The following is a 138,783-nucleotide window of genomic DNA, read 5'->3' on the forward strand; positions in this document are numbered from 1 at the left end:
AAGATTTGCAAAGATAAATCCGCTACAAACTTCCTCGTTAAGTTTGTTTCCAAAACGCAGCACGTGCATGTCGATCGATAACTAGACGCCATCTTGAATATAGGCTTGAAGGTTGTATATGATCCATCCTAGTGTCCATTTTTTAGCCTGTTAAAGATCTTTTCCTTAACTTAAACCTTTAACTCCCTAGATCTCATCAGTAATTCTCCTTACTGTCTGCCATACAGTTCTTGTGATGTTAGTTTGGAGAATTATGTATTGGATCAACTTATAATCCCTTAACTGATAGCTTTCTTTATTCTCATCACTTGTCTGCTTGGTACTGTATTGATATTGTTAGGAGAAATTCTGTTGTAGTCATTCATGGGAGTTAAAGGGTTAATTTTGGAGGGTCCATCTAGAACACTGACAGTGTAAAAACAAATGTTTTAGTTTGTCTTTGAAAATGGCTACCAACTTTTTTTGGAATTGGCTACCACTTTGAAGAATTTAGGAGCTAATTAGCTATCAGAAAAAAGAATTAATTTCACGCCCTGCATTACTGTACTGTCATCCACATAAATGCACCTAGTTAAAATAGAATGTTGTTGAATCCAAAGAGGAAATTACACAATAATGGTCTTAACTATCTCCTGATCATTTTTTTTTGTCTCAAATATTTTGTAGCTTACTGATTTTCTTTGACAAGGGAAAATTGTTGTTATAAAAACATACATTATGTTCTGACATCATGGCAGATCAGGCTGATGGTCATAAATAAGTTTGTAATTGTCCAATTAATCACTGTGCCTGAAAGACTTCAAGGAGTCATGATAAATATTTGTTTGAAAATGCATAACTTCAGTAAAATTTTTATGCTTAAATTCCAAACTCGTCTAGAACCAGCTACCAGTATATAAAGAAGGAGATATTCATTGACCTGTACATTAGGCTAGCAATGAATTGCATGTTCAGTTTGTGTTTAGCAAAAATTTCTCATTGAATCGCAGTTTATTTTTCTATTATATTTTATTCAATAATTCGCAACTCTGTATCAAGTTATTGTCCGTCGTATTTCATTAATGTATTTGTAGAGTCAGTTCAATTCGATTTGTAACATGGCATTTGCAACTGAAGACGACACAAGTAATGTCAAAACATGTTTTGCAAACTTACCAACAGGGTTCTTGCACATGTTTCAAAATTGTAGTACAAGTGCTTTAGTGATTTTAGACGTTATTAAATAAAATTATTATACTTAGAATGAAAAATCTGATTATAATTTGCCGTTATCGTACCAAGGTCAAAGTCTACCTGGTTTTCAAGCTCTTTGTCTGTGTAGTGTTCTCATTTTTTTCTTTGCAAACTCAGAGGGTAAAGTCCAATTCAGTTTTTTTGGGGCAACGGATATCATGAATTTTTTAGCCTGCTGTCTGTGTTGTTTTTTTAAGCCTTTGGCTTAATTTATTCATTTCAAAGTTGACTTTTCTTGTCAGTAAAGGGCTTTTGTTTTTGTATGTTAAATAAAATACTACTTGGTGGCTTGTAGATATGAAATTTCTGTTCTCGCATTCAACAAGATAGCTCACTCATGAGCATCCACGTATGAGTCTCTATTTAAAGCCAATGTAGTGAAACTATTTTCTCATTATGTCACAGCTCCAGACATAATTCATGTGGAAATTCACCAGAGAGTATTGCTACAGAGTTCACTGATGCAGCCAGAAAATGGGATGCTTATTGGGTGGTTTTCCTGCCCAACTCACGATTGCAATAATGAGTGGGACAGACATTGGATAGCTGACATCTATTTCAGGGAGAAGATAAATATTGAAAATCCACACTTCGATGCCCACCTCAACGGGACTTTACTTATCAAGGAAGTTCTCCCCATGTATGATGGAAGATACTTCATCGTGCGAGTGCAGACAGATACCGGAGCTGAGCCAAACATTTACCATCTTAAAGTAGTACAACGTAATGTTTACCTCTTAGTTATTTTGTTTTATATGCTGTCTCCATGCGTCGTTCTGGCCATTTTCTGTATCAGTGTAAAGGAAAATGGAGTCCTGACTTCTTTACCAATATTTTTCATTTTTTCTCTAACTTATTTCCAGAGCGCCCAGTTCTGACACTGGTCAGTCAGCAAAATATCTATGTCTTTGAAGGGATGGATGTTTGGATGGAAGCTCAGGTGAAGGCCTACCCCTATCCATGGGTTTCTCTAAGTCGTGTCTTGGAGTCAAATGAAAGTGTCATACAGGAGACATCCAACGTCAGTTCTCAAATAGTAATGAAGATTCCAAGCATCACTAAAGCCCACAGTGGTGACTATGTCCTATACACAGAGAATACTGTTGGAAATGATACTGTCATTGTGAGGGTTAATGTGGAAGGTAAGTTTATTCTACTTACTTTTACTCACCGATGTTGGATTCCTGGCATGGTATAACTTTTCACATAAGCAAAGAAATGCCACTTAAAGTCATGAAAAAGGGAGCTCGGGTTACCAGATGCCATCAGAAGACCTTAATTTCCTAAAAAGAAAAACAGTTTATGGAACACTGTGCCAATAGTTTTTGAGGGTGTGGCTCACTTACCATTACTGCTCATACGGTACTTCATTTATTTGCATTGGAGCCCTCTTATCTTAACTTAAGAATATTATTTACTTAATGTTAGAGGATTATTACACATTGAAAACTATGGCTGAGGTGTCTGCTGTGTTTTTTCTGCATTCCGGCATCCCAGGCCGTTTATCCTCACCACCGCCAGGTAAACACTACAATCCTTACTTTCTCTCCCCTTCTCTCTCCTCTCTTGTCTCTTTTCTCTCATCCCTACTCACCATTCCCCTTCTCTTCTTTGGAGGATCAACCTATGACTATTTTAATGTTAATTGTGAGTTGCATTGGTGGTGATTCAGAGAATAGAGGCGTTAAATTTTCTTCATGAGTAATCAAGTATATTCTGACAATTTTCCACCACCTACACCTGTACCTGTTCAACTGTTCAATGTGCTATAATCCCCACTTTTCAATTTTTCTCACTTTTGTTTTGTTTGTTTGTTTGTTTTCTACTCAGATACCCCAACTTCTTTGTCTTCATCTGGTCCAGGTTAGTTTACTGTTGAAACTGAGCGAGCATTGTTTTGGCCTACTGGTGTTATTCTTACTTTTTGCTCTCCCTCTAGTTTTTCTCTCATCTTTTTGTTACTTTTGGTAGACATTTTTTCAAGCAATATTATACAGCGAAGATCATCGGTGGCATTTTGTGAATCGTTACTTTGGAAACTTCTTTTTCTCACCCATACTGTTATTTAATTTAGATGTACAGTTTTTTTTTATAATATTAACATTATATATTTTATTTCCCATGAAGGTTATATCCCAAGCTCGGAGGCTCCTAACCTTATAGACCCTCCTCCCTTAGGTATGTGTACCGTTGTTTGTTTGTTTTTTTTTTTTGTTTGTTTGTTTGTTTGCTTGCTTTTTTCCTGAGGAAAAAAATACAAACAGACCAACATAAAGGAAGGTTTCATTCATATCTGAATGAGTGTCTTCATTTCTCTATTCTGCTCCTTCGTTTGCTTTTGTTGTTATAGTTCACCGTCCTATCGATTTTTCCAAATGATTAATGCGTTGCTCCTAACCCTTCGCAACGAGTTGTGAACTAAGTTTGGTTTTATAGTTCAATAAATCTGGCGTTTTATCCGAGCTATGCATATGGGGAACACTCTTGAATGCAACAGATGTTTAAACTTAAAACCGCTTTCCCGATTGAAGCTTTTAAGAGATTGTAGAACATGAGGTTTAAGCTTATGCATGGTGTTCCCCAGGATGCCAGTTATCAGGTTGAATGAGTATAATAAACTTACAGAGAACGATGGTCCATTTATTCCTAGATGGAGGCAGCAAATACATGAAGGTTACGACAGCACTTGCGATAATAATTCCTCTAGCGTTGATATGCATTGGATTATTGTTAAAAATAATTTGTTGCAAAACTTGTAACTGTCACCTAAATCGAAGCCAGCTGTATAATTTTAAAGACCGCAACATAGCAGGTACTCGTAGTTGCAAGAGCGATACTGAGGCATCCACGAATAGCGTTAGATATGTTAACAATTCAACAGCAGGTCATGCGTGTTCACTGTAGAGTGCTCATGGAATTTAACCGTAGTTTTGTTATTGGTTATATTTGTTGCTCTATAACGGTACTTGGTATGGATTGTTTCCATTAATTTTTTTAAATTTTTGATCCTGTAAACTGATGTATCAGTGACACATTTCTTTTCAAGTTAGAAAAAAAGTTTATGATGTCAGTACGTTACAAGCTGTAAAACTGCGATATTTTTTAAAAGATGTTGTTTAATTTTTTTTATATTTATTTCCTGGCATTATCGAAATAAAAGCTGTTTTTTTTAAAGCCATATTTTATCTGTAAATAGTTTTTTTTTTTTCTTTGTAACTTGATATTTTAATATTCATTTATGGCGGAAGAGCCCCCAAAGGGGCGCTGTGCAGTAAAGTTTGTATGTATGTATGTATGTATGTATGTATGTCATGTCTACTTACCTTTTCTATACATTCCTTATATCTAAAGCGTATTTATACCCTAGAGCAGCATTTTCCGCTGTACGTGTGCGATACTTAATAAAGGTTTTCGCCACAATAGATATTTTAAAGCAGGTCAATTTATTGAAATATAAACGAAGGCAGTCAAGGCTATTTGAACGCCATAATAATCAGTGTGAATTTCGTGAAAGCCGTCTCATTGGGGCGATGATATGGACATCGGTTACATTACGTCATTTGTGATTGTAAGAAAAATTTTTATGGCCAACTCTATTTATTATACAAACTAAGGTGTAATACTAGGATTTCCAGCCCTGAGAAAAGCCGTGACAACACAGGTGAAAAAATATCGTATTTTCTCACGTGTGTTTGATATCGCCAATCAGCTGCTGACATGTTGCTCGCCTTTCGCGCCAATCGGTCAGTTTGATTAATGAAGGGCAAAGCTTTCACCATTCTCAATCCAAGGTCGTTTGTCGGAACTTTTTCGGAATATGGCTGTTGAAACGCTGAAAAAAATCCGTATCGCTTACAGACAGTGACGATCAGAATTTCCTAAAAGGGGAAGAAAACCAAAATACGGAAAGAAAAAACCGAAAGTTACGAATTCAGTGGCTTTGGTGATGGCATTTCTCCCGTGAAGGAAACTCGACGAATGGAAGACTTACCGCAGGCAGATTTTAGCGATGTGCCTGAAAGATGTCTTCTGTTGGTAAGGCCAAGTCAATGATTGAGAATTTTGTGTATTGAAAATTACGCCCACTGTTTGTCTTTGTAATGTTACTACTGTTTCTACCGTTCCTACTGTAATAAAGAGATTACTGCGTTTCCGAAGGAAAACACCGTTTTGAAATTTCGCCAGCCTAACGTGATCGGGCCAAAGTCTCGTGCAAACATTACCTCTGTTAACCAATTATACGAATACACGCAAAGTCCTTGTCAGCTTGCTGTATGAAGATAACTATGACACGAATAGGTCAAGAGAACCACAACTATGTGACACACACGTGTCTTTATCATCGCTATAAAATAAACATCTAAAAAGAAAGATTTATAGATAGGATTCATATACATGTGAGATTCATTCTTGAGAAGAACATTTTCCGATCTTTTATTCCGTAGAATAGTCACTTCACTTAAAATGCAAGACGATGTTGGGCGACCTTTCTTTGTTGACGTCATTGCTAAACTTAGTCTAACTTGGACCTGACCAAGTAATTAAATTCATTTTTCCAGTCAACTCGTGATCGACTGTTAACTGTTCGCCGAATCGACGTTGATTTAATTTGTAGCGGAGTTTCAACTTGATGTGTACATTTCTTTGAGAATAATTCTTTTATACTTCTTCTTTTCATCTGGTTCAATTCTGAGATCCAAAGGTATGTTACTAGAGCACTTAGTTTGTTTTATGAAACCTCAGAATCTAGTCTACTCACCGACCGGCAGATGTGTGAGTTACTTGTAACTATGGCGGCAGATATACTTTTTCGCAGCCGGAGAAGTGACAACAAGGACATGGTTTGTCTGCTAATGTGGAATTTTTCTCGCTCTCGGAATGAATCGAAATTTAAAACTCTTTACTTTTAATTCGCAGGTGATTTTGTGTAATTCATGAATGCTTGAATTTTTATTTCCAAAGTCTTGCTCATTGTTGGTGAATGGGATACGCGCAATAAAGAACTCACTTGTGAACTTCATCATAATCAGCTACAAAAAAACCATATCCCTCCTTAAAATATATACGGTATTTTTAAGTGTTTTGCACAAATATTTGAGCTGGCGATCGGAGTTGACTATAGAAAGCCGCTTTAATGTTATGTCAGTCTTTGGTTGTGAACGAGTCAAAGCAACAAGATCTTTGGCGGCCTTTTCGATACTTTAATCAGTGGAGAGAGAATTTTGAGACATGCATTCATCACTTATCCCACCTAAGCCTAGGTTAGCATTGCTCTCGCCAGTTTAAATCTACGGTTTTACTCGCGTTTTGACACCTTCAATTTCCTAAAGTACATTCCATAGTATCTCTAAAGTCACCAAATATGTAACAAGGTGCCTCTTACCATCAATACGTCATCAGGTACGTCGATAAACTACAATAAAACATTTGGTAATTTTTATTCATGAACTCAAAATTGCGGCATATCAGTGGTGCTTCAGTCAAGCAGATCGCTAGGGCGCTGTGTGCTCAGTAATTAAACTAAGCGAGCATTACAAAAAAATGTTCTTAACAATTATGACAATATCAATAGTAACAAAAATAATAACGATGGATATTAAAAGTAGTGGCAATCAGACTGAAAACCATCCTCGGAGACCTCGGAGTCGATTTCAAGTCAGGGGTTCTTCCGCTCCGACTCATAATCATAATGATAATGATCAAAACAATGACAAACTAAAATTTATTCCATATTTAAATCTAACGCTTAAAATCGTGTAATTATATGAAAGTTTTCAAAAAGAAGCTCTCTGAACACTCCTGATATAAAATTGGATAAAAATGAAGATACTGATAATATTAATGAGAATGATATTAACAGTTCTTATATTAACTCTTTAACTCTCAGATCAAATTTGTAATTCTCCTTACTGTTCAAGTGCGCCCAAAATTCTTTTTCAGGTAATATTATGAGAATCACAATCAGAGCTATGTGCCAAAAACGTAACAAACTCACCGAACAAATTCTACATTGCCGCTCTGAACTTTCCAAAATCTGTCCAGCTGTTTTAGTACAATCCATTCGTGCCAAAATTCAGGATGCCAATTCTAAACTTTTTAAACATTTGCACCAAATTAAGGCCCAGAAACTCGACCAACTTATCGGCCCTCAAGTTACTAACGACTCATTGCCTGAAAACCTCAAAACTGTAGTTACCATTCCAGAAAATTTGCTACTTTCCGATTCAGAAAAATCAGTTCTCAGCAAGGGCTTAAATTTTGTTCCCACATCACAAAAAACCGACGAATTTTCAGTTAAGCAAGACGTTGAAAAATTCCTTCGCCGCGTTCAGTTGAAAGCCTTTTTTCATGACAAAGAGGATGATTCTAACACTTCGAACAAAGATACTTTCGAAACACTCCAGATTCGAAAGTCTAAATGGACTCCCCAAGAGGGCCAGTTCTCATCTTTAGATTTTTTCCTCAAAATATGTCGCCATGATATCAACAAACTTAAATTCAATCGTTACACCAAATTTTCCAATCTTTCTTCGGAAGAGTGGTCGGCACTAAAAAGTCTAAAAAAACGCAAAGACATTGTCATTAGGCCGGCCGACAAAGGCGGTGCAGTTGTTGTTTGGCAGGCCGACCTCTACCAAAAAGAAGCTTTGCGGCAACTTTCTGACACCTCCTTTTATGCTAGAGTCGACAAAGATCTCACTTTAATTAACCAAAACATTGTCAAAAATGCGATTAACGATCTTATAGCTAAACAAGAATTGCCGGCCACTGCTAAAAATCTCATCATTACCACTCCTAGAACTTCGCGTATCTACTTTTTCCTTTTTCTACTTTACTTTTACCTAAAATCCACAAACCTAATAACCCAGGTCGACCCATCGTTTCTGCCTGCAGTTGTCCCACCGAACTTATTTCCAGCTATTTAGACAAAATTATGGCACCTATCGTCAAAACTTTACCGTCTTACATTAAGGACTGCCAAAACGCACTTGAAATTTTTTGTGACTGTAGTTTCCTCGACCAAAACAAACTTATTTTCACCATGGATATAACATCTCTTTACACTGTAATTCCCAATGACGAAGGTCTCCGGGCCCTCAAACATTTTTTCGATCAACGCACTGTTAAGGAACCTAGCTCTGAAACACTACTCCGTCTAGCCGAACTAGTACTCACACTCAGTTGCTTTTCATTCGGTGGTAACTACTACAAACAAACTAATGGCGTGGCCATGGGTACTAAAATGGGACCCAGCTACACCCATCTTTTCGTAGGTTTTATCGAACATCAATTTTTTAGCCAATACCACGGCCCAAAACCTGAACTCTACGGCCGCTACATTGACGATTGCATCGGCGCTACCTCCTCTACCAAAGAGGAGCTCACTCAATTTATAACCGCCGTCAATTCCTTTCATCCGGCTCTTAAATATACCTGGGAAATTTCCGACACTTCTTTGGCTTTTCTAGACATCAAAATTTCAATTGAAGGCAACGGCTTATGTACTAGTATACAGATTCACATAGTTACTTGTTGTATTCATCCTCACATCCATCACACGTCAAGAACTCCATACCTTTTTCACAGTTTCTCAGACTTTGTCGTTTATGTAGTGACGACTCTGATTTTTCCGAAAAATCAGAGGCAATGTGCCAGTTTTTCGATAAACGTGGCTATCCTGTTTCTGTCGTTCAAGCGGGCTACCACCGTGCCCAACAAATCGATCGACAGGCAGCACTACAAACGGCCGAGAAGGAGAACACTGACCGCATTCCATCTACTCTTACATTTCACCCTCACAACCACACAGCCAATCTATCATTCTTAAAAATTTTAAATTACTCCAAAAGGATTCAGAGACTGGCACTATCTTTTCGCAACCCCCACTTATTTCATTCAAACGTGACAAAAACATAGGCAACTTTTCAGTCAGGAGTTCATTTCAAACCAATGACCAATCTGGAACTTTTAAATGCGCTCGCTCACGATGCAAAACTTGTCCTTTCATTCATAACGTAGAGAAAATATCGGGACCCAAAAGATCCATTAAGATCATTGATTACTTTACGTGTACCTCCGCCAATGTTATTTACTGCATAACTTGCACTTATTGCAATAAGTTATACATCGGCGAAACAGGAAGACGACTGGGTGACCGATTCCGAGAACACATTCGCGATGTGGAAAGAAATGACAAGGACGCATCCAAACCAGTCGCTAGACACTTTAATCTTCCTAATCATTCTAAACAGCATATGGCAGTTTGCGGCCTTTCCTTACATCTAGGCAGTTCGGAAAGCCGTAAAACACTAGAACAAAAATTTATATTCCAAATCGGCACCCTTAATCCCCACGGAATCAACGAGCGCCTTTCATTCAACTAATTTATTCCTGTTTTCTCGTCACCATATTCCCACCAATGGCGTAGCTCCACTTTCTGCATATAAGTCCACACACAACCCACAATTCCTCTAATCGCTCTGACGAAGGGCTAACGCTCGAAACGTCAGCTTTTTTATCCTTTACGGTGGCTAATTTACGTTTTCAACCCAGTTGTTAACACTAAATTACCTGCTATACTCTCCCACCGACGCAGCACCACATGTACAGTTTCTTTAGAAACTTACCCCTTTACTCCTTACTGTCGACTGAGAATTTAGTATTGAATCAACTAATTATCCCCAAATTGATATTTTTCTTTATTCTCATAACTTATGTGGATGATACTGTATTGATATTGTAAGGAGAAATTCTTTCTTTGTCACTCATGGAAGTTTAAGAATTAAGATAGAAAGTGAAATATTTATATTACCCTTTATTTGATGGGTGCTGAGCTTCAGGTTACAATAAAACTTCACGAAAATGTTAAATATATCGGTTGGTACCGCTGCTCTACCGATGATTGCTAACACGACTGGGACAAGTTCCGGATAGCGCATGTTGAAAAAGTGACAGAGACAATTGCCGATAACCCAAACGTTAACGTTTACACAAGCAGAACCTTAGTTATCAAGAAGGTGCTACCTGCGGATGGTGAAAAAATATTTATCTGCATTTCCGAGGAGAAGCACATAGGGAGAAAAAGTTCTACGACGATCCTCCATGTAGTCAAAGATGATAATAGGGGTGGGGGGCAAGTATAACTGGAGAACCCTGAGAAAAAATGAAACGGGACATGGACGAGAAGCAACAGAAACTCACTTGAGACGTCAAAGGTCCATTTATTGAGGGTCCCGGTAGCTTCACGTACCCGTAAAATGTGCTGTTTGAAACAAGTTTATTATAAGAATGTCAGCCAAAGAAACAAATTGAAATGGTAAGTGTACCAGAACCTGCTTCTCCGTTCTTTAAATTTTGATTTTAAAATATGGCTTTAGGCCCTTAAAGTTTCTGGGACTTTCGAGAAACGGGTGCCACGTCGCCATCCCCATTCCTCGCTTTCGTTTATTTAATCCTATCTTTTCGGACGCTGTTCTTTGCATCTTTGCTTCTCTTTTCTGTCACTAAAGGAATAAAAAAATTCTTTAAAGTAGTTGAATAATTTAAATTTTTTTTAGAACCCTCCCCCCCCCCCCCCACAATTAATACTAGAGAGTCCTCTGGAGTTTCATGTGATTGAAGGAATGGATTTTCATTTGGATGCTCGAGTGCAGGGCTATTCTTACCCCTGGATAACTTGGAACCATCGTGACTTCTCCTTCAGACTACATTGAATATCGATTCCCAAACAAGGTTCAAAATTCGCAACTTCACTGTATTAGAAGGCGGACTTTACACCTGTTACGCCAAGAATCCATTTGGACATGATACCCTCACCTGTAACGTTTATGTTTAAGGTATTGACTTTACTTGTAGTTAGGCTAGCTTCGTGAGAGTAGATGTAGCTTGTCAATAAAGAGAAACGCAAAGAAAGTTTGCTCTTTTTGGTCTGTTAATTTCTTTTACTGTTCTTCGTGTTGTTGTTCTTGTTTTTTATTGTTATTATTTCTCTTATTTTCTTCTGTTTTGTTTTGATTTTATTTATTTATTTATTTCTTATTTAAACCAATTGCTATTTTAGAGAAAAGCTACGGACTTACTCAGACGCTGCCAATTTTTTTCCACTGTATCCAAGTCAGCCGGTGACGACGACCGCAGAATCAGGTAGGTTCTCCCGCTCTTTAACCTTTTCAGATGACCGGAAAGGAATGAACTGGGTTCCGAGAACGGCCTTGGCATATGGTACAATTTTTTACCTCTGTAAGATATGACCAGCTAGGCAAAGTATAGAAGTTATTTACTTTGCCGCTCTGTTTCTACCCTTAGACATCCAAACTCATCATCCTCACCAACATCAGGTGAGCACGATGTGTTCTTTTCCAATTTTCCCAATGTCCGGTTTTGGAGCATATTTTAACTGAGTATGTCCAAACTTATATAGGGTTGCATTGATTTTTATCAATCCTATTTTTCACGACCAAAATCTTTATTACTGGTGTTTGTTTTATCATCGAACTCAACTCTAGTATGTCTCATAGCCGCACTCGTGTAATTTCATATGCACTGATTCCCTCCGCTTCTCCCCTCACTTCCCTCCACTTCAATACACCTCCTCAACCATACTCCTACTCACATCCTCTCCCTCTAATAGAAAAACAAATTACAGTCCAACCTGTGTTAAGTAGTCACCCATGGGGAATGGCAGAATGATCGCTTCATGGAGGTTGACCGCTATACAGGTTCCATAGAGAAGGGTATTATGAAAAATAATTAAAAAAATGCCATTTTATGCCACAGCTGACGACTTTATGCACCGAAAGTACGTAATAAATACAATTGGTTTTATTTGGGTGGTTCCACTTTAAGTGACCGTTCAATTCAGGTGGAAGACAATTTTAGCCCTGTATAAGTGTGTATAGCCGTTTATCTGTGTATAGCTCTGTATTGCTGTGTATAGCCCTGTATAGCTGTGTAGAGCCCTGTACAGCCCTGTATAGCTGTATATAGCCCTGTATAGCTGTGTATAGCCTTTTATAGCTGTGTTTAGCCCTATATAGCTGTGTATAGCCCTGTACAGCTGTGTATTGCCCTGTATAGCTGTGTATATCTCTGCATAGCTGTGTATAACTCTGTTTAGTTGTGTGTAGCCCTTTATAGCCTTGTATAGCTGTGTATATCTCTGTATAGCTGTGTATAGCTTTGTATAGTTGTGTAGAGCTTTGTATAGCTCTTTATAGCTATGTATTGCCTTGTATGGCTCTGTATAGCTGTGTGTAGCTTTGTATAGCTGTGTATAGCTTTGTATAGCTGTGTATAGCTGTTTATAGTCCTGTATCGCTGTTTATAGCTCTGTATGGCGCTGCATAACTGTGTATGGTTGTATGTGTGTGTAGGATATTTATATGTAAAGTATAGGACATTGTTTGTATGTAAAGTACAAGACATAATATGTATTTGGGACATAATAATTGTCCATACATGGAACCTACTATTCTCCTCGGGTGTACCGCTAGCCGGTAGGATCTTTGGTTCAAACATGGCCGGTTGGCTAAACGATCGCGAGCTTATAACGTTAGTTCGCCCTAAGAAGAAAATGTTGGTCCTGTTGACCTTTTCCTGTTTTATTTGGTCCTCAACAGTAACCTGCGAAGGTATGTTATATCTACTTATGTTTGTTTTATGATTGAAGACCTGTTAAATTTACACTAGCGCAGCATGCATTGTTAAATCAAAACACACGCACGTGTCACGGATCAAGGTCATCTAAAGCTTGATTTTAAATTTGACGACATCAAATGCTAGCGAGATCAAACATGCATGGAGATAATTTTGAAATCCGCTTAGAAGACTTCGTCTCCCCTTGTACTCTTAACGGCCTCCGACCAAAGGTAAGTTCGTAAAAAGACGCTTCAAACGACCCATGAAGTCTTAAAATTAGCACAAATGCGTCGATTAACATCTCATTAAACCTTTCTGAGATATTCAAACCGAGATGTAACTTAGATGTGTAATTTTCAAAGCTTTATAAGTCTATTAATTTGATTCAATCTTGAACGAATAAATTCGTTGAGTCGCTTTGTTTCTACATAGCTTTGCCATAACTCCTAATAACTCAGTTTAAAATGCAATGCAACTATAAGAAGAGGGTGCACAAAAAAGATATACTGTCATGATTGAAAAGAATACTCAGTAAGCAAGGGGAAAAACGACGATGATTTCCAAATTACGTTTTATAAAATTATGAAGAAGAACAAGTAGTGCTGAAATCTAGTGGCACGAAACAAAATGACAGTGACACAAATCAGAGAAAAAAATTATTTAGAGGGCTTCAAAATTTGATAGAGGGTGGAATAATTTCAAAGTTTAATCACCCGTGTGGATTCTTATTAATAGCTTACTGAAAGTAACTCCCTTTTTTGCAGTTTGATCTGAATGAACTTAACAGTTATGATGTTAAAATAAAAATTGAAAAACAAAGTGCATTACCCTTTGTTTGATAGGTGCTGAGGTTACAGTACAAATTAACCAGACAATCCCGCTAGATTGCTCTGCATCAAGTAATTCAGAAAATGTGGAACATATCGGTTGGTACCGCTGCTGTACTGCTGATTGCGAATCCAAATGGGACAACTCCCGGATAGCTCGTGTTGAGCGAATGAGAAAGCCAATTGTTGATAACACTAACTTTGACATTTACGTAAATGGAACATTAGTTATCAAGAGGGTAATAGCTGTGGATGATGGAAAACTTTTTATCTGTAAAGCCAAAAGAAACCTGACAGGGGTGGAAACGTCCACCACGACCCTCAAAATAGCCAAAGGTGATGTTTATATGAGTGTTATACAATGATGATAATAGTAATAATAGTAATAGTATTCATGATAGAAGTGTTTGGAAGTCAGCAGTGGACAATCCACGTGGTGACTTTTGTTGTCCACAGTTTCCAGCTCGAAATGAAATTTGGGATATTGTTTTTCTGAGGGGGAAGGATAATTGGAGAATGCGGAGAAAAATATATGGGGCAAGGACGAGAAGCAACCCACGCATGACGCCAGTGGTCCATTTATTAAGGGTACCTGTTATTTAACATGCCCTTAAAATTTTCTGTTTTCATTTACGTTTCTTTTAGTGTTCTTCATGTTGTTTTTGACTCTTTTTTTTTTTTTTGCCTCTATGTTTTGCCTCTATTTAACATGCCCTTAAAATTTTCTGTTTTTCATTGACGTTTCTTTTAGTGTTCTTCATGTTGTTTTTCACTCTTTTTTTTTTTTTTTGCCTCTATGTTTTTCTCTTATTTTCTTCTGTTTTGGTTTTGGTTTTGTTTCATTTGTTTGTTTGTTTGTTTTTTTCATTTTCTTACCTAAACCTACTACTATTTTAGAGAAAAGCTACAACTTACTCAGACACTTCCAAAATTTTTCCCTCTGTATCTAGATAAGCCAGTGACAACAACCACAGCATCAGGTAGGTTCTCCCACTCTTTAACTTTTTCAGATGACCCAAAAGGACTGAACAGGGTTCTGAGAACCCCTCAAGTTCCATGTTTGTAAACTAGCAACCAGTCTGAGATATATATTTTTTATCTCCTTCAAAAGGGATTGGTCTTCACTTATTTTCTTTAAAACAATCAATTGCTAAATGTGGCCAAGTTCAAAGAACATTGAAGGCGAAGGCAACAATGGTCTTGCTCCTGCGCAAGAATATAGATCTTGTTTGATTTTTGCTTCTAAAAACAAAGAATCTTAGAGCAGCATTGAGTATTCTTCCAGTGGATGTGAGAATACATGCACTTATTTTTTGCTTTAAATAATATCAAAGCATAAGCTTTCAGCAAGTGCTACATCAGGTAGCTGTGGCTGGACACAATTTCTGATTGCTGAATCATCAACAATAAAAACAAATTTTACAACCATTAGTCTGCCATTTTCAGTTGATCCCTTTCTCTTTATTTCATTTTATTACACTCAGGTTATATAAATGTAATTTTGTTGTTTTTTTCCCTTTTCTAATCTAAACCAACTGCTATTTTACAGAAAAGCTACACACTTACTCAGACACTTCCAAATTTTTTTCCCTCTGTATCTAGGTCAGCCAGTGATGACAATCACAGCATCAGGTAGAAGTCTGAAATATGTATTTTTTTATCTCCCTTGAAAGGGACTGGTATTCATCAATTTTCTTAGAGACAATCAATTGCTAAAGGTGGCTAAGTTCAAAGAAAAGTGGACAGCAAAATCTTCTCAAAAATCTATCACTTGGCTTGTAGATATGAAATTTCTGTTCTCGCATCGAACTAGATATCTTACTCATGAGCTATCGTGTTGAGAACTTGAAGAGAACTTCTATATCTACATGCACCCATGTATTAGTCTCTCTTTAATGCCAATGTAGTGACACTATTTTCTCATTATGACACAGCTCCAGACTTAATTCATGTGGCAATTTACCAGAGAGTATCGACACAATGGTCACTGAGGCAGCCAGAATATGGGATGCTTATTGGGTGGTTTTCCTTCCCAACTCATGATTGCAATAATGAGTGAAACAAACACTGGGTAGCTAACATTTACAGCTCATACACTAGTCTTCACAGTGTTTTATTTATTTGCAACGGAGCCCTCTTCTTTTCAGTTAAATAAATTATTTACCCATTGTTCAAGGATTATTGCACATTGAAAACAATGGCTGAGGTGTCCATTTTTTTTTTTTCCTGCATTTAGGCATCCCAGGCCGTTCATCCTTACCTCTACCAGGTAAACACTGCAATCCGTACTTTCTCTCCCTGCTCTAATTCCTCCTCTTCTCTCTTTCTTCTCTTCCCTACTCACTACCCCCCTCCCCCTTCTCTTCTTTGGAAGATCAACCCATGACTAATTTAATGTTAATCGTGTGTTGCATTGGTAGTGATTCCGTTAATAAAGGCTTTACATTTTCTTTCCACCTGTTCAATGTGCTACAATCCTCTCTTTTTAATTTTTCTTACTTTTGTTTTGTTTGTTTGTTTGTTCTTTCCTACTCAGATACCCCAACTTCTTTGTCTTCATCTTGTCCAGGTTTGTATACTGTTGAAACTAAGCAAGCATTGTGTTAGCCTTCTTGTGTTATTCTTACTTTTTGCTTCATCTCATTTTTCTCATATCTTTTTGTTGCTTTTGGTGTTTTTTCCTGTTCTGAGGTGCGATAAGATATCTTTTACAAGCAATATTTGACAGCTAAGTCCATCAGCGGCATTTGTGAATCATTACTTTGGTAACTAATTCTCCCTCCCATTTATGCTCCCATTCATGTTCCTATTTATGCTTGGGAGCTTCATGTCATTGAAGGAATGGACCTTCATTTGGATGCTCGAGTGCGGGGCTATCCTTACCCCTGGGTAACCTGGCACCATTCTGAGGTTCTCCTTCAGAATACATCAAATTTCGATTCAGAAACAAGGCTTTAAAAAAAAATGTCACTTTATCTGATGGCTGACTTTACACTTGCTATGCCAAGAATTCATTTGAACATGCTATCTTAACTGTAAAGGTTTACATTAAAGGTACTGTCATGAAAGAGAGAAACAGAGCAAGTTTGCTGTTTTTGGTCTATTAATTTCTTTTAGTGTTCTTCGTGTTTTTTTTTTACTTTTTTTTTTTTTTCTGTTTTGCTTCTTTGTTTTTCTCTTATTTTCTTCTGTCTTGGTTTTGGCTTTGTTGGTGTATTTTTTTAGTTTTGTTTCGTTTTGTTTTTTTTCATTTTCTTATCTAAACCTACTGCTATCTTAGAGAAAAGCTACACACTTATTCAGATGCTTCCAAATTTTTTTCCCTCTGTATCTAGGTTAGGCGGTGATGACGACTGCAGCATCAGGTAGGTTCTTCCGCTTTTAACCTTTTCAGATGACTCAAAAGGACTGAACAGGTTTCTGAGAACCCCTCAAGTTCCATTTTTGTAAACCAGAAACCAGGTATATTTTTTAACTCCCTAGAAAGGGACTCATCTTCATTAATCTTCTTAAAAACAATCAATCGCTAAAATAAAATGTGGTCTATTTCAAAGAAAATTGGACAGTGGAACCTTCGCAAAATCTATTTTGAGTTGGATATCATATTTGTGCTATTGAGGACTGTTATCTTTGGAGTAAACTCAACCCATGCGAAACCTCTGATATCTTTTTTACCGGTAGTTCTCGACTACTTCATTTAATTATCCGAAAGCTTTCTCCTGTACATTGCTGAATGTACTCCTCTAAGTATAACTCGAACAAGTTAGGTTAGTAAGTAGTTGATTAGGCGACATTCAAAATTGCCAGCTAGTCTGCCATTCTTAGTTGGTCTCTCTCCCCTTATGTCAATTTATTTTACACACATAAAATATATTTATAGGACATTTTTTCTAAAACTTTGAGGTAAAAAAAAGTATAAATGGAAGTGGAAATTTAGCTCAATGCTTTTCATTTGTCTTTCCTTCATTGTTTGTGGGGTGTACAACCATCGAAAAATGAGTCAACTATTCCATGTGCAATGTTTATCTAATGGTTTGACCACAGAAATTTTAAAAAAACTGCTAAATCAAAAACTGGAGAAAAGAAGGCAAAATTAAATACAACCTAAAGTACTTGAACCTTTGTATCTGGACTTCATAAGGAAATGGACTCAGTAATTTTAGCTGTTCTGAAGTATTTCTGCACCAAAGTAGCAGTTTTTTAGACTCCTTCTGTACCTCCAAAATGGTCACAACTTCATTCGATGCATTTGTGATGGTAAATACACAAGAACAAATGTCATGAACTTAAATGATCAGAGTGATCATTCTCCACGCTTTTAGTTTAAGCTAAGAAATTCAGCACCACAAAATTGTCTATTTTCATTACAAGCAGAAGAAGCAAAGCAATAGATTTTTTAGCTTCTCCAATCCATTCAGTTTCCATCGCAATACACTTGGTACAGTTAAGTCCGTTCGCGTCTTGATTCCAAGTCGACCCAGTGCAACCTTGTGCGGCACAATGTGCTGTATCGTTACAAAGTGCCGACTACTGGCGCAAGTGTCACGTGACAAAATATTCTTCTCGATTTGCGAAAATTTTCTGGATTTTGAAAAGATTCTTGGATTGTAAACTAATTTCGATTTTCATGAAAGTTATTTGTGGATCTATGAAGGAATCCAGGATTTGAAATTGTTTTCTCGATTTGACAAACTTTTCAAAAGCTTTTTGTCTAAAAGATATCGATTCTTAATATTTTTCGGATTTTCCAAATATTTTTGGATTGTCCGTTCTCGGTTTCCGTAAAGAACTCGTGTCGTCTCTAGGTTCATTGTTCATTGCAATCAATTTCTTGAATTTAAGACGCTCTTTTATGATAGGGTAGGACTGCTTTAGTTCCTCTGCATCTTGGGCAATGGCAAGGAGGTCTTGGCCATCAAAACCGTCCTTTTTCTGAAATATAACATGCGAACAAAGATCAATGGAGCGGTCAAGTTTGTGTTTATAAAGTTGTAAAGGAAATTTCTTCAGCCTACCTATCCTTTCTTAAGTTTCAGGAGAAAATAAATGTGACTGGAGCCAAGAAAAAACCTCTCAGTGATGAATTCGCTGCTATTATTCATTATTGCATCCGATGCACGCGGTCAAGGTCCAACTAATGTGATACGCAGAAGGAGCTGCAAAGATGCACTAACAAAAAAAGGATGATTTTTGGAGATGAGTCGCTTTTATAACAAACTAAGCTCCTTACGTTTTATCTCGTCAGGGGTTTTTGTGGTTTCTTTTTCACAGACACTCAGTTGGAGGATATTATAGACGTAGGTTACAAGTTTTTATTTGTTTCATATAATTTTTACTTTTTTAGATATCCAAAGTTCCTCAGTTTCACCTTCCTCAAGTAAGTATACGTCTGTTCCTTTCTTTTCTTTGAATGAGTTGCTCAACTTTTTTTTTTTAGTATAATAGTCTAGCATCTTACTACAACAACCTAGATGATGCAGGCCTCTTGAGCCCGTGCTTATCTCTTCCCCCGGTATAAACACCGCTGTTACTTAGCGAGGATCTTTGTTTAAGCTTTCAAAAGGTCCATTATGTTTTTATCTTGTTTTTTTTTTGTCAGCTAAGATGCAATAAGACATTTTTTTCTAAAGGTACATGGCCGAAAAGAGTGGTGTAATTATTTTTTTGTTTGTATGTAAGCTTTTTTATCATCCCCGTGAAACCATTTTGCGCAAAATTGGGGTTAATTCATTCTTACAACAAAGAAAATAGGGCCATAGCGATTTATGTAACAAACACTTAAATCAATAAAAGCTTTCAGGATCGTCGGGAGATGAAATCGTGAATTTCTGTAACTAGCTCAGTCTTTTCTGTTGGTGTCTAACTAAGCGAAAAAACATTTTCACCGATAAGAGTGGTCCACATATGTTCCTTCCCTATTCACACAAAACATTAAGCCACAATAAAATATCGGCCATTCAATATGCACTGGGTTTGGTGGTCTCTGTGATATACAGTATTACATAGTGCATGTACTTTGTGTAATAGTCCATGACTGAAAAGAAAAATATTAACTGTTCATTCCCAGGAAAGGAAGATCTGGATTTTGAGACAGCCTTCAACAAAGTCGCCCCTCTGATCTATTCCTTAATCGCACTTCTAGTAATTGCTGTTATAATCATTATTTATCTGGTTGTGGAGATCAAGAAGAATAAGAGGCATGGTTATTCCCATAACCATGGTTGTAGATTTGGAGGTGGCGATGACAATCAGCATGCCCTAGAAGATACCGTTGAAATTAACCTAGGAGATTGCCCGAATGAAGAGGACGGAGGAGAAGAACTATGATGTACGTAAGATCTAAACATTGACTTTCGGATCAGTATCTGGGCAACTGCCCACCTACCCCTCCCCTAACTCAACGTTGGGTTAGGGGAGGGGTAGGTGGGCAGTTGTCCAAATACTGACATTGATCCGATTTTTCTACTATTATGTCATTTCACCATATTAGGGCAATGGAACGAGCAGAAAAATGCCACGGTGTTCCACTGTAGAACAGGGCACCAATACGAACCGAAACGGTTCGCTCGATCTTTAATTTCCTTTTTTTTCAGCAGCAAGCTTCCAAGCCCACAAGGATTTTTTTATGTCATCAGGAACACATAAATGGCTTCATTTGTGTTGTTTTATTCTTTCGCTTGTTCCTTGTGCGATCAGTACGATGCTCAGATAAGACTATACGAGGTTTTGAAAACTAGAAGCCAAAAGACATCCTTTCTTCGATGGTTTAACATATAAAGCGAGCTGACATTTTTCTCATTGCTTTTACTTTTCCTTGCTCCTTCGGGCTCGCAAAAATACTACACAACTCGCAAAGTATTTGCGCGTCTTGTATGTTATATATTGACCATGCACATTATCTGGAGATGCAGTTTGCGATGTTGTTTATACCTCGGTTAAACAGGGCAGACAAGTGAACTTTGTGTTCAATGCATTTTTTATGCCCTAAAGCAGGCTGTACCTCAAAATGTCACGGTAATACAAGTGTATGGTTTTCACTACCCTTCCAATGTAGATCGAAGGGAAATTTAAGTTATTAATCAAGTTAAATTATCCTTCTAGGTAGTTCTCATTAATTTTATAGTGGTACTCGCCGACTTGGAAGCTTTTGCTCCCTTAGTCACTACTCACTTTTCTCTTACGGGGGCGTAGCCAGAATTTTCTAAAGCGGGGGTCACAATGTGTTAAACAGAGGATTCTCCCCAGTTTTTGCTACCTGAATATTGTTGGTTGTTTGCTTAAAAAAGGCTCACAAAAGGGGGGTCACAGACACTTAGGTCCCCCCCCTTCCCCAGCTATGCAGTTGTCTCATCGTTAAAGTCATTGTTTTTATTTTCTTACTTTACATTTTCTTTATTACTTTTTGTTTAATAATTGAAATTTATTTCGCTAAAATAAGTGTAATTAAATAAAAATTTAGTACTTTCAGGGTGGGTGTGCAGGAAAACAGCTATTTTAAAGAAAGGTCAAGTTTTTAAGAAAAAGAAAATCTCAATAAAAATGACTTACCTTGCATTTGTGTGTTTTCCCCAACTGTCTCGTCGTCTCCTTAGCCATTTTAAACCCTTTCAAGAAGAGCTCCCGACTAGAGAAAGATAAATCTCAAAATAGACGTTGTAACTTCAAATTCTAGCGAGAGCTGAGTTGCCGAACTCCCAAAACTCGTTTGTGCACTGTTTCTTAGTATGCAACAAGACCCCTTCCGGCCATAAAGATAGGAGTAAGTTTATTAGATTGATACTGATGAAATACCAGGATTTTTCCTTTTACTAAAAAATCATATCTTCATCGCGCGCAGTGAAGATACTATTTTTATCTTTCACGTGTAAGGATATTGGTGTCGCCATGGTTACTACCATGATCAGCCATTCACAAGAGAGCTCCCCCCTCAAGCGCGCGGACGGTTCTTTTGAAATTTCATCAGTATAAATAAAATAAACAGAACATTACATGGCCGCGCGGGGATACGAAGTTTATCTTTGAGTGCAGAAAGTATCTCTTCGCTTATCGTGAGAGATACTTTCAGAACTCGAAGATGAAATTCGTATCCCCTCGCGGCCATGTAATATCCTCTATATCTACTACTAAAACCAAGTGTGAAACAAGTTGTATTCACTATTAAAGAAGAACTGGAACATCTCACTCTAGCCTGATTTTACTGTGTTAGCAAGAAAAAAAAACGTTCTAGAGGCAAGTCATTATTTATCTATAGGGGAGGGGATGAGGTCCAAATTTTTTTGGGGGGGGGAGGATCACATGGTTTTCAAGAGAGCGGAAAGAAAATCAGTTGCTTCCAACAGATTTTAAAGGGAGGAAATACAGAGAAAATCGACTACCGAAGCGGAGGGGATCATCAATTTACCACAGACCCTTACTGTAGGATCAGATAAATTTCCTCTTGATACAACTAAAATCCTCTAATACTTTACTTTTCTGAGCTTACCGTGTTGTCAAAGGTGTGTAATACTGTTAAAAATACAGTAGCGGTAGATTATAGGCTTCAGTTTAGAACCCAAGTCGGTTGACAAACATTTGCTATTTTTGTGAGCACTTTCCCGGTGCAGATTAACCTCCAGGTCAGCTGCACAAAAAAATATCAATATTCTTTCATCGAACTTTCTTTTTCCGATCGTCGATCAAGAGAGAATTCTGAGAGAGAAACAGGACGTGTTCAATTAGATTTTATTTATCATTTTTTGTCCTTACATTTTCGACAGGAACTCGAAAATCATATGGGGACTCCAATGTCGCTATTACTTTACAATGGTTAAAGACTTGCCCCTACTTTCACAATAACGCGAAGTTAACTGAAGGTGCACGAAGTATGCGATTTATCGAAATTTAAGTAATAGGTTGTTGTTCATCGTGGTAGCTGGATGATAATATAAATTTTGTTCTGTTGTCTCACGACAAAGTCACAAGATGTAGATCGCGACGTTTAGACTGCTTACTGTGAGTCTTCTTCAGGCAATAGGGTCACTAGTTCCGGCACAGCATTAGGTATCATGATGGTCTGCTGCGATTGGTGCATTTCGATCTGGGTATTGTTTCCGTGTCATGGTTTCCATGAATTTACATCCCATTTTCCCCCCTTCCAACAGCATAACGGTTTTTTTTAAGGATAACTATGGTATATTCTATCATGCACTTAAATCTTGTGCATGGATGTACCATGTATTATCTTGCGACTGTAGCCAATCAGGTTGAAGTGGTTTATAATCATCTATTGACCAGGACACATCTTAGTTACGTTGAGTAAGTGACATACCGAAGTCATGTTTGGCTTGTCGGTTGAATAACCTGGAACTAGTGGGTTACACTTTCTGTATACTCGTGGGAGAACAAGCACGGCTACTCTGTTGTGCTCAATCCTTGAAAGATAACGGGCTTTTTTCCGTGTTAAAAAATTGTTGTCATGATTTCCGCATGAATATTTTTTCATTAGCGTTTTTGTCACGCGTGGTAATTAACACCTTAAGACGCTTAGCGCCAGTATTGAATGAATCGTTGCAGTTTATTTCCTCCCTTCCATTCTGCCACTAGAAATACATAAGCCCTAAGTCTACTCCCCTAAGTTCAAATTGACATGATCTTATATGCGTATGCATTCCGGGGAAATGCAAAGAACTTTTGATTACAGTAAACAGCAAACTTTTCAACAGAACATTTTACAGGCCCGTCAAGCCTTGCAGATGAGCAGGGAGGTTGACTGGCCGAGAAGAGGATGCCAATTAAATGACCATCAGGGCGTTTTTGCCATTCCTGGTACTCGCAAGGGAGTTTATAATCTAGGAACGACGCACTCATCGAACTATAAAAATACTTCATATACAGTTTCTGTGTAAAATATTCTAGTTCGACCTCAAAACGCCGTTTTGAAATTTCGCCAGCCTAACGTGATCGCGCCAAAGTCTCGTGCAAACATTACCCCCGTTAACCAATTAAACGAATTGATGAAATTCGTTAAGGATGACGATTTCCTGTTGAGTAATCCCTGCTTCAATAGAAAACATACAAAGACCTTGTCTGCTTCTTGTTTGAAGATAATTATGACATGAATAGGTCAATAGAACCACAACTATATGACACACACGTGTCTTTATCATCGCTATAAAATGAATAAACAACCAGATTAAAAAAAAGATTTCTAGATAGGCGAAAACATGTAGATTCGTCCCTGAGAAAAACATTTTCCGATCTCTTATTCCGTAAAATGGTCACTTCACTTAAAATACAAGACGATGTTGTGTGACCTTTTTTGTTGACGTCATTGCTAAATATTGGACCTGACCAAGTCATTAAATTCACTTTTCCAGTCAACTCGCGATCGTGATGGACTATCAATTGTTCGCCGAATCGACGTTGATTTAATTTGTAGTGGAGTTTCGACTTGATATGTACATTTCTTTGAGAATAATTCTTCTATACTTCTTCTTTTCATCGGGCTCAATACTAAAAGCCAAAGGTATGTTACTAGAGCACTTATTTTATAAAACCCCAGAATCTACTCACCGACCGGCAGGTGTGAGTCACTTGTAACTATGGCGGCGGATAAACTATTTCGCAGCCGGAGAAGTCGCAATAAGGACATGTTTGTCTGCTGATGTGGAATCTTTCTCGCTTTCGGAATGAATTGAAATTTAAAACTCGTTACTTTTGATCCGCAGGTGATTTTGTATAATTCGGGAATCTCAGTTAGATTTCTATTTCCATGGTCTTACGTAGTGTTAGTGAATGCGGTGCGCGCGATAAAGAACTCACTTGTGGAACTTACATTTCATCATGATTAGCTATTAAAAAAAAACCCTCTCGCTCCGTGAAATATATAGCATTCTTTGGCGTTATTAACAGGTACTACTGTAACAAATATTTGAGCTGGTGATCGGAGTTGACCAAAGAAAGCGGCTTTAATATTATGCGAGTCTTTGGATGTAAATAATTCAGAGCAACAAGTTCTTTGGCGGCCTTTTCGATACTTCAGTCGGTGCAGAAGGAATTGTCGTGTATTCATCACTTACGCCCAGTTCAGACGCCGTACTTCAGCCGAGCCGAATCAAATTCCACGAATTAAGTTCATGTGAAGAACGACGTCTGAATCAATTCGGAACGACTGATTTAATTTAGATCGGCTCAGTCAATTAATCCTGCCTGGCTGAGCTGGGAAGAACGGCTGTAGGCCGGCTTTGATTCAGACGCCGTACTTCAACTGAGCCCCACCAAATCCATAAATTATTTCAATGACGATTTGCATTCTTTCAGTCTTCTTGCTGTTTTCCAGCATTTTGAGCAGAAGAAAGGCCCTTCCTTGCAGATTGCTTCCGGAATCCATGGCGTACACAATGTTTACAATCGTATGCTAAACCAAGGACCGAATATAAATTTTCTTCGATCAACTGATTTCTGCTGTATAAAGTTCGGCGTTTGAATCAATTTAGCCAGGATTAACTAATTTGGGTCGACCTATCATTGAATTCGATTCAGCGCGGCTGAAGTACAGCGTCTGAACCGGGCCTTATCCAACCAAGCTTGGGTTAGCATTGCACTCGCCAGTTTAAATCTACTGTTAAACTCGTGTTTTGACACCTTAAATGTCTTAGAGTGCACTCCATAGTATCAATTAAGTCACCAAATATGTAACAAGGTGCCTCACCATCAATACGTCATACGGTACGTCGATAAACTATTATGAAGCATTTGGGAAATTTTATTCACTTATTCAATGCGGCATATACCGATGGTGATTCAGTCAAGCAGATCGCGAGGGTGCCCTGTGTGCAGTAATTTTACGAAGCATGCATTAAAAAAAATAATATTAACAATTATGATAATAATGATGGTAACAAAAATAATAGCGAAAACCATCCTTGGAGACCCAAGGGCTGTGAGTCGTTTCAATTCAGGGGCTCTTCCGCCCTAATGACGACAAGCTAAAATTTATTCCATATTTAAATCGAACGCTTCTAGTCGGTCAGCGCGTAATTATATGCAAGTTTTTAAAAGGAAGCTCACCGAACACTCCTGAAAATCGGAAAAAGGGAGTTACTGATAATGATAGTAAGAATGATATAAACAGTTACGATATTACAATGAGAATTTAAAAAAATTAGATTACCCTTTATTTGATAGTTGCTGAGGTTACAGTAAAAATACACGAGAGACGCTTGCTACCTTGCTCTGAGTCCAGTGATCTAGAAAATGTTGAGCATATCGGTTGGTTCCGCTGCTCTACGGCTGATTGCGAACTAAACTGGAACAAGCTCCGGATAGCGCATGTTCAAAATGTGAAAGAGACAATTGCCGATAACCCAAACTTTGACGTTTACACCAACGGAACCTTACTTATAAGGAAGGTACTACCAGTGGATGATGGGAAAATGTTTATTTGTAAAACCCAGAAGACCTTTGAAGGGGCAGGAGGGTCCACCACGATCCTCAATATAAAGAAAGGTGATGTTTATATAGGTGTTATATAATAATGATAATGGTAATGATAACAATAATAATAGAAGTATTCATGATAATAACATTTGGAATTTAGCACTGGACAATCCACGTGGTGGCTTTTGTTGTCCAGGGTTTACAGAAAGAAAGGACATTTGGAACGTAATTTTTCTGGGGGGTAAGGATAATTGGAGAACCCTGAGATAAAAATACGGAGCAAGGACGAGAAGCAACCAAAACCCACTCATGACGTCAGGGGTCCATTTATTGAGGGTCCCGGTAGCTTGACGTGCCTGTAAAATGTTCTGTTTGAAACAAGTTTACCATAAGACTGTTAGCTAAAGAAACAAATTGGACTGGTGAGTGTACCAGAACCTGCTTCTCTGTTCTTTAAATTTTGATTTTAAAATATGGCTTTTGGCTGGTAAAGTTTCTGGGACTGAGAAACGGGCGCCACGTCGCCATCCCCACCTCTTTGTATAAATTCCTTGTAGTAGTTAGATAGTTTTGATTTTTTTTTAGAACCCCCAAAATTAATACCAGAGAGTCCTCTGGAGGTTCATGTCATTGAAGGAATGGATCTTCATATGGATGCTGGAGTTCAGGGCTATCCTTACCCCTGGGTAACTTGGAGCCATAATGACCTTCTCCTTCAGAATACATCGAATGTCGATTCACAAACAAGTCTTAAAATTCGTAACGTCACTGTATCTAAAGGTGGACTTTACACTTGTTACGCCAAGAATTCAGTTGGACATCATATCCTCACCTTTAAAGTTTATGTTGAAGGTACTGATTTTATTTGTATGTTGGACAGCTTCGTGAGAGTAGATGTAACCTGTCAGGAAAGAGAAACGCAGTGAAATTTTGCTCTTTGTATTCTATTAATTTCTTTTATTGTTCTTTGTGTTGTTTGTCACTTTTTTTGTTTGTTTGTTTTTTTTTTGTTGTTTTTTTTTGCTTGATTCCTCTTATTTCCTTCTGTTTTGTTTTGGATTTTTTTTGTCGTCTAAACCTACTTCTATTTTAGCAAGAACCTATACACTTGCTCAGACGCTTCCAATTTTTTTCCCTCACTATCTAGGTCAGGCGGTGAGGACAACTACAGGATTAGGTAGGTTCTTTCGCTCTTTAACCTTTTCAGATGACCTTAAAAGGATTGAACAAGGATCCGAGAACTGCTATGGCATATAATACAAATTTCTGACCTCTTTAAGATATGAACAGATGGTATAGTATAGAAGTTATTTACTTTGCCACACTGTTTCTGTCCTTAGATATCCAAACTCCATCATCCTCACCAACATCGGGTGAGTACAATGTGTTCTTTTTCAATTTTCTCAATGTCAGTTTTGGAACAAATTTTAACTGAGCGTGTCCAAACATACGTAGGATTGCATAGATTTTTATCAATTCTTTTTTTTTCGCAATTAAGAAGTTATTTACTTTACCACTCTGTCTCTAGCCTTAGATATCCAGACTCTGTCATCTTCAACAACATCAGGTAAGCACAATGTAATCTTTTTCAATTTACTCAATGTCAGTTTTGGAGCAAATTTCAACTGTGTCCAAACTTATATAGGATCCCATTGATTTTTATCAATCCTTTTTTTCACGACCAAAATCTTTATTACTGGTATTTGTTTATCATCGAACTCAACTCTACTATGTCTTAAAGAATTTCACATACAATGATTCCCTCCGCTTCTCCCCTCACTCCCCTCCACTCCAATACGCCTCCTCATCCATATCCCTGCTCACATCCTCTCCCTCTCATAGGAAAACAAGTTATGGTCGAACCTGCGTTAAGCGGTTACCCACGCGGAATGGCAGCATGACCGCTTCACACAGGTTGACTGCTGTGTAGGTTCCACAGAATAGGGGTATTAAGATAAACGATTAAAAAAGAGCCATTTTATGCCACAACTGACCACTTTATGTACAGACACTACCTCCTAAATACAATTGGATTTATTTGGGTGGTTCCGCTTTAATTGACCGTTCAATAAAGGTGGAAGACGGTACAAAAAGGCCGTTGGGACGCAGACTTTTTTTTGTCATATAAAATATAACTTACAAGATTTTTTTTCGTGTAGAGCTCGCTTGGCGGCAGGAAGAGAATCTCTAAAGACTTTGAGACCTAATTAGGAGAATGAAACCTAGTTTAAAGAGAAACTGGGACTGAAAAATATTTGACGTTAAGTAAATGAAGAAACGAAGAAATGCAAGGTTTAAAGTGACTATGAATGCTCGGACTTTAATCCGTCATGAGTTATTAACTTAATTCCAATCAACTTAACTCCAATCTATGCTTTGAATGAAAATTTCAAGGTTTTCTTTCATTTTTCTTTCATTTTTTTTATTTATTTATTTGTGTTTTTTTAGGGGGCTCGAGTTTCGCTGGATGGAAAATTGCTCTAACAGTGGTCGGTCTTCTGTTGTTTTTGATGGGAACAATAGGAATCTTTTGCATTCTCAAGAAAAAGAGGATACCGGCAAAACTACAGTTATGCAGGCTGTGCCGGAGATGCAGATACATAGTAAAACCGTAACGAACCGTTTTACTTCTATTTTCCAACTTTTTCGGAAAAGTGTGACATGCATTTTTTTACCCGTCTATATTAAGTAATCTGTTCATTAGCTCTCGTCAAGAGATTTTGAACTATTTGTATTCTCTGTCCTTGTCTTACATTATCCATTTTCACTAAGGAAAATACAAATAATGTGCGAATTAGGTGTAAATATGAATGGATAATTGGGCTTAGTGGACTGCAATTTCTATTGGTAACTGAACTGAGTGGAGTGCAGTTTGGTCTGAAATCATCGGTGTGATTTCATAAACTCACAGTGCGAGTTTGATTGAAATCACAAGAATGATTTCATATCAAAATTACAAGACACGAAGTTTAATTACCACTCTATTACATCCATTTTGAAATAGCAAAATTCAGCGAGGCAATACAAGGTATTTTCATTCTGTTCAAATATTTTATTGATCCAGTATATTGAGCCGGTTTATAAAAAGTTGCAAAAGGTGTCATTTTCTCGCGATTTGATTGATTTTTTTGAACAGGCCTTGAAATTTGATTGATCGTCATGTTTTAGTAAAGCTGGGGAAAAAATGCCATTAAGAGCATAAAATGATGTAATTTGATTGAAAAAAAATTACACTGGAGACAGCCAAACAGATTGCAAGGATCACAAGTGATTTGAAAATGGATGCAATAAAGGCTGCAATTGGGCGAGGAGTTTCAAATTGGACAAGCGCATAGCGCAAGGCTAATTAGAAATCAAGAGCACGATTAACCCTAATTTGAGCGAGAAACAGATGAAATCGAACTGATAGGACTTGAAAAAGCCATATTAGGGAGTGTTAGGAACCACTAAGAGAACATCAGTTTATAATCTCTTGGAACACATCAAATTCGAGCATATTAATGTTGCTGCCACGCGATGTAAGGAACACAGAGTCTCTGGGGGTATTTAAACGTAAGATCAATGACATTCTTTAAGTCTAACGCACGGCACTCACGGAAAACAGCTTTTAGTGTTATATTATATAGTTTGAATTTTAAATATTCTAGCGTATGTCATATGTATTTTTTAGGCTGATGAATTGACCGTGTTTAAATAAAAATAAAATGAAATAAAATGAAATGAAATGAAATGCCACCCGTTACCCGTTGCAGTGTTCGATTACTTGGACTGTTGGTATTTTGTACTCCAAAAAAAACTTGTTTAACAAGTTGAGTACGCTACGTTTGAAAATATAGCAAAGGAAAATGGAAAGTGGATTGTACCATTTTTAGTGAAGAGATCCCGAGATAACGTCAACCAAGGGGAAATAAAACAAGTCAGCGTCTAAAAAAGTAGACTGGTGGAGTTTTTCTTTTTTCTTTTTTCTTTTTTCTTTTTTCTTTTCTCTTTTTTCTTTTTTCTTTTTTCTTTTTTCTTTTTTCTTTTTCCTTTTTTCTTTTTTCTTTTTTCTTTTTTCTTTTTTCTTTTTTCTTTTTTCTTTCTTTCTTTCTTTCTTTTTTTTTTTTTTTTTTGCTCAAACCTTGCACTCAGCGGTTTGTGGGCCAAGGGTCGGCTTTATTTTCGTTCCGTCAAACATCTCACTTACCTGTCAGTCTTTTAATCATAACATCATTATCTTTCGAAGCATTCATCAGTCATAGATGGTGGAAAGCAAAAGCAATGATATGTTAGACGATCGCAAATACTACGACATTCAAGGGTACTACTCCTGATCACCCCATAAATATCGCGTCTGTCCGTGAAAATTAAAAGCAACTTAGGGCGGAAGGGGATAAAAACCCAGGAGAAACTGAAGAACAATTCTGTCAACTGTTTTGCTCTCGAGTTCGACCTCATTTCAAGGACAGGAAATGGGTCTAATTAGGGATCGAGGCTCAAGATTTAAAAATATCGCTGTTCACAGTAGCTGAGAGTAAGCCACCGACAAATTTTTTCGTATACCGACTGTTTCGTTGTTTTTTTTTGGTTTATTTACCAATTCTTTCGACAAACTTCGTTCCTTTTCCTTTGCAGTGGTCCACTAGGCTAGTCACGCAACGAGCTCATCGATTCGTGACAAGCGAAAAAGACGGCTACGAAAGAAATTAGCAAATCAAAACAGAGCTCCTGAGTTTATATTTTTGAACATCAATTACCATAACATTGTTACCTTGATATGGGCGGCCGTCACCACCAAAAATACAAGGATGTCAAATAGATCAGCAAATACATAGATGGCTTAAGGATCAGTTGCAGGATAGCATAGCTAATAAAGGAATGGCATGGCCAAATTATAGACAGTCTAGTTTTCCTTAGTGAAACAGAACACCCTAAACATGAATAGTTTAGCCAAATGAGAAACGGTCTAGTAGCCCATGTTGAGTTGGAGCATGAGATTATGAAATGGACTAGCTCAATTACGAATAGCTTAGCACTCATTTGCAATACAGTACTCAAACGGTGTAGCGTTGCGTTAAACGGTTCAGGGTAACGTCGAGTAGTACAGCCTACGCACAAACGGTGTAGCGTTGCGTCAAATGGCTCAGCGTAATGTAGAATGGTACAGCGTACACACATATGGTGTAGCGCTGCGGGAAATGGCTCAGCGTAATGTCGAATGGTACAGCGTACATAAAAACAGTGTAACGTTGTGTGAAATGGCTCAGGGTAATGTCGAATGGTACAGCGTACATACAAACAGTGTAGCGTTGTGTGAAATGGCTCAGGGTAATGTCGAATGGTACAGCGTACATAAAAACAGTGTAACGTTGTGTGAAATGGCTCAGGGTAATGTCGAATGGTACAGCGTACATAAAAACAGTGTAACGTTGTGTGAAATGGCTCAGGGTAATGTCGAATGGCACAGCGTACATACAAACAGTGTAGCGTTGCGTGAAATGGCTTAGCGTAATGTCGAATGGTGCAGCGTACATACAAACAGTGTAGCGTTGCGTGAAGTGGCTTAGCATAATGTCGAATGGTACAGCGTACACACAAATGGTGTAGCGTTGCGTGAAATGGCTCAGCGTAATGTAGAATGGTACAGCGTAGACACAAATAGTGTAGCGTTAGGTCGAATAGCTTTGCAAAACATCAGACGCTCTATCTGAACATTAAATTGCTTAGTATTACTTGAAATATTTCGATGTTGTGGCGAATCGTCGTGGCGTGACGTGAAGGCTATGCCACTCCTTTATTAGCTATGCTATCCTGCAACTGATCCTTAAGCCATCTGTGTATTAGCTGATCTATACGACATCCTTGTATTTTTGGTGGTGACGGCCGCCAAGGCATCTCGCCGAAACCACCAAAAATACAAACCGCAAATGGAACAGCGATCTGCTGGGGGCATGACGTCATCGAATGTGAAGACTGACACGAAACCATTACATGGCGTAGCCGCTGGGGTGTCTCGAATATGTGTCTATTGGGTGTCTCGTGTCTCGAGCTTTCTCGTTCTCAGAGAAACCGTCCTGTCTGGCTTATGAATCAATTTTCCTACGCTATTGCGTATTTTTCTTTTTCCACACCCGTATGCAAAAGTGTCCTTCGCCCGTTAGGAGCGACTTTTCTCTTTCATTTGCGGAAACTTTACCCGCGCCGATGCATTTCATTTTCACTTGATAGTATGTATTCCATACGATTAACTTCTCATAACATTCAGAAATGTACTCTGCTTTTATTGAGTCCTGCAAGAAAGGCATTAACAGAGGCATTTTCTCTAATAATATTTTTGCCACTTACAGAGAGTCCACCCTTACGCGAGCAGGCGGCAGAACCGCGTAACCAGTTCCTCCCATAGAGCACAGAGAGTCCCAGAAAATAGAGGTAACTGATGATCACAGATTTTCCTCTACATACGAAGGGCCTTTTGCAAGACCTGGATAGTTTGTAATTGACCCAATACCGAAAGAGATGTGTTGGCCACGGTCTGGAAAGATAAATTGAATCTCTTGTAAAAGTACAGCAACGAGGCCAAGAAACTAACAATAAATGTAATTTTCACGGAAATTTACGCACAATCTTGCGATTTATAGCTTAGCTCTCTCAAAGTAAGTAGTAGGCACGGATGCGTTTCTCAAAACCCGGAAGACAGATCGGTTCCGAGAGCGACTATTTGAGTCCATTTTCTTTCAAGTGGCGCTGTAGATTTTAGTCCCGTATAAACTAGCCCATCTTCTTAATCAAGTAAGTATTATACTTTCAAGCTTTAATAAACACCAAAGATTGACTGCATGAGAAAATAAATAGCTTTACGTAAGTTATCAGGACTTCTGGAACACTAGTCCCAGGGCCTACAAGCCAGGTATTCTGAGCTTGTTAACTTGAACTTTCCTTGCAGCCGGAAAAAGAACAAAGCAACAGCATCCTATGTTTAAAAACATTTTGAGGAGGTTTTAAAAAGTCTTAGAAATGAAGCAGTATTGATAAATGTTCCTCACCCCTTTTTGTCATTTAGTGGGGCTGACTTTGTGCATTCTATCGTTCACAGTATTTGTTGTCATCTCCAAGTTATTGGAATATCAACTTCCTCACGAGCTAATTCGCGTAAACATTCACATCTTCCTACGGCGGCTGTAGTTTCATAGGTTAATTGGAGTACTGTTGAGAGAAAATGCATATTTAATTCGGTGCGCACTTGTCTGTCACTAGTCCTTCCACTAAGTGTAACCCCAAACATTGCAAATATCTTTAAAATCATGCATAAGTTAATCTGTATGCAGTATTGACCTTCTCTCTGAGGGAAAAATGACTGCTCAACTCCATTAGGATGACTTTTTTGATCTGTTAGAGGATGAAAACAGGATATTAATTAAAAGCAATGTTTACAACTTATTAAAAAAACACTACAATTTTCAACAGAAAAAACCATTACCAGAACTTTTGTTTGTCTCGCTGGGCGTGACCAGCTCACCGTTCCAACCAACCGCGAGAAGCTTTTATTAAAAGAAAATGTCCTTGGAGAGAAAAAGTTGCAGATCCCCACGAATGCATCAAAGGAGCAGGTCAAGGAGGTTTTGTACAAGTGAGTTACATAACTCTCAATCCACTAGCTTGCTTAAGATCTCAAGTTCCTTTTTTTCCTAGTCTTTTAGCTCCAGCCGTTTGTAAACCGACTTCTTTTGTTTATATTTCCAGGGCCTTCCGTCCATTACAAAGTTGTGGCGGATTCGAAATGCTGTTGTGCGCAGACAACTCGCGCACTAGGTTACAAGTGGTAAAGTATGGGTCCTGCAATACCGACGAACTTAGGTGTTTGGGCATGGGCCGAGTTTATATTCGGCCCATACAAGTAGATATAACTTTGGGCGACATAGAGGATGATGATGAACATGCGGAGGAGTGTCTGCTTTGTAGGGAGTCTATCCCATTGCGCGGGATGCGAGCCCATATGGAAACGTGTCGGGTTTGTGTTTTGCTGGTGACGTTTTTTTGACTATTTCTGGGTAGAATATGGAGCCTTCTGCTAATACTTAATTTTTTTTGGAATAATTTTTTTGTAGGGTGAAACAAGGCCTACAGAAACATCCGACGATGATCTGCCGCCAGCATTTGGAGAGAGGGGGTAAGTAGAAGTGGTCACCGCACTCGCATGGTGGTTATCGTTTCCACGCTTTTAGAAAGTACTAAAAGTTGTTTTCGGTATTTCACGTAGTTAGAAGTTCCTTTTTGTACGCATTGTTTAGCCTTAATTTCTTAAAAAAAAAAAAGTGACTTTATACTTTATATTAATATTTAACATGGGGCATTGTGCTTAGCCTGAAGGTGGTCTTTATACACCAATATAATCAATATTTCAGAGAGGAAGAACGAGTTAACCCAGCAGAACTGCCCAATCAGCCTCTAAGTGGCACTGAGCAGAACTCACTGGAACTGCCAGAACAGCCTCCTCGTGGTACTGATCAGGCTTCAATAAGTCATGACGAAGCAGCCGCCAATGAAGAGTGAGTTTCTTAGCCATGTTAAAATTACCGATTATTTAGGTGGCGCTGAAAAGTTTCTCAAGTGCGTCTAAGGGAATGAAACGCCAATCCTGTATCGTTATCTATGCACTAACCGTGTGTACATCCATTCTACTCTGCTGTTGCCGTCATACACTAATTGACAGTTGATTGTAACATCATGAACATTACATGAAAACTTCTACCATTCCGCTAAAAGCCCCCTCAAATAGTTATTCCTCGCTATCTACCTAGGGAACCTGTCCCGTACGAGGAGCATATGAGAAATGCTTTAGAGGAAACATTAACAGCTATGTAAGTACAAATTGATAGAATTATGCTTGGTACATTCTGCTTGACTGTCTTTTGCGTACCCTACAGTGTAGTTGGTGTTAGTGTGTATGAACTTTTGCTGTGATATCGTTTTAAGGGAAGGAAGGGGGAAATTAGGCGTCCGTCCAATGATATAATGTGCTAAGCACAACCTTTTATGTGCAGAGATCCGTTAGTTGATTTTACTACTTTGACTTTGGCACTCAACTATTAGTGTAAGAAGCTAGATACAATCGGGCCGACTGCTCGTTAGTAGACCGGTTTAATGCAGTAGTTACCGGCATACTTTTGGGAATTATTCAAATTTCACGGGCGTTACGCCTCTTTGATCATTTCAAATTTATTTCAGGGCTACTTGTGACGAGCCTGTTACAGTCTTAGGGGAGTTCAAGCGAAGGTTACAGCGAGGGCGAATGCTTGACCTTCGAAACGACTCTGAACTGTGTGAGGGAAAGACCACGGAGATATTTGTCTCTCGTTACCGCCTCTTCGATGATGCTATGGAAGAGATATTGAGGGATGATCCGCCAGCGATTGATTTCAGTGTACATTTAGAGGTGATCTTCACCGGTGAGGGCGCTCAAGACTGTGGTGGTCCAAGGCGGGAATTTTTGGGCATGGTGATGCGCGATATACGTGACAAGCTCTTCAAGGAAGAAGGAGGAGGCTACGTCATTTTTGAGAAAAAAGAAGCACTAGATAGGAAACATTATTATGGAGCTGGCCTCTTTTTTGGTAAATATGCAAAGCCTACTGAGAGACCTGTCTCATTTTCACTTGAGCACACAAGAATTTCAATTTACCTTTTTATTGCAGGTTTCAGTTTGTTGCAAGGTGGTCCTTTGCCTACTTTCCTTGCTAAAGACCAGCTTCAGCGAATCTTCAAAAAAGATGATTTGACTAATCTGGGGGAAGCAGAAACCCAATTTCGGGTAGGACTCGAGAGATTCGGACTCGTTGAGGTAAGATTTCACAGTGACCGGTGGTAACTGATGGTCTAGTCTTCACCCTTTACTTAGGCAAGAAAACCAAATTTAATTATGACTACAGTGGAACCTTACAATACCGACTCTCGCCAAATACGAACAGTTTCTCTTCAAGCGCTTCCAACGAAAAACCCCACACATTTCTTTTACAGGTGATAGGCAGTTGTTTAATCCCCTTAGGATCTCTGCAGTCTGGGAGCAGGTCTAAAAATGGCTGAAGAAGAATAGGGACTGTATGTAGGATGCCCTCTCTTCTCTTTGATCCTCTCTTACTCACACAAGAGATTTGTATTCCCTTGATCTCTAACAATTTTACATAGATTCAATACTTTCCGAGGAAATGAATCTTGCTTTTCTCTTAATCTGTTAGCTCCTTCATGGGAAACCGAGTCTTTCATTCCTCTTCCGAAAGACAGCAGTGCTGCCTATGACATACCCCAAACTGGTGAAACTGCTGGACCCCATGTTTTCCGACGAGGCCAGCAATCAAAGGCAGCGGGAAGAGCGAACATACAGACTCTTCCTGAATTACTTGAAAGAGGTGTCAGGTAACTGTCGTTCTCTTTTCTCTAGTCTAAGAAACATCAGCGCTGGCTAGACAGTTGTAACTTTGCTTTATGCCAATCGAAATTTTCCATAGAGCGCGTAAAAAAGAACTGGGATTCAGGGCTTCATGAGTGCACTGCTAATTTTTGTGTTTTTCTCTTTTCAGCTGGAAGGAGGGTAGATGGCAATATATCTCTCCATAGCATTTTAAAGTTCGTCACTGGATGCGAGAACGAGCCTGTTCTGGGTTTCCAAATGAAGCCCTCTATTTGTTTTGATACGAATATGCCATCTTGCCTTCCTATTGGCAACACTTGTATTAGCAGGCTGACTTTGCCGATAGGTGAGAATGTATCAATGACCAAGGAAGAAGTGTTCTCTTTCTTTGACTACGCTTTCGCAAATGATTACTTTGGCCGTCTCTGAGTGAAACTACTGATTTCTGATTGATTCTCTTTGACAAGGTGTTTTTTAATTTATAAGTTGAATTTAGTTTACAGCAGCATTGTTGAGGCGAAAATTCGTATTCATTACACAAGCTTTAAAAGTCTAGTTAAAAAAAGAGCGCTAGTTTAGGCTGTACACCAAAGGGTCATTTGGTGCAACTCATACAAGCAATATTGTGTATATGTTTGTGTTTGCCCTTTATTGGATTCTGATTATGATGAAGATTTTAATAGCGTGGAAATGGGCCTGAGATGAACGAAATGAAAATACATTGAAAAGAACAAAGTTTATGTGTTAATGTTACCAAATACTCATCCAAACAAAAGTAAAGCGAAGGACGTTTATTGCGCAATTATTTAAAGTCGTTACGTTTTCACTTACTATACTGTTTAAACGTCCCAATCGATACATTTTGGAAATAAAATGTTATCATTTATTTTATCTGTGTGCTGTCTATTCATAGTCAGACGTTACAACCTCTCACTATTTCAGCACCAGTTCCACTCAGCTTAGGTTGGGGTTATCGCAAGCTGACATCGCAGATTACGATAGGATACATTATGAGTGATGCCAAGTGTACTCATTTTCCCGGTGTAGTCGAAATAAACAAAAAACAACACATTGTCCAACGAAATAGAAAAGTAAGATGATAGGATGGGGGGGGGGGGAGATACTTTAACGTAAGTGGCGTACACTGGTGCATTAAAGAAAATGTTAAAACCTAGGTTTTCAGACGATTCATCGTTTCCAGTGCATGCAGATATGGTGTAATGTCCCATGGATCTTCGCCTTGGACTTCTGACATGCTTGCCTCAAAAATCGTAAACGACTCAACATCTAACGGACACCGTGTCGGTGGGACGACAACCTTATTCTGTAGTGCATCATCTGTGCCGTCTTGAAAGTAAGCCGTAGGATCCACACCGTATCCCTCCAAGTCCCTCTGAAATATAGTTGAAAGGAGATTCAAATACCGCAAAACATTGGTTATAACTGCCTTCAATTAACTTTGCAAGCAAGGAATCTTGGCATCGTTTCGATAGTGATCTATATTTAAATTGAAGGGGTGGTTAATTAAAACTCAATATTTAGTAGAGGCCACTTGAGATTGTTCACCCGTGTGGCTTTAATGCTTGGGGAACTGTGTCTGTCATATGCATTATTGCGTTTACCTGACTAAGGTTTTGAAAGTATTCTGATGCCACAATACCACTTTCTTCCGCAATTTCCTGCATCCCTAATATGAACAGTTGTAAAGGACTATTGTTTCTTGCAGTACGTATTTTGTGGTTATTCCAGGATAGCACAAATTTTGAAAGAGCCTCGTTGATTATTGGGAGATAAGTGAAGTGAAGGCAAAATAGATGCCCTTCGTTATCCGGATCGAGCTGACCGCATGCTTCGAGAGAAAGGAAAAGGTCGTAAAATGAGGATAGGACTAACTGGTACACATCGCGCCAGAGTCTTTCTATACGCGAGTTGTGCACGCTTCGTCCGGTGATGTAACTCCCTCTTCCGGGCCCTCTTGCTGTATGGTTCAACATGTAGTGTGCCACGTCTCTGTTTTCAACTCCCATGTCGCCCCTGACTCGTGATGGCAATCCCCATTCAGACACCGCACCCTCAAAGAGACGCAAGACTGTGACAGACGTGTTATTCGTATCGCACTTAAGATAAACGACGGAGCGACTGTAACCGTCAATGCAGCCGTGAACCACGAATCGCCATCTAAGAAGAGAAGGAATAGAATGGTAAACCGAAAGTATATGAAGGGGGGGGGGGGGGGAGGTTACTCCTAAAACAAATGGTGCAAAGTTATTGAGACCTGAATTACAGCAACAATTATGTAATCAAAATAGTGAGATAAGTGACAGCTACCGTATCAGTTTGTGATTCCCGTCCATATGCCAGAGGGCCAGTGGGGAACGTACGTTATACACTCGTCTACGGATGGCATTCATAGACCTTAGCCTCCTGCCAATGGGATCGACTCTCTTTATGGCACTCCTTAGTCTCCACCTCTGCACATGTACACCTTGCGAAACAAGGTAACCCTCGATTATTTTGCAACCTGTCAACAAAAATAAGGGTTTTAATTTCAAGCACCCTGTGACACAGTAGTGAAGTTAATGCCACTTGTCGTGCTTTCTTGAATTCTCTGTTTAGAGGATACAAAGTGTGTTTCTGATATGCAAAATTTTGTGTAAACACTAAGGCGGGCTTAAAAGTTCTTGCCTGTAAGTTGATTACGTTTTGAATCAATATACTGGAAGAGAACAGCATACGGGATTTTCAGAAACGGTCTCGAGTGTACGTCTATACTAAAATAAGCATGTTTGCGCTTGCCAAGTGTGATAATGTCTACGTTTCTTGAGGTGTTCAAGCAATAACGCGTATCGGCCGAAAAGGTTTAATTAATTTATGCAATCTGAAAGAAATAAAGGCAAACGAGAAATTTTCCCAATTCAGATGTTTATCATGTCTAGTTCCAGAGGAATAAATTGTTGCGTCATTATGTACTGGTTCTCAAACTATTTTTACCAAGCTAAGGGCAAAAAAATCTTTATTTTTTGACTTAACATGACCGGCCACAGCCTCAAAATTTTTATGAAGACTTACTTACCCGATCTAGGGAAATTTGTCATGATACGCTGGATTAAAGAATCCAGAAAATCGTCCTCTATGTCACTGTAGCGGGACTTGTTCGTCAACTCGTACTCGGCCATACGGTTTTCAATAGTTCGCTTGCTAACCCCAAGCATTAGAGCCATGTCTTTATACGTGAAGTTGTTCTCTAACAAAGAGATAACTTGTGTTCATAAAAGAAAACACAGTCCTTTGAGAGTAGATAGTTTACACTGAAAATTGAATGAAACCTTCAAAAGGTGAACTCACTAAAGATGTTATGAATAACCAAAAAACGTGGTTTGGCGAAACCTATCAACTCGAAAAAAAAAGCACCCACTTCATATGGGGCATATATGGATAATTTCAAATGTGTCTACCTTATTTTCATTTCAAATTTTCAACCTCAAAATGGTAAAAGCACTTTTTCCTCCTTACCTCTGAAAAATAGCAGCTGCTTCTCGGAAATCGCAAACTTAGGTCTTCCTCGGCGACCTGCCTCACTCACTGCTGGTGCTTCATACCCACGACAAGGCTCTTGTTGATGCAAGTTTACGTTCAGGTGTGTACGAGCTTGATTGATTAAGTCAACCGCATCTAAAGGAATGTCCCCATTGATCAACGCTGCCTCGTAAAGAACCTCCAGTCTTAAAACAGTATTCTCTGAATCACCTCCACGATTTCCGCCTTCTTGTATATATTCAGTTATTTCATTTAGGGAATCTGATAAATGCTGACGAAAGTCCATGACTCTTAACAGTACTGAAGGACAACAAACAAAGATACCTGTGAAGAAAAAAAATTCATAAGATGGTGACGAGCCACTTATAAAGCAAGCACTAATTTTTTTTTCTTCTTTGCTTTTTCATCATCTGGAAGTTTTCTTTGCTTAGCCCTAAAGGCAAGAAGAGAAACGTTACAAGTCACGCAACTCTAGTCAATATATCTAGTGTGTATTGAACTCAGTCTGTAGCAATAATAATAAAAATAATAATAATAATAATAATAATCACAAAAATTAATAGTTGAGGTACAGAAATGTAAAAATAAATAAAAATATAAATAAATATGTCTACCGAAACAAACGACGAAACAGCAAGATGTCCTGTCAATTGTCTGAATTATGCAATAGTTTTTATTCAGCAAGTTGCGACTGTAACAGATCGAACGGTAAAACTCGACCTAGAGTTGTAGAATTACGTACAACTACGTGCATTACGATGTCCGCACTAGCCTTCCTTAATACGTGATGACTACGGAATGGGAAAGAGCACTGGGAAGATAAGTATGTATGCGCGCAAAACCAACTCAGAAAAAATATTACCCTGACAAACACTATTTTTGGAACGCGAAAAAAACCCCTTAACTGTTTCCGGTCCAGACATGTAATCTACGTTTGATCGACAAAATAAAAATGGAACTTACTTTTACTATCACTGCACCCAGGAAAAAAATTAATAAACAAAGCAATATAATGTACACCTCTTTAAAATAATAAATATAAACAGTCTTCTATGAGCTTACTGTTATCGTCCGGCACACCAGTTAAAGCATTCCGATATCACTTTGATCGAAAAATGTCAAAACAGATCAAGGATACCAGTTTACTTACCATGGCGTCCAGGGCACACACAATATTCAACTTCTCACGTACTCCTCCAGTGTTCAAAGAGCCGTTGAATTTGGACTCTCATTGAAAAGTAAGCGTGAGTCACAGAAAGAAAAGGGAGTTCGACAATTGACATTTAATGCACGTCATAACACTTCTTAATACTATAAACACATTCAGGCCCACCAACACGTGCAAACTGTGGTAAACCGGGAGGCCGGTAAACCGTGGTAGAATCCAGTCTCGCTATTTTAATTAACACTATCATGAACAAAAACGAATAAATGCAATATCGGCGGGGAAAAAAAAGAGGAGAAACTTATCGTATTGGCTCTGCTTTACGGCAAAGCGAAGTGAAGACTATTCCATACAGCGGCTACGATGACCAGAGCCCTAAAGCTACCCAACTCCTCCGAAGGAAAAGAACGAGAACTAAATCGAGTTTATTCAGCACTTGAGTCTAATGGTTATCCATCGATTTTCATTAAAAACATCCAGACCAAAAAAACCCGACGCTCAACAGTGTTGTCCCCGGAGGAACTTGTTGGCACATTTTTCAAGATGGTCGAGGCGTCCGAATCACGCAAGTCGTTCGCCTCTCTTCCATCTCTTTGATAATGCATCTATTATTGACAAAGGCAGTTTTAGAACAAGAAAAACACTAGAAGCGTGGCATTTCAAGTTAACTCCCAATGCAGACAACAATTCCTGTCCTTTGCCCGGACAATACAACATTCTTTTTAACAAACATTCTTAGTTATTAGCATTTTTAATTTCCTACTTTGTACTTAACACCTAGTATTTTTAACAAACATTCTTAGTTATTAGCATTTTTAATTTCCTACTTTGTACTTCACACCTAGTATTTCTTACCTTTTTATCATTTTACCCGTTGAAGGCTGTAGCGCAAACAGCCAAAAGCTCGTATTTTTAAAAGTTTTAGCCAGAGATCGTTTTTTAAATTTTACAATTCCATCAAATGTTTTCATGGTAAAAAATACCACCCTCTTTTATGTCTGAAGGTTTTCTTACTAATTTTATGGCAGACCTGCCTCATCATGGAGGGTATGTATGTGCTCAAAACCAACTCGGAAAAAAGGTTCCTTTGGCACACACTACACGTTTGATTGAAGAATGTCAAAACAGATGAAGGATATCAGTTTCCTTACCATGGCGTCCAGGGCACACACAAAATCCAACTTCTCACGTACTCCTGCAATGTTCAAAGAGCCGTTGAGGTTAAACTCCCTTTGAAAAGTAAGCGCGAGTCAGAAAAGAAGAGAATTGAGAGCTCGGCAATCGACATGTAATGCATATCATAACACTACTTAATACTATTAAAATTCAGGCTCACCAACACGTGCAAACTGTGGTAAACCGGGAGGCCGGTAAACCGTGGTAGGATCCAGTCTCGCTATTTTAATTAACACTACCATGAACGAAAACGAATAAATGCAATATCGGCGGGGGAAAAAAGAAGAGAAACTTACCGAATTGGCTCTGCTTTACGGCAAAGCGAAGTGAAGACTATTCCACAGAGTGACCACACTATGTAATGGTATTTTACGACCCCACAAGCGTGTAGTCGCTTTAACAATTATCGTGTTTAAATAAAGTCTTTGTATTGTATTGTATTGTATTGTTTCGCGCCAGTCTTCGCATTCGATGACGTCATGCCCCCAGCAGATCGCTGTTCCATTTGCGGTTTGTATTTTTGGTGGTTTCGGCGAGATGCCTTGGCGGCCGTCACCACCAAAAATACAAGGATGTCGTATAGATCAGCTAATACACAGATGGCTTAAGGATCAGTTGCAGGATAGCATAGCTAATAAAGGAGTGGCATAGCCTTCACGTCACGCCACGACGATTCGCCACAACATCGAAATATTTCAAGTAATACTAAGCAATTTAATGTTCAGATAGAGCGTCTGATGTTTTGCAAAGCTATTCGACCTAACGCTACACTATTTGTGTCTACGCTGTACCATTCTACATTACGCTGAGCCATTTCACGCAACGCTACACCATTTGTGTGTACGCTGTACCATTCGACATTATGCTAAGCCACTTCACGCAACGCTACACTGTTTGTATGTACGCTGCACCATTCGACATTACGCTAAGCCATTTCACGCAACGCTACACTGTTTGTATGTACGCTGCACCATTCGACATTACGCTAAGCCATTTCACGCAACGCTACACTGTTTGTATGTACGCTGTACCATTCGACATTACCCTGAGCCATTTCACACAACGTTACGCTGTTTTTATGTACGCTGTACCATTCGACATTACGCTGAGCCATTTCCCGCAGCGCTACACCATATGTGTGTACGCTGTACCATTCTACATTACGCTGAGCCATTTGACGCAACGCTACACCGTTTGTGTGTAGGCTGTACTACTCGACGTTACCCTGAACCGTTTAACGCAACGCTACACCGTTTGAGTACTGTATTGCAAATGAGTGCTAAGCTATTCGTAATTGAGCTAGTCCATTTCACAATCTCATGTTCTAACTCAACATGGGCTACTAGACCGTTTCTCATTTGGCTAAACTATTCATGTTTAGGGTGTTCTGTTTCACTAAGGAAAACTAGACTGTCTATAATTTGGCCATGCCATTCCTTTATTAGCTATGCTATCCTGCGACTGATCCTTAAGCCATCTATGTATTTGCTGATCTATTTGACATCCTTGTATTTTTGGTGGTGACGGCCGCCCATACCTTGATATACCACTTAACTTCTCTTCTACGCTTTTCTCGGCACATGGATCGCTTTCCTATTGTCAAGTAAGCTGAGATTTCAAGAAAAAGACGGTGCGTGCTCTGTTGGTATTCATTTGTTTCTCGGAAAACAGATACGGCCGATTACGTCGAAACTGATATAGGTGAATGTCATTATTTTAAGGAAAGATCGTCACTTCACGAAGTTTAGGAGCATCAAGAATGAAGATTATCGGGTTTTACATCACATTCTTTATATGTTTCGTGCCAGCTCTAGTAACAGGTTAGTTACCTTAATCAAGCCTCGCACGCTTTTTAGGGGTATTACGGGGAATCACATCGTGTGAAATTGCTAGTTTAGTGAAAGGCGGAAGCGACGGCGACACTAATAGTTTAGATTTAGCTTTGGTGATACGTGAATTTTAGAAGCAATATTTCCTATGCTCTTCATGTTCAACTATGAATATAAATAGAGAATATTATAGGTGCGTGTTGATGTGGAATTTATCATCGAGTCTTCATCTCGATAGCTCACGAGTGAGCGTAGCGGACGAATTGAACACGACCAAATCTTAAAAATTTAGTCGCCAAATTGGCCACTAGAATGTTTCATCATAACCTCATCAAGATATATAGTGAATTAAAAAGATTTGCAAAGATAAATCCGCTGCAAACTTCCTCGTTAAGTCTGTTTCCAAAACGCAGCACAAGCATCTCGATCGACAACTAGACGCCATCTTGAATATAGGCTTGAAGATTGTATATGATCCATCCTAGTGTCCACTTTGTAACATGTCAAAGATCTTTTCCTCAGGCTGAAGGTCATAAATAAGTTTGTAATTGGCCAAGTAATCACTGTGCCTAAAAGACTTCAAGTAATCATAATTAACATTTGTTTAAAAATGCATAAATTCAGTCCAATTTTTATGCTTAAATTCCAAATTGTGTAGAACCAGCTACCAGTATATAATTCAGGAGATATTCATTGACCTGCACATTAGACTAGCAATGAATTCCATGTTCAGCTTGTGTTTAGCAAAAATTTCTCATGGAATCACAGTTTATTTTCCCATTACATTTTCTTCAATAATTCACAACTCTGTATAGAGTAATTGTCCATCGTATTTCATTAATGTATATGTAGAGTCAGTTGAATTCAAATTGTAACATGGCATTTGCAACTGAAGATGACACGCGCAATGTCAAAACATGTTTTTCAAACTTACCAACAGGGTTCTTGCACATGTTTTCAACTTAATTTTTGATGCTGCATAAAGATAACTGTTTTAGAGCTCTAATTAGTGTGATAGTGCTACTGTAAATCTTGTTATCATGCTTCTGTTTTGTAACTTTCATGACTAGACATGTCAGTATACATTAAGGCCCACTAGTTTCTTCTGAGAACCCTAAACTAGTTTAAAAATCAATAACAGCCACAGCTTCTTTAAGCCAAAAGTCACAACAATCTGAGATCTTCATCGAGAGAAGTAAGGGTGCTTGCAAATTTCAGGATCCCTTTCATAAGACCTTTACAAAAAATCAGCTTAATTTGCCAAGATGCTTAAATACTATTAAATATTTTATTATCACTTTTTCTTATATTTTTTAAAATTTTCATTATTACTTTTTTCATAATTTTTATTGTTATTTCTGTTGTTATTATTATTATTATTTTTACATTACTGTCAGCATTGTTACATTATCATTATTAATATTACTCAATTATCATCATAATTCCCAATATTATTATCATTATTCTTGTCATTAACATATAACTTATCATTTTCAGTATCCTTGCCAATGTTTTTGGCAAGCATTGCTAGTCAGATAGCTAAAATTGCAATGGAGTTTCAAAATTATAGTACAAGTGCCTTGGTGATTTTATAAATTATGAAACATTAAACTTAGAATGAAAAATCTGACTGATAATTTGCATTTACCATGCCAAGGTCAAAGTCTACCTAGTTTTCAAGATCTTTGTCTGTGAAGTGTTCTCGTTTCTTTTGCAATCTCAGAGGGAAGTGTCCAATTCAGTTTTTTTTGGGCAATTGATATTATGAATTTTTAGGCCTGCTGTATGTTGTTTGCTTAAGCCTTTGGCTTTGAAAAAAAACCTAGAGCTCAGTTTTGATAATTCACGATCATCCAATAATTGCTCAATGGTTTAGTTTTTTTGCTGATCCATCTCTACTCTTTGGAAAAAGTGTTATTTTACAACTAATCCCTGGCATAATGTTTCATCTTGAGTCTTAGCGCCAACGCACCTTATAATTTTTGTTCAGGGATTGTCGATCCTTTTATTTTTATTCATATCAAAGTTGACATTTCTTGTCAGTAAAGAGCTGTTGTTTTTATATGTTAAATAAAATAGTACTTGGTGGCTTGTAGATATGAAATTTATGTTCTCACATCCAACTAGACATCTCACTCATGAGCTATCGCGTTAAGCACTTGAAGAGAACTTATATATCTACACGCACCCATGTATTAGTCTCTTTTTAAAACTATTTAAGTGAAACTATTTTCTCATTATGACACAGCTCTAGACATATTCATGTGGGAATTTACCGGAGAGTATTGCTACAGTGTTTACTGAGGCGGCCAGAATATGGGATGCTTATTGGATGGTTTTCCTGCCCAACTCACGATTGCAATAATGAGTGGGACAAACATTGGATAGCTGGCATACATTCTATGGAGAAGGTAACTCTTGAAAATCCACACTTCAATGCTTTTCTCAATGGGCCTTTACTTATCAAGAAATTTCTCCCCATGTATGATGGAAGATACTTCATCATGCGAGTGAAGAGGGATACAGGAGCCAAGACAAGTATTTACCGTCGTAAAGTAGTACAAGGTAATGTTTACCTCTTAATTATTCTGTTTTATATGCTTTCTCTATGCGTCCTTCTGTCTATTTTCTGTTTCAATGTAAGGGGAATTGGAGTCCTGACTTCTTTACCAATATTCATCATTTTTCCCCTTACCCGTTTCTAGGGCACCCACTTCTGACGCTGGTCAGTCAGCAAAATATCTATGCCTTTGAAGGGATGGATGTTTTTCTTTGAAGCTCAGGTGAAGGCCTACCCCTATCCATGGGTTTCTCTGAGTCATGTCTTGGAGTCACACGAAAGAGTAATACAGGAGACATCAAACGTCAGTTCTCAAAAACTTATGAAGATTCCAAGCATCACTAAGGCCAGCAGTGGTGACTATGTCCTATACGCTGAGAATACTGTGGGAAATGATACTCTCACTGTGAGGTTTTATGCGGAGGGTAAGTTCGTTCTACTCACTTGTACTCACTAATGCTGGATTCCTGGGTATAAATTTTCACATAAGCAAAGAAATGCCACTTAAATTCATGGAAAAGCCAGCTCTGATTACTAGATGCCACCAGAAGACCTTAATTTTCTTTAAAAAAAACAAAAATTTGTGGAACACTGCACCAATAGTTTTTGGGGGTGTGGCTCACTTAACATTACGGCTCATACACAAGTTTTTACGGTCCTTTATTTATTTGCATTGGAGCCCTCTTCTTTTCAGTTAAGAAAATTATTTACCTATTGTTTAAGGATTGTTACACATTGAAAACCATGGCTGAGGTATCTATTGTGTTTTTTCCTGCATTTAGGCATGCCAGGCCGTTCATCTTCACCACCACCAGGTAAACACTGCAATCCGTACTTTCTCTCTCTGCTATTTCCTCCTCTTCTTTCTTTCCTCTTCCTTGTGCATCGTTATTAAAGTAACTTCTTACTCTCATCTATGCTCGTATTTAATCGAGATATATAGGTTTTTATAATGTGGGGAATTAGTAAGGATAGCCCACACTGTCTCGTCTTCACTAGATTTTTATTCTTCTCCTCTTCTATTCTCGCTAGGTTTCACAACTGTCACAACTCCTCGACTCGACTGATATAAAAGATTACTTCAACTGAAAGCTAAATAAATCACAGACAATTGTTCCTTATCTTTGCGGGACACCTTAGTTAAAAAGAACGCTGATTGGCTAGATACGAATCTTCCAGACATAAGAATAAACAACATTTCCGGACAAACATTTCACAATCGCCACCCGACATCCATGCCATTATTCTGTTTCCGACACACTCCCCCCATGTGCCTTCAAAACGGAAGCACATGTAAACAGAGGAAACGGCTAGCTTGATTAATAATTAAATTGAAATCAGAAACAAAACAAAACAAAGTAATGAATGTCAAAGTTCGCTGAAATCACTTTATATTCTCCGTCCATCCGCACAGTTCTGTCCTGCGTTTAGTTTTAAAGTTCTTCACTCTCTATAGCGTCACGAATACGCAAGTTTGCGGCAACCGCAGCATCTCTCCGTGGACGAAAGACTGGCGCTTTAGCATTCAGGGGGGTAAGGACTTCAGCTCTCTCTGGCGCTCTATCGCATGCTAGTTCCATGGGATAAAGGTGTTGAATCGGCCTCTCCAGAAACGTTTTCCCTGCGCGCAGCTTCACTCCACGTACAATCCCATCACGGCCGTTGAATAGTTTAACGACCACTCCTAATGGCCACTTTCCTCGGTTCTTTTCTTCTGAACGAATGAGAACGACGTCACCAGGCTTTAAGGGCCTCGCCTTGCCTTTTCCATTGCAGTTGTGACGCTCTCTGAGGGCCGCCAAGTACTCTCGAGACCAGCGTCTCCACACAGCGTCCTTACAAGACCTCAAATACTTGGCACGCTTTCGTAGGTCAGTTGTCTCCTCTCGCCATGGTTCTTGTTCAGGGAGGCGAATACATCTTTGGAATAGGAAAGAAGATGGGGTGAGTAGAGGGAGCTGGACGTCATCTTCTACATAGGACAGGGGGCGGCGATTTAGTTGAGTTTCAACATCCAGCACGACTTCGCACAGCTCTGACCAGGATAGCATTCCTCCACCAATTACTTTATAGAATGCACGTTTGAAGAGGCCCACTAGTCGCTCAAACTGGCCACCCCACCAGGGTGCTCGACTTAGGTTAAACCTCCAGATAATCTTCTCCGATGCAAGGTAGCCTTGAACTTGCTCATCTTTCTGGATTCCTTTCAGTAGGTTTGCCGCTCCTACGAACGTTTTTCCATTGTCTGAAAAGATCTTTAAAGGTCGTCCACGTCTAGCGATGAAACGCTTCAAGCTTGAAAGAAAGGTAGTAGTTTCCAGATTAGGCAGGACCTCCAAGTACAAGGCTCTCGTTAAACTGCACGTGTAGAGCACCAGATAGCCTTTTCCTTCTACACGAGAGGACTTGCGGTACTTAATCGGCCCAGCAAAATCTACGCCAACAATTTCAAAGGGAGTTGAGCCCTCAGTTCTCTCCAGAGGCAATAAACCGGGGGGTGGAGCTGCGAGAGCAACAGCCTGGAAGCGTTTGCACCCATAACACTCCCTGATGACTTTCTTCGCGAGGCGCCTCAGGCGGGGAATCCAGAATTCTTCTCTCACTTTAGCCATAGTAAGCCCCACTCCCCCGTGAAGAGTGGCTTTGTGGACGTGTTCGACATATTTGTTTGCGAACGTTGTGGCGTCTGGGATGTATATCGGATAGACCCCTTGCAGTCTCCCACGGCACTCAAGCAATCCATCTTTGTTCTTCTGTAAGTTTAGGCACAGGCGATCTTCCTCCATGCTTTCACTTCCCCGGCTCTGTACGCGTAGCAACAAAAAGTGTTTCTGCTTCTCAATTTCGTCTGTTGTCAGGGGTCCCTTTGTTCTTGTCGCTCTTTTCGCTCTAGCGTTGTTTGCGAACCGCATAATCCAAGCGCACACTCGCAAAGTCTTCCAGTAGTTGTGCTTGGCCAGAAGATGGTCTAGATCGTCATCAGCTTTAACGGCCATGGCAAAGAGCTCCTTTGTAGCTTTCATTTCTGCGTTAGATTCAGCGGTGGGCGCGGTCACAAGGTCGGCTGGCCATTTCGCAGGATCACTTAGCCACTCTGGTCCCTTCCACCACAGTTGGTTCTCCTCAGTTACCAGTCCACCTCGGCTAGCAAGATCTGCAGGATTATCCTGAGTAGGTACGTGCCTCCAGACAACATCAGAGTGTTCTCTAATTTTTCGAACCCGATTGGCCACAAACTGCTTATAGTCTCCTCCTCCTAGTATCCAATGTAAGGCAACGCTGCTGTCAAGCCAACAATGCAGCGAAGTCACAGGGAATCCTTGAAGTGCATCTTGTACGTTGGTCAGAAGATTTACAGCCATGTGACCGGAGACCAGTTCGCGGCGAGGTATTGTCAGCCCTTGTTTGGCCAGTCTTGCCTTTGCTGTAACCAGGCCTTGGTTGATTGCGCTTGACTGTTTGACCACAGCGTACACAGAAGCGGCCACGCCCTTTCCGCTCGCGTCCCCAAAAGCATGAAGTTTAATGTCCTCGATAGGTTCTTGGACGCTGGTAAGTGCTCGTGGACAAGTTACGTGTTGCGGCAAGGAACGTTCCCACTTCTGCCACTGCTGTTCTAGGGGGGTGGATAACGGAGCGTCCCATGCACGTTTCTCTTCACAGGCATCGCGGTACAGAAGCTTTCCTTGCAGGGTGATTGGAGCGATAAAACCAAGGGGGTCATAGATCCTTGCCACTTTTCCCAGAATCCCTCTCTTTGTCGGTTGGGCAACTTCCTCTGGAATTGTAACTCCAACTTCGTCCGTCAGTTTGTTCCACTTTAAACCAAGCAGCCCACATTCTCTCGGCTTGATTCCGAGTTGTTGCTTGGCGTAGCTTAAGTCATCCCCAGTTTCAGTTTCTTCAGTGAGCTCTAGTTCAGTCACGTTTGAATGCCACTTGTGTAAGTGAAAGGTGGCCTGGTGGAACATCTCAGTCGCTGTAGCTTTCTTTTGTTTCGCTTCTTGAATAGTACCTCCACCAGAAATGAGATCGTCAACGTACAGTTCTCGCTCGATTTCTGCTACGCGATCAGGGTGTGTAGGTCTGCAAGTGTTCAGATGGTGCTGAATTACGCCGCCAAGCAGAAACGGCGAGGGTCCCAAACCAAACAGAGCTCTGGTGAATTGGTACGTGCGAACACGAAAAGGATCCTTGCTTTCCAACCAATGAAACCGCAGTGCATCTCGGTCCTGCTCTCGGATACGCACTTGAAGAAATGCTTTGCGAATATCACCAGCGATAGCCACTGAATGAAACCGTCCCCTTAGGAGTACCTTCCATAGTTGATTCTGCAGGGGTGGTCCAACTTCCAGACAGTCATTTAGGGAAGGGGCTGAGTCGTACGCTCTTGCTGAGGCATCGTAGACAATACGCATCTTGGTAGTTTCTGCACTCTCTCTCACTACTGCTTTGTGCGGGATGTAGAATTCTCTTTGAGTTGCTGGCATCTCTGCTTCTTCAATAATTCCTTCATTAAGCTGTTCTTGTATGATAGCGTCATAGTCGTCTAGCCTTCCTGTCTTCTTAAGTCGTTGGACTAGGCTCCCCAGTCGCTTTAAGCTTCCAGACTTGTTAGAGGGCAACGGAGGATGGTCCCCTTTCCAGGGAAGGCCAGTTTCATACCAACCCTCAGGGCTGCGGCTGAGTTGTTCAAGGAATTCTTCATAAACAACGCTCTGATCGCCATTGGGTTTGTCTTCGAGTCCTAGGACGTCCATCCGGTAAAGCTCTTCATAGTCATTCGAGGCCGTCTGCGCTAGAAACATCTTGTCCAGGTCTGTCTCTGTTCCTGGTGACATGATGGTCCATCCAAAAAGAGTGTACTCAGCCACAGGCTCGCCGATAGCTCCGGTGCGTTGGGATTCTCGAGTTTTTATCTTCGCGTAGTCACTCGCGCCCAGAATAACATGGACCGGAAGTAAGCTCTTAGTGTCGGTGTCTTCCATTGAAACGCCTTCCAGATGGCGGTATTTGCTGATCATTTCCTTATAGTTAGGATTTTCCACGGACAAAAGTTCAGCGCGGTCTACTCTAGTTACTCGTAATGAAATTGCATTGTTTCCTTTAGTGTCACTCACTTGCGTATTGTAAGTTTCTGTCCGCTTAGTTACTATGCCCACGATAGTTTGTATACGGCGTGTTAGAGTGCGAGCAGGTACGAGGTTTAGACGATCCAAGATGTATCCTGAAGCATAAGACGCAGTCGCACCGGTGTCCAGTAGAGCTCTACAGGTCACGCCATTCAACTTGACAAGTACGATTGGATGGCAGACTTTCTCTCCTTCTTGAGTTGCAGTTAGAGCCACTCCGCCGTTGTTCGCTCTTTGGCGTCCAGTTGCCGACGGTCGGTCGCAAATAGATGAGTGGTGCCTTTGTTTGCAGTGTACGCAAGATGCGCGGCTTCGGCATTGTGAAGCGCTGTGTTGAGGCCCAGTGCAGTTGAAGCACAAGCGTTTGTTTTGTAGAATGCGACGGCGCTCCGCTGGAGATGTCACGTTCTCACACTCCCAAGATCTGTGTGTCACGCGATCGCAGTAGACACACGCGTGTTGTGGGTTGGGTTCGCCCTGTCGCGCGTAGAAACTTCTGTCACGAGGCAAACGTGGGGGACGCGGCGGACGCGGCGGGTGATAAATCGGCGGAGTCGGAGACGTTTCGTTTGCCTTTTCTACCCCCAGAGTTTCCATCGGATGAATGGCTTTCCATTCTTCTAAAGCCTGCATAAGGTCCCCGAAACCCCAATCTTGCCATCCCGGTTTTCCGCTCACGAGGTCTGCCTTTATGTCTGGCAATTTATCTAGGACGCCACGCACCATAAATAAACACCCAGAAAGTTTACCTAGAGTCTCCAATGATTGAACATTGTAGTTCAAAGTCTGACAAAATTTATGAATTTCATTAGGGATGCATCCAGTTACCACAGGTAAACCATTGATGTTATCAATATACGCTCTCACAATCTCGCTTGTCTTGCCATAATTGGACTTCAAGATATTTTTAGCACGTTCATAACCTTCAGGACTAAATGGGAGGCCATCGATTGATTCACAAACATCACTTTCCAGTAATTCTTTGAGATGAGCAAATTTAGTAACCGGGGGAATATCGGCTGCATCGATTTCCGCTTTGAACTTGTTCCAAAAGGAAAGCCACTTTTCGTAGGTGCCGTCATATTTCGTAATTACCAGCTTTGGCATTTTGACATTTCCCTTACTTAGGGGTTTTTCGGCGGGCTGATCGGGCGACTGCATTTTTGATTTTTGCTCAAGTTTAAGTTTTTCAAAGTTCAGTTCATCCTCCCTCCTTTTGGCTAGAAGAGCCTCTTCCTCTTCCCGTTTTTTGTTTATTGCTTTTGCCCCAGCTTCTTCGAGATGACGATTTAAATCTTCTACTTCTTTATCTACATCATCAATCGTTTGCTCGATAATTTTTCCCCATTCATCAACTTCGTCAATGCTTTTCCCCGCTTCAAGCTTACCTTTCTCGATGTCTAGCTTCAAGTCTTCTATAGATGCCACAATCTTTCCCAGAGTTTCTTTATGTCGAGTGATCTTCTCGATATTTCCCTTCTCCACGACAGATTTCGTCCTTCCTCGTGTAAGCTTTAGAAGCTGAAGTTCTGCCTCCAATTTAGCTTCCATTGACTAACAGGTTGTCCAAATCACTGCGTGTCCCGTCGGAGGTGCCACTAATGTGGGGAATTAGTAAGGATAGCCCACACTGTCTCGTCTTCACTAGATTTTTATTCTTCTCCTCTTCTATTCTCGCTAGGTTTCACAACTGTCACAACTCCTCGACTCGACTGATATAAAAGATTACTTCAACTGAAAGCTAAATAAATCACAGACAATTGTTCCTTATCTTTGCGGGACACCTTAGTTAAAAAGAACGCTGATTGGCTAGATACGAATCTTCCAGACATAAGAATAAACAACATTTCCGGACAAACATTTCACAATCGCCACCCGACATCCATGCCATTATTCTGTTTCCGACAATAATGATAAAATCTTATGTTTTATCTCCCATTAAGGTGACATCCCAACCTCAGAGGCTCCTAAACCTCCAGACTCTACTCCCTCAAGTATGTATGCCGTTTTTTTTGTTTGTTTGTTTCTTTCTTTTTTCCCCGAGGAAAAACATTACATATCAACACACATGTAAACGAGTTTCCTCTATAGCTGAATGACTGACCTCATTTATCTCTTCTGCTCCACCTGTTGCTTTTGTTGTTATTGTTAACCGTCGTATCGATTTTTCCAAATGATGAATGTGTTACTTTTAACCCATTGCAAAGATTTGTGATCTAAGCTTAGTTTTCAGAGTTTGATATATCTCACGTTTTATCCGAGTTATGCATTAGGGGAAGACGCTTGAATGCAAGAGATTTCTAAACTTAAAAATGCTTTCCTGATTGAAGCTTTAAAGAGATTGTAGAATATGAGGTTTAAGCTCATGCATGGTGCCCCCCAGGGGCTCTGTTATCAGGTTGAATGAGTATAATAAACTTACAGAGAATAATGACCTATTTATTCATAGATGAATGCAGCAACGATGTGAATTTTACGACAGCATTCAGGAATCCAAGTGTCCGTGCGTTGGTAATTATTCTGGCGTTGATAATTATTCTGGCGGTGATAGGCATTGTCATAGTGTTGAGATCAGTTTTGTTCAAAACTTGTAATTGTCACTTAAATCAAGGGAAGCAGTATAACTTGGAAGTAAATGATAAAGAATGCAACACTACAGCTAATAGTAGCAACGAGAGCATTGCCAAGGAGCAAACGGACAGCGCTGAAAATGTGTACCAGCTATTTGTTGCAGTAGTAGCATTCGACCGTAATCGTGAGGCAATTGCTCTTGGTGGAAAATATAGATAATGCGTATTCACGTACTCTTTTAAAGCAGTGAAATCTAGAGTGCATATGGCCTTAAACCTTAGTGTCGTTATTAGTTATATTTGCTACTCTAAAACGGTACTTTGCATGGATTGCGTTTCCATTAATTTATCTTATTATATATATTTTATTTATTACTTATTTTTTGATCTTGTAAATTACTGAATCAGTGATACATTTCTTTTCAAGTGAGAAAAAAGAGTTTACGATGTCAGTAGGTTACAAGCTGTAAAACTGAAAGATTTCTTTTGCAAAAATTATTTGATTTTTTTATTTTTATTTTCTGTGGATGTCATGTCTATGTCCTATACTTTTTTTTAATACATTCTTTGAATTTAAAGTGTATTTTAAATCCTAAAGCCGCATTTTCCGCTGTGTGTTTGAATACTTATGATAGGTTTTCGCCACAACAGCTACTTAATCAGATCAATTTTTTTTCAAAAATAACCGAAGGTAATTAAGGCTATTTGAGCGGAATTAAATAATTATTAATGTGAATTTCATGAAACCGTCTCCGTGGGGAAATGGCTTTGACGACTAACGGTTAAAATTCGGGCCGTTTTGTGGACATCGGTTACTTTACTTCATTTGTGATTTCAAGAAAAAGTTTTATGCTTAACTCTATTTAACGGTTTAAATTGATCCACTTTTACGCCTTATGGCGTTAACTTAATTGAGGCCCCCCTATTAGAGATTAAATTAAGAAAGTATTTATGGTGTATAAAAATTCTGTTTTTTTTGTGTGTGTGTGTAAGAAGTTGGAAATAAAATTTGCTTATCTTGCATTTGTTTTGTTTCTTAAACTTTCTGTTCGCATCCTTGGGAGCTTGGATTTCGAGTTGTACTGCCAATGACAAGTTATTGTGAGCGAGCTGGTGGACTAGCCAATCCGAGACGTCCAAAAAAATTTCAAATCTCCATAGATGATGATGATAATAACGATAATAATAACTATTGTGATAATTATTATGATAGGAACGATAATTAGAATTATTATACACTCAGATCACTATCTCTTTTCTGATTGGCCGAAAGCGTAAAGTGAATTTTTGCAAAAATTATTATGCAAGTATCAACAGTGGCATTTTTCTCAAAACAGGATCACATTTAGCGTATTGGCCAAGGGTCCCTGAGAGAAAAAAAAAATTTCCCATGACTGACTGAGATCTTTAATTTTTGATTTGATCATTAGTCAGACCTCAGTACTAAAACCAGATTCCTACAGAACATGTTTAGTTAAACAGGGTGATTGAAATCCTAAACAAAGAACTGAAAAAATGTTTTTTTTTCCGTAGAATCCAACTAAGTCTCTAGCTTGTTTTTTCAATGTGCTAAATTTGCTGCGTTGCTTTGGTGTGAATGGGGTATAAGACATATCATAATAAAGTTCGGGTAAGACGCGCACTTTCATTAATTGGAAGAGCGTGCTCTATCAGATCTAGAGTACAACTACAAGGAGCTGAACTGAAGTTGTCACGCCATCTGCCAATTTGTACTATGTCCGACCATTTCCCGAACTTCCCCCTAACTCTTTCTAAATTGGAAGTGGAATCTTGGAACAAGCGAGTCGGCAATTAGCAACAGAAGAACCAAACAAACGTTTGTAAATATGCCAAGAGCCGTATTTAACGTTATCACATCGTGGAATCATTATTTTTAACCCAAAATTGTCAAGTCTCCGCCCTGTTTCCAGCATTCATTGCCGTGAGGAAGACAGTCCCTTTTTTACGATCGATTTTGTGCCTTGCAGAAGAGCAGGAAGGTCGACTGGCCAAGAAGAGGATGCTTATGAAGTGACCACCAGGGCGTTTTTGCCATTCCTGGTACTCGCAGTGTAGTATCTAATTTGTGTACGACGCACTAATATACTCTTGAACCGAACTGAAAAAATGCTTCATATACAGGTTGAGATATTTCAGCTCAAACTCAAATTATTTGACGGGATCGTTCGACTTGTATAAAATGCATGCATGTCTTCTATCTTTTCTACTGTAATAAAGAGATTGATGCGTTTCCGAATGAAAACACCGTTTTAAAGTTCCGCCAGCTTCATGTTATCGGGCCAAAGTCTCGTGCAAACATAACCCCGGTTAACCAATGAAACAAATAGATGAAATTTATTCATTAAACATGACGATTTCCTATTAAATAATCTTCGCGCCAACAGGGAACATACAGAGACCTTGTCAGCTTCTTCTATGAAACACTTGTTTTTATTATCACCATAAAATGAATAAATAAATAAATAAAAAGAAAGATTCATAAATAGGTTAAAACATTTGAGATTCTTTCCTAAGAAAACACTTTCCAATCTCTTATCCCGTAAAATGGTCACTTAACTTAAAGGGTAACTGAGAATGTTGTGTGACTTTTTTGTTGCTGACGTCATCGCTAACCTTAGTTCATCATTCGACCTGACCAAGTAATTAAATTCACTTTTTCAGTCAACTCGTGAGCGACTGTCAACTGTTCGCCGAGTCGACATTGATTCATTTTGTAGTGGAGTTTCAACCTGATATGCACATTTCTTTGGGAATAATTCTTCTAAATGTCTTCTTTTCATCGAGCTTAATACTGAGATCCAAAGGTACGTTTATTAGAGCACTTAGTTTGTTTTCTGGAGCCTCAGAATCTACACGCTGTCCGACAGATTTAAATTTCTTGTAACTATGGCGGCATAAATACTCTTTCGCAGCCGGAGAGGTCACAACAAGGACATGATTTCTCTGCTGATGTGGAATCTTTCTCGCCTTCGGAATGAATCGAAATTTAAAGCTTGTTTCTTTTGATTCGCGGGTGATTTTTTTTAAATTCACGAATGCTTGAAGTTTTGTTTCCAAAGTATTGCCCAGCGTTAGTGAATGCGATACGCGCGATAAAGAACTCACTTGTGGAACTCATCATGATCAGTTACAAAAACACCTGTATATCTCCTTAAAATAAACGGTATTTTTTTACATCATCGGTAACTCTTATTGTCACAAAAATATTTGAGCTGACGATCGAAGTTGACCATAGAAAGCCGCTTTAATGTTATGTTAGTGTTTGGTTGTAAACGAGTCAAAGCAACAAGTTCTTCGGCGGCCTTTTGGATGCTTAATCAGTGCACAGAGAATTTTCAGACATATGTTCATCACTTATCCCAGCTAAGCCGGTTAGCATTGTTCTCGCCGGTTTAAATCTACGGTTTAACTCGCGTTTTGACACCTTCAATTTCTTATAAATCTTTCCTTATCTAAATGTAACGTTTTAAATCAGCCAGCGTGTAATTATATGCAAGTTTTTAAAAAGAAGCTCACTGAACACTCCAGATATAAAATTAGTTAATAATGGAAGTACTGATAATATTAATGAGAATGATATTAACAGTTCTTAAATAAACTCTTTAACTCCAAGGTTGAAATTTTTAATTCTCTTAGCTATCAACTGTACAATTCTTATGATATTCGTTCAGAATATTTAGTATTAGATCAACTAATTATCCCCGAATTGTTATTTTTCTTTATTCTCACCACTTATCTGGTTGATATTGTATTGATATTGTGAGCAGAAATTCTGTCTTGGTCACTCATCGGGGTTTAAGGATTAAAATAAAAACTGAAAAAAAATTATATCACCCTTTTTTATAGGTGCTGAGCTTGAGGTTACAGTAAAACTTCACGAGAGGTACTTGCTGGCCTGCAGTGCAGTCAGCGATCCAGAAAATGTTAAACATATCGGTTGGTACCGCTGCTCTAAAATTGATTGTGAACAACACTGGGACGAGTTCCTGATAGCGCATGTTCAAAATATGACAGAGACAATTCCCAATAACCCAAATTTTGAGGTTTACACCAACGGCACCTTAGTTATCAAGAAGGTACTACCTGTGGATGATGGAAAAATATTTATCTGCGTTGCCGAAGAGAGGCACATAGGGAGAAAAAGGTCTACGACGATCCTCCATATAGAGAAAGGTGATGTTTATATAAGTGTTATATAATGATGATAATAGTAACAATAATGATAATAGTATTCTTAAAAACAACAATGGGAATTAAGCAGTGGACAATCCTAGTGGTGACTTTTATTGGTCACGGTTTCCAGTTCTTAATGACATTTGGAATGTTGATGACTAGGGGGTAAGGATAATTGGAGAATCCTGAGAAAAAATACGGAACAAGGACGAGAAACAACAGAAACCCACTCGTGACGTCAGAGGTCCATTTATTGAGGGTCCCGGTAGCTTGAGGTGCCCGTAAAATATGCTATTTGAAACAGGTTTACAATAAGACTGTCAGCTATAGAAAAAAATTGGACTGGTGAGTGTACTAGAATATGCTTCTCCGTCCTATAAATTTTGATTTTAAAATATGGCTTTTGGCCATTAAAGTTTCCGGGACTTTCGAGAAACGAGCGCCACTTCGTCATCCCCACTCCTCACTTTCGTTTATTTAATCTTATCACTTCGGATGCTGCTTCTTTGCATCTTTGCTTTTCTTTTCTGGCGTTAAAGGAATACGAAATTCCTTATAGTAGTTAGATAATTTTGATTTTTTTAGAGCCCCCACAATTAATACCAGAGAGTCCTCGGGAGCCCCGTGTGATGAAAGGAATGGATCTTCATTTGGCTACTCGAGTTCAGGGGTATCCTTACCTCTTGTTGGCTTGGAGCCAATATGAGGTTCTCCTTCACAATACGCAGACCATCCTGGGAGATCCAGGGCTGTGAGTCGATTTCAAGCCAGGGGCTCTTCCGTCTTGACTTGAAATCGACTCACATCTCCCGGGTCTCTGAGGATGACTGAAAACATACGAGTGATCGAAAAAATTGGACGACCATAAGAAAGATTTAAGACAGAAACTAGCCACCGGTTCTACGTCTTCAATAAAAATAACAGTTAACTCCGAAATGTACAACAACAGCAAATGCACGTGACGCGTTTTGTCCAAAGTCCAGTTCTTAGTACTGCTAAAATCGGGCTGACGAGAAACAGTCGCGTTGGAGAATTTTCTCATAATTCTAATTGCTATGATGACAATGTGATTATTATAAAGGTAAAGAAAGTAATAATAATAATTATCATAATAATTATTTAATAATACTGATAATGACAGTAATATCTAAATCTAGCGCTTAAAATCGGTCAGCGCGTAATTATATGCAAGTTTTTAAAAAGAAGCTCACCGAACACTCCCGATAAAAAAATCGGAGAAAAAGACAAGTACTGATAATGATTTTAAGAATGATATTAACAGTTATGATATTAAAATAGAAAATGAAAAAATTATATTACCCTTTATTTGATAGGTGCTGAGCTTCACGTTACAGTAAAGCTTCACGAGAGACACTTGCTAGCGTGCTCTTCATTCAGAAATCCAGAAAATGTTAAACATATCGGTTGGTACCGCTGCTCTAGCCATGATTGCGAACATGACTGGGACAGGTTCCTAATAGCGCATGTTCAAAATATGACAGAGACAATTCCCAATGACCCAAATTTTGAGGTTTACACCAACGGCACCTTAGTTATCAAGAAGGTACTACCTGTGGATGATGGAAAAATGTTTATCTGCGTTGCCGAAGAGAGGCACATAGGGAGAAAAAGGTCTACGACGATCCTCCATGTAGACGAAGGTAATGTTTATACAAGTGCTATATAATGATGATAATAGTAATGATAATGATAATAGTATTCATAATAATAACAATGGGAATTTAACAGTGAATAATCCTAGTGGTGACTTTTATTGGTCACGGTTTCCAGTGCAACAGGACATTTGGGGTTTTTTTTGTTTGTTTTCATCTAAACCTACTGCTGTTTCAGAGAAAAGCCACACACTTACTTAGACGATTCCAACTTTTTTCCTCTGTATCTAGGCCAGCCGATGAGGACAACTACAGGATTAGGTAAGTTCTCCCGCTCTTTAACCTTTTCAGATGACCCAAATGTTATGACCGGGAACTACCTTGGCATATAATACAAGTTTTTTTTACCTCTTTAAGATATGAAGAGCTAGGCAAAGTATAGAAGTTATTCACTTTGCCGCTCTGTTTCTACTCTTAGATATCCAAACTCTATCATCTTCACCAACATCAGGTGAGTACAATGTGCTCTTTTTAATTTTAACTGACTTTGCCCAAACTTTCATTGGACTGCATTGACTTTTATCAATCCTATCTTTCACAATTAAGTAGCTATTTACTTCGCTGCTCTGTTTCTAGCCTTAGATATCCAAACTCCATCATCTTCGCTAACATCAGGTACATACAATGTGTTCTTTTTCAATTCTCTAAATTTCAGTTTGGAGAAACGTTTAATTGAGTATGTCCAAACTTTTCATGGGCTGCATTGATTTTTATCAATACTTTCTTCCACAATTAAGAAGTTATTTACTTTGCCACTCTGTTTCTACCCTTAGATATCCAAAGTCCATCATCTCCACCAACATCAGGTAAGTATAATGTGTTCTTTTTCAATTCTCTCAGTGTCAGTTTTGGAGAAAATTTTGACTGAGTGTGTCCAAACTTTTATAAGACTGCATTGAATTTCATCAATCCCTTTTTTTACAGTTACGAAGTTATTTACTTTGCCACTCTATTACTACCTTTAGATATCCCAACTCTATCATCTTCACTAACACCAGGTGAGTACAGTATGTTTTTTTTTCAATTTTCTCAATGTCAGTTTTAGGGCAAATTTTAACTGTGTCTAAAATTACATAGGATTGCATTGAAATATCTACTACTGGTATTCGTTTATCATCGAACTCAACTCTAGCATGTCTCAAAGCCTCACTCGTGGAATTGAATGTGACCTGATTCCCACCGCTTCTCTCTTCACTTCCCTCCATTTCAGTACACCTCCTCATCCATATTCCTACTTACATCTTATCCCTCTAATGAAAAAAAAAATTATGGTCGATCCTGTGTCAAGCGGTCACCCACCGGGAATGGCAGCGTGACCGCTTGATATAAGTGAACCGCTATGCAGGTTCCACAGAATAGGGTATTATGAAAAACGATAAAAAGATGCCATTTTATGCCACGATTGCCCACTTTATGCACAGAAACTACCTCATAAATATAATTGGTTTTATCTGGGTGATTCCACTTTAAGTTAAATTACCGTTCAATACAGGTGGAAGACAATACAAAAAGGTCGTTGGGACACAGTTAAGAATAGCCACGACTGCTTAATAGAGCTGAACGCTCTGTAGAGGTGAAAATTACAGTAATGAAGGGGTAACGATTTCGGGACTTTGACAACTTACCGCTTTATGCAGGGTGATAAGGAGAATGAAGCCCAGTTTAAAGAGAGATTGGGTCTGAAAAATATTTGACGCTAAATAAATGAAGAAACGGAGAAATAGAACCTGTGATAAGCGGTCACCCACAGGGAATGGTAATGTGACCGCTGCATACGAGTTCCACAGAATAAGATAATATATAGATTTAGCTAAGCCTAAAGGTGGAGCTCTTGTTAGTTTATTTTCCAGCCCTTCATTATACTGAATAAAAACTACAATAAAAGTCTTCAGCACTAGCTGTGGAAGATTTTCCTCCAGGGAACCAGTTCAGGGGTGGGGAGGTGGAAGAATTGACAAAGTATGGAACCTAGGGACGATGTTCTCACAACTTACAATGCGATCATCATGCATGTTAGTCAGCGGTATCTTCAAACAGCTTAGGACCTTCGTCGTAGTTCCTAATGTTTTGAGCAAATTTTCGGAGACAGGGAATGTTTTCTTTTTCAGATGAAGTGTATGATGTCAGCATCAGTTAAAATTATATTCTACTGAGCGTGACTTCTAATTTCGGTTTGAGAAATTGCGCCCAAATTAAAAGAAATGACGGTAAACTACTTTGCGTTGAGACATCACTCAGTCTGGTCGATTGAAGTGTATACACTTGAGCACAGTGAGACATTAAAACAATACGCCAGAATCGTAGGAGCTTCTCTTATATCTTCTCTTGAAGTTGCCCACTGTTTCTCCTTAACGTTTCAACCTTCTCTGTTTAGCGTAGAAAATTAAAAAGAAAAGTAATTTTCAACTCGTGCTTGGACCTTTAATATTTTTTCAACTTTTTCGCTTTCGGTTATTCTTGTTCTTTCGGTTATTCTTGTTCTTTCGGTTATTCTTGTTCATGGTTGTCCTCTGGCTGGAAATACACGACGTCTTTTTGAGATTTTTTTCTGTTATTTAATTCGATAACCATAGAATGTGGGTCTCTGTAAGACAACTTGAGCCAGGATTTCATTTTTACATCACAGAAATCAATTCCAAATATCAATCAAGTTTTCTCTTTAGTTCAAAAGTTGAATTGGTGTTTTTATTGGCTATATTAAGTATGTTGAAAAGTTTTAGAATGCTTTTTCTCATGCTTGCAAATAATTGAATTTATAGAAGGTAGAGTTGTTGCAACATATTGACATGAAACGCAACAATAAATTTTATTGATAAGTAAAAAGTTTTCATTCGGCTATCTACCGGCAAGTCTTTGTGTTATACATTTTCCACAACTTATAAACACTGTTACAAAGTAATTATTCAGGGAAATGGAAAACTTTTGGCGTATACACCATGTGGGAAATACCATGTCCATTATAAGCTGTCAGGATTGAGGAGGGCGTATGTGGAAATAGGTTCTCTTGTCTGTTTCATTGATTTGCTAATCGTTCCTGTTGGCAATGTTTTGATGAAGTTGGGTTGTCAGGGCAAAAAAACGGAGGATTTAAGTAGGCAGTAACTTTTTTCAAACTTGGAAACTATCACCGTGAAAGCCATACTTGTGCCTGGTAACTCATTCTTACTCTGGTAAACTAGTTTTAAGAAGGATACAATTTTTATTTCATAAATTTGATGCATAGGCTGTGCACAAAACTTAAATTTGATTAAACTTTTAGAGCTAATACCAGTCCCTTCACATCATGAAATGTTAGGAGGATCAGAGGAAAGTATAACTTGCCATACATCTGAAAAATTTCGTGAAATTGTTTTAATTACATGAACATTAACTGATATTAGGAGATCTAACAATATTCAAAAGAAAATAAAATTTGGTAAGGCACGTAGTAAAGTCTTTTGAAGTAGTCATAATCCCGATTTCATATGTTGAAAACACATGCACATGCAGATTTCCTAAAAACCTGGAAATTTAGCCTGTGATGAATTCGAAATTTTGATGTGTTCCTCAAAAGGAGAACAAATACATTTGAAGTTCCTATTTATCCAGTGTAGGTTGGTGGGATAAAATTGAGTCAAACATTGAGGTTATACAGCGACAGGTTCAAGAAATTTCCACAACTAATTTTTAAAGCTAGACCACCAGGAACAATCACCTTCACGCACAAATTAGACCAGTTTGTACTGATGATGCTCAAAAGAACTATCTGTGGTAAGGGGGAAGGCTTTCCTTTCTTTATTTAAAGAAATACTGGGGTTATCATCTTTCCACAAGCTCAGTGGAAAGTGAGAGTGAATGAGACTGATAGCGACTATGTTATTTGAATAAATATCCAGAGGAGGATAGAAAGTAAGATATGGTGTGCACAACTCTCTTATTTTAATTTTTTAATTAATTAAAGGCAGTTATATCATTGCTTTGTGCATTACGTGGACGCCAATTAATTTAACTTTCATGCGTCAAAATACGAAAAATATTCTCTTATCTGTGTGCCCTAAACATTTTAGAGCAGGAGGCAGGCCAAAGTAAAAACATGAGTTGAAATGGCAGGGCCTCATTAATTGCAGTCCCGATTGAAGGAAGATTCTTTTTTTTCCAGATTCCCACATATCTTGTGATCAATTCCTTGTATCGATGTTTAGTCATTCTAAATATCACAAATCAATCATGCCACCACTTCAATGTGATTGATTTGATGATGTCTACTTTTTCTTATGGAAATTTATTTTTTTAGTATCTATCTTTTAGCAGCTGACATCTGAGAAGAATCAAGCCCACACTAGCAATTTGACACATTGCAGGCAAACCCTATTACTAATTAAATTTTATTTGATCGAAAACATGAGGGGCAATACAGGAAATTAGCTAGCACAATTCAAGTTTCTCTCCTTCAGTATTCCGTGATGTTTTTTCTTTCATATTGTGAGGTTTACAGTTTCCCTCATTTCACTGTCTTCTGTTCATTTTTTGTTTGCTTTCCTGACAAGTTTAGCTATTGTTGCCAACAAATGTGAGGAGCATATAAAATGTGTACAGTTATTAACACTTTAATCTCTGAGAGTGACTAGCATCTAATTTCTCCTCTCAATATCACCCTTGAATCAAACATTAAGGTCATGAGAATAAAGGAAATGATTATCAACTGAAGAACCCCTGATTGTCAAACAAATTCTTTTTTCCAGCACACTGGGAAATGTATAGAGAACGGTATGGAGAATATGCATATTGATGTTAGGATGTAAAGGGTTAAAGACCTCATGTAATCAGTTGTATATATGTAGGGTATTGCTTGAATATATGATTCCGATAAGCGCAATTGCCTAGTAAAGATCATTCCATGGTCTTCTACTCTTCCACCTCGGAGGGTGCCTTGTGTACATAAAAATTAAAGTTCAGTGCCTTTAGTAGCTTTTCGGGCTACAAAAATCAACAAAGAACAACAGCCACACCTAAAACTCTTTTTAAAGACACCTTTACAATAGTGGGTACACACAACTGACATGTATAAGTTAAGCATGTCAAGCACTAAGGTATGATTGTCATTTTGCTTTTATTACTTGCAAACAGCTTATTTCTATGAGCTTTGAAAACTTCTGAATCCCCGCTTTCAAAGAAAGCATTTCCCATGAAAATTTAAACATTGTAGGCATAAGCTACCAGCAACAGCTTTTTCCATTAAAAGTGTTTCAAAACATCAGATTCTCATCACATTTTTTTGTTACGTTTGAAAGCATCGCGTTGCTCTTAGCTATATATTCGCCTTTTTACTTTATGCCCTTCCTTGTTCTCTTTCGCGTTCCTCTCGCCGTATTCTGCCCATTTTGGCGTCCGTACTCAATTTCTTGCGCGATTTTCTCGACTCGCTTTACGCCGTTTACTTGTCGGTTTCTTTGGTCGCTCTGTCTTTCTATCCAGGAACTTGAATTATAACAATTTTCTCCGGTTGACTAAGCTTTAGTTCTGCCGATATTGTTGCCTTGCGAGATGATTAGAAATTGTTAAATACTAAGCATGACTGTTCATCTACAATCTCACCAGTTTGATTTCCCACTCAAAGCGCGGGTGGCGAATTATTTGCTTACGCGGTATCACATCTACTAGCCCAAGTGAAGCCCTCGTGTGATACCTAACCGTGTGCCCGCATTACGCTGCACTAAAGCTCGACACACGAGTATGCGCACCTCATTGTCATCTGCCGGTATCTCCTGGCGCACACTAATGGGGTATCCGAGGTACGCAAGCAATCACCGCTGCGCAGTACCTTCTTCATCGCCCTTCCATTGCGTAATGGCCGAGATAGTTCCCGCGGTACAGTTGGCCTACAATTTCGTAAAATTATGGGGCTACGCTGCGCGCGCTGCGGGCTCCGCTATTACGAAAAACGGTTAAAAAACATGCCATTTTACGACACGATTGCCCACTCTATGTGCAAAAACCACCTCATAAATACAATTGCTTTCATTTGGATGGTTCCACATTAAGTGACCGTTCATTACAGGTGGAAGACAATTCAAAAAGGCCGCGGTGGGGACTCAGTTAGAAAATAACCACTACCGCTTAATAGAACGCTAAGTAGAGTTGAAAACTACAGTAATATACGGGTAACAGTTTCCGAATTTTGACAAATTACCGCTTAAAACCGGGTGATAAGGAGAATGAGGCCCAGTCTAAAGAGAGACTGGGTCTGAAAAATCTTTGACGCTAAATAAATGACGAAACGAAGAAATACAAGATTGAAATTGACGATGAATGCTAAGACTTTAATCCGTCATGAACTATTTACTTGACTGCTATTAACTTAAGAATTTCAATTTTCCATACTAAAGGTTTTATATTTTACAACCATGTGTTTTTGTTCTGTCTTGTAGGGAGCTCAACTCTCCCTGGAGGGGTTATTGCTGCAATAGTCGTCTGTTGTTTAATAGCCATAGGAGTCATTGGCCTTCTCATAAAAAAGTGTATATCAAAACGGAAGAAAAGACAGGCTGTACTGGAGACGTCTATCCAGTGGACAGGAAAGATGTAAATTGTAACGAACTATGCTATTGCTATTACCCGAATATTTTGGGAAAGTGTGAAAAGGCATTTACCTCTCTATATTTAGTAATTTCTTCACTAGCTCTCGTCAGGTCATAAGAGATTATGAACTGTTTGTATTCTCAGCACTCGTCTTTCATTATTCATTTTAACTAAGAAAAGTATAATAATGTGCGCATCAGGAGCAAATATGTAAGGACTTTTGTGCATAGAGGAGTACAATTTCTTTTGGTAATTGAATTGAGTGGAGTACAGCTTAGTCTGAAACCATACGCGTGATATCATAAACTCTAAGCGCGAGTTTGATTTAAATCACAAGTATGATTTCATATCAAAATTGCAAGACACGAAGTTTAATTACCATTTTATTACTGTTTATTTCTGTACAAATATTTTCTTGATCCTGTATAGTAAACTGATTTATACAAAGGTGTAAAAGTTGTCCCTCATTTCCCTGCAATTTGATTGGTTTCTTTCAGCAAGCCTTGAAATTTGATTGGCTGTCGTGTTTTAGAAAAGTTGGGAAGAAAAGATGCCATTAAGAGCATAATATAATGCGATTTGTGAATAAATTGCATTAGAGAGAGTCAAACAGATTGCAAGGATCACAAGTGATTTGAAAATGGATAGAATAAACAGTAACTGGGCGAGGAGTTTCAAATTGGCCAAGTGCATAGCGCGAGGCTGATTAGAAATCACGAGCGCGATTAACCCTAATTTAAGTGAGAAACATATGAAATAAGACTGTTAGGACTTGAAAAGCCACAATAGGGGCTGTCAGGAACCACCAAGAGAATACCAGTTTACTATCTCTTGGAACCAATCAAATTCGAGCATATTAATATTGACTCAATTACCCGCTACAGTGTTTGGTTATTTGGACCGTTGGTTATTTTGTACTTGAAAAAAACCTGTATGACAAGTCGAGTACACTAAGTTTGAAAATGTAGCAAAGGAACATAGAAATTGGATTGTACCATTTTTAGCGAAGGGATCCCGTGACAAATTCAACCAAGCAAAATAAAACAAGTCGGTGTCAAAAAAAGTGGAATGGTTTTTCTTTCCTTTTCTTTTCTTTTCTTTCTTTTTTTTTTTTTTTTCAAACCTGGCACTCAGTGCTCTGTGGGCCTAGGGTCATCTTTATTTTCGTTCCGTCAAACGTTTCATATACCTGTCAGTCTTTTAAAAATAACATCGCTGTCTTTCGAAGGATTTATCAGTCATAGATGGTGGAAAGCACAAGCATTGATATGTTAGCTGATCGCAAATAATACGACCCTCAAGGGTAACTCTCATGATAAACCCATAAATATCGCGTCTGTCCGTGAAAATTTAGAGCAACTTTGAGCAGGAGGGGATAAAAACTTTGGAGGAACTGAAGAGCAATTCTACCAACTGCTTTGCTATCGAGTTCGACCTAATTTAAAGGACAGGAAATGGGTCTATTTAGGGATCGAGACTCAAGATTAAAAAAAATAACGCCGATCAAAGCAGCTAAGAGTACACTACCGACAAAATCTGTCCTTTTATCGGCTATTTGTTTGTTTTGTTTCCTCAAGGCAAGTCACGCAACGAGCTCATCCATACGTGACAGGCGAAAAAGATGGCCACAAAAGAAATTAACAAATCAAAACAGAGCTCTAAAGTATATTTTTTTTAACATCAATCACCATAATATTGTTAACGTAAGTTTGTATACCAATTTACTTCTTTTCTAAGCTAGGCACATGATCGCTTCCCCATTGTCAAATGAGCGGAGATTCCAAAAACTAGACGGCGCGTGCTCTTTCTCGGAAAAAAAGGAACTGCAGATTCGTCGAAACTGATATGGATCAATGTCATTATTTAAGTAAAGATCGTCATTTCACGAAGCCAAGGAGCATCAAGAATGAGGCTTATCGGGTTTTACGTCCCATTCTATCTATTTTTCGTGCCAGCTCTCGTAACAGGTAAGTTCAGTCATAAAAAAAAAACGTAAATCAAGCGTCGAACGCTTTTAAGGGTGAGTTATGAATATACATAGTGAATAATATATGGCTTATGTTGATATAGAATTCTCCTCGAGTGTTCAACTCGATAGCTCACGAGTGAGCTTAGCGGACGAGTGAGATGCCGAGTTGAACACGAGAAGTGAAAATGAATATCTACAAGCAACCATGTATTAATTTTTTTTATCATATAAACACAATAGCCCTTTACTGACAAGAAAAGTCGACAAAAGGCTCAAGATGGAAAATGCGTTGAATCATGAATACAAAAACAACAATTGGCGTAATTTTCAATTTACAAAATTCTCATTTATTGACTTTGTCCTTACCGACAGAAGAAGTCTTTCGGGCAAACGGTCAAAATCGGTCTGTGGCAAATCCTCCATTCGTCCAGTTTCGTTCTAAGCCGCGAGAAATGCCATCACCAAAGCCACTAGATACATAACTTTCGGTTTTTATTTTCGTATGTTGGTTTTCCTATCCTTCTAGGAGGTTCCGACAAACTACCTAGTATCGAGAATCTTGAAGGCTTTGCAGTTTATTCATCAACTGACCTGACCGAGTTTCGCGTATGCTGTTACGACTTTTGTCAGGGCCGGAAATCCTTGTGAAGCACTTTTGTTCAGTTATACGATAAACGAAATTTTTACGCAGGCAATCTCTAAATAATTACTGGCATTACCGCGGGTAGGGGCTCTGTGACAAGATGTTTCTGTAGGCGAATGGTGTTTGAATAAACTTCGACAGAGAGTTGGTTCAACTACTCAGACAAATTCACTCACTGATGCTCTGAAGTTATCACTTAAAGCAAAATTCGCGATTCGAATTATATGATTTGATTTGTTCCCGCTCGTACCTCTCAATTATGACCTTGACTTTCTTCAATGAATACAAGTTGTATTTGAATTATGTTTGCTTTCGTTCATGGTCGATGTAGCTCTAAGATATAGATTTAGCCAAGCCTAAAAGCGGAGCTCTTATTAGTTTATTTTCCAGCCTTACCTTACACTGAATATAAACTGTAATAAAACTATCTACTAGCAAGTCTTTGTATTATATTTCAACCCAACCAAAGTAATTAGTCAGGGAAATGGAAAACTTGTGGCATATACACCATGTTTAAACTGCCATGACCATAGTAAGCTGACAGGATTGAGGAGGAAGTATGTGGGAATAGGCCCTCTTGTCTCTATCAATGATTTGCTAATCACTCCTGTTGGCAACGTTTTGATGAGGTTGGGCTAGCAAGGCAGTGACTTTTTTTCAAATTTGGAAACTATCATCACGAAAGCCATACTTGTTCCCGGTAACTCATTCTTATTCTGATAAACTAGTTTTGAGAAGGATACAATATTTTATAACAAAAACTCGATGCATAGGTTGTGCAAAAACCTTTAATTTGACTATACTTTTATAGCCAATACCAGTCCCTTCAAATGGTAAAATGTTAGGAGGCTCAGAGAAAAAATAATCTGCCATATATCTGCAAGATTTGATGTAATTATTTTAATTTCAAGAATATTAACTGATACTAGGAGATTTAGTAATATTAAAAAAATAATAAAATTTGGTTGAAAAATTGGAATTCAGCACAGGCTGGATAAACAAGGTTCTTAGAAAAAGAAATGTGTACTAATGAAAAAGCTAAGCAAACTTTTTTACAACACCTGCCTGTACCTATATGGCTTGTAGTAAAGTCTTTTGAAGTAGTCATAATCCCAGTTTCATAAGTTGAAAACACATGTACATGCAGATTTCCTGTAAACCTATAGTTTAAGCCTGTGATGACTTCGAAATTTTGATGCACACCTCAAAAGGAGAACAAATAAATTTCATGTTTCTATTTATTCAGTTTAGGTTGGTTAGGTAAAATTGAATCAAACATTCAAGATGTACAATGACAGGTTCAAGAAATTTTCACAACTAATTTTTAAGGTTAGCCTACCTGGAACAATAATCTTGAACTGATGATGCCCAACAGAACTATCCGTGGTAAGAGGGCAGGCTTTCCTTTCTTTATTTAAAGAAATAATGATGTTGTCATCTTTCCACAAGCTCAGTGGAAAGTGATAGTGAATGAGACTCATAGTGTCTTTGTTACTTAAATAAATATTCAGAGCTGGGATAAAAAGTTAGACACGGTCTGCAAAACTCTCTTATTTTGATTTTTAACCAATTAAGCTAGAGCTTTACATTCTTGTTTTGTGATTATGTGGATGCCAATTTCTGGTAATTTAACTTTTATGCATCAGAATACAAAAAAATGTTCTCTTCATCTATGTGCCCTGAACATTACAGGGGAGGAGACAGATTAAATTAATAACATGAATTAAAATAAGAGGGCCCCATTAATTTCAGTCCTAATTAAAGGAGGATCCTTGTTTTTCCAGATTCCCACCCTTTTAAACTCACATATCTTGTGACCAATTCCTTATTTCAATGTTCAGTTTGGGTAGGACCATTGGTAAGAAACACCAGAAACACCACAGAAAAATATAAACTTGAGAATAATTGGTTGATCCAATACTAAATTCTTAGAACTAACATTATAAGAATTGTATAGTTGACAGTAAGGAGAATTACAAATTTGAACTGGGAGTTAAAGGGTTAAATTTCATTTGATCAAAAAAATGAATGGCAATTGGGGAAATTAGCTAACACAATTCAAGTTTCCCCTCTTTAAGTATTCTGTGATAGTTTTCTATCACATAGTAAAGTTTACAGTTTCCCTCATTTTACTGTCTTCTGTTCACTTGTTTGTTTGCTTTCCTAACAATCTTAGCTATTGTTGCCAACAAATGCGAGGAGCATATACATGAAAATGTGTACAGCTAATAACACTTTAATCCCTAAGAGTGACTAGCATCTAATTTTTCCATTCAATATCACCCCTGAGTCACATATTAAGGTCATGAGAATAAAGGAAATGATAATCAACTGAAGAACCTCTTGATTGTTAAACAAATTCTCCTTGCCAGCACATAAGGAAATATATAGAGAACAGTTTGGAGAATATGCATTCTGATATTGGAGTGTAAAGGGTTAAAGACATCATGTAATCAGTTATATATATGTAGAGTACTGCTTGAATATATCACTGCATTAAGTACAAATGCCTAGTAAACATCATTCTGTGGTCTTCTACTCTTTCACCCTAAAGGTTGCCTTGTGTAACAAAAAAGAAACCTTTTTAAATACACCTCTAGAATGGTAGGTACACACAACTGACATGTATGATTGAAGCATGTCAAGCATTAAGGTATGATTGTCAATTTGCCTTTTACTACTTGCAAACAGCTTACTTCTATCAGCTTCTGTATTCCCACTTTCAAAGAAAAGCATTTCCCATGAAAATTTAAGCATTAAAGACATAAGCTACCAGCGACAGGTTTTTCCATTGCAAGTGTTTCATATCATCAGATTATCATCACATTTTTTTGTTACTGGTACATTTGAAAGCATAGGAATATTTTAATCATTATAATATGTTGAAATCCACCATTTTAACCCCTTAACTCCCATAAGTGACCAAGAAAGAATTTCTCCTTACAATATCAAAACAATATCAAGCAGACAAGTGATGAGAATAAAGAAAAATATCAGTTAGGGGATTATCAGATGATCCAATACTAAATCCTCCAAACTAACATCACAAGGACTGTATAGGAGATAGTAAGGAGAATTACTAATGAGATCTTGGGAGTTAAAGGGTTAAGTCCCACTGTTTACCTAGACAGAATTTCTCCTTACACTATTAGTATGACATAAATCAGACAAGTAACAAGAATTAAGATAAACATCAATTTAAGGATTATTGGTTGATCCAATTCCAAATTCTCAAATTTAACATCACATAAATTGTATGGTAGACAGTAAGGAGGACTACTCATGAAATTTTGGGAGTTAACCCTTTCACTCCCAAGATCTAATCAATAATTCTCCTTACTATCTGCCATACAATTCTTATGATGTTAGTTCGGAGAATTTGGTATTGGATCAAAAATAGGGTTTCTGAAAAAAACCAGGGCAATAAAATTAAAGATTCAGGAGAAGCATATGATTTTAACTTGTTTACTGATGTTCTCACCTGAATTCCATCTTGAATGAGAACTCTGCAAGACTTCTGTTTTATCTTAAATTCAAACATAAAATTCAATTATTTGCAAGCAGGTTAAGGAGGAAATTAAAGGATGGATACATGTTACATAAAAAGAAACCCCTTACAATAAAATAAAGCAGAAGCATATTGTCTACATGTCTATGCTTCTGAATACAGCTATAATAAGTATTTTGTAAGTAATTATCTACATTTGTAAACTGAGTGCAATATATGGTCATGAAAGTAATTTTATTCTAACCTTTCTACTTGAAGGGTGCCTTGTGTATCAAATATATCAAGTTCAGTACCTCCAGAGTCACTAACCGGGCTTTTGGGGCCACAAAATAATAAAATAATCATCGAGTTATGTCAGGCCAATTTATCGAGAGTTTATTAAGTACAGTTTCCTACAATCGTATGAAAGTTTAAAATGTGCTTCACTTGTGCTATATATATGGATTTGTCGTTCTTAATTATTAATGAAATTCCGAGGGTGTGACTCAATTACTCCAAGAGAGAATATCCAAGTAGGTTACAGAAGTGGTTCGCGAATTGTAATCTGTTAAGATGTTCACAAAATTTCCTTAAATTATGGAGCCGATACGAATCTATCATTCATTATCGCTTATGAAATTCCGAGACTAAACCTCAATGAATTTAACAGAAAATATCCAGGAAGGTTACAGAAACAGACTCTCAAAAACTGCTCTTGAATTCGATGACTGTTAACAACAATTATTTACGCGAACCATGTGTTTACCAGCGCGCTTGTGAGGTCAAATTGCCAGAACCCCGTTTAATTGCATGATCACAGCTCGGACGCTTCTTGCAAAATGTGATGAATACCAATTTTAGAGATTAATTCTTCAGTTTCCAGCATAAGGAAAAAACTATCGTATCGCAAGAATATTCATCACAACGCCTCGAGATGTTGAGCGAAGAGAAAGTGGCTCCATGTTTTGTGACACAAACCATTCCCTGAGGTTCGAACGAATCGGGTAGAAAGCATGAAAACATAGCGCTGAAGAGTGCGACAACCAAACAATTAAATTCACTCATCCCGCTGTGGAACCATCTCCATTTTACCCATGAGTTTGTTTGCACCACACATTTGCGGTCCGTAATTTGATTCTCAAATGTTTGACAGGTTCTCACATGACAATATCGTCAAAATCTAATAACCGCGTTAGACTTAATGTAAAAATAAACATCGCTGACTCAATCCCATTTTATTTTAATTTTGAGAAAGGCCATTACTTCGTTCTTAGGGTAAAACAACACATCTTCGGCAAAGCGCAAATTTTTCAAATGAATAGAGTAAATCCTGCGATAATTACAGTGACTGAAGAGAAAAAAAAGTAGAAACTTGCGCTTGCCGTTCGACATCATTTGAAAACTTTCTTGGAAAAACAAAATACTTAAGATAACTTCTGTTCCCATAACGCCATGACTGTATTAAACTTTCAACGAAAGGACAAAAAATGATTTGAAGATTACGAACACTTTGCAAAATTATTCGAGCGGTGAACCGGCGTAAGAGTTTTTAGGCAATTAATGCCAGAGTTAATGTTTAACCGAAACGTGATCAGTTGAATTAAAACTGAAGCTAATATCAAACGACGCTTGGTAAAAAAAAAGTTTGAATTTTTTCTGGGTCTTAGCGAAAGAGAAAACCCAGATAGGACACGACTTACCTCCTCTTCTTTCGCGGATCCCTTGCAGTTCGCTTCTCTTTGTTGATGACCTCTTTTCTGTCTGTTTTCAGATGCGACCTTGTATTTTCTTCTCGCGTTGCTCTTCGCTAGAAACTCGCCTTTTTACTTATGCCCTTTATTGTTCTCTTTCGTGTTCCTCTCGCCGTATTCTGCCTATTTTGGTGTCCTTTGTAACTTTCTTGCGCAATTTTCTGGACTCGCTATACGCCGTTTACTTGTTGCTTTCTTTGGTTGCTCTGTCTCTTTATATCCAGCCCATTTTCAATTAAAACCCTCCCTCCACGAACTTGAATTATAACAATTTCCTCCGGTTGACAAAGCTTAAACTCTGCCGGTATTGTTATCTTACGAGTTGTTTAGAAATTGCAAAATACTGAGAATTACTGTTCAGCTACATCCTGACCAGTTTGATTTCCCGCTCAAAACGCGGGTGGCAAATTTCATCTGCTAGCTCACGTGAAGCCCTTGTGCAATGCCTAACCGTGTGCCTGCAGTACGCTACACTGCAGCTCGACGTTCGAGTATGCGCACTTTATCGTCGTCTGACGGTGTCTCTTGGCGCACACTAATGTAGTATCCAAGTTACGCACGCAATCGCGCGTGCGCATTACCTTGTCCCTCGCCCTTCCATTACGCATGCTTAAAGTAGCACCTTGTACGGTCGTACGGTTGTACGGTCGTACAACCAAATTTTTTCGGCTTGATGGGTTACTACTATTTTGTACAGTTATGGGGCTACGCTCTGCGAGCTCCGCTATAACGAGATAAATCCAGTAAAACATGGATCTTCTCGGAACAAAACGAGAGAGGGAGTTAAGTTACCCTCTAATAGCCTTGAACCATGACTCCCCCAAAAATAGCCTGTTTATTTAAGCTATAAAAAATGTCTTAGGTAAATGACCCCAGAAAAACTTAATAGGATAGGGGAGAAAGGTTACGTGTACAGAAACAACGTTAAATATAGTAGCCTTTTATTTTCAATTCTGACAAGGTTTAAGTGCCATCCAACCGAGACAGTCCAGTGCCACAAGGACAGAGGGGGCAAGTTTTCTCTTCGAATGGGATTTTCATCTTCAAGATGAGGACAAAATAGAACTAACAGGGTTCATTTTTGGCCTTTGGGTGAATGGGTATACCACGCATTATCTTATGACGGTAACCAAGGAGGGAAGAGTGATTCATAACCCTCAGTTGAGCAAGAAGCTTCCTAGTTACGTCGGGCGAGTCACTTGGGCAGGAAACATATCAAAGTCGTATTTAGCCTATAAGTTGGAGAATCTGACTTACTTGGATAGCAACACATACGGATGTCAAATTGACGTGGGAGGTTTCCGACGAACAATTCATTCTATGATCACTTTAAATGTCCAGGTAAGATTCTGATGTAAACCTTAACGCGCTTCTACGTGTATGTACGATTGGACCTTCCCTTTCTAAGCCTTTAAGGCGCAATCGTACATAACTACACGACCATTTACTTGCCCCAAGGAATGACCCCTCATTTTCAAGTGGAAAGCTGGGATCAAGTGAAAAAATTGTTATGGGATACCTTGTTCGTGGCAGCAGTATTCAGGGTAATTCTTATGCAATTCAGGGTCAAATTTTCATTTTTTTTTTCTTTGACTTTCCATGTTCGTGTTTTTAGTGGCAATTTAAAACTTGCAGCGCAAAATGTTTCTGACGAGGAGGTTTGGAAAGTGCGCTCAAAATTTAGGCACAATCTCCCCACGGTTTTAACGCTTCTATGATCGAAAAGTTCATATGTTTTAGAAAACTGTCTATTTAAGCATCTTAAAAGTGTGTGAAAAATACCATCCCTTAAGCATTCTTTTTTCACCTGCTTTGAAACTTGTTCTTAGAGCTTACGTTGGTGTTAAACATGATATCTGTGACAGAAAACAAATGCTTGAGAAGTTAATACCGGTTGATGTACATTATTGGTCATTTTACTCAGTGTTACGACCACCATATTTTGATAGCTTGTATATCTAACAGGTTATTGTCTTAGCAAAATATTTTATCCACTCAAAGAAGTTCGGAATATAAAGTTAGGTTTACCACTCAGCTCACTTTTAATCAAAATCTGTTTGAGTGCCATTAGGTTCAGATAACAGCTTAATCAAAGAAGGAAAGAGCTATTATACATATCACTTTATTATACATATCACTTTTTGAGTGCCATTAGGTTCAGATAACAGCTTAATCAAAGAAGGAAAGAGCTATTATACATATCACGTTCCACGAGCACGAAAATGGGAATAAAGAGAACAAAGAGAGACCGTCGAACGGTGATTCATGTCGTCTCGTCGTTCCTTCCCTGAGTCGATTTTCCGAGGAAATTACCTTAGATTTGAAGGTCATTCGATTATGTGGTAGAAGAGCTTTGTTTATATCTGTTGCTTTGTTTTTTGCCTGTTTTTTTTTTTCTTCTGCCGAGGCCTTGATCAGAATTTCTCATGCTTTTTAATAAAGTTTTTTCGTTTTTCCATCTTTTTCATCTTCTTCCGTTATAATAATAGGTTTTAGTATATTAGCCCATTAAGTAATAGAAAGATGCTCCGTTTCTGGTTATGGTATTTCTTCATGAGACACCTTTGGATGCTTGATTATCTACGCCTGGTGAAAGCGCTACTGAAGTGTTGATATCAAACATGTAGCAACCTAATTGGTTGAAGTTTGCGACCGACAAATAAAACGAATATAACACAACTGAAATACTAGACCTAGTAAGTAGCTCAGCAAATACTCACATGTAGCTGTATTGATTTCATTTTTTCCCACAGGCGATAAATACATCAAAGACACCTGAACTGAGTGTCTCTTCCATATGGGTTCATACTCCCAATGCTACATCGAGAACATTTGTTCCATTATTAAAAGGAGGTAAGTTTCTATGTTAACTGTGCGCTTCTCCGTCCTTGGGAATGATTTGGTTTTATCAATTAATAAGTTGGTAATCTAACTTGGCCACCATAACGAGTTTTAAAGCATAGAAATTCCCTTAAGGTAGTCAATTTGAACGATTTTCCTAAAAAGGTGGATACCTATAGTTTCCCTCCAATGCCAATTAGGCTATGGTCTTCTCCCGCGAAGAGGTGTGTATTGTTTCCTGTCTTGTTTCTTTGCTACAGAAGCCTGAATTTGTTTTCGTCTACTTTCCGGGCATTCAAAACAGTGATGTCATTCATAGCAATTCGGATCAAACTTTTACCGTAAAACTATAGAACAAAAACTTATCTTTTACATTTGCACTTTTAATCCCCACGGTATCAACGAACGCCACGAGCCCAATATGGGCTTCTCCGAACTTTCATTCCACTAATTTTTCTAGTGTTTTTCATGTTACTATTTTTTCAGCAATAGCTTACCTGAAAACCAAACAAAACTCGTGATTCCTCTATTCGCTCCGATGAAAGATTTTGTCAACTCAGTTGACAAAACAAAATTTTTTTCTTGATTTGTGTCTCTTTTTTTTTGCAGGACCTCCAGCTGTAGTAAGACTTCCTTTCCACGACATTGACATCAATGACACGAGATTTTTATGCACCTGGGAATACCCTAAAGACAATAATGGAGCCAATATAACTATGTTTACCGTGTGGTATCGCCCATTACTTCGGGAAAAATGGTCTAAAGTGAATGTTACACAAAACAGATACCCAGTTAGACTGAATTGCTGCTTGACATACGAGATTATGGTAACAGCTTGGAATAAGAAGGGTCAGAGCTCTTTTGATCCTAGAACAGCAGCAAGGGTCACAGTTCTCAAAGGTACACTCTTGATTTTTTACTATTTTTGGTTATCGAATTTAATTTTCAAACACATTCTTATGTGCAATTGCCAATACTTTGCGCAGAAATACTATTTCACTGTTTTTTTTTTCAATTTCAGGAGCAACTGCTTCCCCAAAGAGTAAGTGCTCGATAAACTTATTTGTTGTGTTAAATTTTTTGTTCTGTAGGTTTTGTTCGTTCCTGTTTTTCCCCTACTGTTTTATGCTATACATATATGGGACAACATTAGAACCTCGCTGACTCCGGAGAAAAAAAAGTGGCTCGAATAGGCGGGGGTTTGAGCCAGCTGATAGTAAATGACTGCAAAAATGAGGTCGAGGGGAATCGCATTTTGTTCAAGTTACCGGATATTCGAGTTAACCCCTGTTCGAGTAAGCGGGGTTCACGGTACTGCATAAAAACAACTTATTTTTGGATGTCGTTAATTTTATTGGTTACTTCAAGGTTTATTTCATCTTTGTCAATCAAAATTGCGAGCATTTAGAATTATCCTCCCTAAATCCTTTGGAAGGTATGAATACACAACAAAATATAGGTATGTTCTCGTACTTGCTAAATGATCAATTTACGGATAGGATAATAGTTAAAGTAAAAAGAGAGAACAAAAACTGTTTATATATGGGCTTGAAGTTCTCTGAACGTCACTTTGTAATCATTTTCAGTCACAAATATGACATGGTATATTGCGTCAGCTCGGAAAAATCTTGGATTAACTTGAGATAATCTGCGGTGGCCAATTTCTATTTATATCTCTATTAAATATTATTAGTATGACACCAAACTATATTGCGCTAATTGTTTGCCATGCAGGTGTCCTGGAAAATGCAACAGCGCGAAGTGTAACAACTTCGAATTCAAACATTTTGGTGTCAAATGGTATGCTTTCTTGTATCGTCTCTTAATATGTGATATTGTTAGCGTCGAAGATGTGTTCCCCCCTAAAATTCCGCAAAAGCTCAATGCAAATACCCGACAGAATAAATTTTCAGAAAATTACGCTCGGTAAACTATTCCAATATGAAGAAATATAAATACAGTATAAACATTCATTTCCACAAACTTTAAAACGTCCACTTCGCGCGGAAATTCATTTTACCCACAGTTCTCGAGAAGAGTAGAGACAACGCTGCTCGCGTGAATGTGTGACGCAATGCCGACGGTGGTTTGGCGTGGCTGTGCCTCGTTGGTCCACAACATTTTGATCAGTGTGATGACCATTATCGTTGTCGATAAGGGTACAGACCACTCTAAACCACTATTGATTTGATAATTGGAGGCAAGAATCACATCAAAAAAAGGCAATCTGTTCTCTCTCAACGTCTTCGCTGTGCAAAGAGCACCTTCCATTACTTTGCGGGAATTTTATCGTATTTACAGTGAATCGGTGCCGGAACGAAGTCCTAGTTCTCACTACCTTCACCACAGAAATCTGAAGAAATCGAGTGCATTTAAAGAGCAGTGTATTGAAAAATTTTGATTATACGCTCAATTTCGTTTCCTGTTGCATGTATTTGTTTTACCTAATTTTTCTATAGGGAAAGCCGGCTCCGCGAAGTCAAAGTGGGAATTAGGGGTTGAGTACTTACCTTACCTGTCAGTCCTTGCCATTCCTGCATTTCTTTGGGCTGTGACTTCCAAGCTCCGAAGGAGAACTGGAGTGAATAGTGAGTAACTTTTTCCTATGTGAGTAGTTAAGATTTTCAACTTTCCCTTTTTCGTTTCGATTTACTCCTCGTGGTTTCCATGTTGCCCAGTACATCAGGATGTTTATTACACTCATTTTGAAATTGCTGGAGATCTCTATTATCTGATTGGATCTCTACAATGCTATTTATTTAATAATTATACTTTCTCTTGCTCTTATTGAAAGAAATCTCAGCAAACGAGAATGGATCAGTACTGCAATACCAGCGGGTAGAAGCTGAAACGTAAGTGTCTTGTGGTTTCTAATCAAGTTGTGTGTAAAAGCTGATAGATCACTAAGTAACCAATGATTATATTACAACGTCAAGTTACAGTATCAACCTTAAATAGTTCCTTTTCCCTGTATGCTCCGAATTCCCGAGGGCATTCCTTTTCAGAAATCATGCCCTCTACCGTTAGTATAAGAATTACGACAGATGAATAAAGCTTTAATTCTTTAATTATCATTAAGTTAAAGCCCGTTCACCCCAAAGCTTACACATGTTTTAAAGCTCCTTTGTTTAACACGGTTTAATTTTTTTTCTTCATAGAAGCTGCTTAGACAATTGTTTGTCAACTTTAAATGTAGCCTATTGGTTCTGATTTTCCTTCAGTTAAACACGGTTTAACAAAACGTGTTTTGCTGGTGTGAATGGGGTACTAGTTTCCTTTGTCATAATTTCTCTACTTTTTCCAATAGAGTGCCGATGGATCCGGTTCCGTCCTGGGAGTTTCGGAAGGAAAACTTGGCGATTGAAAGAGTAGTTGGCCACGGTGCGTTTGGAGTGGTCTCCAAAGCCTACGCTCGATATCTGCAGGGCTACTCAGAATGGACAGTTGTGGCAGTAAAAAGCTTGCAGGGTAACACTTTACGAGTAATGATGTAAATCACAAGGATCTATCAAAAAAACTGAGTTGTCTAAATTGCATAAAACAAACCATTTTGAAAAAGTTAAAGATGAGGAACTTTAAGAGGAAAAGAGATGCTTGTTCCCTGCAAATGAGATAAGCCCGAAAGAGTTCATTTTTTGACGGGATTTGAAGTCGTACTTCCAGTTAATAATTGGACCCTTCTACCTAATAAGAAGCTACAAGGCTAGTGGAGGGAAGTGAACGAAAATGTAAGCAGGCTCTTCGATTCATATCTCTGGGGAAAAATGATCCAAATTATGTGAAAAAAATCACATTTGAGCCATTAATACTATTAGAATGGATAAATAATCCTTATAACACAGAGGCCAGAAAGAAAGAAAGAATAAAAGAAAGAAAGAACAGAGGAAAGAAACAGAGTTTTACCTTTATCTGCGAAAAGCTAAGGCAATTCACTGAGTACCTGGCCTGAGGCCTCCACCGCAGGGTTCAACTTCATCTCCGTCCCCTGTAATTTCCTTTAGCCAAAAAGGGTTCCTTATTTCTTTTTATCAACAGAGGATGCGAAGGAAAGTGAAAGAGAAGATCTGTTGTCTGAATTAAACCTTTTAAAGAGGCTGAAACCTCATCCACATGTAATAAAACTTTTGGGTTGCATCACAGAAGAAAAAGGTAATTACATGTATAATTGATCACGTCAAACACTCATACAGTTTAATGTTTCTATTTTTACACAAATTTAAGGATATTTACTGATTACCCTATTGATTACTCCTTCCACTCACGTAGGCATATAAATAATGCATGAAGTATAGTAAATTTAAAAATGTTTGCCCGGAAAACAATTTTCGTTTTTTTTCTTCAAATGTTTGTTTTACATTGTAAATTAATCATTTTTCTATCAGCTGTGCCATTATTGTGGTAAATATTAGTAATTTTAGTTTTCTAAGTTATTTATGTAAAAAGTGCTAGTATTAAAATTTTCGAACTGAAAAGGATAAAGATTCCCATCGGCCAATGATTTGCCATTTGCCGTGCATTGATTTTTCGTGGGTAATGATGGTTTTTAGAAAATCGCTCAGGAAAAGTGACTTTCAAACTAAAATGACCGAGTTTTGAGTATTTTTAAGAGCAAAAGGATAATGCGTCTATTTCCTAAAAATATTTTGATTTAGGAGCAAATTGTAGATGTATCTTTACTCTTCAAAAAGCCATGCGTTGATATAGAAGCAAGCCCTTAAAAATTTTGAAAAAGTGAGTTTTTCCTGATCGCCTGTTACGATCATATGATCATTTTGTAGTCAACCATGTATCTCATTTGCGCCGAACAGTTTACTCACTGTACGATTCAACCTTGAAAGATCAAACGTTGTCCAAACAAAATCTTTCTTTTCACATAACCTTTGTCTCTGAATATGCTTTGCAAATGTATATTTTGAAAGCAGTTTCATCATTCTATAGAAACCCCATATGTAATCATTGAGTATGTACCTTACGGAGATCTTCTCGGTTATCTTCGGAGAAGTCGAGGGTTGCACGACTGTTACTACGAATATCCCGAGATAAAACCAACGACGAACCTAACTTCAGAGCAGATCATAACGTTCGCCTGGCAGATAGCTGACGGCATGCAGTATATCTCATCTAAAAGGGTGCGTGTTTTCAATTGAGAATTATTTATGACAACATCCCCTTGTATCCTCAATTCATAATCTCTTTTGTTTGTTTAGTTTCGTTTTTGTTTTTGTTTTCTTTCAATAGATCATCCACCGAGACCTAGCAGCAAGGAATGTATTGGTTGGTGATAACCTCAGATGCAAGATTACAGATTTTGGAATGGCTCGCGATGCTGATATGAAAGATATCTATATACCACGTAATCAGGTAACTTCATTTCTCAGTTGTTATCCTACCCAAACTGTTTCAATAATGAAAGGACATCCATCTTGACTCATATTTTGAATATAATGACCGTGTGAACTTAGAAAAAGATGAAGTAATGAGAGATGTAAGCACACCCCGGTCTGCAGATCATACGTTTGCCTTTCACTCTCTTCCTCTATATTTATTATTTATTGAATAATTTACTTTATAACCGACGGATCGAGATGGATGTGCTAGAGTCCTTCGATGTCTTAGAAACTAGCGCAATTTGAGATTCGATCATTATGAAAAAAAAAGAAAGGTAAAAAAATAAGAAGAAAGGAAAGGAAGAGAGAAAAAGAAAGAAGAAGAAAAAGAGAAAAGAAAAGAAGAAGAAAACTCTAAATGGCCCAGCTATTCCAAAAGGGGATCACCGAAAATTGAATGTATACTCAGAAAATGAAGGCTTCTCCTCGCAAACTTCTAAATAACTTCTAATACAATAATCAATACAGGGCCGAATTCCTGTTAAATGGACAGCAATTGAAGCAATGTCTGGAAGGATGGAGTACTCAACGAAAAGTGACGTGTAAGTTGAGATAAATAAAACTGCAAACTTGAAACGCGTAACTCCTCTTTCAAAGAAAAAAAAAGAAAAAGTAAAATCGAAGAATCTGACGACTCAGTTTAGCTAGAATAAGGCGAGGGGATCTTAAATCTTAAGACAGGAAATATTAAACGTTTTTTTTACTCTCGAATTTGTAGGTGGAGTTTTGGAATCGTTCTGTACGAGATTTGCACCATTGGTAGGTCTTGCATACTGCACCCACAGTGCGTTGGACAAAGGTTTAAGAATGCATAGAATATACGAATACCGCTGATCTTCCGTGACAGGCACTGATGAAACTATTTAGGATAGTGCATTTACTTTCAGATTACAGTCGGAAGTAGAGAAAATCGTAAGAAGTTAGTACTCTTAACAGACCAGGAATAAGAGATAAGTGTCTCTAAAACACAGTGCATATATTCAATCGCTATGGCTTGCTTTCTCAATGATGATAGTATTTTTTGATAATGCTGTTTTCTATCAATTTGAGTGTTTCTCGCCCAAAACAGGGACTCGTAATTTGTTCCTCTATCACTCGAGGAAAGTTATTAAGTAAAGTTAAGAGACTCTTTGGTCATTATATTATTGTGAGTGTCATCTTAAATTCTTACACACTCTAGGCGCTGAACCTTATCCAGGAATAAGTCCGTATGACATTCCAAGAGTATTACAAGAGGGGTATAGAATTCCTAAACCTGATTATTTTAAGGATGAGTTGTAAGTAATTCCTAACCCCTTTACAGTTATTATCAATGTCATAGTGGTAAAAGTTCTTTCATAAGGTACTCTAAGTTAACCCCTGATGCATTGTGTCGCAATCCAACTGAACTCTGAAAAATCCAGAGCTGAAGCTACAACTTTCGCAACCTAAAGTTAGAGGAGAAAACTTTAAAGAAACTAAACCAAATGCAGTGCAGAAGTCGGAGTTTACCCTCGGCCTACTCTCTAGCTGTTATGTAGTTATTGATCCATTTATATCTGCCATGTGAAAGGGATAAGGTGCAGTCAGGGCGATGCGCGGAAAGTAAATCGACATCCTGTTGATTTTAACATTTTATTACCGTTGGTAATGTTGTATTCTGTGAGTGCTAACCATGGAAAATACTGGAATTCTTCAGATATAATATCATGCTGAATTGTTGGGAAACGGACCCTGAAATAAGACCGTCATTTGAGTCATTGCGCTCTTCCATCAGAGGATTACTGAAGGCTAATCAGGTTTGAATTCTTCTGACAAATGTTATTCGTATTACAGGTCCGTTTGAGTAACTATCTTTTAAATCAGAGCCCAGGATTATGATCTTGCAAGTGATCGACGAGTGGTAAAGTCATTTTTCGTGTTCAGGAATACGAGTTACGGGATACTTGCATACAAAACTGCAAAATTTGGAACACACCCTTCCTGGCGACAAATCAGTGTCGCAGTTTCTTGTGAAGTTAGTTGTTTCCTATTGCGGGCATGTCCTATCAGCAGTGAAAAGGTCTTGGAAAGACGCTTTTGACGAGTTTTCCTTTCACTTCTGATTATAAATTTCTTCATTGCTCTCTTTTGCAGAATTATGTCAACATACAAGACTGCCTTGAAACTCACCAAAGTAAAATTAGTTTATAACAGTCAAAGTGGCTCTTAGAGTAAAGATGAGAAAATTTCCGATTTCCTACTGGGCCGCTGGTTTACATATCATAATACTGAATATTAATTCTTAGAAAGAACTGGCATAGATACCGTCGTCTTTCTGCGTCTGTGAAGGACATCCACGTGCCAGCTCGTATCCACTAGCGAGGCACCACTGGTACCAAAAGAACGTCCACGCTCAGAGAAATAGCATCTTGATTATGCCACAAAAGTTCACTTTAGTCACGGGAACCATACCACATCAAATAAAAAGCACAATGACTTGAATGTCCCAAATGCCAAAAGATTTTCATTTTTTTAACATAGTATGAGCTCTACTTTCTACGCTTCAAAATGGTCAGTTCTGTCGGCAAGATTTTAAAAAAAGCACCCAACACGATTGATATTTACTAGTGATCTCTTAATTGTAAGTGACGTAGTTTACGTAAGATATTTGGTTCTGATTTTCTTTAAAGTAAATGGAAAACGGACTACCGACTTATTTGATGCCTGACTACAATTGAGGCGGTCGTCTGAGTCCCCCCTGCGTGAGGTCTTACAGCAATTTTTAACATGTAGTTACTGCCGTTTCTAACATTGTGAAGTCTCTTTTATTCGCTAGTATGGGTGATCGGATGTCTGATTCCGACTGCAATTTAAATCAAGTAATAGTGGTTTTATAGCCACCCGAAAGAAGTGAATAAAGAAAAAGGATCCGTTCTGTAAATAATAATTTATTTGTTATGAGTAATTGTTGTAAATATAAGCTTCGAGAGATTTCCAGACTTCTTAGTCATGCTGACTTGCATGCCATAAAACTATCCAGAACATTTCATCAAGTCACCCATTTATTATGTAATACTACTAAAGTAGTTCTTATGTAAGCTTCTGGAATGTTCCAGAACACTTTGCGAATTTATATAAAGAATCACTTATGTAGCAGTAGCAGTGGTTGTTGTTGTTGTTGGAGCGACGACTGTTTTGAAAGCTAGCTCAAGCGGAAGATAGCTCACTTCAAGGAACTTTGGAGACAGCAGTGAGATTGTGTCAGTGGCAACTCGCTGTTTAATAAAGTAGTTTAGTTTTCGGGATTGTAGTGTTTTTCTGTCGGTTAGATTTTACCGTAATGTACTAGACTTAGGTATCATTGCTACCAATTATAATATAGTAGGCGATCGATAACAGATGAATTTGTGAAGTAGATCATCCACTGAAAATAATAATTAAAATGATATGAAATTTTCCTTCATCATGATTCGTATATACAATTCGATCGCCTGTGGAATAAAATTAATGAACTTTCAAAATACATTGACCATGAGTTATGATTTGTTAGAGTTTTTCTCGCTGTGGAAAAGAAATATCTGGCTCATTCTCGTCCCAATCGCCATGCCATACAGAAAACTGAAGAATTTTAAGACCTCTCCCAAAGTACTTTAGTTTCTCAGGTTATCTTCTTAGGAATTTTCACGGTGATTACTTGTGACCAATTTCTTGGCAGTTCTTTCTCGCAAATGTCAGCATAAAAAACGTGGAGAAATATTCAGCAGTAGGTTCAGTAACTTTTAGTGACTAACGGGCAGGGTACAGCAGGATATTTTTTGTCAAATTTGCGAAAAATGCGCCATTAGTTCGATAAATTCGGAATCACACCACTTTTTACTCCAAATCGCATCTTTTTCCAGCCAATGAGAAAGTTTTACTTAAACGCATCAACCAATCAGGCTTGAAGGCTTGATTAAAGAAACCAATCAGATTGTAGAAAAACGAAAGACGACCTTGGTAACTTTTTACACACCAGCTCAGTGCTGAATCAATAAAAAACACTAAAAATCCTTTATTAGAGAGATTGGATATTGCGATTTCAAAATGGAAGAGGTAAAGTGGCTTTTTTAACTTCACGTCGTGATATATGGGTCTGAAATCATACTTGTGATTTCAAATCACACATAATTTCTGATCAGAATGTACTCCACGCAGGTCAGTCGTCATCGTGTATTCAGAGTAAAGATCTAGGAAAGCGATAGATTATTGCTTGTTTACGATCTATAAAGTTTTATTCATAACTTGACGACCTAATGGGTATTGCATCATTTTGTTATGAGACTATTATTGAGTCTTCGTTTAAAGTCATTCTATTCCTTAAAAGATTAGAACTGAATTAGCTGATACTTACTACAATTTTACAAGCTTTTTTTTTAAATGCCGAATTCGTTCATCTTGAATAAAAAGGTTTTTAACTCTTAAACACTAAATAAATTGGTTGCCAACGAAAAATCTGCTGACCAACAATAACCCGACCGATATGTGACGAAAGCTTTAAAAGCTTTGTCTCTCTGATCCTCTGAGCTCAAAACAATGCAACGTCCAGTTTCATCCTTTTCGGGAAAAAACCGCGGCTCTGGTCTAAATTTTGAGCTTTTAAATATGACCTTGGTCATATAAAATTGTTAATCATCTTAAGTAGTTTCAAATTCAAGTTCCTGTATCCTGTTGGGATGTTCTGAGTGCGCGCTTTTCCTCTCCTTCCTGTGCACCGTTCTTTCTGAGAGCAAATAGGATCTGGGCGTTGTTTTTGTCTTCGTTACGCTTTCTTCTTTTAAGGATCAAAATTATCATGGCAGTAGCAAGAATTACGGCTAAAGTTCCAAAAATCCAAGCCAGGGCCTTAACATAAACGAGGAGATCGTGGTGCTCTGACGCTGTTGATTTGAAAAGAAAAGGGAAGGGAATTTAATCAGCGATGAAAGGCTTGAAATTGAAAGACGATGGAACCGGTTTAAGAAAGTATTTTTTTGTCTACCGTTAAGAACCCCTTTAGGTATCCCCGCCTAACACCTCAAGGCAGGCCCACAGAAATCCGACAGCTTTGCAGGCTACGAGGGGGTTTGGAGTAACAAAAAAAATCAACCTGTTTAGTCTATAACTGGCGGATGGCTATGAAAGGCTCAACAGGATCATCCAAAAAGTAAAAAAATGCTCTTGAAATGGGACACGACCATGCAAGCTACCTTATGGCTCCATGGTGTCATGTAAACTACTACCCCAATACTCACCTTTGTCTTGTTCCTGACGACTAACAGGCCCCAGTGATAAAAACACCTCTTTGTCCATGATGAAAGCTCTGTTTTCTCTCCTACGTCTTCCGTTCTTTATGCATCCTCTATCACAGACCGAACCTGTGTCCGACTCTCTGCAAGTCACCACTTGACAATGCACGTAAAGTCTCTCAGAGGGGACTTCGCGGAATTGAAATGCTTTGAAGGTGAAATTTTGCATAGGAGATTTTTTGTAATCATACTGCAATGTGGAATCACGGGAACAGCTGAAATTGAAAATAAAAGTTGACAGAATATCTAAAGTGAACTGTGTTTAGCTTGATTTTTTCATAGGGTCTGTAGAGACATTACCAAACGTTGTTGCTGATTTTTTCCATCTAGTTTTTCCCATTTCTACATGCTATTTCCCTTTCGGGGATAGGACATTAGATCTTGACTTTATCCATTATAAGATTTTTACTAGCTCATTTTCCATAAAAACTACGATACAATAAGAATCCTCCGTTCTCGATTAAATTAGTTTACTCGTATTGTTTCCTTATTATTTCTCAGGTCTACAAGCAAAACACATACCCGTGTTGGATAATCGTATGCCTGGTTTTGTCACGAGGATCTGTCGATGGTGTGACCCAGCATTCTTCCAAGAAAGTTAAAAGGTTTCGGTCAAGAGCTTGGACATTGACCTGCAAGTACATCGGTTGGCCAGGATACACGACCAAGGGGTACTGCTTGACCTCTATGTTGTACTTCGAATCTTCAAACATATTCATTTCAAAGGTGAAGTTACCAACACCGTCACCTATATCGGAGTAAATTGCCAATTTAATCTGGGTTTTGCGAGACTATTCATTTCTCGCGTAGGCAAATCAAAAAAGGTGACGCAAATGGCCACCTCTTAGATCCCAATCCATCATAGCTAAAAGAGCCATAAGAGGCCAAGTATAGTAATATTATACTGATTAGTAATATATGTTAGGCGACCGGTCATTATAATACTGGGAGGATCACGTGGTTTTCAATGGGAAAGGGGGAGGGGAGGGATCAGTCATCGCTAACAGAGTATAAAGGGAGGACTGTTGAACATTTACTGCCAGTGAAGGGATCATTAGAGCATTACAGAGCCTTAGGAGGGTATTAGGTAAATTCAAAGAATCTTCCTAGCCCCTCAGGCGATAAATTATAACCAAACCCCTATGCAGTTTCTTAATTTAAACGTTTTGGCTTTAAACAAAGTTATGGATTATATACACTTACCATCTTTAACGTGGATGACCTTTCGACTTGTTGAGTACGAAACAATGGACAGGACTTGAAGCTTTCTAAACGAACATTGGAACTCAAATTTAACTTTTCCATCCCTTGTAATAGTAGTGTTTGTATTAGAAGACTTTTCATCTCCTGTCATAGTATTCTGATAGATTATGTAGTCTGATGATTCACTATTCTGGGTTCCACATTCTTCCAGCGGAGCACTCAACACAGCAAGTGAGTTATTAACGAAAGAGACCTTGCATGAGGGATCGTCTAAATGGACCGAATTTATGTCAAGATATGGTAGCAGAATTCTTGATATGGTCACCTCCATGCCGATCTGAGAACATTTTACTGCCAAGCCTGTGCGATTAAAACGATTTTCAAAAAATTAAGAAAAGCCAGTGGTAAGATAATATCTTAAGGAGCGAGGCTCGTTGCAGGAAACGATGTAAACGATTTAGAGCTATCTTTAGAGCAAGTTAAAATCCAGGAATTTGGGCTTATAAGTTGTCTGGTTCCCAGTCATGTCAATGTTTATTTCTATGATGTAGCAAAACTTGAATTGGTTGTAATGAGCAACTTCTCTTTTGACATACTCAACTACCACTTTCCCGTTTTTCCCTCAATGTCACCGAGCCAACATGTTTCACTCGGGAAAGAGTGTTTCTCCTATCGAGTAAGATCTTGCAGTAAGTCATCGTGGTAAATAAACTTAGATATTAGGTATAATCGTGTTTTCTTACGAAATGGTCTCTACTAATATGTATCTCGACGTTTCTACTGTAAAAAGCGAGTCTTGATGAGGCGATCACTGGTAATATGCAGTCGAAACGTTGTTACATAGCATACTTAGTACACAATATCTTTCTCACGTAAGGAACGACCAGACCTCTGACACAAGCTAGTCGATCCAGGTTCCATCCGTCAAGCTCATTTGCAAGTAATGAATGGTTTGCATGGAGGTCATGTCCACTAATGTAATACACAGAGAAATGCCACAATTATAAATACAGGTTGTATCAAATTTTCTCATAACTATAGAATTTATGGTCCCCTTACCTCTTAAAGGGCTTTCCGTTATTGTAATGGGTGGGTCTCGGGTACTTGGCTGTTTTAGGGTGGTTTCTGATGAGCGAAATGCTGCCGAGTCACTTGTTTTACTGGGTGTGATATGGTCACTCTGGGTCTCACGCGTTTTAGACTTGCTCTGATATAAGCCTGACGATGCAACAACCTCTGTTCCACGGGATGACGTTATAAAAGGACTTGCCTCAACGTCACTGACAGACAACCAAAAATGCCTTGAATTTTTTAATTGGCCAATAGGATGTATATCATCACCATCAACTGTCTTTCCAAACGCGGTTTCTGACCTATTAAGAGACACTTCAGCTTGAATGGAAGTATGCATCGAATAACTTGAAAGGCTGTCAGAAACGGTGATGTGTTCGCTGTTCATTGATCTCAGCAAAGAGGGGGATGTTACCAGTATATGCACAGTCGGCTGACTTGTCGATAAAGTAAAGCTGGACGAAAGAGGGGACGGGTAGATATCCTGTGTTTTTTTGGAAGAAGTTCCATATTTCGAAGTTGCTCTGGATGAAGATAGCCCAGATGACCTTGATGAAGAACTCGCTATGGCTGATGATGGCCTTTTTACATCCACATGAGAGCTCTTGTTTTCTTGGGAGAGGTTGATTCGAGACAAGAGGAAACGAGAGATAAAGAAATTGTAAATACATTTGTTGATTGCACCATTTTAAACTACATAAATAGTCACATGTAAAAACAGTTAAAATAATCAAGAGGCCAGTGACCGAAAAAAGAAAAATTAGTTGGTAAAGAAACGATATTGATTTCTGACCCAAATTATTGGGTTTAACGTTGCGAAAAATTTCCGGATGGTTTGAATGACTAGTAGTAAAGGTTTTCCGGGGGACTGGCTTTGTATCTCATTCGCTTTTTTCCTCAAGGTACATGAAATTATAATGGAAAGAAAAGTCATATTTGAAATGGTAGAACGGTCCAGATTGCTTCGTGAATGTTCATCGAGAGAACGAATTCGAAATGTAACGAGAATATCAAATGTTAGCAGGAAGACACTCACTTGGTATTATTGTGCACACCTGACCTTGAGCATTGAAAGCAATCTGCTCAACGTCCTTTCGGGGGCAGTCCAGTTCACCTGGAGGACAGTCATCAGGAGCTGGAGGGAATTTAAAAAATATATTCAAATGATTGACTGAGATAAATTGTGGTCATTTAGCTAACAACCAGTTCGCTAACGTTTTAGGTCTCTTCCCCAAAGAAAGAGAAGCAAAACTATTCGTTGGCGAAATGACTGCAGTTCATTGAGAGTTATTCGTTATCATGAGCAATGTCCTTGCGTGAGGAACGAAAGGAGGCTTTGAAATACCTTTTCCAAATGGAATAAAGAGTACCAGGTAATTATAAAAACAATACCTGACAAGGAGAGAAAAAATGAGTCTCCTTTGCGAAAATGGAGAATATTGTACCTTAACTGAAGACGTTAGAACAACGAAAAGAGTCATTTGATTTAAAGAGTTAAAATACCAAATAGCAGACAGCGTATTTCATCCGTGGTTGCCTACTGGTGCTTCTGTGCTCTTGAGTAGGAGATACAGTAATTTTCCCGTGGAATGATAAAGCAGCCAATCCGATTACAGGAGAACCGTCGAATAGCCAAAAGTATCACTTATAGCCTTCCTACCCTGTAGGACAACCCTTTTCCCGCCAAAATGGAGTGAGCAGCGCCATTGAAGGTTTCTTTTCTTTTTTTTAAGCCTTCCACCACAACAATTTGTTTGACATGCATTTTTTTTTTCCGCATTCTGTGTCATGAATTGCAATATATGGAACTTTACAAGAGTTTCAAACACGCTGTCAAAATTGTGGATAAAAAGGAGCTAGTTCAGGTACATCTCTCTGTAAACTACATACCTAAAGCTTTGTAGCTGGCATAAAAACCCGGCCAGTTGTTCCTCTTATAACTCCTGAATGTCAAAAACATTTTCTCCTCTTGGGAAACAAATGAAAATAAGCTCTTACAGCCACAGAATGTGCTGATGTCTTTCGTGGAGTTCCCACGATACTCGCTGACAGAAATGCTGTCATCGCCACAACTTCCCGGGCGAGAATATCGGTGATCTTCAATGCCAAGAAAATGAATAGAAAACTGCACTCGGTACCCAGGAGGAGCAACAATTGTCCATAAGCATACTTCATTAGCGTCATAATTGCTGGGAAAGTTAGGACTCGTTATAAAACCCGAGAGCCCTCTTAGCTCAGTGTTTATGCCACATATGTCTGAAAGTCAACAGAAACGACATGAATTGTTACAGACCCTAACACAACAAAATTAGGGTAGTTTAGCATGCGAATCACCAATTTCACTCGCTCGTTCGACCATTCCTTAGCCGAGCACTTCTGGTCAGTAAGAGCCCATTTTTTGATCCCTTTCTGGACCATCACATACAGTTCCTTACAACTCTCTGGTATTACAAACAAGGAAGAGACCCCTAAGGGAGTTGGCAATTACTTGAAAAGAATTTTAGACGGCCCATAACTTTCTGCACCGAACCAGGAAGATAAGATATCTGTTATCTATCTTCTGCGTGTTTGACGACTCCGGAAAACGATTCTCGGTCACGCGGAAAGGCTTTTGGTCAATAATTCTTTTCGAAATCGTTGTTCATTCGTTAACATCTCACCCGACAACAAATGATTTAAGGATAATGAAAGGTCTGGAATTTAACTTATCCACTGAATTAAGCAGATTGGCCGTGAAAACGGTGAAACAAAGTTGATAAATGAAAAGAGTAAGTTTTTGCAAGAAATACAGCAATTTCCAGGCCTTGTTGTAAGTAAGGCCCTTTAGATGACGAATCTAAGTACACATGGAAATTGAGAGATAAAGATTTGAAAAAGGATATGACCTACCTGGTGGATCTTCACCATTTTCGCAGTTGACGTCGTCTGTAATAAAGGAACAATTAAATATAGTGATGAATAGGTTGAATCTGCTTTCCCTGATTCAGGATAGCTTTTAATCCAATCATGTTAGCTAATAAAGGTCAAAACCAGTCTTCCCTCAACAGCTAATCAGAAGAGTTTTAAAATAAAGTAACATATTAGGGTAAGACAGAACGAAAAGTTGTAAACATCCAAATTAAGCTGTTGGCGTTTGTCAGTCGCTTTCATTTGGTGAGTAAATGACAGTAACGATCAAATAAGGAACCCGTCATGACTTCTCTCTTGAGGGGAGGGGTGGGTAAAGGTGGAGAGGTGGAAGGGGGGGGACGGTTAGAGGATTTTTTGGGGAAATTCGTGGTTTTCAGGGGGGACGGAGAAAGGATCAATCGTCGCTAACAGAGTATAAAGGGGGACTATAGAAAATTGACTGTCATTCAAATGCCAATAATGAAGGATAAGAATATAATTTGACCTTATGAAGGGGAGATGAAAAAAATTTTATCCTAACAAAACCAAAACCTTCGATTCCACTAAGGCGACATATCATAACAAGTTCCTCATTTCAATTCGTCTAGGCGTTAACTCAAGAAAAATAACAAAACAATCAAAACAAAAAACGTTTCAAGGAAAGATAAATATAATTTTTCACATCAACATCTTTAGAGGATTGAAGGTAAAGTCGTGTCTCATCAGTAAGTCGTGGAAAATAGTTTCGACAGAGCGAGTGATAAAAGCATAAAAGCTATGGTTGGGAGTATATCTGTTATCATTATTATTATTATTATTATTATCAGCGTTTTAATGATATATAAGAATATAAAAAAATGGGTAACAAAACTGATAATAAATGAAGAGACGGTTGTCACAAACCATTTGGCATGTAAGCATAGGTGACTTTTCTTACCAGGATCAGTTGGACTGTATGAGATTTTTATTTCGTCAGTGTTCTTGTAAACAGCTGACTCTAATTGAAGAAAAGCTGATCTCCCGCTGGACAGAAGCGTAAGAGAGCCTTTTGCACATGGTCCATATTTGCCAATAAGAGGGCTGAGTCTGCTCGCACCATCACGAATGGCCAAATAATCGTCAGCACCGTTCAGATTCAGGGCTTCAATCGTGATTACCAGTCGGAAGTTCTCCGGAGCTTGGATTTGCCAGATGCAGGAAGTTCTCCTAGAGCCATCTGGGAATGTAGGTTTTGATATCGTGCCTGGTGACTCAGCATCAATTGCGATATTGGTGTTGGATGGAGAACAAACTGCAAAATGAGCACGTTCATGTCAAAATATAAAAGTTATTTTATGATACATTGGAGGTACTCTATGGAAATGCCAAGGGAACCGAAACACAGTACACTGGTTTGAGAAAAGGGAAGGGAAGTTAGCTGATGATGATTTTTTTTTGCTTCATAAGGGAAATGGATTTAAGTTCAAGAAAACGAGACATCCTTAAGGAGCAGTGATTATCTATTGCCTGACGGGGGCTGGAGGTTGGGGGGGGGGGGGGGATGAGGGAGGTGGTCACAAGGATTTCAGAAGGAATGGAAGGGGATCAGTCGTCGCCAACTAAGTATGCAGGGAGAATGTAGAAAATAGATAGCCAATTTATCGCCGATTGAGAGGGAAATCATGATAATATTAGACAGAGTAATGAGAGAATTGACTAAATTTAACCGTGACGTGAGCAAAACCCCTCGACAATCCCTTACCCACCCCCCACCCCCCACCCCCTTCCCCGGCGTTTCCTTAATGAGGTTCTATTATATTTGCTTTTGTTCATTTTCCGAGAAACAGTTCATTCCTATAGCGTTGTCAAATAAAAAGGCGAAACAAACAGAGACTGTGGGCGAAAACTTACACATAGGGAAATGATAGGCAAAGTTTTAATTTAATACCATCATTCGTCTCAGATTCTGAGAAGGAAACTCGTATGCTAATTAACTTGCACTTGGCTTTTTCTCTGGATAATCTGAGACAAAATTTTGACAAATAGTGCATTTCCCGAAAATTTTAAGCAATGACTTCGTTATTTGTGATCCAACCAAGCAAATTGAAACTGAAAACTCGCCAAATATCAAATTCGCTGCTCAGGGCTTGTTTTTTCTTTTATGCCTCAGGAGAAATTCTAATGCGTTGTTATTGTGTAGCAGCTGTTTAGATGTAAAATTACTGAAGGATGAAAATCCTATCTGATATTGAGAATAAATAATAAACCGCTGATTGGCGTGTGGCTAAACTTTGACTAAACAATACAAAAATAGATAAAGTGCTCGCCGTTAAGAACTGCTAAACAAGGGTGTAAATGCACAATACAATTGTATATGTAATGCAAATTACTTCACAAAAAGAATGTTTGCCATCGGGGCATAGCATTAACAACCTTTTGAAAGCCGAAATCTGTTTTGTCGGATTTTAAGTCCAAAGTCACCTATTTCAAATCAAAAGAGGTTTTCAGAATCTTAAAGGCCGCATGGTAACTCCGATGGTCTTGGCCTTCTCGATTTTGAGATTTATCGGCCTAAAATAACGACGGTACTCAAGATTCCGCTTTTCCTAATTTTTTCCATATTTTTTTTAGAGTTAGTACTAGCATAAGCTTTTGTACAAAAGACAGCATTAATAGAACACTTTTGTAAAATTCTCCGATTGGCATTAAATAATTGTTGTGAGTCCCCAAAGGCCATTAAAATGTGATTCAAAGCCGGTAAGTTTCAATGGCGCTAAACTAATTTCTCAAACTCCACACATACCTGTAATATTTGCTTCTGTCTTAAAAGAAAATGCTGAGCAGATTGTACACCAGAAGAGCAACTTTGTGTTCACCAACAACTTCACTTTTCCCATGGCTGATCATAGACGCGATGTCGCAGCTTCATCGCACCTTCTAATGGAAATGCATTCCTCAGCTGATAATGGGATCCGCAGACAACCCAGTAAGCCCTCGATCACAAAATAATAGCCCCGCGGTCCCTTTTCATCGAAGCACAACAGTAGAATATTCTAGATTTGATACGCACACGCTAAGTTCAATCGTCCTTCCACGCTGAATCCCATCAACTCAGAAGGCCTCCACCCAAACAGTGATTTGAATAAAAGGAACTGTAAATGTCAGTAACACATTGAGAGGTTATCTAGCGTGAAGGAATAACAATGAATTTTAATGCTGTTCGTGCATGTTGTGCGCCTGAAATGTCTAGCTCGAATTGCCCCCAACAAATTGAAAAGAAAGACAAACAAAACACCTCCTTCGGTGGTAATTATTTGCTTTTCTGTGAGGTAAAAGATCTTTGATATTGACACTTGCGGCTTTAACCATGTGTTTTTCACAGAGTGGGTACTCTGGAAAACAAAGTTAAATATGCTAATTATAATTAAATTGCTGCTTCTATTTGGTTATTCGAGAAATTACAGATCCCAAGGTTGGATCAAATTTAGATTTTCTTACCGTTCTGACAAACAGCCACCGAGATTTTTCTAGTTCGATCCGCAATATGTAGTGTTAATTGCTGCATACATATCTACAGTTTGCGAACCGTCTCTTTCTTTCTTTTGCCGCACAAACCGCATGATTAATAAATCCAAATAAAGACAGAAGCCATTTAGTTTTCTTAATTAGTTGAAAATTGCACGCGCTCTCAAACGTGTTTGGCCAAGCATGAAACTAAAGCCCGAAATTCAAACATGTGCCAATTAACTTCTACTGATCCATTTGCAGCGTCAATGGTGTTGACACTGGGGCCAGAATGGCTATGACATAGATGCGATCATTCAGATATTGTAACCGCAAATCTTAAATTAAAGGTGCTATCCGCCTCTTGCTAAGGCGACCATTTGTACTTGGATATATGCCTCTGAAGCAGCTGAAATCTGCAAACAGCTTAAAAGAACACGTGGTCGGATTATTTAGATAGTTTCATCACCTTTTCTTAGAGTATCAGGGATAAATCTGTTGTTCTTTGTAGAAAAGCTTTATCTCTTAAATTCAACCCCTAAGCCAACGTCACGACAATCTCGCCAGGAAATTAGCTGAAAGATTGTAGTTATACTTTCTAATATATCCCACATAATAAATTTTTACCAGATGGTTTGGATTTTTTATCCAGCGCTAAAATGCTAACTTCTTCCTCGATGATCCTGTTTCCATTCATGTACCGCTTGACTGAACTCAACCTTCACATTGATTTCTTTGACTCAGTGGGTTTGCTTTAATTTAGTTTAATTTAAACTTTTTTCAGACAATAAAAGTGTCATAAACTTAGCTGACACATTGAATGGTATAAATTTTTGTCTTTAACAAAACACAGCGAGATCCAAGATACAAGGAGCGCTAAAAAACCTGCAAACAGTCAGCTAAGTACATGGCTATGCCACGTAGCCCTTCCATGCCTTGTTAACCACTCCTGAATTTCTGACCGAGTAAACTATGGAACCGTTGGGCCCATGAAATAATCACTGATTGGCGAGTTATTCACAGCAGAGTTTGTTGTATCATACATTCGCCACAAAGTGAAGACATGAAATTGTTGCATAAAAAAGTTTATTATTGAGCTTTGAAAAAAATGCATTCGAACGTGATTTGGTACAGACTTTGAAACAGGGCTGGTTGCCAGAGTCTTAGTGGCACTAAAGATATCTGGTGGAGTACGAACGATCAAAAATGATATTCTAGAGAGAGTTTCAGTACAGGATTTGAAGCAGAGGACGTCTGGAAAGATAATGAAATTTTCTATTTACAGGGTGTTGGATAGACAAACGAAGCGATGATAAGGGGGGGAGGGGTGGGTGGGAAAGGAAAATACTCGTTGCCTATCAACCTCATCCACCAGCCACTTAGGAGAAGTAAGGGTTTAAATTTTCAATGAGGAACATTTGGTAGGCAGCAAGTCAAATTACCGTTTTGCATTGGAAATAAGCTATAACTTTTTTTCCTCAGAGGCACTTTGACGAGAGGGGGGAAGGTAGAACTGTACCATGTTTTAAAGGACTTTAATATCACTCGATATCAAGCATGAAAAAGAAATTCTCGAAAATAACTTGACTGTTCTGATTCACTAGGGCTAGAAAATGTGCCGTTCATAGCGCAGGTAAACGTGGTCATTGAAACCATCGCCGAGGTAGTATTAACGTTGTCACGATGAAACTCCTGCCTATAGATAACATAACGAAAACTCCTTGAGTAAGAAAAAGCAAAAAAATCAAATGCCTAATTAAAATACATTTATAATGAGCCATAAGACCTCATGGTATCCTAAACGCAACTTTTAAGTTTAAGTGTTCCGGCCAACCCTTTCTTGAAGTGATCATTTCTGCACTGCAGCCTGTTGCGGACCAGTCTACGTTTCTTCACTAACAAGGAGAAACAATCCATTGCCCGAGGATTTTCGACGTCGGCTAATGACAATCACAGCGACAGTGAGCCCAATGGCGAGCGTTCCTAGCACTCCGACTAAAATTCCCACGATAGGAATCGTGCTATCAATGGAATCTGACTGATCGTCGCTGTTCTTTTTAACTGTGCAGAGGAGGAAGGACAAAGTTTGTTGACTAATGAGTACAGGAGAGCTTAAACAAAACCTTTTTAATCGTTGCTTTCAAGCCATCAGATTCTGAACGGTGGAAATAAAGTGTTGTTGGTTTAAAATTTAAACTGGTCTTAGCATCAAGACTGAACTTACTCCAAACTATTCTGAAATTTACTTAGGACTGAGAAGTAGAAAAAAACCGTTAGAGCTCATGCGAATTTCTGATTGTGCAGTAGCGATAAATTTATAGAGGAAACGTTTCCATGAAGCATTTAATAAATTTGAATAAGTGAAGGATGTTTTGGTTGCAGTACTGAACATGGCTGCCGTTCTAGAGCTCTGGTACCAATATGACTAATGTGGATACTTCTGTGAGAAGTAAATATAGGCGATAGATAGAGTTAGCAGGCGACTAACTTTTCTCTCGAAGCATCTGTGAAATAAGCTTAAATAGATAATTTGGACGTATCCTCGTGAACACTTTTTTATTACTCACCAGCGTCATTCTCGACGAATTTTGGTTTCAATGGTCCAATGTAGAGACTGGCACCAAAGTCCTCTTCCTCTGATCTCTTTCTTCTCTTTGTAGGCTGACAACCTTTGGCGCACCTAGATTCGTCGTCATCTTTTCGACAAATCGTTAACTTACAGTGGACATAGATATCACTAAAGCTTTCTGTGAAGCGGAAGACATCAAGATTGAAGAAGTGTTCTGATCTTTGGCCATACTGGTATTGTAAAGTATTGTCTTTTGAGCAGCTGAAAAAAGAAAAAAATTATCATCCTTTGCCAAATTACGATGTCTCCGTCAAACGTTTCACAAATCATTTTTGGAGAAGATGTCAATATTTGTGATAAGTGTTGGACAACGGAAATATTCTTCAGCTCTCACTCAAGATCTGAGCCCTAGAGCTTCCGACTTCACTGTCATATGCAGGGAGAATTAGGCTAAGGGTTTTCAAAGTGCATAAAGCCCATTTTTAAATCATCGTTAAGCCTTTGATATTTTTTTTTCATTATTATTTCTTCATGTCGGAGTATTTTTTTTCAGGAAAAACGTCTTTCCATGGCCTAATTCTTAAAGCAAGGGTTCGTGGAAATCATTGTTGTCTTATCAAATTTCAGTTTCGGTATCTTTCTTACGCCTTGTCGATGATGACGTGGTCGGGAGTTGAGTTGAACCTAGGCGATGCTGTGGCTTTGCAAACATCCGGGAACACAACCAAACCAGTGTCTCCAGACTCCACTCGAAAGCCATAATACATCTTTTGACCCAAACCAACTTCTTTTGGGAATTCTGTGACCGTTGCGTTGTTGCTTTCGTCCTCATACATGTCCATATAGTACGTGAAGTTGCCAATGCCCTCTGGAAAAGCAGCACAAATAATGAAGAAGTTTTCTATCTGCGTATGGTTCTCTATGGTTTGGACTCGTTAACGCTAACTGCGGCTTACTTTAGTTGCTCCTATTACTTTATTCAATTCAAAGTTCCCCTCTTATCAACAAAAGTTTGATATTAAGATTGTAAGGCTATTAAAATTGATTTACAATTGATGAGGTATCGGCATTGTCCAGGAGCTCACAGTGATCTCATCAAGAGAGGCGTCTCACCTTGGTGTAAAGAGGCACTCGATCGAGCAGAAAGCGGAGTGTTAGTGCTGCAACGATTCTCGAGGCTAAGGGTTCAAGTGAACCCTCTTAGCCGACCATTTGGTGAGTGAAAGCCAGTTACAGGGTTAGGGTTAGCAGCGAATACGGTATGTAGACCTTACCCGAATAGTCCCTTGGGATAGGAAGAGGGAGTAGGTAAAGTCGCTGCGGAAGCCCTATGTTCCAGGCGGAGAGCAAAGGAAAAAGGCCAGTTAAGTCAATAATCCAAGTTTGAAACGAGATTTTGAAGTTTTAGTCATGCAGTGGTCAGTTTCAGCAGGCAAAAATAAACTTTGTTCCCAAACCTCAAACACAACTGGCACCCTACCATGTACCTAATACTTTCAGAGATCGCAGACACAACAGTCTGGTGACAAAGAGCTTATTGAGAGAATGTTCTTTATTATAAATTGAAACTAAGCAAGTACTTTACCTGCATCTGTTATGATTTGCACAGCGCGTGGGTTGTATGAAACTTTGGAGAGGATGGCTTTCTTGTTATATCCACAGTGAAAAGGAATAATCTCCGTGTGTTCGCGAGTTATCGCCTCGTCTTCGGCCGCCTCACCGGCTTTGAGGTAGACCTTGTTCGTGTAGTATATCTTCTCCCCATCGTTCTTGTGTTTAGTGCTGCAATCCTCAAGTCCAAACTTAAACGTCACCTTCGTGTTATCTTTGTAACCAGGAACGCAGTTTCTGTCCTCAAGATGAAGAGAAGAGTCGTTGAGAGCGATTCCAGGAAAATCTGAAATCTTTAGAGAGACCTCGATGAAGTCAGGTTTGCAGACCACGTCTATTTCTGAAATCAAAACGTAAAAGGAAAATCCAAATGAACAACCCAATTTATCTGAATGTCTTCTAAAAATTACCTGTATCACGTTCTAAGTCTCTATAGGCAATATTTACATTTATTTTCCCACCATTGGTTTTGACGAGACGAATATTTGTTAAACCTACTCAGGAAGTACGTTACAGTAACAATCATTGTATCCCGATGATTTTTTAGGACTGCATATCGGTTTTTTGGCTTGTTTCCAACAGCAACCTTTATCCATAACTCCCTCTTTTTATTCAATCCTGATGTAGGCGCATCTTCCTGGTATGTGTGTCAACTGACCATTTATTGATTAATGACAATTCACTTCGGTGCGTGCTAAATATCCAAAATTAACCACCTACATCGAGGTGAATACTTGTTTAAGTATGTACTAAAAACTTGGCGATGATATAGAAAAAAAAAGAGATTTTTTGAACGATTGAAATATCTTCCGGCGCAAGTCCCCAGCGAGTTCTTTGATGGTGAATAGCGCTGGGTAATCGGACACTGAATAGCCAATCAGTAATCGAAGTGCGCCTTTCACGTTACTCGTTGTTTAGGTGTGTACTAAACCCCAATATAAGGTTAGTAATCTTTGGCTATATATAAACATAGAACTTTGCAATTGAGATGAAAGCTGAACCACTCACTAGCTTCGGTATCCAAAGTTATGTTACCGCCATCAGTAGGCCGTGAATCGACTATAGCTAAAAAAAACACAACGCAATGGATAAGCATGTATGTACCTACATGGGTGTATATAAACGGAGGCTTTCTGTAGTTAAAATACTCTTCAGCTGTTCTTTTTTTAGAAAGGCACAGCACTTTAGCTGACCTTAATGTAGCAAAAAAAATTAAAATCTCCGTTTGGTGTTGGATACTTCAAGAATAAAAGTCTCTGTAACAAAATTGTTTGATCAGCAGTGTTCTGGGAATTTGAGTTACAGTTCCTGAGGGAAAAGAAAACAGCATCTTTGAACCTTCAGCCAAGATTGCAATTGTGGCCAAAGTAAATTTATCGATTTTACACTTCATTCCAGTTAAATTCCTTTCATTGCAAAGGCGACTTCTTCTTATTCTTCTACTTCCCACGTTTCTTATCTTTTAACATTTATTTATTTACGTTTTGACTAGCTCACCTGGATAAAGCTCTTTCGTTTGATATATTGCACACTCGATATAATGAAGTATAATATATATGAAACAGTCTCGATAGGGTGACGGCTTCTACGGCGAACGGTTAGAATTTGGGCCATTTTACGGCTACGGTTAACCCAGAATGATACATTGTAGAAACGAAACTTGTTTACGGTTCACTTTTGTAACGACTAAAGGTTAAAATTTGTCAATTTTTATGCTCAACGACAAAATATTTGTGGCCGTTTTACTGCATCTTACTGTTAACTCCTATAAGACCCTCAGATATATCGACTGGGTGATTTCAGCCGGTCGGTTTTCTCTCCGTCGGTCCGTGAGTTAGTCTATAGCGCATAAATCAACATATATCAAGGGTAGCCCGTTTTCACAATACTTTCTAAACGCGCATTTCTACCTTGAGAGTAGTTCAAACGAAACTGCTTACCCGACGACTTGCACACCTCTCCTTGAGCATTGAAGCCAATTGGATGTGAATCTTTTAAAGGGCAATTGGTATTTCCTGGGGGACATTCTTGAGGAGCTGAAGGAAATATTGAAAAATTAAGTTTACAAGAGAATATTATCCCTTGTCATATGTCATATATGAATGGGTTGAAACTACAAACAAGGCGAAATTGAGTCAGCAGAATTTAACGTTATCTATTTTGAAAGGGGTGGGAGTGAGATGAATGAATTTTTAATTCTATTTGTCTAAATAAAAATTTAAAAAATGTCCAGAAAGGCGCAAAATTTATGGCAAAACATGCGGCAAATAATGGAAATGGGGAGAATGAGTCGAGGGAAAACCAATTTTCTCGCCAAAATCGTAGTCCAGGTAATCAAAGCATTTCAGACGACAACAGTTAGATTTGGATATCGTCGATATGCATGAAAATAACTACTTTGTCTGTTCACCGTGAAAAAAGACTCTACAATACTTGGAAATAACAATCTAACCTGCATGGGACGACTTGAAGTGGGCTAACACACATATCAATGTATTCAGGAAACTAAACACCCTTTGGAAGACTCTAAACGTAGTTAATTGTGAGCAGAGTCTTGGATATGAAGCATTAGAATTATTTTCGAACGGAAAATTAATATACTCTTCAATCTGCCCCGGGGATCGTTCCAAGATCTTGCTCAGGACGCGATAAAATAAATTTATAACTATAAAGAAGGCCGATATAAACTTACACAATGCTTGGTAGGTGGCATAAAATCCAGGCCAGTTATTCTCCTTGTAAGATCTAAAAGTCACGAACATCGTCTCCTCCGAGGTAACGAATGAAAAAAGTGGCTGACATCCGCAGAGCGTTTTGATATCCCGGGTTTTGTTTTCACGCGACTCGCTTATGCTGATGCTGTCATCACCGCAGGTCCCTGGACGCGAATATCGGTGGTCTTCAATACCGAGGAAACGAATTGCAAATTGCATACGGTAGCCTGAGGGGGCAGCAATATTCCACGTACAATATTCATTGGCTTCATAGTTCTTAGGGAAGTTAGGACTGCTTATAACACCCGAGAGTCCTTTCAAATGGGTGTCATCACCACAGAAATCTACGATGAAGGAAAAAAAGTTATTGTGATTGAAATATCGCGCATAAAATATAGAAGAAAATTCAATTTTACCAAATATCTTCACTTACAATGTAATATTATAGAAATTATCAGCACAATTATAAACAAATATTTAAAAGTATACAAAAATAAAATTTCAACCTTAGTCTTGTGGTATATGATCAGTTAAGCCTCATTGAATTTCAAATGGTTTGTGATTTACGTATACCAATCTTCAAAGTTTCTAATGACGAATACATGCAGACCAGGTTGCAGGCGAACGCAAACGAGAGTCTAAATGTTCGATAAGTCACTAAATAACTAAATATCAAACAAACTTTAGCTCAATTTATAACAAACTGCAATTTTCGCGTGCATTTGGCGTATACAGTGTCTAATAATGAGACAAAAAAAGAAAATATTCTAGAGCCCGCTTGGAAAATAAATCAGGAAAAAATAGTGAAACTCTGTCCTACAGCCAAAGAAAACCGCTCAAATGCAAAAGTATACTAATCCTGAACTTACTTGGCCGATTTCCGCCCGGGCTCGAGCAGGTGACGGTCTCTGTTGAGTTAATGCAAAATTACCTTGTCTTGAGCGAAACAAAGATCAAGTAATGTGAGTGATAAGGATGAACCCCTTCAGATGGGGAAGAGGACGACTCTCCATTTGACTGTTCACCACAATGATGAAAAATTATTACTTAGTCACTAAGCATTGATCCAGCTAAACAGCTTCTAATGAAAAAAAAATATGTATATGCTCATATGTGTACCACCAGCGGAAATTTTACCACGTCTTAAAGGAAGGTGATCGGGAAACCGTAGGTTAAGGAAGTGATGGACAGGATTCATGAAAGAAACGTGCCAAGTAGGGGAAAAAGTCATGAGCGAAATATTTTTATCTGATAGGGTCTCTTTGCTCGTGCGTTTCTTCCAATTGATAACGTCCAGGACGCAGTAATTCAAAGAGTGAATAACACCATCCGACGGATAAATCACTATCCAGCGGATACCGTTAAGAAAACATACTGCGCTATTCCCCGATAGCGTTTTTCCAGTAGATAGTATTATACACCCTTTGAACAATCGGAACCAGTTGTGAGTGTCTGGCTTCTTACATCTCTTTATTTTACAATATCATGCATCCTTTAATCAAACGTTCAAGTCGCTAGAATAGAGAAAATGATTACCAAATTAAGACGCTCCTGGCTGTCAAATAAATTCTCCTTGTCGGTACCATAGGAATTGTAAAGAAAACAGTACAAGTAATAAGAATACAAATGTAAGGGTGGAAAGCATTTATATATAGTACATTGACTTACCAGATTCAATTGCTCTATATGCGATCCTAAGCTCATTGCTCGTTCTAAAAGTGGTGGACACCGTCTGCAAAAAAATTGAATTCCCGCTTGAGAACAGGGTGAGAGAGCCAGTGATGCAAGTACCATATCTTCCCATCAGGGGACTTCGGTCATCAGCACCATCATGAATGACTAAATGGTCATCTGGACCTGCAAACTTCAGAGCCTCGAGTGTTATCGCTAGTCGGAAATTCTCAGGAGCCTGGATCTTCCAGGTGCAGGAAACTGCCGGCAGAGCCATCTGTGAATTCAGGTGTGGATATGACACCAGGGACCTTAGCGTCAATGTCAATGTCGGTGTTGGAAGGAGAACAAACTAAAAAGTCAAAATATATTCGTGACAGAATGAACACACTCCACTTCAAAGAAAGATTGGGTTAAGTTAAGGGTACCCACTATTTCCTCTTAATGTCGTAAACATTGTCGTGATCATGACCAGCTGTTCCAGACTAATTAAAAGACAAAAAGCAACAAAATGAACTCTCATCCAATACAGGCTGGAGTAATAAAAAGTCTAATTTAAACAACAAAGTGCATAAATCAAAAACCTCTTTAGCACAATTTGGAAGATACCTGCTGGTTACTAATAAATCATTTTTCCTATGAACCAACATAATGGTAAGGTCTCAGTTGCCTTGCTTGCTCAGTTGGTAGAGCATTACACCGGTCATGGGTTCAAATCCCGTACCGACCTTAATTTCAGGCCTTCTTTTCACAACTGCTTCAGTAGTTTTTATTATTGCGAAGATTATTTTATATTCAATTCTTAATCTGCAGGTCACCTATACTGCTATCACTGCTATCTGCTGCAGCCGTCATACAATATATGGAATTCAAAGTAATTAAGCTCCTTGACCTAAGAATAAAACTCTTTTCTTTTCGGTAGTCTTTGAAACTTCATTTGCTCATACTAATTCCAAATTGCCTGAGACATCACTTTCTTGTGAAGACAATACTAGCTCTCTCGGGTGTTCTTTGTGCGTCGAGCTCATTGTCTACTTCGAAGTGAAGCTATGTGGTCGCATAACAATTGTTGTATTCACGGGCGTAAGTAACTATTCGTTTTGAATTTTAAATAGTTGAACTTCGCGGAGGTAGAAAATGAGTGTCGCTATTTAAGATCTTTACTAACCTTTTACTTTTTGCTGTTGACATTCAGAAGTAGTAATTATGTCATTTGTTTTAGAAGTTGATTCCAAAGCAGGCAAGAAAAGTTTACTCTTTTAGTTCTTTCTCTACGCAAAAATGATTCAAGGCCAACAGTGACTTTGATTGGCCGCACTTGTCAAATTAGAGGCAGCCAGGCAGAAGTTTCCTCCATGCAATTAAAAGGCAAATTCAAGTCAAGTTTATTCGCACGTAATAAATTTCAAACTTTGCATACATAACAGAGCGGGTGTCAACCCGAATCACTTAGTAATCTAACTAAAATTGAATATCAAAGCATTCAAACAAACTATAAAATCTTGACTACAGTTTAACCTATTACGCCGAAGGCAATCAGTTTAATGGCTCAATTACTTAGCACAGTCTAGGAACTTAATTCGAAGTTTAAAAAAATAATTGAGAATAGCTCTTATCATTCCACAAACCATAAAATGTCATTGTAAATTGAGACTAAATGACACCTCGTGGGAAAAGAAAAGCTGTCAAAGCGAAAAATAAATCTGAACTCTTGGAGCAAACAATCCATATCTTTAGGCCAGTAATGACTAATTTTCGTGGGAAAAGGATTCCGTCCCATGTGTCGATTAATGATATGAAAGCAGCAATCCGTTTGAATACCTTAATTTTTCAGTGTGCATTGCAATAAAAGCCTGCCCTTCATACGAAAATCTCGATTGGAAAAGAGCCGTAACTCGCTCAACCAAAATTTGCGAAATACTTCACAACAGATGCGAGTATAAACTCGACTAAAAGGCCCCAGGACGAAAGCTGTACTACTCCAGCTGCATTTTGGTGCGCACAGGCTATGTGTTTAAGCTAGATGTGCAAATTGATCTCAAAGATGAACAAAATCCCTCAGAAAAAGACCTGTCTAATTTCAGTTACTGCGATGAATGAAGCATACAAATTATCGTCAAAAACACACAATGATGTACTATAATGACAAAAACTCTAGACATACCTGAACTATATGCTTTTGTTATAGAGTAAGCCCAAACTACACCCACTAGGAGCAGCTTTCGAAGCAGCTGCAAGTTCATTTCTCTGATCTCCTTCAAAAAAAGGTTACAGTTACAGCTTGTCCGGACAGTTGCTTGACACGTCGCAACCTTGGTGTACAGCAACCGCGGAGAATGTTCTGGCCGCGTTTTCTTTCCTTTGTTTGCCTGATCATATATGCAAATAAGGCGGGGTGCAGCGCTGCACAAACAAGCTTCACCTGCGAGGCGCTTTCTGTACATTTCAATAGGGCATGGTCATGCAATAACGAGTAATTACTTTGAAGATAGCGGTCTTGCCCGGGCGACACTCAGTCCACTGTCTTATCTGGTGCACTCAAAATGACAACTCTCCCGGCCAAAGTAAGATAAAGTAATATGAACTTTGAGCAATAAAGCTTCAAACGGCAGATTGTCCAATATTTGGCTAATAAATGCAATGAAAAAAAGGGATCGAAATTGTGTTTTGTTGACGTTTAGCAAGAATATTTATTTTCGAGGCTTCAGCCAACAAAGCAGGCAAAAAAAAAAAGAAACTTCGAAATACCATTGACCACGATCTCAGACGTTGCTTTCGCGTAATTACGCATCTTTCGTTCATCTTTTGTTTGCACTAAAGTGAACAAAGGTCCCTTTGTCTTGAAATCCAACGGGAAATATAATTATTTGCCAATGTTAAATGAACTCAACTGGGAGTGCACAGGCCAGTTCCAAATTACGAGGCGACAGATTATAAAAATTATACCGTGGCTAGTGAAGGCGTTGTTTTAATTGTCACACAAAGGAAAATTTTCCTAAATTATGCCCAAAATTTAGAATTCTAATTTTACCCATAAAACGTCGAAAGGTACGTGCATGCATAATTAAAGAAAGGTTCAACAAATCGAATTTGAGATTAATGACTTCTGTTTGGGATGTCAACCTTCAAAATTAAATTATCACAAATCTCTTCAATGTTTGGTCATACAAATTATAAACTGCGAGAAAATGAGGCTGCTGGCGGACAAGAAAATTTGGAGTCAATGAGAAGTCAAAGACAAGGCGACTAGTATTATGCCATGGCTGCAAACGTGGACCCACTTCCTTTGTTATCTTGATAGAAAGTAATAGCCTCTCCAGGGAAAGGGTCGTTGTTATTTTTTTTTTGTATTGCTCTCCTTTGAACTGAACCCAACTTTATATGGAATTTGTTTTAAATTGACTTGGTCGAAATTTAAAATAACCCGTGCTTACATTTTACTTATTAGAGGACGGACATAAAATCTTCTCCCACGGCTGTCCATGTTAGCTTAGGATTCAAAATTGTTGTAAACCGCCGCGATCCTGATCTAATAAGCGACAAAGATCATCGTTACTCCAGGAAAAATAGAGTGTAAAAGCCAACAAACAAACAAAATTCTTAGTTAAAAGTTAACAAATCCAATTTTAATGAGCTTTAAACCGCACTTAATAGGTTGAAAATATTTCATCGTTAGCAGACAAAAACTATATACTTCCCGCAGCATATCCCTGTAGTTTCCTTAGCACACCTCTTTAAAAACAGTAGATAAATGAACGTACTCTAGCTTTATTTGACTTATTATGAAATTAAAGTATACAGCATTCTGGAAAGTGCTTGAGCAAAAGTTATAATAGCAGTAAAAAAGCTTGTTCTCTCGCAAAATTACATGTTAAGTGGAAACGTGAGTTGAGCGAGTTGAAATGTCTAAAAGTGATCCCGTTGTTTTTTACTTTGCAATAGTTTTGCCGGCTTTAAAGAATAATAGTAAAAGATATTGAAATAGACGAAACTAGGGGAAATGGTTTTCCTCTCGGGAAGAATAAAAATACTTGTAAAAAAATGAAAACTAAATTGCTTTGAAAACTTATTGCGTGACTAATTTATTCCATAGTAATCACATGCAAAGTAATGTAGTTAAGAAACAGGTGCCATGAAACGTTCTTAAGACCCTAGAGTACTGAAAATACGGTTAAAGTTACACACTACAGCTCGAACGAATGCCCCTTTAAATTTCCTCAGCAACGATGAGAGAAGCGCCTTTCTTAGCGGACGTACGGCGTCGGCTGATGATGACAACGGCAACGATGAGTCCAATGGCCACAGTTCCTAAAACTCCAACCAAGGCTGCCACCAATATGACCATGTTACTGTCAGTCTCTGATTCAGTATAGTGCTTGGTTTCAGCTGAATAAATTTAAAAAGATGGTGTTCAGTCAGAGATGGCACCAAAAGACACTTGTTAGAGGACCTGTCCCCACCAACTAGGCGCCAGGAACAGGCAAAATACGCAACACTCACCCTCCTCATTTGTCGACTGCTTAAGTTTCACCGGTCCAACGTACAGCTCGGCACTCAGTTCTTCTTCTAACCCTTCTGTGGTTGACCTTCGTCTCCTCTTAGATGGTTGACAGCCCTTGGCGCACCGTGATTGGTCATCGCCTTTTCGGCAAACCGTCAACTTGCAATGGATAAAGACGTCATCGTAGTTCTCTTTGAAGCGGAAAGCGGCAAGGTTAAAGAAATGCTCGGAATTTTCACCGTAGTCGTACTCCAAAGTGTTGTCTCTCGAGCAGCTGAGGAGAGAGAAACGGCAAAGTTTGTTTATCTTTATTTCTTGTTTCCGGTGTTATAGCCAAATATAACACTTCATAATTGTTTCTGATAGCTACTTTAAATTTAGCAAAGCTCAGCAGGATTTTGATGTGACGCACCATAGCATACATTGGATGTATCCAATCGTTAAACCTACTTTGAAAGCAATCACTATTGTGGACATGGTAAATTATGGTCTTCATAACGAAAAAAAAATAATTATAAGGATTGCACAGGTACTTCACCAACCATAATACAAAAAGCAGTCAATTGTGGGGCATGCACAACGGATCAATTCCAGCTAACTGCGTGCTAATGTTCCTTACAAGTGTTTTAAGATAAACGCAAGAAACGACCGGTTTCACGCAAATTTACGTTAAAATGAAAAACTTTTTAGAGGCAGCAAAATTCACTTTTTCGACAAAAATTACTCATTAAGCGGTTTCTTTCGATTTACTATTATTTCTGAATTTTGTGAAAAATGTAAACGGTTTTTAACACTAATGTGCTGCAACTTTTCCCTGACAGCTTGAAAGCGCAATATTGGGCGGACTCTTAAAAGTTTTGACATCTGTACGTGCGCAGACGTTTGACTTTCGAGTTAGCCAAGCACATGATGTGATCTAAAGAATGAAACACTCATTTTATCGTCAGCTTAAAAAGTATGACTTACGCTTTATCAATAATAAGATGGTCAGGAGTGGAACCGTAACTTGATGATGCCGTGGCCTTGCAGAGATCGGGGAATACAACCAATTCACTGTCGCCAGACTCCACCCGGAATCCAAAGTACATCTTCTGACCCAAACCAACTTCCTTTGGAAACTCAGTAACTGTTTCGCTGTTGCTTCCGTCCTCGTACATGTCCATGAAGTACGTAAAGTTGCCAATACCCTCTGAAAATAGAGGGGAAATATTTAACGTTCTTTAATTTCTCGAGTACAAACACCCGTCCACATATACAGAGTGATGGTTCGATTTGGTTTGCAATATAATTCGCAATTTCAAGGATATGCCTTTTTATGTTGTTTTGTTTTGTTTTTTCATAATTATTTTTTGTCCCTAAATTCTCCTCTGATGGAATCATTAAAGCGCTTTCCGAAAGGGTGTCGTAAAACTAACACCAAAATTATGGCAACGGCTTCATTTTAAGAATATACCTTTTAGCGCTACTAAGAACTCAAAGTTAAAACAACCAAACTGCCTAAAGCGCGGGAAAACTCGGGCGACCAAATCGTGATCGGCTTTAGTTTTCCATCTGATTGGTTAAGAGAGTAGCGGTGGCTAGTTTTCTGTACCAATCACAGAGCGAATTAAAGAAAGACCAATGCAATTTCGGATTACTTTCGCTCTCATTCGTGTTTTGCTCTTTTAAAACAAATTTTGTACAACACCTGCATTTGAGAGGACGAGAGTAGTCTGAGGATTGTACGACACTTTTGACAGGACAGCCTTCTTGTCATATCCGCAGCTGAACGGAATAACTTCGTAATGGTCACGGACTATATTCGTATCATTCGGTGGCAAGCCAGCCTTCAAGTAAACCATGTTCTTGTAGTAAATCTTCTTTCCGTCATCCTCCTGCATGGTTTTGCACTCCTCCAGTCCAAACGTGAATTTGACCATTTGATCATCCTTGTAACCAGCCACGCATTTCATGTCCTCAAGATGCAGAACGGAGTCGTTGACGACGAGTCCTGGGTAATCTGCAAGCTTAAGGGTCACTTCTATATAGTCTGGTCGGCACATAATGTCGATTTCTGAAAATAAATAAAGACAAAAAACAAATAAAAGTATTACTGAGTGTTCCCAGCTACTTAACATGATCTGTGACAACAAATGCGTCACTGCTCAATAAAAGTCAGTCCACTCCCATTGATATCATCGCGAATGAAGGAGCACAAGAAGCTTTGTCAAGAAAAATTAGGACAGGCCCTCAAGGGCTATTCCCTTCTGTTTTGTCCCGAAAAGTTCACCAACAATGTGCTGAACAGATTGATGCGACGCTCAACTATTAAGATGCGCACTGCAAATAAGGGCTTTGAAATAAAACTAAAAAATTTAAGACCAGCTTCAAATACAAATACTGTCCAATAACGTGGAACTTCGTAAAATTCCAGGTAGTGCATTCATTATTTTTCCCCAATAACAAAGTTAATTTTAGATTTCAATTATTCCGATTTTTTTATTTAAACATATTTACTCCAAGAACATGTATGTTTTATTAGAATCAAACTTATTTGATGGAGGAAAAAATAATGCTAATAATATGTGCACAACAAAGATTCATGGAACCAGCTTTGCAAGCACCGATACAGGGTTCGTCTCTTGAAAATATAGGCCGTCTGACAGTAGAAATTTACCTATGTTTAAATATATTTGTTTTATTTTTCTTTGGCATTTGTTTGGTTTTGTTTTGTTTTTGCTGGTACCAAATGCAGTCTAACGCAGAGCAGCAAAAAATCTATAAATTGGCCACACACTGATCGATCTCAGTTGTGATCAGAAACTAAAAGTTTTGCCATATCGCTTCGTTTTATGCATATGAAAATATTCTTATCATTGTTTTTAATTTCGCATAATTGAAGATTCCAGAACAATATCCAGTGAGGAGAAAGGTTGGAGTGTGCACGCAATCGGATAAAAAATAATCGGGTCTTGAAAAAGAACACGGCTGTTTGCTTTTAAGTAATTTCTGAGTATTGAGCAGCGTCTTGATGATTTGATGTAAACAAATTTACTAAGTGCTATCATAAAGGTTTTCTAAGACTAAAATCATAATATGATCACGCTTCGCTGATTCACCCGGGAACAATACACTTGTCTAGCTGCGAACTAACAAAACCAGACATGCCTGAGTGAAACGTCTCTAGAAACAAAAGACGTCAAGATATTTTGCTCAAATGGAATATGATTAAGTATTTCTGGTAAACTCTGGATTGTGTTTAGTATATTAGCATTTATAGGGCAGACGTTCCTGCGACTGGAATAATCCCGGTAATGCGCTCTTTGTTCCAAATGGTAAGACACCGTAAGATATTGAATATAAAGAAAAGTTATATGGACTTGGCATTCTGAATACCCACCCCCGACGGCAACGGCAAGCTAACATCTTAGTAAGCTATATAAACAGAACTGCGCCTTATGCAAATGAATTTTAGTTCCTTGCTGCAGAGGATCGTGTGATAGGAACATGAATAATGTGCAGATGCTTGAAAAAAAGTATATTTTTTTGCGAAAGATCTCTGTTCCAAAGATGGCCAGACAAAGGCCATTTGTTATGCAATGTAATTGTTTAAGTTCTTCTAAAATTCATTGATTAACACACGAAGTGTGTGAAAAAGAAAAATGCGCAAGCGACAGCCAAGAATTTCAAGTCATATGACATCAAACTGTGGACTGACAGCGTTTTGTTTGCCATGTAACGAGTTCACTTCGACCTTCCAAATCACAATTAAAGCGCACAACTGCGGAACACTTCAGATCAAAATGTAAATACTGAGTAGATTTACGAATTATGCACTCACTTGCTTCGGTAGCCAAAGTTATGTTTCCACCGCCATTAGATGCTGAAGCTAAAATAAAGATAAAACACAATCAATAAAACAGAACAGAGCACGCAAAAGGTGCATCAGAGAGTAAGGTAAACAGTACCTCAGAAGAGCAAGCGCATCACGAATAGCTCCTGTAATTGATTTTTTGACATGGCCCCACCTAATGAATTGATTTTGAACTTTCAAGCTGGGCTTTCGAGTTATTAGTATCTGGAGTTTCATGACGATATATGCCCATTTAATAGCTGTGTTACCATCTTATGATATTGAAACGAAAGTTTAGGGCTTCCAAGAGCGAAACTCTGTTTGAACAGAATTTAAGCAATCTATGCGCTTCAGTAATTCCTGCGTTAGTACGTTGTATCGACGGTGAGCACATGTGTTGAATCACGAGAGAACGCTTTGAGAGAAAGTTGCATTCAAACTTAGCAATGTCTTAGCGTTCAGCAAAACTCGACGTGGTTTCCGGAATTCGAAAGTAAGTAAGACTCAGCGAATTGAAAACTAGATGGTACAAGTTATGAACACTAAAGGGACAATAAAGTTTGAAGCTAAAATATTTCGACCCTTCTACAAATAAAAACAAATTTTAGCATACCTAGTGCAAGACAGAGCGAGACGCACACAAGAGCGAAGGCCTTCATTTCTTTCTTTTTTTTAGATGGAATGAACAATCCTGCTCAGGAACACACAAGCGCTTGTAGCCGTCTCAATTGCCGACTGACTGACCGAACCGCACGCCACAAAAGTCGCACACCTGCTTTTGAAGCAGAGCGTGACGAATTGAACGCTGTTAATTAGTCGCTCAGAAAAAGGCGGTGAATGCGCTTTATTGTTTTGGCGGGAGGAACAAAGTGCTCAGGGCCTTCGAGATAAAACTGATTGAATAAATTAGTATTGGGAAACTTTATCTCGCTGTGGTTGTTTGGCTAATTGCGCGTTTAGCAAGTTTTGTGACTTTTATGGCCTGTTTGGTTTGGAATCATTCTGAAAGTGATATGGAGGACTCAATATTTGCGTTTTTGGTTTCTTTGCTGAAGGTCGCTAAATGTAATTATAAGTGTTTTTTTTAGCGGTGTAGACTGCAAAGAGGCATTTGATGAACTTTTTGGATCATTGAAGTCATGTTTAAGAACCTCAAAGCACACAATGATTTTCAACCATTTGTTGACCGGTTGATGCAATGTGAAATCCACTTCGAGGGTGAAAAATGCTTCAACATTTTTGAAAAACAGAGCGTCCAAAATCATGGCATATTTAGAAAAGCTATACTTGACACTCTTTGTCAGTTGTAGAAACTTCACGAGTTTAAAACGATGAGACTAGAAAGGTGATAAAGAAGGCCAAACGTGATAGGATAATGAACAAAACCACAAAATTGTAAACACGGCACGACATGCGCAGTACACCCCTCGCAACCTCAACCCACCCTCTCCGTTAGGGCTTTATAAGGGAATGAAGCGTTTTGATATCGGCGTTTTATTTGTACAACACATTAAAGTTCAGTTCATTTGAGCCATGAAGCCTGGCTCATTTGACTTAACCCAATCAATGACGATCTTAAACAGAGAATTTATAACCACTTTTGACCATGTGTTCACCGTTGAGGGGCTAACTTCTTTTCTCCTGTTTGTTCTTTTGATATGTAAATTATCTTTACCAAGAGGGGAAACTTTAAGGAATGGTTTACCGGGGAGGAGAAAAGCTAAACCAGCGAGAGCGACCAAAAACGAACAGGGCTGGTAACAAAATGCGAAAGCTAACGAGAGTTGAAATACTCAAACTCGAGAACAGTTTGTCAATTTCCATAAGAGGCACAAGTAACTCCTTTACCATTGGTTCATTTACTTACGGGGCTTATCATTGTCAATGATTTTGACGGTAGCAGATGCAGGACTGCCAATTCTGGCACTTGGACGGGAGGGACCCATGAGCTGCAAAGAGAGCTGGATTGATTCGTCGCTTTCGATTACGTCATCATCTATTATGGGGATGTTAACCTCTTTTGACGCTTCACCTGACGAGAATGATACCCTTAAACCAGCGGTTGGGACGTAATCTTCACCACTTACAGCTGTTCCATCGGCAACAGTTACGCTAGAAGGAAAAAGACAACAATAGGTGGCATCGCCAAAACAACAAAGGAAGAAGCGTTTAATTTACTAGAAAAGTAGTTTACAATTGCCGGTAACTTTTTGCTCCCAAACATGGTCATCAATTAGCTACAGAAGTGTTTCACCGTAGAAAATAGTAACTATCGGCTTCTTTAAAACTCTTGCCGGAATGCTAAGAAAGGTTATTGGAGATTTTTTATTTATTTACAGGAGAACTCTGCTGGTTAACGAAAAAGAGCTTAACTGTATGTATTCCTGAAAACCGGATCAAAACCTTCTTATCCACAAAAAAAAAGCCTTTTTCACCACAAGGACTTGCACTGATACAAATTTGGCTTCTTTCGTGTATTTAGGTATCTAGTTTGTGGGAACCAACAAAGAAAACCAGGATAAGAGAGAAAAAACGAGGGGAGATAAGGACTGATGGAGGTTTAAAGCGAAGAAAATCAGTCAGATTCTTGTAGATAAACCTTTTTAGGAGAATATTTGTAATATAATAGAGTAGAGCTTGTACGTATGCCTACCTGAGAGTCCCAGATTCCGCTGTATTGCCAACATTTTCAATTACAACGATTGCGTTTGATACTGACTCGGAGACGTCGAATTCTGGAGATCGAAACTGAAACACGGCTGGATCTGTTCAATAAGGGAAAAGCTTCAATAATGAGGTCTCCAAGGTATATAAATATCATAGTTGAGAAAGGTTACCTTTCGTGTTTATACGAAGAAAGAAAAGTAAAAAAAGGGAAAATGGAAAATATAGGGAAGGAAAGGACGTAATATAACCAGAGATAGAGATGGCCCAGTAAAGTAAATTTCTTCCGCTCGAGCTCTCTCCACAAGATGATTGACAATCTTCGAAACGTTTACTTTCCGATCTTAAGTCCACAAATCCAGCAGTCCGTGCCACGTTCAATTATTTGACATACTGTTTCCAAAACTAAAATACATCCTCGTGAGAAGTCACGGCGAACTGTTTTTAAATATAACTTTACGAAATACTGCGAAAGATTCATAGTTATTTGAGCTTTAGCAGACCAACGAGTGTTTGCATTTGTTTCAAGCGAAGTACGTTCTACATGTATGTCACACCCCGCGATCAGATCGCTCGTTCGCTGAATTCGCACTGAAGCATGACGGATTAGCATTTAGCTTTCCTTTATTGCAAGCACCCTTAATGGCTTCCTGCGTGAAAAAAATGTGATTATAGTCATCTAGAAAAGGGAGAAATCATTCGCTTGGCACCATAAGATAGGCAGCATAATACATCGTGATACTCTAGGCAGCAAGTTGTTGTTGTTTACAAAGTTATTCAACCAACCTTGTGCGAAGCACATGTGGGCAAGAAACGCAAACAATATGAATCCCCTCATGGCTGAATCATCTACTTGCTTGATGAGGCCCTATTCTCTGTGAGAGGTAATGAAAACAAAGAGCCTAAAAAACTAAGAGAGCGAACGGCAACTACTGTCGCAACGATGCAGAAAAGCGAGAGACGCGTTGCGCTCCAGATCAGCCGATTAACTACTCAGCCATGAATGCTCAGGCAGGCGGCATGCATATAAAGTGATTCATGAATAACAATAGCACTTAATCCTAAAAGACAGCTGTTACTCTCAGAGCAAAGTAGCTAGAGGCAGATACAAAAACCCACACTGACATGTTTACTCTGAGCCAGCCATCTAAGGCTTACAATCTTTAAAATTTCTTGTAAACAACGGTCATTGCCAACTGTTTAGCAAAGAAACTGAATCATTAAATAAGAGAGATAAGGGGTCTTCTAAGCCCCGCCTTTGCTCGCAATTGAAAACACGACCATGGGGACTTCAATGTGGCCCATAAATCAATTTAAAGAGATTAGGACTGATAACATCTAAACAGCTCGTCAGCTTTGCGGTTTAAGAATTTGCTAGTTGCACGACTAAAGACATTTTGCAAAGTCGCATTGAGTTCATTTTCATGAAAAAGCGGCGCATTTCCTTAAACAGTTGATGTAAAAAATCTTAAGATTTTGAAACATCTTTACTTTGTCCTCAATGACTCTGCTAAACACCATAAGCCTCCAGGCACCTTTGCATACGGGTGGTTAACACTAACTAACGTTGACAACTTGCATCGACACGTTGTCTACCAAAAACGAAATGAGAACATGCAAACAAAATAGTGAAGAAAAAAACTCAATTTTCTGTAAATAATAACTAAAAATGTGTGGTAATAGTGGCTAGAAGGGGAATTCAATCAATAAATGAATGCCTAACGCATGTTTCAACTGCTGCACAGCTAGGTTCGTCAGACAGAAAATTCATAATAATAATAATAATAATGCTTATAATAATAATAACAATTATAATAATAATCCTTTATCCACTCTAATCACTAAAAATATTTACAAATATTATGATAAAATCCTTTTAAAAAATCGAAAAATGCATTAAAATGTCTAATAAAAATCTAAGAAAAACTAACGGATACACGCTTGAACTTTCAAGAAGGACAAGATAATAAAAGAAAAAATAAAAATAAAACCTTGCAAGTTTGCTACCGATACAAAATGATAACAATAATAGCAATAATAACAATAGTAATAACAATAAAGTACTAGCTGTATTGGTACTAATGAGATATAAATAATAGTAATGATGATAATGATAACAATAATTATGATAATAATTCTAATGATAACACTAATAATAGATAAAATATTGACAACAAAACAAAAAAGATAAAAAATCGAAAATAAAACACAATCAAAGAGGAAAAAAGACCAGCGAACGTAAAAAGAAAATACTTAATCATTTTAAAAGAATCCATTCCTATTTAATCTAATTGCCAGTGGTACAATGTTTTAGGTTAATATGATATATTAACTAAAATTAAGATGTTTCTAATTGCCTAATAAAGTTACCCCGGTGTCGCCAGACATCACTATCTCTCTGTCTCTCTGTTAAACACACAATATTAATAACATTTCAAGTATCTGTGAACTTTAAATCATAAATAAATATATAGAGATTTAAATCTAAAAAAATAATTTAAGAGGCCATCCACTTTATTCCAATAGTTCAGACATCATGACTTTTGATCTACAAATAATTAGAAAACTCCGCGAAATCACTTAGAAGTGATTTCATGAAAAACGGTGGTTTTTATTTAATATAATTTTTTGTCCCCCTATATTGCATTTAAAACTACTTCACATCCCCATTAAATGTTTGACTGGTCGACCATTTACCAACTTTTGTTTCATAAATAGGACAATTTCTGCTTCGCATCACAATGTTTTCATTATTCACTGGGACCCTAAATATTTCTCAAAACCCTATGTTGCATCCGTTGTACAAGTTCTATGTCATAACGAATGATTAATTTCGATTCGATACAAATTGGTGCACTGATATAAGTACTTCAAAAAATCATCAAAGTTACATTAGGAGCAATTACGGAAGCTTTGATGAGAAACAATGCACTATATACAAGTTTGTACTTACTCTTGGAGCGAAGTCAATCTTGAGATGCGATGTGAAGAGTGCGAGAGGAGTCAATAGCTAATGAACCCTACATTCTCAGAATCCTGAGCGTTGATTGGTTGCAATTGTGGTCTGGTTTTCATCGTCACGCACGTTCTCTACGCTTGTGTCACGCCATCAAAATATAATCATTGTCCCGTAACGTTATGAGGACATTTTGGCGTCCAAAAGTTTATATCTTTTCGAATCTTCGTGAAACGAGTTATCCAGTTTTTACATCTGCTGTTAGTCACTCATGCTAAAAAACGATGCCACAGCTTTAGAAAAGCCTGTACCGTTATTAAAAGCCGAGCGGTTGGGCGCGAGGTTTCTAAATATACGGAACCAGTTATATTGGCAATCAACATTGAAACATTTCGTGATTGGCTGGCGTCAAAAAACGCCGCAGTTGAATAATATCTTCCACTAAAAACAGGAAGAGCTTAGAGAGGTTAGTCAGAAAATGAAGCTACCTCATTCATTCGCACTCAACATCAAAGCATTTCGCCGAATAGCTGATGTCAAAACCTTACTCATTGTAATTATCGCAAAAGGGATATTATTTATCAAATAAAATTAAATATACCAGTTATTCAGAGGAGTGACTTCGAGAGGTTTCTTAGAATATCGTGTCAATTCGTGTGTACGCACTAGACATCAAAACATTTGATTACAAGGCTGACGTGATCAGGCAGGTATAATTTTCAATAGTCCTAACCCTCCACTCCCTGAAATGCTCTTCATTCTGTTCCCTCAAAAAATAATAAAATAATAACCCTTAAAACAAGAAATTCCGTCTGAGCTTTCCCGCCCCACAATCCTCGAGGAATATTTCGCAACCTCTTGCAGTCTTGTAAATTTTCCGGTCCAAGTCATATCATGATCAAACTAGTTGAGGTTTTTTCGAAGTTTTGAAGGTTTATAGCGTTCCTCTGATGCTCTGAATAAATTGTATACCTTAGAGCTTTTCCACATAAAAAAATTTGATACAATTCGGATAGAGTAACTCATTTTTTTTTTAATATTCTGTCTTGCATAAACATAATGAAATATTTATGACATACATTTTTCTTACCAACATCGTCTTCATTGTTATTGATCGATGTTTTTATGTCTTATGATTTTTTCCAATGTCACGAATTTACTGTTCGAGGGAAGAATTTTTAAAAAAGGACTTGTTTTATATTATGGTACAGCGTGACTGGCCCTCTTTTCGACGAGACATTTTTTTGTGTTATTTCCGACAAATTAACGATTTTCCAAGTATTCGCCTAAAATCTTCCAACAATATCATGAATTTGAAATGAAATATCTAAAAAAGATTTTTATTTGGAAAGAATTAAAATAAACGGAACATTTTACAAAAAATTTACATGGATTAGATAGAGATTTAATTTATATTAAGCTTTCACTAAAAACTTTCCCCCTTAAATAAATAAATTTTGCGCTGTCCCACAAGGGACTCCCTGAAAACAATAATAAAAAATCTCTACAAATAAAAAACAAATGCTCCGAATAAAAAATTGTACTCTTCAAATAAACAAAATGGGTTCTGCATGGGGTTTATGATGTCGCCTCATGAGGAAAAAATGGAACAATTATTCTCTCTTGGTTCAATGATCACAATCTCAAACATTCTATCGCTACGTTCAGCCAACCTGGTCGAATCTTCACAATTTCAAACGTTTTTGCTGCGTTCAGCAAATCTCGTCGAATGTTCACAGTCTCAAACGTTTTCACTACGTTCAGCAAACCTCGTCGAATGTTTACGGTCTCAAACGTTTTAGCTACGTTCAGCAAACGTCGTTGAATATTCACAGTCTGGAACGTTTTCGGTACGTTCAGCAAACCTCGTCGCAAGGAGTTTATCCGTCAGTTTCAAAGTGGGCATCCGTAGAAGGACCGTGGGTGTCGCATTTCACAGAGAATTTGTTTATTGTTTCCCAAAATTCTACATTCGAATAAATGCTGTGGATAATTCATTCCAGAAACGACGTTAAAACTCGTAAATTTTCGCTTCCACTTCGAGCCACCGATCGCTTCAAAAATCACGAAATACTGACTAACTTACTTGCAACATGATGGTATTACCTTTACTGGTATTTGCGGCGTTAATTTTTCTCTCTTTTTGCGGCGTTTTTAGTTGCAATGTGTCTTTTCTTCAGAACGAGCCATCATTAATTCACGTTATATGTTTCAAGTGAAAAAAATCTAAATTCTAAATTTATCGATAAGCGAAATTTTATATCTGGGGAAACCCCCACAGGGGAAAAATCCAAGTACAAAAATAAACGGAGGTTTTCCGATGTCACACTATCGAAATCAAAATAGCAGTGCAGTTGTTTTACCAAACTGCATAAAGCTTTGAGGAAAAATTAAATTTGAGAGATTAAAAACAGCTCTGTTTGTAAAATGGAGACCTACATTCTGCTGAGGGTTTATTTTTTTAAATTATTTGTCTTGGTGTAGGACAGCGTGAAGTAAAACCTAAATAACGTGACGTCATTGTTCTGCTCTGATGATGCAATCATTACAAGAACGTAGCAATACGTACCTGGTGTTTGTAAGTCCTGCATCTTTTCTTATAAAAGTGCTTCTGGCTTCAACGTCGTACAAGCTTTCAGACGAGAAATTGCCATAAAAAAATCTCAGGAAATGGATCTTACACACGAAGGATATCGTTATAAGCTGATTGAAGTACAAACCGAGGAAGTAGAGGAAATGAACTCTGAAGAAAAGTTCAGCGATAGCGACAGATACATTTTAGATTGTCGAAATATCAAACCAGAAGACATTTTGAGCAAATTAACAGCATTCTACCACCAAATTAAACGGTCAAAAGTTTCCTATGTTTGGATAAACTGCAGCGAGGGAAAATTTCTCGAAATCAAGGAACGTTTAGTCAAATTATTGGCAGAAAATAATGAATTGTCTCGCGGCTTAAGAAATCACGCAATCTTGAAGTTGACCACACAAGATCATACAACAACTGTCATGGATGCTTTGAAAATAAGCATCGACGTTCTAAATTTTGGAAAAAGTCTTCTTGATGTTTATCGTCTAATGGATGCCCATCCCGGAATTCTGAATGGAAAAGTCCACTTGCACAATTCTCTTAAGAGAAAGCGGTCAGTCGAGATTGTTCCTTCGGATTCTGCTGCTGAATTGGTAAATAGGCCATACGCCGATCAACGTCGACCCGGTAAAAAAGTGTTTAAAGCCTTAAAAAAAATGGTAGGAAAACCAGATAACAAGGGGTCTAAAAAGAAATGTTACATGTGCAATGTAAGTTCGGTATTTGATCAACTCTGCGTTGATTGCCACTTTCTAAATGGCGAGATGAAGAAATCCTCGTGTGATTTAAAGGGGAGGTACGCTATAGTCACCGGAGGTCGAATCAAGATCGGCTTTGAGACAGCTCTCCGCTTGTTGAGAGACGATTGTTTCGTCATTGTCACCACTAGATTTCCGGCCAACGCTGTGGAACGGTTCAGCGGACAGGCAGATTTCAACGTTTGGAAGCACAGGCTAAAAATTGCACGTCTTGATCTCCAGAACATGCAATCAATCGAAGATTTCCTTGCCTATGTTCAACAGAGCATTCCTCACCTCGACATCTTAGTCAACAACGCCGCACAAACAATCTTTCGACCCTTTCCTTACTACCAGTCCCTCATCTCGGAGGAAGTAAAGAAACTACCAAACTTGGCCAAAGATGGGAACAATGTAGTCGTGAATCAAATCCAGGCTCTTGAACAGTTACATTCCATGATTTCAACTCCAAATCGATACCAGGCCCTTCCTTGGAAAACGAACACAATTGATTTTCCACCAGAAGAGAGAGACCAACATGGTGAGCCGCTAGACACTCGACCGAGAAACAGCTGGACGTATAATTTGGATGAAGTGCCACTAGAAGAGCTTCTGCAAGTTTTAACCATCAATGCTGTAGGCCCGTTCATCCTGACAGCTAAACTAAAACCACTCTTCAAACAAAGTCTTTTTCAGCGAAAATTCGTCGTGAACGTATCTGCCATGGAGGGGCAATTCTCACGAATCAACAAAGGTCACCGTCACCCACATACCAACATGGCCAAGGCAGCCTTGAACATGATGACTCGTACCAGTGGACTGGAGTTCCAGATGGACGGAATCTACATGACAGCTGTGGACACCGGCTGGGTCACTGACGAACGTCCGTTTCACCAAGCCCGGCTTGAAGCAGAGGTGAAAGGGTTTGTGCCTCCCCTCGATTGCCAGGATGGCGCCGCAAGGGTTTATCATCCGATTGTTCATGGGCTGAACCCCAAGAATTCGCCATACTTTGCTGTATTTCTGAAAGACTTTAAACCCAAAGACTGGTAATTTCATAATTATCTTAACAATAGTTATTATTATTGTTATTATTATTATTATTACTATTATTATTCGAATAAGTAAAGATTTGGTAAAGCATTTGACAATAAAAAACTGCGATAAAATATTATAAAGCATAACACGACGTTTCGACGTTTCCAGAACGTCATTATCAAGTAAACTAAAATAATAAAATCGAGTACATATATAATGAAGCGGTGAATAAATTACAAAACGTTAAAAGTTAAACAAAGAGTTTGGCCTTAATGGAATCGCTCTGGGTGTTTAAATTGGGCCTTATTGTTCTTATGTACAACATTTCATAAACAAGACAATCCCATTTCGTGCTACATTTTTTAAGCATTCTAAACTGGCTCTCATTGAGTAAATCAATGTTCCCATGGGCATCTCTCAGGTGGCGACCAATGGCAGAGTATCGATGATCAGCAATGCGTTGAAAGAAATGGCGCGTCGTATATCCGACGTAATTTGAATCACAGAAATCACATTTAAAACAGTAAACAACGCTATGCTGATTTACGATGCGTGGCTTGATTTCTTTAAGCTTTAGGTCCTGCTCAAGTTTCTTACTGGTGTAGACTGGTTGTACATCAATGCCAATTTTTGAACTGAGATCGCGCATTTGTCTTTTGGCAATGTTCACTGAGACTTGATCTTTGAAAGGAATACTGACTCTTAAAGTTTCATCAGATTTTTTCTTAGTATCTGGTGTAGAGGAATAATCACATTTGTCGATAATACAGTTCACCAAAGAACTAGGGTAACCAAAGCGATGAAACATAGATTTTAGATGCCTACACTCATCGACGAATGCTTGATGCGTAGAGGACAATTCCTTTGCACGATGAACCATTGTTTTGATAAGACACTTCTTGTAGCGCAAATCGGTGTGACTTTGAAAGTGAAGTAAAAGGCCCGTGTTCGTAGGTTTACGATAGACCTGAGTCTCCAGCTTGTTGCCGTTCTTTGTTATCAACGTTCCAATAAAAGGAATTGAATCGTTGTTGGAAAGTTCCATAGTGAAATGAATACTAGGGTGGAGTCCATTGAGTACATTGAGGAAACTTTCAGCTACATATATAACCATCAATTTTTTGGTCAAGCAAGTTAGACCGGCATAAAATGGCAGCAAATTCTACTGTGGACCTATTAATTACTTGAATGCATGTACAAAGCCTGTGATAGATAATTTGGTGAGATAAAAGCTTTTTACAGATAAAACGCAGATAAAACGCATTTATCAATGAGGAGATTTTCAGTAACATTGTTTGTCACCGTTGAGTGGGAAAACACACTGAACTCCACTTACCGACTAGGACAACTTGTGGAGATCTTAAAATGATCCCGCTCATGGTAAGAAATATGTGACTATTAAATAGATCGTATAGCTGAGACTCAATCAGCCAAAAATTACTCAATTTATCATATCAATTTTGAAATCATTAATTCTTCATCGTTGTAATCTAAATGGCACTCAACAGAGCGACTGATTTATTCACGTTTGATTTAGAGATAATAAACCAACAGTCTAAATGTATTATACACTCATGAAATTTATTGATGATCATAATTGGATTAAAAGGATACAAAGGCATTTGTTGTGGATACACCATTGTTTTTAGTATTTCCTTTGATTTGTTCTAAACCGACGATATATAACGCGAACTTTCGTCGGTTATCCTTAAAGGCTCGAGTAATTTCTTTGTCCAAAATTCTTGGTAAGACAAATAATCATATTTCTCTAAGATATTAACTTATTCCAACTTAAATAAAGAACAAATACAGACCTTTCTAGAAATATGATCTAGAAAATATTTACAGGCGAGTGCCATTGAAAAAAGTAAAGTGTACTTATTGTATTGGCTGGCAAGAGAACATGTTCAGTCTACGTATACTGAGAAAGATTAAGCGATCGGAAATAAATAATCTTTTCCTTTTGTAAGTATAATTAAAGGAAATTTACGAAAACAGTTCTTTTTTCACATATTACACGATTTGACTCCTTCAATGTCCCTACTCAGTATTACTCTTAACTCTGACCAGGGAAAAATTGAAACTCTCTGAAGAAAAGTAATAAAGCCTCAAAGATCCCAGACACGAATAAATCAGCTCTACAGTAAGTTTCGGGACAAATGGGCGCCACAGGACTACACTATCCTGGGATAGATAGCATCAATAGCAATTCCAGAACAAGGGGTTGCTGACACGAATAACGTAATTCCGCGGCACTTCTTAGAACAGACTGTTACCACAGGGAACCCTAACCCGACTTAGTCGGGATAGATGGTTCCTGCAGGGGTCCCAGACAAGACTCAGTCAGTTGCACAGTACGATTCGGGACAGACATTTGGTATGCCCCGCAAGTAATACACATAGAAAGTACCGCAGCTTCTCACTTTAATCCAAAGAGATTTATAGCAGCAGGAATTCCTGGTTGAGAAACAAACCTTTCTGCTAACAACACCATCTTCCACAGCAGGATGGACACCATTCATCCATCCAGGTCGAGCTGTACCACACATCGTATTACCCGGGCATGTCGTCGGAATCCGTTTACCAGCAGGTTCTACCATACGATACCAGCCTGGAATGATTGAATCGTCGCACTTGTATGGTCGAACAGCTGCGTAAGTTACTTTCCTGCGAGCATCGTTCAATTCGTGATATTCCACACATTCTAATGTGACAAAAAAATTAAGCAGATGGATAATTTAAAAAATGTCATGACAGGACGGATAATGCATGCACTGTAAGTACCTCCCGTTGTTCCATACAAAGCCTTAGAAAAGTTTTCTAAGGCTTTGTATGGGACAACGGTAGGTACTTACAGTCCACGCGTTTTTCCGTCCTGTCATGTAAAGTAGATCGATTCTTCACAAGTTCATTAGCACCCAATTACCAAATATATAATTTTAAATTGATGAAAACTCATTTTGTAAAAATTAATTAACTATAACTTGCCTGTCGGTTCGCAGCTAAAACCGTCACCGGAGAATCTAGTCTTACATGTGCAGTTATACGAACCTACAGTATTTCCACATGTCCCGTTACTATGGCAACCGTGAGATCCTTCGGTGCATTCATCGATATCTGAGTAACAAATTAAACAAGAAAATACAAATATAAATTTGATTTTTTTCCAAATTGATTTTGCGTTTTCAAACGAGTTTTGTTTCTAACCTTCACATTCGTTTTTTCCATCTCCCCCAAATCCTGGTTTACAAGCACAGAAGTAGGAACCATTTGTTTTTTTGCAAGTTGCGTGGCTATGACAGTCATGGAGGTTATCTTCGCATTCGTCGATATCTATAGATGATAAAAGGGCGTTACTAACTTAAAAGTCTCTTCTGTGTAGTTGTTACCATAGGATAAAGAGAATCCTTGGTTCCAAACTATCCACTCATTCCGAGCTCATGAATAGATTAGAAAAAGGTACCATTTACAATTAGTAGCCGGTTTGAACCCAGAAAGACGCGGTTTTGCTTACCTCTCATTCCCATGTTACAGTGGGTTAACAAGGAGTTTCCAGATCTGTTAAAATCCAACCAGTAACTACCGCTGACAGCTTTCTCTCCTTCACTTGCTAGAATCTCTTCACACGAATCAGCGGGCAGCTCAGGAATGGAACCGAGAGGAACTGGTGGCAAACATTTTAAGCCGACCAATGATGAGTACAAAAAGGCAAATTTTAATGCTTTCAAATCGAATACTGCCAAAAGATCACTGTTCAGCATTCTTCGTGTTTCTTTGTCTAGTTTTTTTTTCTATGTTCTTATCATTTTATGCCCGTTTGAACTTTCTAGTGCTCTTAAAAAACACACTAATTTAGCACATAGATCTCGATGAAATGCCAAAATTTCTCTTTTAACGAAAACACGATATCTTCACCATACGCTGTGAGTTCATAAACATTACTAATATTGGCTTCAACTGAGACTAATACTTCTCTAGCCAAGAAACATTAGGCCCCGGTTGTTCGAAGGTTAGTCAGCGCTATCCACTTGATAAAACTCTATCCAGTGGATAACGCTATACGTTTTGCTAATACTCATCCGAAGGAGAGCGATTTATCCGTGGGGTAGAGTTATGCGCCCTTTACACCACTAGGGCTAAGGTTCTTTCGATTTAGGTGTCTTTACCTCTATAGTAAACCTTTGTAATGTAATATCTGTCCTTGTTCTTTATGAAATCATCTGGCCTGGCGTCTTTGGTCCTGTTATTCAATTCACATATGCCTCTGAACATGACCATGTTGTAACTTTGACATCTGGTATCAGCGTTGCAGGCTTGTCTGCAGTCAGACGTGCCTGGACGAGCCTTGATCGTGTTGAAGGTGTGGGCTCTAAGCATCATTTGATAGTTGGAGTAGACATCGGCTCCACACTGCCAGCCGGATGTGTCTTGAGACATTAGAGACACCATACATAGCATGCAGGTCGCAAGACTCCCTCGGCGATCCATTGTTAATCTTCAGATCCCTGCATAAAAATAAAAGAAAAAAATGTCTTTTCGACGATGTTTTCCATTCTAGCCTTGCTCCCCGAGTGGTCTCTGTGTCCCATTGGTAAGCCATTAAATTCGAAATTCAAAGGAAAGTCCCATTTTTTCATGTCTCACGCAAGACGAAATAAGCATCTTTCTCTGCGTCATTACCAATACAAGATCACCGTTTTTCTTTTCCCAAAATCAATGTAAATGTCGTCTTCTCTAGACAGCCAAAAGTAAGAAATACAACTTGATCCCCGTAAATTTATTTGGCAACTCTGAGGTGCGTTGTTCTTGGCCATAAACTAATTGTAAACGAAAGGACGAAGCATGCCTTATGATATTTCAATTTCCTCTTCATTGCATTTATTTTTTCTTTTCATTTTTTTTTTTGTTCCTTGTCTTACCCATTTATGGACCACGACTTCGTCTCTGTACATCATGGTTACAACGCACGTTCAAAAACTTGGACCATGTCCAGTGACCTTGATCACGTATAAATACACAGCAAGTAAGCAGCGGACACAGACACAATAAATTATTGAGAAAATCAAGTGGCCGCACCAAAGAGTGTGTAATAAAAAAAAAAGTTACCAGAAAACTTAAAAGAATAGGATTTTTTGGATTTCTTTTTAACTTTCCTGAAGTAAATTTTAATTCTCTCTTGATATGATACCTTTCCTATTTAAAATGAGATCAATTTTAAAAAGCGCAAAAAAATTTGCACTTCAATTAGGAAACATGAATCTCTCGTAAGTTTCATCTCTAGATATCTTTTGCTTTGAATGTATTTGATTCTTGAAAATGCGATGCTCTATTGCAGTCGTTTGTATATAGTGTATTGTGCAAAAAATGTTGCAAAACTGTTTATATTCAGAAACGGAAGACTAGGAAGACAAATATAAATCAATAATTTGTTGTCTCTCAAAAATTGATAAAATTTTTAAGTGGCACAGAAAGCTTAAACCATGTACAGTAATTTTTTTCCCATGCTTTACTCATGAACAAGGTAAGTCTTGCATTTACCTGAATAATTCGAGCTGTGTTTGACAACGAAGAATTATATTTCTTCGATCAACGGCAATAAACGTTTGAAATTAGGGCCAGGAGAAGGTTAAAACTCATTTTATGCTGGTTCGTTAAGAGATCTGAGATAATTATACCCCGATAATACTGATTCATCCTTTATGAATTGAATAATATTAACGTTGGACTAGCATGCTTTGGTGCTACTCTGGTTTAAAGATTTTGGGAATGTAACCAAGAAGTTACAATTCATAGACTCAACGTTTCGACACTCCTATCTAGTGCCTTCATCGGGGTGATCTAGTCGCTGCAACAAGTCATTTTGTATGCTTACTAATTACTAATCTTAGACTTTTTCTTGAATCATATTCAAATGAAATATTCAACAAAACCTCTTTTAATCAAGTGTGGCCATTGTTAATTTATCACGTTTTTGAATGTTATTTCTTTCCGGCGTGGAGATGGCAATTTCAGTCTAGAGATCTTTGAAAGGTTGTGGCGACTCATTGCTTAAAATATGCTGGTGATGAATTGAACGTTCTTGCTTGTCTGACGAGGCGGTCAAGTTGTCATGTGTTACACATCATGCTTCGAGTTATTGGTTGATTTTCAACGCGTTTCATGATGTACTTTGCTAGAAAGATAAAATGGTTTCTGATGCGTGTTAACTCACTAGAACAACGCCTAAGTCCTGAAATCGACGTTATTCTTTTGGGCTCCGATTCCCGACCAATAATGTTCGAGAGGTTGTGATACTTATGATGGAGATTCACTACTAGTTAGGTATTAATGTATACTAAAACAGAGGGTAGCGTTGAAGACGCGCTCTAATTGGCTACACAAACTCCGAATATCTTTGCTATTTACAAAATATTGTAATAGTTGCGGGAATATATGAATTGTAATTATTTTTTTGTGCTATATTACCTGACTGTACACATGTTTTAGTATATATATGCTAAAACAACTATTCACCTAAGTGTCGGAGGCTGGCGTTAGATATTAACTTCGCTTGTTCGCGCTTAATTGAAATCGACCACTAACCACGAGCACCTCCATTTCAGTGAATAGTTGATAATCATCTTTTGTCTCACAAGATGATCAGTATCTAATCTTCTAAAAAGGGTGAAAATCGTCTAATTACAGTGGAGGATAATTTTTTAGGTTGATGGGAAACCTACCGTTTTCGTCACCTGACGAAGACCAGCTGTATGCGGACGAAACGTCGTGATCCACGTTGGAAGTGAGTACATCGTGAGACAAGCGAGGTAACTTAATTACTACTCAAGTCTTGACATTTTGCGATTCATACATTAATGAATGATTGAGAAAAAAATTGAACTGACGTTTTTTCTAAGTATTTTCAATGATTTGAGCCTCGTCAAAGCTGGCTCAAAGCTAATTTGTTTTTATCAACTGAGTTGAAAGGCCACTGCAAAAGTTTACTAAAGCTTACGTTTCGAGTGTTAGCTCTTCGTCAGAGCGATTAAATGAATAGGCTGTTTTACAGTTGTGTACTTATTTGCCAAGCTTTTGATTTGAAGTGAGGCTGAAGGCGACCTTGTTGTGATAGAGACGAATACCAAATAGCATAATAACAAAGTAATTTACATTTGAAAAGCAGCAAGGTTTGTATCATAACAAGGTCACCCTTAGCCTCACTCTTGTCAGAAGGCTTAACAACCAAGCACGCGACTGTAAAATGGACTATTGTGAGTTTGGTGTGGTTACATCCAGACAGGTGGATCTACATACACTTTTGTTGGGAACATGGTAACGTGGAAAACACACGCAAAGATAAGTAAGTTGAATGAAAAGCGTTTGTTGATACCGCAGGGAGTAAAAGTACCGATTTAAAAGACAACTGCCTAAACAAGTCTAAACAGGTTTCGATGCGTCACTGTCATTCATTTCTACGTCACGAAGCTTATTTCAGCTGCAGTTTGATTCAGTAAAGGAGAGCAATGAAACAACATTCACCGCATAACTTTAAACATTATTGCATGGTGGGTGGAAAAAATATGGCGGATAAGTCTTTCCAAAATGGTTTTAAACGCATGATGCTATCGTAGATGTATTCAAGGAGAATCATCGAGGGGGCGTTTTTTAACCGAGTTTTGGTTGATTTTTGCTTTTATTCGCAGTATTATATTTCTCTTTCTTGGTTTGTGATTACTTAACAAAGGGAGACCATCCCACTCTCTAAGCCTCTTAGCTAATTCTAAACTCGCCCACCCACTCACCCATTACTTATACACCTATTTTACCGTATCGCTACGTCACCAAATCTTTCATTAGTATTCATGTAAATGCACCGCTGAGCTCAGAGATGAAACTTAAATAAGTTGCTGTTATGATTCCTGTTCTCCGACCACGTTCAATTTTAAGACTTCAAGTTCTCGTTCTTTCTTTTCTTTTTCTTTCTTTCTTTTTTTTTCTGTTTTTTGTTGTAGGATTGTTGAAAACTAAACAAAGTTTTTATATCGTATTAATTTTTTAGAGTTATTATTCTGCTACTGTGTAAAATTTTTTCTCGCGCAGCATTTTCGTTACGTAACGGTCGTCTTCGTTGTTTTCCTTAAATAATTACTGTCTTGTCTGCGCCACGCTCAAAATTTTTTCTTACAACACAAGATCTTGACAAACTCTACACGAAATGCTCTGTTCATAACTCCATAGATAAAAACATTTATAGCACTGCTGGTTGCTCCAAAGTACGTGCTTACAAGGTACACTTGGCGCGGTACTGTCCACAAATCTATGAATCTAATACACTCCACGACCATTACAGGACCCCAGCAAATACAGAACCCTAAGGTTACCGCGAACAACAACTGAGCAAGTCTTATGTCCTCGACACTACTGCTGATCCTTAGTCCTCTCTCAGTTGAGACCCTAAGACGCTGACGACTTATGGCGCGAAATACTTTATGGTAGAGGATAATAACAACTGCCATAGGCACAGGTATGTTAATAATTAGCGTGCTGGTGAAGAGGGCAATAAATTCCGGCGTAAATGACGGGGTGGAGTAACAGATCACGGTACCAGGGTGAAAATTAAACGTCGAAAGGCCAAGGATGAAAGGAAGAGCGCTGCAGATGAGAGCCCATGCCCAGACGAAAAAAACAGAGGTCATGGTCAGTTTGGAAGTATAAAGGTTTGGGTATAGATTTGAATGAACCACTCGGGTGTATCTGTTGCAAGCAGTTAGCGCCATTGTGTGTAAAGAAGCGATGCTGAAAGCGAATACGAAGTAGCCTTGCAGTTGACATGCCCAGTCACCGAAGGGCCACCTGCTGAGAATTAGTGCTCCTGCCGAAAACGGCAACGAAAAGACTGAAGTTAGCAGATCCGTTAGCGCCAGGGAGATGATGAAGTAATTTGGAATGATCCTCAGTCTTGAGTTTTTGTAAAAGGCGAGGCAAACCATTGAATTCCCAAAAAACGCCACGAAATCGATCAAAAGGAGAACGAATGACTCCAAAACTACCAACAAGACAGGTCTCGATTTCAACTCAAGAGCCAAGATATCTTGATCTGTTGCCTTTGCAACTGTAGGTTGTACAATCGAGGTGTTGATGGAAGCGTTCGAGATGGATGAGAGTTGCGCCATCAATTTTTAAAGTGCACGTCCAAAAGCAAAGTCTTCTTTTGTTGTTCAATGCAGACGATCCGAGTGTTATGACGAGGGGAAATGAGCATATAGTGTGTGGTAGTTTTATCCACTACAATTTCATCTAATAGTTTGAACATCACGTAAATTATAAGATTCGATGCGAAGAGCCGAAAATGGATCTCGTGACGTCGGTGACACCTTGCTGTGAGAAAACAAAAGACAACTTTAATTACGATAGGAATAGCCGCAGATGGCGTGCTTGGGATTAAATGAAAGCTCGTTTTCAATTGGCTGAGGTAGCAGACAGCTTCTTGTAAACACTCTAATTTGCAGTGAAACAGGAAGTTACAAGGGAAAATCCTGATTCTGCTCATGATATTGAAAACAGAACACTGACTAATTTCTTCTGTTTTCAGTCCTTTTCCACTTAATCGAGTTTGTTCGTGTACAGACGTAGCCGTCGGATATGCCCAAAGCTAATAACGAAACAAATATTCATGTGATAAGCATATGATAAGTAAGATATTCAAAAGAGCGATCCAATACGACAGTTTGCTATGGAAAGATGACACGTATTTGTCTTCGCTTCGCAAACTGCAAATAAATGTTAACATATAAAAAATTCTTTAAGGTTAATCTTTTCAACTCAGACAACAAAAACGAGGAAGCTGGAAATCACCCATCACTTTGTAAGAGCCCAATTGTTTAAAGTCTTCCGCTATTTCAAGTCCAGGGCATGTTCAGTTGAGGTGGCATAAACAGAAAAAAATAGAAAGAGAAAGGGCGAGAGAAGGAAGAAAGAAAAAACTGGACTGGAGGGTCACCAGTCTGTAAGTTACCTCTTTCTATAATCATCATGGCTCAGTTGTATAAAGATTGCATGACGCTATCTAACGAATAAATTGCTATGCGATGGATGAGTGATAGCAAAACGTATAGCATTATCCACCATATAAAGTTTCATCCAGTGGATCGTGTTATTTAACCTTCGAACAACCGTGGCCAAAGTTTTTGGAATTTATTTTTCACGACAAGTAATATCATCGGTACAGACCGCTAACTTTAAACTTAACAACAGGGTGAATAACATTTCCGCATCGTTAATTTATTCAATAAAAACATCTTAGTGGTTTCAAGATGAGATGAAACGCGGCACTTTAATGAGTGCATGTACTTTGGTCTAAAAATATTTTTGGTTTTTTCATTTCCTGAGTATAAAGTAATAGCTTTTCTTACAAAGAAGCTATCTTTTAGCATCAAGGGGTCGTAAGTCCCGTTATGATCTCTTGAGATGAAGAATTAGATTGAATCGCGCTGGGATTTTCCAATGTTCCTAAACGTGATTAATTTTTCAATTCCTCTATAAGATGATTCTTGGATCAATTATTCTTCCGAAAAATTAAATAAGCAGTGGAAAAAACAGCGGATATTTACAACAATAACTACTTAAACTTTTAAGTTTTTCTTGCCGGTCTTCACCTTATTAATGACTGTCAACAAATTAAACGAAAATCATTCAGTTCTTTGCTAAAGACAAAATAGTGTTTTTTCCAACATAGTAGGAAAGATTGTGACACAAACATGAGCAATTTTAAAGGGAGGGAAAAAAAGTCCTCTAGCAGCAAGGATTTTTTTTAATTTGTTGTGAAGAGTAAATTTTTATCCACAATTAATTCTTGTTTTTAATTTTAATGTTAATTTTATCCAAATGTTATCTTTGTTTTGTGTCATGAGTCAATTTGATTGTGTCTGTGAATCTAACATATGATTAATTTATAGCTTTCCCATCGCATTCGTTGTCTTTGTAAGAGATCTGGTTCATTCTGGGTGAAAATGGCAACAATAGTCTTTTTTCATTTCTAAGTTGTTTCGTCTATTCCAAAAACCAACGTCCATTACAACTTCTATAATTTCATAATGACCAAACTCCACTGGGATCTTGTTTTCATCCATCTATAATAGTAAATTGATGTTTATATAGGAAGCTTGATTCGTCGCCCCCGCTGAGTGGTAGCTGCGGTACTCGTGCTAAGACAAATTGTCTCTTTTTTTATGAGTGAAAGTAATTGCGAATAAATTCAAAAAAATAGCTCAAAGTTACCATCTTTCATCTTTTGCAAATGTTTAGCGTGGTGGAAAAAGACGTCAGTTGCTGAAAAATTCGGTCATCAAGAAAAGTACATAGAAAGAAATTTTTAATGAAATCATGGTGCACAATAGTTTATTGCCTTAATTGAAAACTTTGTAAGCCCGGGGGGTGCGTGCCCTCGTATAGGCTACAAGATGTATCTGATACCAAAGAATTTAGTGTTTGAACCGTTTTGGTCTGACTGCTAAGAAAGAGAATGCAAACAGTTTATAATCCCTTGCTGCTAACGATATGAAATCGATTAAGGTTTGCTGTACACCTCAGAATTGGAATGTTCTTTGTTTTTTGCTTCGTTCTCTGTTTGTTTTTTCTTTAAATTAACAACTAATCAAGCCACCTGAAATATCGATCAACATCATGGATAGAAACTTGAATCAAGTCTACAATAAGTTAAGCCTCAGTTTGATCTGAAAAATTTTTCTCGCAAGCCAAATCAGTGATCCTGACCATTCAGCGTTTTTCCCTCGGAGGGATAGGGCTGGCTGGCTGGCAGAACGACTCAGACATTTTCCTTTTTCCTGAGCAAAATCACACATTGAGGCTTAAAGAATCGTCTGGCTTTGAGAGATTCCCAGATAATTTTTGCGACTGATAGGTCACATTTCCAATTGAATCGTCCAGCTGCCAAGCTTTGAATGCGGGCTACAAACCTAAAGAACTCACTGAAAAAGTGAACTGATATAAAAAATATCCGTATAAAAAAAGACGACAACAACAATCACACGTTTTTAAATAATCAACTATGACAAAAGGTCGCTTTCTATTCTTATCTTTTAGAAATCATACCTTGTACTGAAGCTCATGATATTGAACAAAAGACATGTGTAACGACGGACACATCTGTGAGGTCAACTCTAAATGGATATGTCTGATGAATAGATGGAAGGGAAACGATTTTTAAGACTAGAATTGCACGGTGACAATAATATGCTTTTGAGGCTATTTTAACGTAAAAATAGTGCCTAGTCATATGCCCACGAATAGGTCTTCGACAGAGGATACAAGAACAAAAGATTATTTATTCAAGATGACTGACCATTTGACTTCCCTATAAAGCTCTTAAACATTACGAATTCCGGAAGGTGGGAGGACATGTCTGATATACAGCGACTGAGAATGATTGAATAAGAAACAAAACACTTGAACGTATTGGCTCTGGCACTATTGCGTGTCTCCTTTCTCAAGGAATTTAATGGAATTTTGAAGTGCTTTTACGATGAAATTTGCAGCTGTCCAATTCAAGCTTTTTGTAATCAATTTGAAGAAAATTGCTACTTACTGTTTTCAAATAAATTTTTTCTTTCATTTCCTTTAAGTCCATAAATGACACAAATTAGCAACCTATTTCGTAATAGTAAAATCTTGGTACGGTCTGCCTATGAATTTTATATTCATTTCACATGAAAGTTTTACGTGCAGGTCAAATTTTTCGTGTCAATTGAGGCGGTTTTAAGAGCATTTATAACAAAGTTCGGATCTGACGCGCGTTCTCATTGGCTTAAAAAACCTATTTTATCAAAGTAAAAAGCTCGGAGCCAAAGCTGTTACGCCATCTATCAATTTGTACAATAATATCAGACCATTTCCTGGACTTCTCTTTAACATTTTTTTGTTAAATGATCCAAAAGTTTTATATGAACTGAAAAACAAATACGAAAACGACTCTTGGCTTCAATTAATACAGAGCAACCTTTAAGTAACAGCACAAACTACAAGGAGATAGAAAGTGAAATTTCGGTACAAGCAAACTAGCATATTTGTTAAGGACTTATACAAATCATGCAGTCAGAGCAACTGCAATCAAGCTGTGGTCCATCGCGGCTAGCTCATCAGGGTGATCTCTGTTTATCGCAACGAAGCAAGTCTCAGAAATTTGATCGTTTTCCCTTGGAGTGAATTACCAAGAGCTTGTTTCAACATTTTTTCCGATGCGTTGAGTGGAAGGCCTCATTAGTCAGAAGCTTTTACGGACGCTGTTACCTCGAGCAAACATAACGAGCCACAATTCACTGAATATTTCATTTCAGAATTGTGTATTTAGACTTAAAAGCTGAGAGCAAAATTTTTGAGTTTGACTCAAGAAGTAGGGGGGAAACGAGACGTGCTTCTTTCTGCTCTGGCCGCTTTCTGCGTGCTTTACAACAGAACATAACACGGTCAAGGCTTCTTTATTTGTTAAATAAAAAGAAAAAAGTTGATTTTACGTGCTTTTCAACTAGTTCTTTAAGCTGACATGGAAAAAAGCCTCGACCCACGCACGCTCTATGGCCTTAAGAGCCTCATCAGTGATACGTGAGTTAACGGAACAACTCCTTTAACTCCGAAGAGTGATTAGCAACTAATTTATTCAAGAGATTATGAACCAGTTTACAATCTCTTTATTTCTCCCAACAGTGTTACCTCTGAATCAAACATTAAGTTCTTGAGAGCAAAGGATATGAACGCAAACGCAAGAAGCTCTTGACTGTAAGACAAATTCCTTTGGTAAGTTCCATAGGAAATGTGTAAAGAACAGTATGGAGAAGTTACATGCTGTTAAAACCAGACCTTCTTGGGGGCGCCTAGGAGACGAGACAATACCAACCAAGAGTACATTAACATTACTGTCTACTTATCTTCTCGCAAAGTTAATTGCACTTTTCATTTAATTTCAAAGCAATGGCCAATCGAATGTTGAAAGTATTCCAAAATTGCGTTGGCTCATTTTCCTTCGTAATGTGATTGGTCAAAAAAAACTCGCACCACTCTCTAGACCAATCAGACGCAGAACTAAAATTAATCACCGCCCGCGTTTTCCAGCGCTTCGGGTAGTTGGGTTATCTTTATTTGGATTTATGTTTGGCTCTTATATAGAGATATTATATAATTTTTTTTCTAATCGGCTGTTTTTTTTGGCCTTAGTTTTGGTTTTGCGACACCCAATCGAAAAGAGCTTAAGCCTTATCATAAAATACTGAGAGACTAAATTCGTCTGTTTAACCATTCATTCGTTTATTTAAATATTTATTTATTCATTTGATATTCTGTTCATTTTTCACTCAGACCGCCAGGGGGCAAAAAAAATAGAGAACTCGATTAAAAGTCACAATTTATCGTCCAAGGCGCCGAGGCCTCCTGTCTTGCAAGAACACGCTTTAGTCTTTATTGAAAAACTTTTCATCTAGAAATCGGCGAGGCACGAAGTGTCTACGACCTCTTTGATTCGTAAATTGCCGCTCAAATGCCTGACAAACGAGGGAGTATGAGTCAGTCTCTTTTCCAGGCTACGCCGCAAAGAGAGCATGAGAGGACCCTGGGAACGATGTTGATCAAGAAAAATAAATCCTGTTTGAAATGATTAAATATCTGATGACATTGAGGTTACGTTCCCAGACAAAATGTGCATAAATTTTGTTTGGCATGCAACCGGGCAAAAAAGTGGCTGGCTGGAGTCGATTAAGTTAGCGATAATTTTAGCAACCCACTCGAACTCACAGTATAACTTGAGTAATATAAAAATTACTGTTACATTGAGCCCAAGAAAGAAAGGAAAGTTGAAAAATTGTAGGATGTGAGTGTAAACAAATGATTGCGTGAGGTATTGAAATTAATTCATTTACAGTGCAAGCGGCGCCAAACGCGAAATTTACATAAAGTAACCCCCCACGCTATTGTTTTGACGGCTTGACAAAGATCAACACTTTTCCAGTCGTTTC

At 38.4% G+C, this 138,783-nt stretch overlaps 16 protein-coding genes and 2 long non-coding RNA genes across 38 annotated transcripts in view; 8 read left to right on the forward strand and 10 right to left on the reverse strand.

The window, feature by feature from the left end:
• Positions 1-4,413, forward strand: part of LOC113676585 (uncharacterized) — a 5,553-nt gene extending 1,140 nt beyond the window's left edge. Inside the window, exons 2-7 of one of the 4 annotated variants that reach the window (XM_089210465.1) lie at positions 1,639-1,956; positions 2,097-2,374; positions 2,721-2,754; positions 3,064-3,096; positions 3,361-3,411; positions 3,884-4,413. In XM_089210465.1, coding sequence (XP_089066591.1) covers positions 1,639-1,956; positions 2,097-2,374; positions 2,721-2,754; positions 3,064-3,096; positions 3,361-3,411; positions 3,884-4,137 — 968 coding nt within the window. In that variant the 3' untranslated portion in view covers positions 4,138-4,413. Of the gene's footprint in view, positions 1-1,638; positions 1,957-2,096; positions 2,376-2,720; positions 2,755-3,063; positions 3,097-3,360; positions 3,412-3,883 lie in introns of all 4 variants that reach the window. The other 3 variants (XM_089210466.1, XM_089210468.1, XM_089210469.1) reach the window with 3 other exon arrangements.
• Positions 4,414-12,409: 7,996 nt separating this feature from the next.
• LOC113676580 (uncharacterized) lies at positions 12,410-19,838 on the forward strand. The gene is made up of 9 exons (XM_089210485.1): positions 12,410-12,863; positions 13,713-14,033; positions 14,648-14,677; positions 15,300-15,329; positions 15,934-15,966; positions 16,234-16,266; positions 17,033-17,062; positions 19,042-19,074; positions 19,765-19,838. The coding sequence occupies exons 1-7, from the start codon at positions 12,566-12,568 to the stop codon at positions 17,035-17,037; spliced, it is 750 nt and encodes a 249-aa protein (XP_089066611.1). The 5' UTR covers positions 12,410-12,565; the 3' UTR covers positions 17,038-17,062; positions 19,042-19,074; positions 19,765-19,838.
• A 4,204-nt stretch (positions 19,839-24,042) lies between these two features.
• On the forward strand, positions 24,043-67,955 carry LOC113676586 (neural cell adhesion molecule 2). 7 transcript variants are annotated; one of them, XM_089210474.1, is made up of 10 exons: positions 57,140-57,292; positions 58,335-58,661; positions 59,996-60,322; positions 60,566-60,595; positions 60,753-60,785; positions 60,911-60,949; positions 61,108-61,140; positions 61,300-61,332; positions 61,827-61,907; positions 66,742-66,877. In XM_089210474.1, the coding sequence occupies exons 1-9, from the start codon at positions 57,223-57,225 to the stop codon at positions 61,883-61,885; spliced, it is 951 nt and encodes a 316-aa protein (XP_089066600.1). In that variant the 5' UTR covers positions 57,140-57,222; the 3' UTR covers positions 61,886-61,907; positions 66,742-66,877. The 7 variants fall into 7 exon arrangements, with proteins under 7 accessions (XP_027049065.2, XP_089066598.1, XP_089066599.1 ...); XM_089210472.1 differs by lacking the exons at positions 57,140-57,292; positions 58,335-58,661; positions 59,996-60,322; positions 60,566-60,595; positions 61,827-61,907 and adding exons at positions 24,046-24,201; positions 25,863-26,183; positions 26,700-26,966; positions 27,262-27,291 and having other exon boundaries at positions 61,294-61,332; positions 66,742-67,955; XM_089210473.1 differs by lacking the exons at positions 57,140-57,292; positions 58,335-58,661; positions 59,996-60,322; positions 60,566-60,595; positions 61,827-61,907 and adding exons at positions 24,046-24,201; positions 25,863-26,183; positions 26,700-26,966; positions 27,262-27,291 and having other exon boundaries at positions 66,742-67,955.
• LOC113670137 (uncharacterized) lies at positions 32,470-37,389 on the forward strand. Its single transcript, XM_089210458.1, has 10 exons — positions 32,470-32,522; positions 33,558-33,720; positions 33,834-34,101; positions 34,199-34,260; positions 34,496-34,639; positions 34,892-34,951; positions 35,319-35,704; positions 35,786-35,931; positions 36,326-36,503; positions 36,668-37,389. The coding sequence occupies exons 3-10, from the start codon at positions 33,871-33,873 to the stop codon at positions 36,925-36,927; spliced, it is 1,467 nt and encodes a 488-aa protein (XP_089066584.1). The 5' UTR covers positions 32,470-32,522; positions 33,558-33,720; positions 33,834-33,870; the 3' UTR covers positions 36,928-37,389.
• LOC113670876 (uncharacterized) lies at positions 33,158-33,649 on the reverse strand. The gene is made up of 3 exons (XR_016187935.1): positions 33,571-33,649; positions 33,426-33,479; positions 33,158-33,296 (listed from the first exon to the last, which is right to left on the reverse strand). It is a non-coding gene; the product is annotated as an uncharacterized LOC113670876 (long non-coding RNA).
• Positions 37,275-41,323, reverse strand: LOC149043642 (uncharacterized). 2 transcript variants are annotated; one of them, XM_089210460.1, is made up of 6 exons: positions 41,186-41,323; positions 40,012-40,359; positions 39,572-39,742; positions 38,827-39,019; positions 38,121-38,676; positions 37,275-37,891 (listed from the first exon to the last, which is right to left on the reverse strand). In XM_089210460.1, exons 2-6 carry the CDS (start codon positions 40,319-40,321, stop codon positions 37,670-37,672), a joined length of 1,452 nt encoding a protein of 483 aa, XP_089066586.1. In that variant the 5' UTR covers positions 40,322-40,359; positions 41,186-41,323; the 3' UTR covers positions 37,275-37,669. The 2 variants fall into 2 exon arrangements, with proteins under 2 accessions (XP_089066586.1, XP_089066585.1); XM_089210459.1 differs by lacking the exon at positions 41,186-41,323 and having other exon boundaries at positions 40,012-40,462.
• Positions 41,476-42,813, reverse strand: LOC149043643 (uncharacterized). The gene is made up of 3 exons (XR_016187933.1): positions 42,673-42,813; positions 42,352-42,395; positions 41,476-41,592 (listed from the first exon to the last, which is right to left on the reverse strand). It is a non-coding gene; the product is annotated as an uncharacterized LOC149043643 (long non-coding RNA).
• On the forward strand, positions 43,910-55,481 carry LOC149043644 (uncharacterized). The gene is made up of 5 exons (XM_089210508.1): positions 43,910-44,196; positions 46,454-46,770; positions 46,984-47,190; positions 47,548-47,580; positions 54,347-55,481. The coding sequence occupies exons 1-5, from the start codon at positions 44,171-44,173 to the stop codon at positions 54,685-54,687; spliced, it is 924 nt and encodes a 307-aa protein (XP_089066634.1). The 5' UTR covers positions 43,910-44,170; the 3' UTR covers positions 54,688-55,481.
• LOC149043645 (uncharacterized) lies at positions 47,752-53,582 on the reverse strand. The gene has a single exon (XM_089210417.1). The coding sequence runs from the start codon at positions 53,446-53,448 to the stop codon at positions 48,199-48,201; it is 5,250 nt and encodes a 1,749-aa protein (XP_089066543.1). The 5' UTR covers positions 53,449-53,582; the 3' UTR covers positions 47,752-48,198.
• Positions 67,956-68,489: 534 nt separating the features above from the next.
• Positions 68,490-86,454, forward strand: LOC113676584 (fibroblast growth factor receptor 1). Of its 6 annotated transcripts, none has more exons than XR_016187923.1 (17): positions 68,490-68,859; positions 75,704-76,083; positions 77,496-77,595; positions 78,193-78,483; positions 78,605-78,625; positions 79,318-79,383; positions 80,043-80,171; positions 80,378-80,435; positions 80,891-81,051; positions 81,619-81,732; positions 82,522-82,712; positions 82,822-82,944; positions 83,439-83,512; positions 83,689-83,889; positions 84,151-84,247; positions 84,649-84,748; positions 85,086-85,977. XR_016187923.1 is itself a non-coding variant. In XM_027193256.2 (17 exons), the coding sequence occupies exons 1-17, from the start codon at positions 68,799-68,801 to the stop codon at positions 85,140-85,142; spliced, it is 2,064 nt and encodes a 687-aa protein (XP_027049057.2). In that variant the 5' UTR covers positions 68,490-68,798; the 3' UTR covers positions 85,143-86,454. The 6 variants fall into 6 exon arrangements, 3 of the variants coding, with proteins under 3 accessions (XP_027049057.2, XP_089066557.1, XP_089066556.1); XM_027193256.2 differs by having other exon boundaries at positions 83,689-83,729; positions 85,086-86,454; XR_016187924.1 differs by lacking the exon at positions 83,439-83,512 and having other exon boundaries at positions 83,689-83,729; positions 85,086-86,454.
• Positions 86,455-87,183: 729 nt separating this feature from the next.
• On the reverse strand, positions 87,184-97,140 carry LOC113676593 (uncharacterized). 2 transcript variants are annotated; one of them, XM_089210428.1, is made up of 11 exons: positions 96,896-97,140; positions 96,201-96,549; positions 94,356-94,709; positions 93,419-93,454; positions 92,420-92,785; positions 91,566-91,664; positions 90,518-91,141; positions 89,459-89,818; positions 88,778-89,003; positions 88,202-88,470; positions 87,184-87,847 (listed from the first exon to the last, which is right to left on the reverse strand). In XM_089210428.1, exons 2-11 carry the CDS (start codon positions 96,292-96,294, stop codon positions 87,621-87,623), a joined length of 2,655 nt encoding a protein of 884 aa, XP_089066554.1. In that variant the 5' UTR covers positions 96,295-96,549; positions 96,896-97,140; the 3' UTR covers positions 87,184-87,620. The 2 variants fall into 2 exon arrangements, with proteins under 2 accessions (XP_089066554.1, XP_089066553.1); XM_089210427.1 differs by lacking the exon at positions 96,896-97,140 and having other exon boundaries at positions 96,201-96,681.
• A 1,279-nt stretch (positions 97,141-98,419) lies between these two features.
• On the reverse strand, positions 98,420-107,910 carry LOC113676595 (CUB and zona pellucida-like domain-containing protein 1). The gene is given in 11 exon segments (XM_027193271.2): positions 98,420-98,962; positions 99,469-99,731; positions 100,116-100,338; positions 101,056-101,421; positions 102,090-102,146; positions 103,022-103,117; positions 103,774-104,139; positions 104,665-104,703; positions 105,464-105,725; positions 105,727-105,818; positions 107,631-107,910. Coding segments are annotated over 11 exon segments (2,223 nt in total). The 3' UTR covers positions 98,420-98,783.
• A 1,160-nt stretch (positions 107,911-109,070) lies between these two features.
• Positions 109,071-118,869, reverse strand: LOC113676583 (ZP domain-containing protein). Its single transcript, XM_027193255.2, has 8 exons — positions 117,250-118,869; positions 116,453-116,564; positions 115,667-115,911; positions 113,788-113,835; positions 111,655-112,020; positions 110,934-111,156; positions 109,967-110,241; positions 109,071-109,852 (listed from the first exon to the last, which is right to left on the reverse strand). The coding sequence occupies exons 1-8, from the start codon at positions 117,299-117,301 to the stop codon at positions 109,674-109,676; spliced, it is 1,500 nt and encodes a 499-aa protein (XP_027049056.2). The 5' UTR covers positions 117,302-118,869; the 3' UTR covers positions 109,071-109,673.
• Positions 118,870-121,996: 3,127 nt separating this feature from the next.
• On the forward strand, positions 121,997-124,032 carry LOC113676592 (uncharacterized). Its single transcript, XM_027193267.2, has one exon. It carries the CDS (start codon positions 122,090-122,092, stop codon positions 123,797-123,799), a length of 1,710 nt encoding a protein of 569 aa, XP_027049068.2. The 5' UTR covers positions 121,997-122,089; the 3' UTR covers positions 123,800-124,032.
• LOC149043646 (uncharacterized) lies at positions 123,906-125,031 on the reverse strand. The gene has a single exon (XM_089210482.1). It carries the CDS (start codon positions 124,896-124,898, stop codon positions 124,035-124,037), a length of 864 nt encoding a protein of 287 aa, XP_089066608.1. The 5' UTR covers positions 124,899-125,031; the 3' UTR covers positions 123,906-124,034.
• Positions 125,032-125,977: 946 nt separating this feature from the next.
• Positions 125,978-128,336, reverse strand: LOC113676591 (uromodulin). Its single transcript, XM_089210096.1, has 5 exons — positions 127,951-128,336; positions 127,299-127,448; positions 126,992-127,117; positions 126,773-126,901; positions 125,978-126,488 (listed from the first exon to the last, which is right to left on the reverse strand). Exons 1-5 carry the CDS (start codon positions 128,270-128,272, stop codon positions 126,124-126,126), a joined length of 1,092 nt encoding a protein of 363 aa, XP_089066222.1. The 5' UTR covers positions 128,273-128,336; the 3' UTR covers positions 125,978-126,123.
• Positions 128,337-131,437: 3,101 nt separating this feature from the next.
• LOC113676575 (melatonin receptor type 1B-B) lies at positions 131,438-133,117 on the reverse strand. Its single transcript, XM_089210478.1, has one exon. It carries the CDS (start codon positions 132,934-132,936, stop codon positions 131,932-131,934), a length of 1,005 nt encoding a protein of 334 aa, XP_089066604.1. The 5' UTR covers positions 132,937-133,117; the 3' UTR covers positions 131,438-131,931.
• Positions 133,118-138,428: 5,311 nt separating this feature from the next.
• Positions 138,429-138,783, forward strand: part of LOC113676594 (ZP domain-containing protein) — a 10,564-nt gene continuing 10,209 nt past the window's right edge. For 3 of the 5 annotated variants that reach the window (XM_089210452.1, XM_089210454.1, XM_089210456.1), the window contains exon 1: positions 138,710-138,783. This exon is cut by the window's right edge and continues 85 nt beyond it. Coding sequence is in view for 1 of the 5 variants with exons in the window: in XM_089210455.1 (XP_089066581.1) it covers positions 138,488-138,527 (40 nt within the window). In the remaining 4 variants the exon portion in view is untranslated. Of the gene's footprint in view, positions 138,528-138,676 lie in introns of those variants that run through there. The other 2 variants (XM_089210455.1, XM_089210453.1) reach the window with 2 other exon arrangements.

This window comes from Pocillopora damicornis, chromosome 6 (assembly GCF_964200805.1).
Source record: "Pocillopora damicornis chromosome 6, jaPocDami1.2, whole genome shotgun sequence".
Classification (NCBI taxonomy): Eukaryota; Metazoa; Cnidaria; class Anthozoa; order Scleractinia; family Pocilloporidae; genus Pocillopora; species Pocillopora damicornis.

What these genes read in the sequence shown, in the direction of transcription:
- LOC113676583 (XM_027193255.2), bottom strand. Translation starts at nt 117,301, where the DNA reads ATGAGGGGATTCATATTGTTTGCGTTTCTTGCCCACATGTGCTTCGCA. An exon ending in TCTCGTCCTCTCAAATGCAG is followed by an intron (nt 111,157 to 111,654) that starts GTGTTGTACAAA and finishes CTCTATTTTCAG; the next exon opens with AGGGTATTGGCAACTTTACG. An exon ending in GCAGTCGACAAATGAGGAGG is followed by an intron (nt 109,853 to 109,966) that starts GTGAGTGTTGCG and finishes AAATTTATTCAG; the next exon opens with CTGAAACCAAGCACTATACT.
- LOC113676584 (XM_027193256.2), top strand. Translation starts at nt 68,799, where the DNA reads ATGAGGCTTATCGGGTTTTACGTCCCATTCTATCTATTTTTCGTGCCA. An exon ending in TGTTCCATTATTAAAAGGAG is followed by an intron (nt 77,596 to 78,192) that starts GTAAGTTTCTAT and finishes TTTTTTTTGCAG; the next exon opens with GACCTCCAGCTGTAGTAAGA. An exon ending in TACTCAACGAAAAGTGACGT is followed by an intron (nt 83,513 to 83,688) that starts GTAAGTTGAGAT and finishes TCGAATTTGTAG; the next exon opens with GTGGAGTTTTGGAATCGTTC.
- LOC113676591 (XM_089210096.1), bottom strand. Translation starts at nt 128,272, where the DNA reads ATGGATCGCCGAGGGAGTCTTGCGACCTGCATGCTATGTATGGTGTCT. An exon ending in TACAAAGGTTTACTATAGAG is followed by an intron (nt 127,449 to 127,950) that starts GTAAAGACACCT and finishes GTTTGCCACCAG; the next exon opens with TTCCTCTCGGTTCCATTCCT. An exon ending in TGGAAAAAACGAATGTGAAG is followed by an intron (nt 126,902 to 126,991) that starts GTTAGAAACAAA and finishes TTTGTTACTCAG; the next exon opens with ATATCGATGAATGCACCGAA.
- LOC113670137 (XM_089210458.1), top strand. Translation starts at nt 33,871, where the DNA reads ATGCTGTTGTGCGCAGACAACTCGCGCACTAGGTTACAAGTGGTAAAG. An exon ending in GAGGAAACATTAACAGCTAT is followed by an intron (nt 34,952 to 35,318) that starts GTAAGTACAAAT and finishes AATTTATTTCAG; the next exon opens with GGCTACTTGTGACGAGCCTG. An exon ending in AGAGATTCGGACTCGTTGAG is followed by an intron (nt 35,932 to 36,325) that starts GTAAGATTTCAC and finishes TTAATCTGTTAG; the next exon opens with CTCCTTCATGGGAAACCGAG.
- LOC149043644 (XM_089210508.1), top strand. Translation starts at nt 44,171, where the DNA reads ATGTTTCGTGCCAGCTCTAGTAACAG. An exon ending in CGTGCCAGCTCTAGTAACAG is followed by an intron (nt 44,197 to 46,453) that starts GTTAGTTACCTT and finishes ATTATGACACAG; the next exon opens with CTCTAGACATATTCATGTGG. An exon ending in CCGTCGTAAAGTAGTACAAG is followed by an intron (nt 46,771 to 46,983) that starts GTAATGTTTACC and finishes TTTTCTTTGAAG; the next exon opens with CTCAGGTGAAGGCCTACCCC.
- LOC113676592 (XM_027193267.2), top strand. Translation starts at nt 122,090, where the DNA reads ATGGATCTTACACACGAAGGATATCGTTATAAGCTGATTGAAGTACAA.
- LOC113676580 (XM_089210485.1), top strand. Translation starts at nt 12,566, where the DNA reads ATGGCGCTGCATAACTGTGTATGGTTGTATGTGTGTGTAGGATATTTA. An exon ending in GACAACAACCACAGCATCAG is followed by an intron (nt 14,678 to 15,299) that starts GTAGGTTCTCCC and finishes CTCTGTATCTAG; the next exon opens with GTCAGCCAGTGATGACAATC. An exon ending in TTCATCCTTACCTCTACCAG is followed by an intron (nt 15,967 to 16,233) that starts GTAAACACTGCA and finishes TTTCCTACTCAG; the next exon opens with ATACCCCAACTTCTTTGTCT.
- LOC113676593 (XM_089210428.1), bottom strand. Translation starts at nt 96,294, where the DNA reads ATGGGAAAAGTGAAGTTGTTGGTGAACACAAAGTTGCTCTTCTGGTGT. An exon ending in GACAGAAGCAAATATTACAG is followed by an intron (nt 94,710 to 96,200) that starts GTATGTGTGGAG and finishes CTCATTTTGCAG; the next exon opens with TTTGTTCTCCATCCAACACC. An exon ending in ATACAGTCCAACTGATCCTG is followed by an intron (nt 93,455 to 94,355) that starts GTAAGAAAAGTC and finishes CCTTTATTACAG; the next exon opens with ACGACGTCAACTGCGAAAAT.
- LOC149043642 (XM_089210460.1), bottom strand. Translation starts at nt 40,321, where the DNA reads ATGGACTTTCGTCAGCATTTATCAGATTCCCTAAATGAAATAACTGAA. An exon ending in GCAGCTGCTATTTTTCAGAG is followed by an intron (nt 39,743 to 40,011) that starts GTAAGGAGGAAA and finishes TCTCTTTGTTAG; the next exon opens with AGAACAACTTCACGTATAAA. An exon ending in ACTTTCAAAACCTTAGTCAG is followed by an intron (nt 37,892 to 38,120) that starts GTAAACGCAATA and finishes ACTATATTTCAG; the next exon opens with AGGGACTTGGAGGGATACGG.
- LOC113676575 (XM_089210478.1), bottom strand. Translation starts at nt 132,936, where the DNA reads ATGGCGCAACTCTCATCCATCTCGAACGCTTCCATCAACACCTCGATT.
- LOC149043646 (XM_089210482.1), bottom strand. Translation starts at nt 124,898, where the DNA reads ATGGTTATATATGTAGCTGAAAGTTTCCTCAATGTACTCAATGGACTC.
- LOC113676586 (XM_089210470.1), top strand. Translation starts at nt 57,223, where the DNA reads ATGCACATTTCTTTGGGAATAATTCTTCTAAATGTCTTCTTTTCATCG. An exon ending in CTTAATACTGAGATCCAAAG is followed by an intron (nt 57,293 to 58,334) that starts GTACGTTTATTA and finishes CCTTTTTTATAG; the next exon opens with GTGCTGAGCTTGAGGTTACA. An exon ending in ATCATCTCCACCAACATCAG is followed by an intron (nt 61,141 to 61,293) that starts GTAAGTATAATG and finishes CTCTATTACTAC; the next exon opens with CTTTAGATATCCCAACTCTA.
- LOC149043645 (XM_089210417.1), bottom strand. Translation starts at nt 53,448, where the DNA reads ATGGAAGCTAAATTGGAGGCAGAACTTCAGCTTCTAAAGCTTACACGA.